Consider the following 144,179-nt stretch of genomic DNA (forward strand, 5'->3'; position numbering starts at 1 on the left):
TGCTACTTAAGATCAGTTCTGAAACCTCTCTATGTTCACTCTCATGTGTTTAGTATTAGACATAACACTTTGGGGAAACCGTTTTCTCTAAAGCTGCTATTTAAACTGCATGAAGTAATATAGTGGTGGTGTATTTTTCAACACACTGTAGTAGTGCAGTATGTGGTTTGGGACACAGCTTATTTTTTCCCAGCTCACAACCACAAGTGCTTGTATGACAAACATGGTATGTTTAGATGAACCTAACAAAATGTACTGTGTGTAAATAGAAGGGAGGTGTAGGTGTCATGTTTCAAACGTCAGTGGAATCGGTCAGTGCTTCTGGCCAGCACTCTGCTCGATGGTGATGACCTGGTGGCATTTCTCCCTCTGACTGTTAATGTTTGTTAATATTTGTACAAGGAGGGTTTCTTGTTCAATGTGTGTTCAGTTCATCACTCTAGTGCTCTTTCATTCCTGCTGCTTATAAACTACTAGTAATATTAATTAGGGGAATAAGCTTTATTTATATTTATAACACACCATCATAAAGACCTGGTTTATTTAGTTGATTAGGAATACTCAATATAGTAAAAAATTTTGGTTCTGTGTTGATTGGGGAGAAACACTCCCTCAAAGTTGGCATGATGGCTTTTTAGCAAAGCATATAAATTTAAGGCTAGTGCCAACGATGTCAGTGGTGATGTGGGAACATGTAGCATTGTACATGACTGGATACATTTTAAATAGTGTAGTCTAATCATGTAAAACGTACGTATAGCTTAAACACGAACCTTTTCTCCACAGTTTTATGTGGTCACGCTTATCCGGCAAGTAAAAAATGGTAACTGATGATTTAAAATAAGAGTAATAAGGTGAAAGGCAGTTGTGTGAAGCTTTGACTTCATACTGTAACGTTTAACTTCTATTTTCAAGTGTGCAGGCACAACTTGTAGGCAAAAACGCCAAAGCTTTTGTACCATTTGCATAGCAGTTTCTAAATAAAAATGAGTGCCTGTGTGTGTCTGCATTTGTCTGTTCGATATGTGTGAATGTTTTAATGTCTGTGTGTGTGTATGGGAGTATGCATAGGACAAGGTAACATTTGTAAATAAGCATTTATTAAGTAAAAAACATGGAATGTTTCTGAATTTAAACATGACCTATTATAGATTCAATTGGATATTATCATTTGTCATTTGTTAAATATTATACTAATACCATAGCGTCTGAATTTTTGCATGTACCCCTATTTACAAAGACTACAATGGGATGTAGGAGAGAGAAAAATTTTAGGTTGCTTTGTCATACACACTCATTTCAAATGGACTTAAATGTTGGAACAATGACATTTTCACAGATACAAGTGCTCAGTATTGCCATCCATTTTCCATTTTCTAGGACTGTGGTACCAACTCACGATGTTCAATTTTAAGAAGAAAAGCATTGTCTTTAATAAATGTGGATGGCATGATATGTAACAATAGACTGTATTTAACTTTTGGCATCCCATAGTTTGTTTTAATTATACTGAAATAATAATAAAATGTTTAAGTGCACTGGCTCGATCTGTTTGTAACAACTCAGATAACAGAAATCTTCCAGGAAAGATCTTAAACATACACCGATCAGCCATAACATTAAAACCACCTCCTTGTTTCTACACACATTGTCCATTTTGTTGGCTTCACTTACCATATAGGAGCATTTTGTAGTTCTACAGTTACTGACTGTAGTCCATCTGTTTCTCTGCATGCTTTGTTAGCCCTCTTTCGATTCTTCAATGGTCAGGACTCTCCCAGGACCAGTACAGAGTAGGTATTATTTGGGTGGGGGATCATTCTCAGCACTGCAGTGACACTGACATGGTGGTGGTGTGTTAGTGTGTGTTGTGCTGGTATGAGTGAATAAGACACAGCAGCGCTGATGGAGTTTTCAAACACCTCACTGTCACTGCTGGACTAAGAATAGTCCACCAACCAAAAGTATATCCAGCCAGCAGCGCCCCGTGGGCAGCATCCTGTGACCACTGATGAAGGTCTAGAAGATAACCAACTCAAACAGCAGCAATCGTCTCTGACTTTATATCTACAAGGTGGACCAACTAGGTAGGAGTGTCTAATAGAGTGGACAGTGAGTGGATACAGTATTTAAAAACTCCAGCAGCGCTGCTGTGTCTGATCCACTCATTCCAGCACAACACACACTAACACACCTCCACCATGTCATTGTAACTGCAGTGCTGAGAATGATCCACCACCTAAATAATACCTGCTATATGAGGGTCCTCTGGGGGTCCTGACCATGGAAGAACAGGGTGAAAACAGGCTAAAAAGGTATGTAGAGAAACAGATGGAACTTCAAAGTGCTTCTATATGGTAAGTGGAGCTGATAAAATGGACAGTAAGTGCAGAAACAAGGAGGTGGTTTTAATGATATGCCTCATCGGTGTAAACTTTATTCACCACAAGCAGGCATGTTTTTAAACCTAAAGAAAGTAAAAAGGATTATTAAAAATGTTGGTGAATTAGCTTAATTTTACACGGCACAATGTACAAAATCCAATTCTGCACTGAAGTAAATTTATTCCGAGAAAAAAAACCCTCATCAAGAAATAATTATTTTATTCTGGTCAGAGTCGGAGTGGGTCTGGTTTCTCTGGACTTAATGGGCACAATGCAGCAACACACCCCAAATCCAGTGTGGTTACCATAATGAAAGCATTATAACCCAAGAGATGTTGTCACATCCAACTATAATGCAACTGTATCATGAATATCTGATAACATCAGATCTAATTACTGCTGCAATGCTGTGAGGGTTTAATTATTCAGGACCTGTGACAGCAGCTACCAACAGTTATTGTTTGTTTTGGCTGTTTATTTCAGTCCCCCAGTTTGTGTGTGTGCATGTCTTCATTTAACACCTAATTGTACTCATACTTTTGACCATACATTTTATATGTTTATGTTAAAAACCAATATTTTACAATGTTTTATTCTTCTGCTGCTTCAGTTTGGACAGAAACGTTACATACTGCTGCTTCAATCATTTAAATTTACATTATATTGCACAAATGAAAGAAATTGATAACTAATGGCAAACAAGTAAACAATCTTCCAGTTCTGCATTATACCTTCCTCTCATTTAGTCCTAGGAGTGTTGGCTGCCATTGCTTTCTTCAAATATGTCTACAGCAGGTCCAACACGGTCATTGTTCAGTAAAGCATTCCACTCTGGAGCTTCAATGGCGTCGACCAGCACAGCCAGCTCAGCTTCCAGTTTCTGCACTATCTCCTCCACCTGCTGGAGAACGGGACGGTGACAGATGTTAGATCACAGTAAGAGTCAGGAGACTGAACTGTGTGTTTAAATTATAGTAAGTGACAGTGGAAAACTAAAAAACAGTTTAGCAATTGATAGCAACAACAAAAGAATATCAAGACCAATGAAGTGAAGCAGAAGCAAGCAGAGTAATTCAATTATAGAAATGAATGAGATGTCATTGAGAGTGCTGTGGTCCCAGAGAGAAATCAATAACTGAATAAGAGCATACTGAAATACTTAAATTACAAAATATAATACACTGAAGGAAAGGATAACTGTGTTTTAGAGCAAAGCAGACAAATCATTGTTGGATATTTGTGCAGTTGCCAACCGCTTCTTTTTACCTGCAAAAAGTGGATTCACACAGGATTCAGTATCACGTACTAAGAGTCACACTGCTTTCGATTATTTCCCATCACAGAGCAGGCATGATCGACCAGCCAGCAGAGGTCATAATTGCAGCATTGATAATGTATACCTCAGGCTTTTCCACCCAGCAGATGTTAGCCAATCGTGTCTGTGTGCTGCCACCCATCTGGCTGGTAGCAGAGCTGAGAGCCAAACTCACAAGCTCAAGATCTCAGCACCACCTTCCATAATATTTTTATTTAAATACAAACTAAAGATAGATGTGTTTGTGATTTATGTGTATGTGATTTGCTATTGTAACACTGCAGTTTCCCTTCAGTGATCAATAAAGTAATCAATCAGTCAATCAATAAACTCCACAAAGCCTTGGATGGCCAATATAAAACCTTTTAAGAAACCCAAAACTTTAGCAATATTTTAAGCATATCCACTTAACACACTTACCACATCATTTTTTGTAAATACAGAATGTATTGTACTAATATTCTCTAAATTCTTTGAAATAAATGATAAAATATATATTATATCTTGATTTATTTTCAAAAGCTTGAATTCATGGTTATGTAAACATGTCTATAATTTGGTGCCTTTAACTGTTGTATCAGCTTCATTATATATACATCCCCACTCCTTCATTTAAAAAATGACTCTCCCTGTGTCTGACTGGTGCAGAGACTTGACATACTGTTGGAAAGCTTAATCCCAAAGGTCATTTTGGTTATTTCATTAAATTATAAGGGCTTGTTCATTGGCACAAGACATGTGGGTGCTGCAAAGCTCCAGGGCCCCATGGGTTTCCACCAAATATTCCACTTGCCCCTTTACTAAACACATGCCTGAAGGCTGATCTTTCATTACAACTGCATTCTCTAGAGGAAGAGATTTAGAAATAAGATATAAGTAAGGTCACCTTTTCAACTGCATCCAGTCTGTTATTGAACTTGTTGTGTTGTTCCTGGCAGGGAGCTGTGCGAGCGTCCCTGAATGCTGGATCCGCCTCTGGAGCTGTGACGCAAAATACAGGCAAATAAGCATAGCTTAATCTCACAATACACTTAAAACGGGTTTTGTTAGATATTTAGTTTAAATATCCAGATGCACAAGGTCACATGTGATCTTAGGTAACTTACAATTTAATTAAAAGCAGTTAAACTTTCTGAAATGAAAGTTTAAAAAGAAGACGAAGACGAAGTGAAGACGAAGTCCAGAAGAATAAGCAACATCACTGATGAATGTTTCCCTGTGATGGACTGGCAACCTGTTTAGGATGTTTTCTGCATTTCGCCCAGTGATTCAAACCCACCATGTTACTGACCAGGATAAAGCAATAGTAAAACAGACAATGAATTAATGAATAAATGATGAATGTTGGTAGCAGCTTTGAGTGTGGCTAATGGAAGTCATTCTTACTCCATGTGCTTTAATACATTTACATTTACATTTTTGGCATTTAGCAGATGCTCTTATCCAGAGCGACTTACAGAAGAGCTTCCACAGTAAACATTACCTTACTCTAGTTTAAGCAGACAACAGTCCAAGAACACAAATCTGCTAAAACCTGTTAGAACCAAAGTGTTTTTTTGTTTGTTTGTTTGTTTTTTGTTGCAAGAAAAGAATAAGAGCGTTAGTAAGTTTATTCGGATTTTAACGTCATGTTTTTACACTTTGGTTACATTCATGACAGGAAACGGTAGTTACTCATTACACAAGATTCATCAGTTCACAAGGTTATATCAAACACAGTCTTGGACAATTTAGTGTCTTCAATTCACCTCACTTGCATGTCTTTGGACTGTGGGAGGAAACCGGAGCACCCGGAGGAAACCCACGCAGACACGGGGAGAACATGCAAACTCCACACAGAAAGGACCCGGACCGCCCCACCTGGGGATCGAACCCAGGACCTTCTTGCTGTTAGGCGACAGTGCTACCCACTTAGCCACCGTGCCAACCGTGTTAGTAAGTAAGTAAGTAAGTAAGTACAAGTCAGCTTAAGTGCTTAGTAAAGAGGTGGGCTTTTAATCGTTTTTTAAAGACAGCAAGAGACTCAGATGTTTGGACAGACAAGGGAAGCTTGTTCCACCACTTGGGTGCCAGTACAGAGACAGTGTTAGTAAAGTCTTTTGCTATACATATGTGCTCGCAGAATTAACCTTTGTAGAACTGTACCAATACAAAGGTTGGTCATCTGCAGAGCAACCAGGCGCAGGATGTGTACAGGATCCTATTTTTGGTGAGTGATCAAGATGACCTAGATTACACTCTCATTACACATCTGGATTAGTATCTTATTACCACTGTTTGGTCATTCTTAGGGTTAGTGAATAGGACTTTATATTAACAAAGCTGTGTTTTTGATTATGCAACAATAAAGAAAAAACCTTACACGTGAGTAAAATAGCCTAAGTAGCTCCTAATTAGCTAAGCTAAAGTGCTGTTCAGTAAGATTGCTGACCTGTCTGAGAAGGCTGTTAGTAAACTCAGGTAACTTGGCACCCATAAATAGTAAAAGCACATTGGCACTACATTTGTATGAAATTGTTTATAATCAGATTGGGTAATACTGTGTAAAATCCTATAATCAGTGTATTGTTTGCTGTCTACCCCAAGGTCAAATGTAGCTCTTGCCGTGCTTTAAGAGGCCATGGCATTATATGAGCGAGAATTATATGAGCGTAAATGGAATACGTCACCATTTAGCGATTGCAATGGAAACTTCTTTTATTAAATTTCAACCACTTTGGCTAGCTTTGGAAAGCAAGTCTGTGCAGTAATTCACTTAGTTTATAAATCCTACAACTTTTGATTCAACAATGCCCTCTGGTGGGGCCCCTAAGAGTTCTAGCATAATGCAAACTGTAATCCAAGATGGTATTTTGGCCCAAATCAAGAGAACACATTGAAAGCATTACAAGAAAGAAGCAATCTTACACAACACACAACTGTAATATACTGAATAAATACATGTTAGTTTTACTGAATGTACCCATTACTTGTAATAAATGCAGTACATTAATAAGTGCATATTATAAAATACAATTTAAAAATTTACTTTTTTAAATGTTTGTTTGTTTATTAGGATTTTAACGTCATGTTTTACACTTTGGTTACATTCATGACAGGAACGGTAGTTACTCATTACACAAGGTTCATCAGTTCACAAGGTTATATTGAACACAGTCATGGACAATTTAGTGTCTCCAGTTCACCTCACTTGCATGTCTTTGGACTGTGGGAGGAAACCAGAGCAACCGGAGGAAACCCACGCGGACAACATGCAAACTCCACACAGAAAGGACCCGGACCACCCCACCTGGGGATTGAACCCAGGACCTTTTTGCTGTGAGGTCACTTAGCCACCGTGCCGCCCCACTTGTTTTAAATGAATGTTAATACAGCATGTATTTCTCATGACCTACCCTACATGGTTCTGAACTTAATATACAGTACTAATAGAACTGTAACATGAAAATATGGACCAAACCTTCTGTGACAGAACCAGAGGCTAAAAATAATTACCGTACACTAGGGTTTATCGATTGAATAGCAACAAGACAGTTATGAGGCATGGAGAAACAAGACAAAAAGAAACATTTAGAAGTGTGGCCAAATACAATATCTGCATACATAAGCATTAAAAATCAGTAGCAGCAAATAGGAAACTTTTAAACATATGAATGAATGAACGTAAAACTAGAAGCATTCTATAAATATAAGTACAATACTTGCTTAACACCACAACTGCATTTTTCACATGTTTTGGTACATATTTCCTCACACGCTGAGAGGTCTGTGTAAGCTGAGCTTCAGGCCAGACTTCCATGTTTTAATGGCTTCACTGTGTAACAGAGCTCTTTTCTCACCGAGATAATAAAATAAATAAATAAAACACACTTAAGACTGACTGAAGAGAAACACTGTTTTTCCTCTGGACAGCTGAATGAAACGTAAACAGAACCAGCACTCCCTAAAGACTCTTAATATATTTTACACAATATTTTATCTATGGCTTTCTGTCCTTCACTGAATGTTGCAAGCCCAGAGGAACATGGGGTCTGCATTGCATTTACTGCTTTACCTATAACTTTAGGTTTTACTGTGTGGCCCAGAGAGAAATGGGTTCCTCGGTCAAACTTGGCTTCACTTTTCTTTAACAGCTCAGAGAATTTTTGTTTGCTGCCATCATTCTTGGCTTGCCTCATAATATGGGTTTTGGATTTTATAGTGAAATTCACTGTGCTAATATGTTGAACTGTGGACAGTATCTTTACTGTCCATTTAAAGATTAAAACTAGGATTTATATTAAATGTTATTACTCTTTTTGCTTATGAGTTGCTATCACATGGTAAAACTGAAGAATCATTTAGCCATTTAGCCAAACAAGGCAAAGATATTTAGGACCAAATTCAACGAAATCACAAAGATCAATACACTGCACATTTTTTATTAAAGTTAAACATTTAATCTAGTCTCAATACACATCTTTAACATATTGGCTTGTAATAATATTCAGCCTTCTAAACAATTTCTATGCCACTGACTCAGAATATTGTAATCTGTTTACTGTGTTTAAACAGCTGAATTATATTAAACACATACCAGATCAACAATGGTTTAACAAAAAATATAAAGTATTTATGTCCTTATAACTGTAAGACTAGCTTTGATTGGATTAAACATTACCTTGCTGAACCTGTATAAGACATTACAAAGAAGAAGAATGCCTTTGGCTATTATAAAGAATGCCTTTGGCTATTATAAAGAATGCCTATGTGTCATATATCCATAAACACATGTACAGTACAATGAAATTCTTTCTTCGCATACCCCAGCTCATTTGGAAGCTGTGGTCAAAGAGCAGGGTCACCCATTGTACAGCACTCCTGGAGCAGGCAGGGTTAGGGGACCTGCACAAGAGCCCAACAGTGGCTCCATAGCAGAGCCAGGATTTGAACTGACAAGCTGAAAGCTTGAAAGCTCTACCCACAACACTACCACTGTGTATGAAATAAAGGTTTTTGTAACAAAGTATGAGGCAAGTGCGAAAACTAGGGCAAGTATGAGGTAAGTATAAGTGTGAAAATTTAAGTGTTACTGTTGTCCTGCTAATGTATTCAGTGCTGTCTTAACATATAGTACAGCACTATGGCAAAGGTTGTAGAGAGGTAAAGATTTCATGAGAACCAAGCTTTTATTATCACTGATCCCAAGTACAACAATCTCTTCAATCTCTTCAAATATGTGTTCATAGCACCCTGATGTGGCATGTTTCCTATTATTAGGATGCAGTACTAGCAGATGCATGACTGAGTTGTTGAAAGCATTATTCTTTACTTTAGAAAGGATGAAAAAAACAACTAACAACCTCTGTTAAAAACCAGTGACATATGACAGCAGAGGGGAGATGAAGGGAGGATTGGGAGGTTTAATTAGTGTTTTGGCACAGCTGTTGCCTATTACCTGAGCATTTAATCACAGCTGTTCTTCTGTCTGTGAGTTGTGGTTTGTGTGAGTCCCAGCTAAAAAGTTGCAGTTTGTGTGCTTAATACAATAATTTGTGATTGAAAAGCACACAGAAGACCAACTTGTGCCAGGTTGTCTGTGTTTTTCTTCTGTCACAGAAACATAACAGTCTATGATGTTTTTTTTTAATGTAAAAAACATTGAATAGTACCAGAAAAAATTTGGAAGGGCAGGCATAAATCAACTGTGCTGTTGGACGCAACCCTGTCCTGTATATGGAGGTTGAGGTGATCAGTCATACCTGACTTGTCCCAGTTTGTCCTTGTCCCAGAAATCTAGGGTGGTGCTTAATAAAATATTACATTAGAAGGTTGCGTTTAAAATGTAGTCATGTTTCCTCACAACAAAATTTTCAGTTACTTTATAACAATATTTTCTTTCTAATTGTCATTTTATTTTGGTGTTACTGCATAAAAAAGCTACAGTTTTATTCACATGGTGCTATGAGCCAAAGTTTCCACCTCAATATAAAATGACATTTTCAGCTCTAGTAACTGATTTGAAGTTATGTGATTAGGAACAAAAGAACACACTAAAAACACTTCCAGAGAACACAAAGACACTATGTAAACCCAAAAGCTAATGCTAAACTTACTTTTTAGTTGATACCTATGTGTTATGCCTTTCTGCATCTGCATTGCCATTGAAAGAATTTAAACCAAAAGGGACAGCAAAAGGTAGTAGGAGGTAGATGTTATGTGTTAAGGGCTTCGGTAGTTTATGTGTATAGTGTGAGAAGAGTGGGAGAAAAACAAGCCACTACTCATCTCTAAAAAGTACACAGAAGAAACCCCTGGGGTAAAGACAACATGTCAGATGGAATGCAGAATCCCTGATGTTAGGAATGTTATCTTTTAGCTGCTTTCACATATACACGGCTCGCCACAGTGGATCCAGTCCGCATACCAGACTTGGCACAGATTTTACGCTGGATTCCTTTCTGGAATTGAGAGTGCACTGCTAGTAGCTAGGCTGATTCAGCAAAAAACATCTCCATTATTTAGGCCCATTATTTAGACATTTTTAATTACGGGTAATCTACAAACTTAAGAGATATCTCTGTAATATTTGCTTTTCAATCATATCCACACAAAATGATTTTTTAGGTTTGACACATCACTACAGAATGGGAAAAAGCATGGTTTTTTTAACAGCAGAATAGACTGTTTAATGCCAGTGCTCTAAAGCATGAAATTATTTTAATTCAATTGCTCTATCCTGGTCAGGGTCGTGGCAGGCACAATTTATTTGTGGAACACTGGGCGCAAGGCAGTAATACCCTGAACTGGACACCAGTCCATTGCAAGTCTCTCAGACTTAACTAGTCATGTCTGGGTAGATGCCTGGGCGACCGATTGATTCAAACCATGCAAAACTGGACCATTGGCATAATTAAAAAAAAAAAAATCCCCAGATAGCAATTTTATTAAGACAAACATAAAATAGACAACATATGCCAAATCGTCTTAGTACATCACTTGTGTAGCTTCTTGTCTGACAGTGCTTAACAGATGTTGAAAAAATGCAAAGTGTTTTTTTGTCTTTTCTGTTTATGCATCTCCCAATCTTGTCATATCCAATTACTCGATGGTATTTCGCCTCTATGCTGCAGAACTTCACTCCTGACACTGAGAGCTCAAAATCTCAGCACTGGTGGACCAGCATGTTTTACCACGGTGTCTAAAATACTGCAGTGTTTGTTAAATTCAACTCTTTGTGTCTGACTGGGTATTTTCTGAATATATTTTATTTATTAGGATTTAATGTCATGTTTTACACTTTGGTTACATTCATGACAGAAACGGTAGTTACTTGTTACACAAGATTCATCAGTTCACAAGTTCAATATTAAACACAGTCATGGACATATTAGTATCTTCTACTCCAGACAGAAAGGACCCGGACCACCCCACCTGGGGATCAAACCCAGGACCTTCTTGCTGTGAGGCGACAGTGCTACCCACTGAGCCTTAACTGGGTTAAGAGCCTTGCTCAGGGGCCCAACAGTGAAAACTTGTTGGTGCTGCTTGAACCAACAATCTTCTAATCGCTACTCCTGAACACTTGGGTTTGAGCGTTATTACATTTGAGCATTTTCATCATTGTTAGCAAATGAGATCACACACATTTCAGTAATAACGTCATATTTTCTTTCCAAGTTACGAGAAACAGTTCACATGCTACCCCCCCCCCCCCAGCAGGAAAAGTAATGTAAAATAGCTGAGGTGTTGGATTTTACCCAATATCTCATGTATAAAATACTAGATGTTTATGTAGCCATGTCATTCAAGAAAAAGTTCAATCTGAGTGCCCAAATCAGAACCAGATGTTCTGTCCTCTAAAACCCATGCACATTTACATACACATGCACAGATTCAGATTCCATGCAGTTAAAGTCTATGTAAATACCCTATGTCTTCCCCTTTGTTTAATTTTTTCATGTTTTTTACTGACTTTTTACAAACATAAAACATATTGCTGTGGTTTGTACTGAGCAGATAAAATCTGTACTTTGAGCCAACTGGGTGGACTGTGTAATGGTTACAGAAAAAAACAGCTCTGTTTCATCACAAAAGTGTATTCATAGAATTCTGTTAGTCATAGAAAACATAAATCATATTCCCAAACATGTTTGGACAGTTGCTATTTAAAAAAAACACAAGATGCACAATAATGTTTTCCATTATAACTTTGTGATGAGAACTCACTGTTATTTATAATACTTTCAGTATGTTTCAGAAAGTTGGGACAGAAGCATGTTTACCACTGTTAAATTACATTACAATTTTATTTCATGTCAGCAATTAGCAGATTTAGAGTTAGTCTATATAAATCTTACTCATGTACAGTTTTTGTTTAAAAGCAGGTCAAAATGGACTTACAAATATATTAAGTGATTTTGTTTCTTTGTCTGGGTTTGAGGATTGTACTAAAACACTAAGAACATTCTTTGATTTTGTTCTTTAAAGTTTTAGGCATCATTTTATTTAACTTATGAGGGAATTCAGACTTAAAAAGACAGGCATCAGAGTTGTTCTTTGTACCAGAACACAGGAGGTAAGATGAATTTTGCCAAGTCATTTCTACAGACACACCTCCTCACTTCCTTATTGACATTTACACATTTAGTAGATGCCTTTATCCAAAGTGACTTACTAATATAATTTGAGCAACTGAGGGTTTAGGGCCTTGCTCAAGGGCCAAACAATGGTAACCTGGCAGTGGAGGGGCTATTAACCATCCAATTACTAGTCCATTACTTTAACCCCTGTGCTACAACTTCCCTAGACAGAGCTTCTAGATAGATAGCCTTGCACAAATTATTTAGACTGTTATTTATATGTACAGATGTAAGAAAAAGTCTACTAAACACCATACAAAGCAATTCTGTCTGTAAAGAATCTTTTAAAGGGCCTCTCTTTTCCCTGTCTTGTAATTTCAAACACCCTTGTTCCAGTCAGGGTGCTTAATTTAGGATATCTGACTAATTAAGAGCAATTAGAGAGCAATAAGATTAGAATGTTAGTCAATTTAAAGCTAATTTCCTATCTACATTTATGTTGTTTTTGCTTACTATCAATCTGTTTTTAAATAAATGTTAAAAAATTTTATGACTTAGGCTTGAGTCTTACTGGTAACAAATAAAAATTAAGAGGTGTAGCGTAAGGATTAGGGTTAGGGTTAGGTAGAGGGTTAAGGTTAGGGTTAGCATAGGTAGAGATCTTACCTGCAGCCATCTGACCAATCAAAAGCAGCAACAGAGCAACAGAGATGGACCAGCAGGCCATGTTTCTGATTAAACACACAGACTGGCTGAATAAAAAAAGACAGTTAAAAATTATCAGTCAGCATGCCTACACAGTCAAAAAAAAGCACTTAATTGACATAAAGATTAAGAATGAGGCATAACAGCAGACAGAGAGGGAGATCGTTTAAGAGAAACTTACTTTACAAACTGTTGCAGCCTGAAGTGTGTGGCTCTGTAAAACCTATTTGCTCAGCACTTTTTCTCTTTTCTGACGAAAACACTGCAAGACACAAATGTTCACTTCTCAGAGAAAGGGTAAGGCGATGTAGTGGGTGAGGGAGAGAAGAGAGAGGGAAGGGGCTGGATGTGTAGTTGTGCCGTGGGACATTTGGGTGGGATTATTTTCTCACCAGATCTGAAACACAGCTGAAGCCAAGTCAACCAACTAGAGAAAAATTTAACAAGCAAGCCATGTGAGCGAGTGTGTAAAACCTGTAATAATACGATATTACAGTTCTTTCTTAGCGGCTTACTCACGTTTCTAGAAACTCGGTCTCTGCTCTCAAATACGTTAACATATTTATACTTTGCAAAGTCTTATGTATTAAAAAAACACAAAAACGCGATCTGTAAAACCATACCAGTCCTTCCACAAAAATACTTATTAAATACACTATATATATATATACACTGATCAGCCATAATATTAAAATCACCTCCTTGTTTTTACACTCACTGTCTATTTTATCAGCTCCACTTACCATATAGAAGCACTTTGTAGTTCTACAAATTCTACAAATCATTACTAACAGTAGTCCATGTGTTTCTCTACATACTTTTTTAGTCTTCACCCTGTTCTTTAAATGTCAATACTCCCACAGGACCACCACAGAGCAGGTATTATTTAGGTGGTGGATCATTCTCAGCACTGCAGTGACAATGACATGGTGGTGGTGTGTGTTGTGCTGGTATGAGTGGATCAGACACAGCAGTGCTGCTGGAGTTTTTAAATACCGTGTCCACTCACTGTCCACTCTACCTAGTTGGTTCACCTTGTAGATGTAAAGTCGGAGACGATCGCTCATCTACTACTGCTGTTTGAGTTGGTCATCTTCTAGACCTTCATCAGTGGTCACAGGACGCTGCCCACAGGACGCTGTTGGCTGGATATGTTTTTGGCTGGTGGACTATTCTCAGTCCAGCAGTGACAGTGAGGTGTTCAAAAACTACCATTAGCATTGCTGTGTCTTCCACTCATACCAGCACAACACACACTAACACACCACCACCATGTCAGTGTCACTGCAGAGCTGAGAATGATCCACCACCTAAATAATACCTGCTCTGTGGTGGTCCTGTGGGGGTCCTGACCATTGAAGAACAGCATGAAAGGGGGCTAACAAAGCATGCAGAGAAACAGATGGACTAGAGTCAGTAATTGTAGAACTACAAAGTGCTTCTATATGGTAAGTGGAGCTGATAAAATGGACAGTGAGTGTAGAAAGGAGGTGGTTTTAATGTTATGGCTGATCAGTGTATATACAATGTAATAAAAAAAACCTATATAATCTATTCTACATGCCACACACAAACAGTAATCGTAATGAGAACTAAATTCAGTGTGTGCAGTAATACTAAAATAAAATTATTTCTCATTGGTGGAACCCCTGTAGGGGAACTGCATTCTGCTCCTATAAAAACTAATTCTAAAAATGACAATCATGGGTGTTTTGGCTGTGGCCAACACATTTGTTAATTCACTCCCTACACTGGTACTTTAAGCGTGTCTTTGATTGTATCAGGCAACTGGCTGTGGTCAACTACTGTGGGCTAGGAAAGAAGCAGCAATGGAACCCAAGGGACATACTGACATTTTGGCCAAGGGGATGACATAGTGTAATGAGTTCTAAACAAACCTGAAGGTGTTTATGTGTGTTTGCTAATATCAGGGTTGTGTCCTGATTAAGTTATTTAAAAAAACAACCCCTCATCACAGCCTCTAAAGGACGGTAGCCTCTGCTAGCCTCTTGGTTTTCCAGCCTTTCTTTCAGACCCAAAGGCCTGGGATTACTGTATCTCAGATAAGTGGTAAGTCTTCATTTATCCCATTGGAGCATCTGATCAGCCCACGTGAGTGTTCAGTTTAAACCAGGATAGATACAGGAATAGAGTTTAGAGCTTGGCCAACAGGGGGGTAAAGCTCAGACAGAGGCTGTCATTTTTTTGTTGGTAATCCCTCTTTAAATAGCCTCACAGGACAAGCCAGTGGTGTGTATCACTGCAGTGTAGGGACAAGCCTCTGACACTGCACCATTCACTTCTGCTGTTCTAACATTTCTATACACAGGAAAGGAAATACCACAACAAAAGGAGATATTTCAACTACTACTAACACTACAAACCAAGATCCAGGATGAACTTCGCTGCTCAGTTTTTCTACACAAACTATCTGAGTGAGAGTTTGTCACAACGCAGAGCATGCAGCGACGATGAAGACTACGATCCCTTCTGGCACAGGTGGGAAACTGAAGCGTCTGACTAAAAGCCTTAAAGACTCTCAAAACCTCAACAACTCCCAGTGTCTCTTTGAATCAGAAGCTCCTTTAGTTTCAGCTGAAGACCCTGTAGATTTCCCTTGTTGTAGTAAATCCCAAAAACAGCCCGTGATTCCTAAATCTGCTTCATCCTCAGCAACATTTACCTCTCAAAGATCCTCCACTGCTCCTCTACCTACCACTGCAAAACAAGAATTATCACAGCCTCAATCCACCTCCTCCAGCACTAAAGCTAAATCATCCACTGCTGAAACTCCACTTTTTCAAGCATCTGTTATGTCAAAGTTTAAAGCTTCACCTGGGGCTTCTGTATTGGCACCGTCAGGGGAAGATCTTTTTAGTGTACCTTCATCCCTGCACCTCCTGTCTGGTCCAGAAAGTAGGTCCATCCTGCCTACCTTTCACACAGTGGTGTGTTTGCTTTTACGTCTTTTCCTCTCCTTCATCCTTCTCTTCCTGCCTCGGTAATTAAAGAAAAGTTAAAGGTATTAAGACACTCACTTGTACAGGACATGTATGTCATGTCAGTGTTAATTTTTTTCAAAAAATTCTGCAACATTTTTTATCTGACTGAATCTGATGAATCTACACAATTTAGACTCATGGTCACAAAAATACTTGGCATATTTGGTTATATATTATATGGCCAAAAGTATGTGGATACCTAACTAGGACTCTGACATATCATTCCAAAACCATGGGAATTCATTTTGGATTGGTCTCCCCTTGCAGGTATAACAGCCTCCAATTCTCTGGAAGGTCTTTCAAAAGACCATGGGAAGGAAGACTTTCCACAGGATTTTGATGTGTGTGTTTAATTAAAAGATAAATTGGTCAGGCACTGATGCTACATATAATGTATTTTATTCAATTTAATTTAGACACCTGTTGGCAATAGTAATACAGCACAGGTCAGAGTAGCCAATTTGCTTACTTCTTGCTCAAGTGGCCTGCACCCATGGCCAGGGCATTAAGAATTGGGTAAGAGTTCACATCTGTAAATAAAGCAAAGCTGATTGGATACTGGAGCTTCAGGGCTGAGAAACAAAGCCAGACTGTGATCCTATTCAAAGACTGACAAAAAACATTCTATTTCATAGTACTGTCTAAATATGCCAGTTCGGGGCTCTTGAGTGATACACTGGTTTAAATTGTTGTCTAGTTTTAATTCAAAGCATGCAAGAGCCATCTGTAATTGAGACTTCAAGATAATAACTGAGTCTTCTCCCTGGGAAGACTGGAATTATTTTGTTTCTGTTTAATCACAATGACAAAAGTTCTAGCTGTTTACAGAACACTTAAACCTCTAAATCTCAGCAAAAGAAAAGTGTCGTTTCCTCAATTTTCTACCTTTGATGAGTGAAAATATTTGATGAGGACACATTAGGACACTACAATGTATTTCTTTAGCCAATTTTGTGATAACTGCAGTATGAACGTATTCATATGGCCTTTTTCCTTACAATCATTTTGACTTTTTTAACTACCTTAAAGTCTTTAGCTTTATAAAGCAAATTAAGGGTACAATTGTGTGCAATTTTAAACAGATAAATTACTTATCACATTTAATATATTCTTTTTGCAACTTTTTTACAAATCCAAATCCAATTTTAAATTAAGAAAAAAACTAAGCAGAACCACAACTGCATTAAAAGATTAATTGGAATGTCAACTGCAAGACAGGCCTCATTATTTAACAGCAGTACCTGACCTTTTGGCTAAACTGGCACAAATTTAAACAGACACACTTTACAATCATGTGGAAAGCCTTTGAAGCCAGTGAAGTAGGGGCTGTTATAATGACCATAATGACCAGGTGAAAGGGTAACAAGTTCTCTCTCTGAAACACATAAATCCAGCCACTGCCTCCATATGAACTGATGCTCATGCAAAATCATCAAATCTTGTGCAGTCATGGTTAGATGGATGGATGGATGGATGGATGTACAGTATGTATGTATGTATGGATGGGTAGATAGGTAGATAAATGTATTTTTTAGATAGATAGAACTCCACGAATAATTCTATTTATTTAAAGCCACCATTAAGAGTGACAACTGTGCAGATATATTTTCCACCAAAGCCACACAAAAACTAATACAGTGCTGACAGCACCTTAGTGGAGAAATGCCTGAATGATAAATGTGAGTAACAAGCCAGGTCCATGAGGTTTCTCAAGTATAAAAAAACTGTTTGTGATTCACATAAATAACCCCCTAATAAGGATCTATATCTCTCTCTTACAGTGATGAGCAGCGTTTGACCAGTCGCAAACAGAGCTGCTCATCTAACGATGGCCAGTGCCGCAAAGATAAAGCCATGAGCAATGGAACCTCTGCCTATCGACCCACTCTTATCAGCCCTGAGCGTCTCCGAGACTTTGGTGCAGAGGAATACATAAATGGGGATGTAAAGACATTCGAAACCAAAGTTGTAGGAATACCTGAAGTGCTATTAATGGCTCCTCCTAAACCCTCCATCAAGAGCAACAAAGAGAGCATGCCTGCACCCATGCCAGCACTCAAACCTTCTGCTGAGCACCTCTGCTTTGAGGACATCAGTGCAGCAGCATTTAAAATTCAGCAGTCAGCGATTCAGAAGACGCCTTGCACAGTATGATACCAAGTTTAAGAAAGTTTTTAGAACTGACCACCCACATGACCTACATTTGTACAAATATTTATACATTACATTCCCTAGCCTGTTATAAATATTTAGTCCCTCATCCTCATCCAAGCCATATCCTGATATAATTTAAATTATTATCCAAACACAATAGTAACCGAACAACTAAACACAGGATATTATTTAATATGTGTTTTATGTAATAAAGTGATGGTTTTAAAAACACTCCATGTTTCTTTGGATGAAGAGGTCTGGCAGGGGACTGTGTCTTGCTGGTTTTCCTCCTGTGAATATTTAAGCAAGAACTGTTTGGTTTTAGAAGGAATGAAAAGCATTTAATGGAATAATGTTTAGTGGGTTTGGACAGACAGACCGTTGCAGCAGACCAAACAATGTCTAACTTTATTTTTGCAGTATTCCAGACTATCCAAACTGTACGGCATGGAGATTTATCTGAAGAAAGAGTTCCTCCACTACACAGGCTCAGTAAAAGAACGAGGAGTTTTTCATCTACTCTGCTCACTAAAACACGTAATGACCCACTCAAACACCAAGTTTTGAATCAAATGTTTAATCCTGTCACTTTCGAGCCTTACTGGTCCATGGTTTCTCATTAAAACTATGTTTCACAGGATCAGCAAAAGAAAGGTGTTATTGTGGCCACAGACTGTAACTTCTCCATGGCAGTGGCCTACCATGCAGCGAGTCTGAACATCCCAGTCTTTGTTATAATGCCTGCGTATAGCTCTCCAGCACGTCTGCGCATGTACCGCGACTACGGTGCCATTGTTATCCCCTACGGTAATTCAGTACAGGACTCCCGAAACCATGCATGTCACCTGGCCAAGGAGAACAGCTATCTCTGCCTGGAAGAGTAAGTACCTCACTACTGTTCCTCAACCATTTGTTCTGCTACATTCCTTCTCTCTCCAACAACACCTGCCTCTTCAAATGCAGTCCAGCTTCTTTAATAATACATCTACACTAAGAAGATAAATTAGTATAAACCTAAAAACTTAATTAGAATATGAAGAGCATTTTGTGTTCTGTAATGCACTCATTTAATCACCCATCTGTTTCCTTCTCTTTTGCAGAAATGACAGTCAAGTATACCTGGCAGGTCTAGGTACAGTGGGCATAGAGATCCAGCAGCAAGTGCCCAAGCTGGATGCTGTCATTGTGCCTGCTGGAGGACAAAGCAGTGTGCTAGTTGCGGCTGCAGCTGCCATCAAACATCTTAACCCTAGCATCTTAGTCATAGTATGTTTTTTATAAGGGTCATAGTAATGCAATACAATAATGCATATTCAAAGTATGTATTATTAACTAGGAGTTGACATTCAACCAAAACACATTGTCATAACACAGTATTAAAAAAACTATTTTACTTAATTTAAGACAGGGATTGATCGAGATCTATTTCTTGTCTTATTATTGTATATTTGTAGGACTGTAGGTTTACTTTATGCTTTGATGCTTCTCCCCCTCTTATTTAGTTCCATTCCCTTCCCTAGGCTTTCAGAACAGAGCCCACTGTCCACTTAACTGACAAGTAGTTCTATTACTCATTTGTTATGAGAGGTATGTTTGCCCACCTGCTCAATTTAGCCCATTAAGTAAACCATAAATTAAAGTGGAACATTGTTTTGTCTTGATAACCTCTGAAAAGTGGTTATCAAAAGTGCTGAACCTCCTGACACCTTTCTTGTGAAATCTTTTTAAGGGTTTTGTGCTGCACCTGTTTTCTTCAGAACCCAATAAAGATTTCCTATGAGTTTTAAATCTGGAGGCCCCGCCAGAATATTCCCTAACCAAGCTTTGCTTGACCTAAAAGTGTGTTTGGGATCACTGTACAGCTGGAATTTAGCTCTTTAGAAAAGTTTAGGATTATAAGGAGGGATATATCAGACTGCAACTGTGAAATGCTATATAAATAAAACCTGATTTAAGGGAATACCCAGAGATATGTAGCCCAACCCTGGTATTAGCCATGTTTTATATTTTTCAAGTTATTACACATATCAGTAAACTGCTTTAAAAGTATTTATATTAATGGTTGCTGTATAAATGCTTAGTAAAAAGTTTACAGACTACGTGTTGCAAGATCATAAAATTAAATTGGCCACACTTTTTGAGCAGAGGAAGATGGCATTCCTCACCCCATTATCAAAAATAAACCTGTCACTTGTAGGTATCTGTAAACTCTCCACAAGTGTGAATGTGATTCTCTTTATCCATTTCATTAGTTTTATATCTCCATTATTTATTCTCCATTCTCCATTTTATTAGTGTTTTCTCTTCCAACAGGGTGTTGAACCAGAGGGGTTTCCACTCCTGTTGCAGTCCCTCAAAACAGATTCTCCAATCAATGATTTCTCTTGCACTCTAAATAAAAAGCTCTATGGAGGTAAGCATACATACATTTTAGTGTCTATATACACAGCTTTTAATTATAAATCCATCATTTGTTTCTCTTTCATTCACTATCTCTTCAATATTTGGTTGCATTTCTTGTCTTAGTTAGTCTGTTATCCTTATCTGATTAACTCATTTTGACCCATGTTTGATTTATTTTTGTTTTACAGAATTTGTGCAGCACTCTTTGGGAGCACAAACGTATCAACTGGCCAAAAGATTTGTGGATAAAGTGATTACTGTTAGGTACACTGTCCATTTTCAAAATACAAAATGTTAATAACTGGTAAATCTTTAGCATGTACAATGCTTTGCCAATGTCAATTATTTTTTATTAGAGGTGTCCAACTTGAACATGATCATGATTTGTTGGTTTTTTTTAGAGAAAAAGACTCTTTGGTGGCGATGCTGAGGTTTCAAGAGTATGAGCACACCACTGTAGATACTGAAGGAGCCTTGGGATTGGCTGCCATATTGGCTGGTCAACTGTTAGAGTTAAGGTGTAAAAGGTGTGCTGAGCTTCTTCTTTTCCGTATCTTTTCTTTACTAAGACACTAGCAAAAGGTGTTAGCATAACTATACTGGATCAGCATGCTAGTGAGATATTGCTGTTATGACATTTATAGCTTTTAGCAGGAACCTTTATACAAAGTAAGGTACAGTTGTATCTAAATACACTGAAAGCCACTGAGGGTTAAGGGCCTTGCTCAGGGACACAACAGTGGCAACTCAGCAGTGTTAGGTTTTGAACCAGCACCCCTCTGGTTAATAGTCTATCACCTCATTTGCTAAGTTAACACTAATTAAATGCATCTAAGTAGTTTTGGTTTGGTTTAGAAACCACTGATATTTAGATGCAGAGTTTTAAAACAACCTAGAAAGGTTAAATTATTGTTGGATTATGATTACAAAGCTAAGTAAAGCAAACCAGTTTGTAAGAGCCATCACTGTTCAGGTGTCAGGCAGTATTTTGGATATAGATTACACAGTAGTAACATTGTCTGTTACTAAACACTAAAAAACAAAACAGCTGACACTGTTTCTAGACATGCATACTATTAGGCTTCTGTTTTGCACAGTAAAGTTTTGTAGTGCTTGACAAAGGTTTGCCAAAAAAATCCCATCCTCTATTGATGAATGATGGTTCTTGATGCATTGCTGTCTATTTTTAATTAATAATATTTTAATCCTACATGTGTAGCTGTAATCCGAATAATGTGTTGTTTGTGTGTGGGGAATGAATACCTACAGGGTTGCAGTGTTGGTGAGCAGCGCTAACATGGAGTTCGATGTAAAAAGGGAATGTGTGGAGAGAGCTTTGGTGCTGGACGATCGTGTGCGCCGCTTCAGTGTTCAGCTGGGAGACTGCCCAGGAGAAATGGCTAAGCTACTGGATATACTGGCACGAGAAGGTGTCAGGTAAGAAGGAGGAAACACAAAAAGGTTGTGCATTTAGTTTGCTTACGGACTTGTGGTTACATAGCAAATTTAGATTTATCGACCTATGTATTACGATTAAGTCTTATTTTTCAAATTATGTATTTACCCCTAATTCAAAGTTTTTATAATAAACTACCATTATACAAATTACTAGAAGTAGTTTTTACTACTACAAATTACTACAAATTACTAGCAGTAGTCTCAGCATTCAAGCACCTAAAACAAGCAGAACTGTGCATTCAATAGCCAGTCAAACCTGCTGCACAATTGTGCAGGGTAGATAATGATCCCACTTCACTATTAGTATTACATTCTACATTTGGGAGGGTTTGATTTTAAGTAATGTGTCATTTTTTCTTTTCTCTTTTTAGGCTTTTAGAAGTTTGTCACAAGAGGTACAGTACTAGAGCTGATCTCTTTAAGGCAGAGGTAAGAAATGAGCTCCTGTCTAAGCTGTCCCTTCCTGTCTCCTAATTGCATAATACAGGCCTTAGTGCTGTCACTTAAGAGCTCTGCTTGAAGAGCCAATCATGCTACAGATCTGAACAGAAGATCCTATTATTATGGTGTGGTTATTTTTAAAGAGTTTGACTTTGCTGGTGTGTTTTAACAGGTGGAGTGTGTTGTCGAGGTGATGGATCAGACTCAGAATCGCCATCTACACAAGAAACTGTCTGATCGTTACCCCACACTGAACTGGCTGGATCAGTGAACTTAGCAATATTACTGCCACACTGATTATGCACAAGCATGCACACATCAACACTAATGCAACATAAATAGCTTCTGCAGACACAACAGACTAAATAAATATTATGCAATGGGTTTCCTGGCTTCCAGTAGTTACACCTGTTTTGTAACCACACTTACTGATCATTATATCAGGTAAACCTATCACAGATGCACTTCATGGATATTTTCTTGTCTGTTGGTATGGTCAGTTTTTGGGTCACCCTATAAGCCAAGAATCAATGACAAAGGACCTTTAAATGGCACAGTAGTGGCATGTTAGTGTGTTTCAGTTGTCTTGTATCAAGTGCAGCAAGTTTTTAGTTTTTAACATGAATGGTTCATTTTATTTACTGTATCCCTGGGTTGAATTTTAGAGGGTTTTTTTTGTTTGTTTTGTTTTTTAAACCGTGGTATACTGCATCCCAGAATGCAACATGCTGCAAAACCATTTTATTCTACCTGGTGCACTGGTACCAATTATTGGTACAATTTTTCAGACACCTTATCCATCAAAAAAACAGGGACCTGTACACTGTAGTGTCAAAGGATAAAGTGTTGCTGACAAATTGTCATTAGAAATAAAAGGGCTGGATCTCAATATAAAAGGTCCATTTGATGCACTAGTAACTTAATTGAACTGCATGCACTAAATACAAACCTCACATGTATTCAAAGATTAGCTCAAAATGTAGCCACATTTGTTCAAATGTTTCTTGAATAATAAATAAATTGAATCAATGTGCTATAAGCAACTTCTTTTTTTCATACTGATCTGTTAGGAAATTTGTGTAGCTATATGTGTTACCAGCTAATGAAAAAAGAGGCAATATCATAACACTTGCCTTATAATGTACCCTATAAACAAGCCATGAAGTTCAAGGAACTGTCAGTGGATTTCCATGGTAAAAGGCATGGATCAGCAGAAGGGTATAAAACAAAATTAATGCCTTTGAGTATCACCAGGTTTATAGTGGCCCAAATAAATTTGAAATAATGGAAGCTTGGTACAACCTTGAACCTTTCTAGAGTTGGCCTTCTAGCCAATTTGGGCATTCAGGCAAGAAAGGCCTTGGTCAATGAGGTAAGACAGAGTTCAATGATCACTCTTAAAGAGCTACAAAAGTCCTGGGCAGAGATTAATGTCAAGGACAATCATCTCTGTAGCACTCCATACATCAAGTATTTATGGCAGAGTGGCACGATGGAGGATACTATGGAAGCATATGTCAGGATTCTGGTAACATGAGAAAAAAGATGCTCTGTTCTAATGAGAAAAAAATTAAACCTTTCTGACAGAATACCAAGTACTATGTCTAGAAGAAAAACTTACATTATCTAGGTTATACAAGCCCTACAGTAAAATATGGCGATGGCAGTATCATACTATGGGGTGCTTCCCAGTGGCAGCGAGAGATTGTAGGTAATAAATGGGGAAGATTGTAGCCAAAGACAGGAACATCCTTGAAGAAAAACTCCTCCTGGTAGAAGTATAATAAATCACTCTAAACCGTTAAACATGGTTATACACATTACAGGACTAAATGGTCCATGACACGGTGAGCAGCCAAGGGAGATGTGTGTGAAGATAAATAACTAAGTGAAAGTGCTGCACAGAGTGTGATACACTTGAATAAAGACTGGCAAGAGTGCATGAAGAGATGCATGATTAGTGATGCCTAATCCTTTAAATCCATTAGCTAAGGTCATTCTGTTCTCAGACCATGTCAGTGCAGATAGATCCACTAGCAAATACAAACAAGACTCCCAAAAATAGCAGTACAGCTTACACACTGTAGTTGTTCAGGCTGTTTTCACGTGTTAAGCAGTTTGCCCTTTGTTCATCATGATGGTGGGCACAGATTGCCGCTTACCACAGTGTGTAAGCCTTTTACAATGAGCTACTGAGCTACATAAAAACAATACATGGTATTAACAATACTGACTGACAGTACTGACAGTTTATTCACATGCAGTGTTGTGTGATCTGTAGTTTAAAACAAGAAAGCTCTGGCAATGATTATCATTTGGAAAAGGACGTGATAAATAAACTTTATAGCTTGAATCAAAAGGCACATTAATCTTATTAAAGAGCTATGAAGCCACTGCAAGGTTTCTAAAATGCAAACCCAATCTGCCCATTTCACAGCTCACTAGTCTCCATGCTGTATTTTTCCTTATTTTAAGGGGAATCCAAAGCTTTTTTGAAACAGTGAGAATCAGTTTCCCTCCAACATGTCTGTGCTTTACTGTGTCTCTGCTTGAAACAGCCTAAAGAGGAGGACGAAAATTCAGCGGGAGAAAATTGGAGCACCTGGAGGAAACTCTTTGTGGAATACAGTGTTAGCTTTATGCCAGAGGACATATCTTGGTCAACAGTTTTTTCCAGTCCCTTTCTAATGGTGGAATAATAAAAAGTGACCTTATCTAATAAAATCAAGTCCCCACAATACCTTAGATGTTTGTCTAAGTTCTTTAATTATGAATTTCCCAAGTGTACTTTAAGGAATGATGCTAAGCTGGTCACCACTGGAAATATTCACCACTGTTCAAGAGGGGTTTTCTCTATTTGTAAATAATAAGTCCTTTATAACCCTTTTTAGACTACAATTTAATAGAGGGCAGCATGGTGGCTCTTGGGTAGCAAGAAGGTCCTAGGTTCGATTCCCAGGCGGAGCAGTCCATGTCCTTTCTGTGTAGAATTTGCCTGTTTGTCCCGTGTCTGTGTGGGTCTCCTCCGGCTGCTCAGGTCTCCTCCCTCAGTCCAAAGACATGCAGTCAGGTTAATTGGAGCTACTAAAATTGCCCTAGGTGTGTGTTTGCCTTGTTATGGAATAGGATTAATCAGTGGTAATGCAGACAATAAATTCATTATTTAATAGAATTTTATCATTTAATAACAGTATTCACTTTACACTTAGTAGCTCTATTTAATGCTTGAATCTTAGGGCCAAGGCCAAAGGCTTAATGTGGGTGAAATCATGTCTCGCCATGATAACAGCATAAAAAAGAAATAAAGAGAGAATTGTGGAAAGTCCACAAGACATTTACCAACACGTGTCCTTTTATTTTGCAGCTGCAGTTAAACATTTTAAAATCTCTACAGCTTATTCTGAATAAAAAATAGATAATTTTTAGAACCATAATACAAAATCCTGTTAACCCTATGTTCTCTGAGATATGTAGTGTAAAATGGAATGCAAGTGTTGTTCAGTTGTGGAAATGTACTTCAATCAATTCCTGCTTCATCCGTTTAAAAACGAGGTCTGATTTCAGAGCAGTACATGTCTGCAGCTGCTTAGTGTCGCTTGGTTCGGCTGCCGGGCTTGTATTTGATGAGCAAACCCAGAGATGCAAAGCCAAACAGTAATGTCTGAACAAACCACTGGAACCGAGCTGAAGGGTTAACAATTCCTCGATCACTGCACAGAGTCAGACACAAACAGTGAATTACAATTAGAAAGCACCAACCGACAATGTGATACTATACTGCCTCCATGTGGCAGAGTAGGGTGGCACAACAGTGGCAAATACCAGCACTAAAACTAAAATTTTGGCTTGCCAGTTTGAAAACAACTGGTGCTTAATACAATTAAACTTTTGGAAAAAAATACTTATAGTTGTGCTTGAAATTGTAGAATATTTTTAGTCAGCAGGTTTAAATTTAGTGTCATGCCAAAATTCAAATATCAACTGGTTACCTCATGAAACGTCAGAAACACTTTGACTTTGTTTGCTCATGGAGAACCTTCTGTCCAAATCGTCCTGCCTAACTAAAATATCTCTACAGCTTTTCTTACCTCTACATTTACACAGTTATGATATGGATTCTTATATTTATGAATCTATTAATGTAAATCTTTGAATAGGTAAATGTCAGGCTGCCCATGTTGGTGTTTAATGCATTATAATTTATAATTTACAATTATAAAACTAAACATTTTAAACCCAGGTATTTGAGTAAAACAACACTTTTAAAACACAATTAACACTAACAAATACATCATTAAACAAAAACTGGTTGCACTACTGTTAGCAGCAAAACTGCAGCTTAACAAAAATCACTGTAAAGGAATTTTACCCCACCCTGCATTGCAAAAATTCTTTTGGGACTCTTTCGTGACTTTGTGGATGAAGTGTTACTGCATTCTTGAGTCGCAGGTCAGTAACATCTGGTCAAGATTTCTTTATATAGTGATAGTGGAGTTTAGAGTGCATGGACTTAATCAGTCACTTTATTTAATGGCAGGTGTCACTGACTATTATTTTCGATGAGTTCAAAATGTGATTGGTTTGTTCTAAACACAGTCACATCCCCAATAAGCAATCAAACTGTTTTAGGTTTTTTCCCTCTAAAAGACTTCAGTTTGTTTTTTTCAGTTGAATTATAGGTCATATTAAAGATGGAATATATACATCTGAAATTATTAATCTTGTTCTGTTTTTTTACATCACAAAAACCTGCATTGTAACAGGGGTGTTTAGACTTTTTACATTCACTGTATTGTATTTTTTCAACTTTTTTTTACAGATGTTCTGGAATGTTCTTTAATTATGGCATAACTTTCATCACAGGACTTGACTTAATGCTAAGATTAAAGATGGGCCGGATGAAATTAAGCACAGCTGCTTTGAATAAACTAATTTGGTGAACTGGTTTACTGAGTAATGGGTTTTCTGGTGTTGAATGGGTGTTGTAAACTGTATGTTTGGTAAAATGTGTTGAGTTGTTACTTAATATATACTTATAATCATTTAAGACTTCATCTACAGTGAACATTTTAAATTAGCCAACCAAAGATACAGTTATATACAGCTTTATAACAACTGAGTCAAGTAATCGACATGATTCTTACCTGCATAGTTTTAGTGCCACGAGGGCTTCAACAGCATGGACAGTCCAAGCCATCCACCATCTGACACACACACCACCATAATATAGCATGTAATTATAACTTTCATATACAGGTCTGATACAGTAATACAGTACAGTGTTTGGTGGAGAGACTCACCCCTTGTACATAAAAGTGTAATATTCTTTAACCAGATACTTTGTCAGAGCACCAAGTGGTCCCAAACTGTCATAAGGAATCTGCTGTGGCCAGAATACGGCCCACTGAAAAACATACATGGCAAAATGAAACCTTACATGGCAGTATTTTTTAATATTTTGTTTGCGTATCCAATTACCCAATTGCATTACGCTTCCTTTCTACTGATGCCGATCCCCGCCCTGATTCAGAAGAGCGAGACTGACAACACCCCATCCAACACGTGTGCAGTGGCATACTGCATCTTTTCACCTGCACGTGGTTCATATGCGGATCAGCTTTGTGTACGGACAGCCACACCCTTATCAGCACTTTTTTTCTCGACTCTGTGCTGGCGCCATCAGTCAGCCAGCAAAGGGTGTAATTGTCTCAGTTATGAGGAGTCTCTATCCGGCTCCCACCCTGTATTAACAACAGCCACCTGAGCGCCCACATGGCAGTATTAACAAACTATCTACTCCATTATTTATTTTTCTTTGATTATAGCAAGGCGGCACGGTGGCTCAGTGGGCAGCACTGTCACTTCACAGCAAGAAGGTCCTGGGTTCGATCCCCAGGTGGGGTGATCCGGGTCCTTTCTGTGTGGATTTTGCATGTTCTCCCCTTGTCTGCGTGGGTTTCCTCCCACTGTCCAAAGACATGCAATTGAGGTAAATTGGAGAGACAAACTTGTCCATGATTGTGTTTGCTATTAAACTTGTGAAAGAGTAACTACCTGTTCTGTCATCAACGCAACCAAAGTGTGTAAAACATGACGTTAAAATCCTAATAAATAAATACTCAACAAATGCAGTCATTCAGCTGCTTTGTTTCACTGTAACCTGTGGTAACTTTAGCTTGAATGTCTCTCCTTACACACACAAATAATACATGATCCTGCTACTCTGAACCCATGTGTGTTATCAGCTGCTGTAAGATAAAGAAAAGCAAAGTTACTCAAACACTTTTTGTTCTGTTTATCTGATATACTCTGATCTGTCACCTTTACTCCAACTCATGACTTCACCCAGCCACACAGTTCATTCACCACACATCATGATCACTGTGAGAAATCTAACTTCATTATGAACAAGTTTGATAATGCGAGGATATATCAAGGATTGATACTGAGATACTACATGAATAAATCAGTGTGATAAACAGAGCTCTCATCACTTCTTAGTGGTTATAATATAACTATACTTACAGTGTAGTAACTCATAGAGATAGATACACTTAGAATCCAGAAGAGACTCGTTCTTCTGAAATAAGAGCTTGCATCACTTTTAGCCATTCCTGCTTTATTTCTGCGTCTGTCCTGTCAGTCTAAACTCCAACTATCACCAGTGTAACAGCGACAGCTTTACACAAACCTGGAATCACACTGTCAAAATAAAAGTCCTCTGTCAAAATTAAAGTTTTCCAGGATTTCCGTGTTGAATTTACGAATGTGGACTTAAAATTAGAAAGCTTACTACACATGTAACATAGGTACATACACTGATCAGCCATAAAATTAAAACCACCTCCTTGTTTCTACTCTCACTGTACATTTGATCCGATCCACCATGTAGAAGCACTTTGTAGTTCTACAATTACTGACTGTAGTCTATCTATTTCTCTACATACCTGCTTTCACCCTGTTCTTCAATGGTCAGGATCCTCACAGGGCCACCACATAGTAGGTATTATTCAGGTGGTGGGTCATTCTCAGCACTGCAGTGACACTGACATGGTGGTGGTGTGTTAGTGTGTGTTGTGCTGGTATGAGTGGATCAGACACAGCAGTGCTGCTGGACTTTTTAAATACTGTGTCCACTCAATTAGACACTCCTACCTAGTTGGTCCACCTTGTAGATGTAAAGTCAGAGACGATCGCTCATCTGTTGCTGCTGTTTGAGTTGGTCATCTTCTGGACCTTCATCAGTGGTCACTGGATATTATTGGTTGGTGGAATATTCTCACTCCAGCAGTGGCAGTGAGGTGTTTAACAACTCCATCAGTGTTGCTGTGTCTGATCCACTCATACCAGCACAACACACACTAACACACCACCACCATGTCAGTGTCACTGCAGAGCTAAGAATGATCCACCACCCAAATAATACCTGCTCTGTGGTGGTTGTGGGAGAGTCCTGACCATTGAAGAACAGCATGAAAGGTGGCTAACAAAGCATGCAGAGAAACAGATGGACTACAGTCAGTAATTGTAGAACTACAAAGTGCTTCTATATGGTAAGTGGAGCTGATAAAATGGACAGTGAGTGTAGAAACAAGGAGGTGGTTTTAATGTTATGGCTGATCGGTGTATGTATAAACTGCAGTAACTCTATGTACATACAAAATAAAACTTGCACAGCACTCTCATATGTAAGTCCTCTGCCAAGACTCAAACCCCAAGCTTTTAGAAAGCAGTACTGTTAACAAACTTTCTGTGCTTTTCGGTTCTGGCCCTCGCAGGTGGATCCCTGGCTGGGTGACCAGATTCCCACAAGTCCAAAAACATGCAATCAGTCCAATTGGAGCTAATACAATTGTGTAAATTGTGAGTGCATGCGTTTGCACTGTGATGGACTAACGACTTGTCCTGGGTGTTTTCTGCTCTTCACCCAATGAACCAAACTCACTGCAACCCTGACCAGGAGTTAAGTCTCAGCGATGCTACTGCTTAACCCTACGTTCAGACCGGCAGCGATGCAAAGCGACTGGCTGTCATTCATTTTCAGTAGGAGTTGGCGATGTAGTATGTTACATTGTAAGGTACATGGTAATTTATAGTTCATTAGAAATTTAACGTCATGTTTTACACACTTTGGTTACATTCATGACAGAACAGGTCTCATTACAAGTTCAAGTCTTAAATGTCAAACACAGTCATGGACAATTTTGTATCTCCAATTCACCTCACTTCCATGTCTTCTTTGGATGGAAAACCAACACATACACGGGGAGAACTCCACACAGAAAGGACCCAGACATTCCACCAGGGAATCAACCCACTGAGCCACAGTGACACCCAGGTAAAAACCCACACAGTCTTAGTGCAAACATGGCACATGCTGCCTACTAAAGTTTCAGGGTCCTGAAAACCAGGGTTAAATCCCCAACTGCACTTGTGCAGATTTGCTGAGCTAGTAATAATCATGACATTTCAAGGCCCATTTAAAAATTGCATTTTTGTTGATTGTGAGTTTAGGGCCTTACCTCTCGGTGGAAGGAGTGACCTTAGCTAGATTTTTTATCTGACCACAGAAAACAGATGAAAGTAGTAAAATAGAGTAAGAATTTTATTATTCATAGCCTAGCTGCACACAATGAGTGTAAAAGCATTATCAAATTGGTGGAAAAGCGGGTTTACATTGCATATTGGACAATTAAGGAAAAGACAACAATATATCATCCATTTTTTTTATTACAAAACCTTCTGTACACTTGATGTTACATTAAAATTTCCAAAGAACAGAAAAATACAAATAAGAGGAAAATAGCTCAAGCAATAATATTAAAACTCAACAATGAAACCTGTGTTCATTCCATTTCTCACACCATTTAATAATAATAACTGTAAAACAAACCCCTAAAAACAAAGATTTTAGTGATATTTCACATTTTCTACAGAAGTAAAACCAAGTGAAGGAGAAAATGTTTGGCTTGAAGAAGACCTCTCACAATTTCATGCTGCCAAATGCAAAATTGGGCACAGAGTACAAAACTGTGACGCCACAAACAAAAAAGCCATTCCCACGAAAAGCTGATATAAATAAATGTGTACAACAATCTAAAAATACAGCATGAAATTTTCCCTTTACAAAAAGGCATAAGGGCAACATGTGAGCTGCAGCATGATACATTGTCATTTGGTAATGAAAAGTTGCAGTATAGAAACACTCCCGAGAAAGAAGAACAACTTTCAGTGTGGACCATCTGCGTCAAACCAACCAAATCTCTCTCTCTCTCTCACACACACACACCACACACACACAGAGGCACTGGTTTAAATGACACCAAATGAACTACAGTCAAAGAAAGATGAGGTTGTGATTTCAGCAGTTCTTGTTATTTTAATAGCTGCTAGTATGTTGATGAGCCTACTTGCAATCTGAAGTTATTGTAAGACAGAATAACAGTCAACAGAGCCCTTATCAGCATAAGCAACAAACAAGAAGAGTTCAGGTGGTTTTCATTTCATCTGAATTTGACAAGAGATACCAGAGGGGTAAATCATCAAGCAAGACTAGCCTACGTCATGATTTAATTCAGCTTAACAATATTGCAGGGCAGTTTAAAGACTAACCAGCATGTGCACCGCAGCCATTCACTTCATGGCTGACCTCAGGGCAGCAAAACTGGGGCTTCCTATCAAAAATCTCAGACTACTTACTTTTTTTTTTTTTGACATTTACAACTAAAAATGTAAATAAAACATATATTCAAAGAAAAAAGGCCCTGAAGCTAAAAAGCCCTTTAAATAAATGCATGTACTTTTTGCCAGTAATTTGTACAAGTGGAATTTGATTAGTTAATTTCATAACTAAACAAAAACACCTTTTTTTTTTTTTTTTTTAAACGTACTTAGTTCTTACATTTACAAATATAACAAATTTTAACATTCACAGCTGTTTATGGAAGTAAATTGAAGAAATAAAGGATGAAAAGGAAAGGAAGAGGAAAAAGGAAGGAAGGAAGAAGACCACAAAGATGAGAGGCAAAATAAAACCAATTAGCACAGAGTGATGTGCTGTAGAAATGTTTAAAGCCACATGTGACACATGGAAGTCTATTATTGACATTATTGATATAGGCTATGTGACAATATTTTAGCCGACTATGACATACACTAAGAAATTATATTGAGTGTTTTACTGAGTACTAAACTGGTTGTTAAATTTAGTACTACATAATGAAAAGTGCAGCATACGCATTTAGTCTGTTGATGTGAAACTAGCCATGTTAAAAAATAACATAAAAGTGGCTATGTGGCACTAGCTTGATGGTTTAGCCCTCTGCAGCTTGCTTCAACTTTAGTCTAGGGGAGGGAGACATGGTAACATCATAGTCAGTTTTTTTTTTTTTTTTTTTTTACATTGGCTGGAATACATAGCAGCAGCAAAACGTTTTTAATAAATGTCTGAATGGCCCAACATTCAATCAAGCACTTGTAAAGTTATCATGCAAATACACAGCTCCAAAAGTACCAATAACCATAATAACAACAGTGCCATATTACCCACCTATCCTTTAGTGTTTTATTAGATGTTGCAAACCCTCCACAATTCCCCAATAAGGTGTCATCAATGATGTAACTTTTAAATACAGGGACAAAAAAGACCACTTAGATTTCAAAACCTCTATTTTAAGATCCTTTCTCAGTTGACACTAACAGTGCAGTGTTTACACCTAGTATGAAACAGCCTTCAGTAACAGTACTAGAGCAATGAGACAGCTGGCTAGTGCCCAACAGGCCCCAATGTAGGAAACAAAAAAAATCACAGCCTGTAAATTACAGTACAGGGTGTGAAAACTCTCAAATGCAAACAAAAAGAAAACTCAAGGTATTTTTTTTTTAACATTGTCTTTTTTTTACATTAGATTGCATGTTGTAGAAAAGATAAAGAGAAAAACAGCATTGCCTAAAAAATCCTTACTCTTATTCTCCATGATCATATATAATCAATAAAATATATATGTATATTACATAGATTTACAGTTTGTAAATATCTTTGTATAAGGGAACTACAAAACAAATAACGTCTTAAAAAACAACTACAGCACATGCCATTGCACTATCTGCTAAAATAATAAAATAAAAAATATATACACAACTCCTGTTATATCAAATTTTCTTAAAGCCTCCGATAGTAACCGTACTAGTTACTGCTGTTATGGCCCACGTCGCAGCAACATTTCCTATATAGAAACATCCACATAGAAATACTGACAAAATAAATGTATCTTTGGCCAGGGTGTGAGGCTGCAGCATCTGCAAACTGTCAGATAACACTGTTTTTCCTTTTCCCTTTTCCACACCTTACACACTTAAACACACATACGCACACAAGCGACATGCAAAAACGCATGTCAGAAATTGGAGTCTATATCCTAGAAATTTCACACACACAGCAGAATTGAGAAGACCGAGTTTCTCCCAATTCCTCAATGTCCTTTGTGAGGTCAGGACATGCTGTTACAGTACAAACTGTACAATCACATACACACGTATGGCATCAATGCACGCAATGCTTCGAATGAAACAAGGCAATAAATAAGTGATGAAAGTCTCTGGAGATACTTGAGTAGTGACGCTCGTCAGTCACTCTTAGCAATCTGCGTTGTGTCCAGATTCACCACCTGAAGCTCCGTCAGATTACTGTTGTTGCTGTTGGACTGCTGACCAATCACCATCTGTCAAGAAACAATTAAATATCAGTGGCTATAGACATACACAGTTTATTCGACTAACTGCAACCAAAGCATGCCACCAAATGTAGACTTTTCTATAATCAGAAACTAGATCTGTGGATCAGCAGTGCCATCAGCCAGCTTTGTGTCTACATACACATGACTGGCTACATCAGAGGGGTTGGGTGGGGTTGCTAAAGTCCTGCGATGGATTGGCAACCCTGAGCAGGGTGTGCCTTGCAATCAATGATTCCGGTTGAAACAGTTCCCACCGCAACTCAGACCAGGATAAAGCAGTTACTGAAAATGGAATTTATGTATTCCTGTCTTCCATGTATTCCTGTCTTACACCTAAAACACAACACTGATTCAGATGATGCAGTTACTGGATATAAATAAATAACTGTCACTACAGGAAAACATGCAACTAAAGGAAGTCGAATGACTGGATTTTGTAGATCATTGGTCAATCAGTTGAGGCCTGACACACGCCTGCCATGGCTACTTTATCATCTACAAACTTTGGCATGTTTACATGCAAAGATTTTCTCCAATCTGTTTGAATTCATTCCAATTATAGATTAAGACTGAGGTTTATATGTGCACTTATATGTGCACTCTAGTAAACAATCTGATCAAAATCACATGCCTGCTATAAGTAATCCCAAAATGACACATGTCCCACTTAGAGTCCCACGTACTTTCCAATTGGGAATGTAATCAGATACAGATTGCATGTTACTTTGCTTTAGATTTTAAAATGAAGCGCTGAAATGTTAAAGATTACACATTGAATGATGGAATGAAATTCCTAAACCCCAATATCAAATGTCAGCTGTTAAAGGTGACAGATGTTTTGTACATCTGGGTAGTAAAGCAGTCAGTAATAGACCAGACAAAATAAATAATTTATTTCTTTGTAGTCAGGCATCTACATACAGTCATGACTGGCTCCTGCCCAGGGTGTGGTACTGCATTGCAACCAGTGATTCTGGGGAAGCCGGACCCACTGCAACTCTGACCATGATAAATTGATGGTAAAACAAAAGTATTGTCATCATCATTAATTGTCACTATATCCGTTCCCACTCTCTTATCCGTTTTATTTGCTGTTTTTATTATGATAAGTAAGAACTTATTTAAAATGACTTTTTTGTTTGTATGAAAACAGAGATTTCAAAGGCAAAGTGCTAGTGCATGCAGTGCTCCCAAGAGGTCTGAACCTCAGCAAAGGAAGTAGGCAGACAGGAGATCCCTGGAATTGCCCTCCCAGCAGTGGGTTAGTACACTCAGTGGCATGCTGTTGCAGAGAGAATATTAAGAGTTTCACTTGTAAAGTGGAGATCTTGCCGTACTGAATGTAGTTGCACAGCTGAAACAGGAATCTGGACCGTGCCAGGGGGCCCTGTGAGGAACACCTGAGGAACAGCACCTAATCACACACACACACAAAAAAAAGAGAAAATGCCTTCGTCAGTTGGTGTAAAACATAGCGGCTGTGTTGTGTACCAGAAAGCAAAAAAACAACTTACCAGTATCTGGGGCCTGTGCGTGGGACACCTGCATTGCCGATGCACCCTGGGAAAAGGCGTTAAGCACAGCTAGGCCACCCTCGGCAAGTGTGGGTCCGGGGGCGTACATGACCGCGTGGGGGCTGGAGTACATCATGTGACCTGCTACAGAGGTTGGCACTGATGACGTGACGATAGTAGCTGGGAGACTGACTGTGGCTAGACAGGAATCAGATAGAAGGAGACTGAGATCAAGCATTTTCAGAAAATTCAGCTTATTTAAGCAGAGTCAGGTCATTTACTACATGTATAACTTTAATCAGATGTTTCAGGATTTCAGGTTTGTATAATAATACAAAATCTAATAATAAATTGTATTTTCCAATTATTTAAAATTGTACAAGTGTGACTAGTGAAATGTAACAGATATGACCTGCCACTATGTTTAAGAGCAAAGAAACCCTAAATGTTCTTTTTGTACACTAACCAGACATTCACAAGTTTGTGATGAATGACCAGTTGTTTCTTTATGCTAAATGAATCTGTGGAATTAAATTTAAATAAGCTATTTTATTATCCTAACACATGGATTAATAGTATTCTGCTAAGCGGTCAGTAAAATAGCTTCTAAGCTAATATTTCTAATTTAATTTTTATATTTAAAAAAGATTTATTACAAATAATATCTTTGGCATGTTTTTTCAGAAATATATGTTTGTTCTTCCTCTCTCTACCCAAAAACATACAGTGGGAAGACTGCATAGTCGAAATTGCTCCTCTATATAAATAGATCAGTTCGTGCTGGACCCATAGCAATCAAAATCAGAAGGACCATCATTTATTTATTTCCAATAACCACTTCATCTTGAATATGTGACCTCCAGGTGGCAGTGTTGCACAGTCACTCATTTTCCATATTGTTTTTATTTTTCCTTGTTTTTATTTTTCATTGTGCATCTTTACCGCTGATCATTTCTTATTAAGATGTATTTATTTTTTAATAAGCAAACCAACAATTGCAGCACCTGTGTAAATATTGTATTTTTTAATGCTACAACTTTTTTTTTTCTACAACAGTTTTTTTTGCATGCACTTAAGTTCTTGTACTTTTTGTATTTTGATGAAGCCATTAAATGTGATAGACACTGTGTGTGTATGTATGTGTGCTGTTTGTACCTGTGGAGGCAGTGTTGGACTGAGAGATCTCGGCACTGCTGCCGTCAGTGCTGATGGCACTGGAATGAGCGCTTTGATGAACCTGGATGGCCTGAAGCTGCTGGGCCATGCCTGCTCCTGAAAAACAGTTAACGTTTACAATGAGGGTCAATAAATACCTGCTATAACAAGCTTTACAAAATAGTTTAGACAAATACAATTCACTTCTAATTCTTTTACTTTAAAGTATCTGGCCGTGTAACATGGTCATCGTCACAGAATACTGCCAAAATTAATTTACAACAAGGCTTTTGATTTTACAGAATAAACAATAGTAGCACAACAGATGTGGTAGTGTGCATCAAACTCAAGCTTGAATTCAGGTTTGAATGGCAGAGCAAGTTTGGCTTTTAGTGGGACTAAAAAACAAGGTTAACAATTCAAAGCAACACAAAACCGCTTTTTCTAATGAAGATATTTCGAACACCAATCCAACCCTAGCTTGCATGTTGCATAGAGAGCACTGTCCCTTCTTGAAATTGGGGCATTGGCCTAAATATTTTGATAGTTTTTTGCTCAGCACGTAGTGATGTGCCAGTGCCGAAAAACGAGTCTTGTTTTGTGGGGTTCTTTGCCTAATACTTGTGGAAAATGATCTTGGTCAGGATAAATGAGTGACGGAACATGAAAATAGGGGGAGAAAACATGATAATTGCTTACTCATTTAGATCCCCGATCATGAAAAGGGATGTATCAGTATGGAGCTGCTAGCATTACGGTAAACTGACTTTATTCTTTAATTATCATGCTTTCCGATGGATGAACACGTTATATTGTCAGCAATGGAGTTACTGGCTACATCTTTATTATTTGATAGGGCTATTACATAAACAGCTACCGACTGTCACGCTGAATGCGCTGGTAATATTTATGTACCTGCTTTCTGATTGCACATTTGCCTAATTGGGGCCTAATGCACTGCTAATTAATACTGTAATGTGTTTAATATTTTAAGTTACAGCAAATCTGTAGATTAGTGCTTAACTGATTAAATTGGTTTGATTTGGTTTATTACAGTTGATTTGGTTTTGGTAAGATGACACTGCTAATATAAAAGCTAAACAAATGGATCCATCTGGCCTTAGCAAGCAGACACTAACCTGTGAGAGAGACAGCAGTGGGGAGGCGAAACACAGCCTGCTGACACTGTGCTGTCTGTGTAGCCGTAGCACTGCTGAGGGTCTGGCCCTGCTGACCCTGTAAAGCCAGAGAGTGCTGTTGCAGTTGACCCAGGGGGATGGTAGAGGTTCCAGGGGGAAAATGAGTGCCTGCTGTGGGTGTGTGAAGTGGCAAAGAAAAAACATGAATCAAATGAAATGACGCGTCACCTTTGTTACCTACCAACATAACTTCCAATTAGTACCTCACTTCAAATGGTCGAACATGAGTTTCTAACACGGAGATACTAAAGGCAGTCAGACTGGGGTGAGAAAGTGAATCAGAAAGAGGGGGAGGCATAAACAGTAAAGCTGGAAAAGTGAAGATAACAGTATTGTGGGGTAAAAGGGGGGCTTGACTGACATCCCCAGCCAGGTGGAAGTACAGCTGTTTAGTTGGAGGCAATTAAAAGCCTCAAAACTGATTCAGTGATAATGGTGCATGTGGTGTTAGACCACCTGGCAGGGTGCTGAGTGTAAAACAGGTGGAAGAGTATGAGACAGGAAGCAGCAAACTGAGGTCTGTCATTGCAGGAAGAAATTCATACTGCAACCTCCTGCTTCTGACCGCATCGCTAAAAATAGCTTTAATATCACCTAGATCACCCAGTAAAATAAAATTCTGCACATGCATACAGTTCTTCTTACTAATGTTGATTTACTTTATTTAAAATTACATTAAGTAAATCAAGTTTACTTAATTTGTAGCCAATTTGTACTGGCTTATTTCATACTTGCTTCAACTTACAAAACCTAAAGCAATTTTAATGTTAAGATTTATTTGGTGAAATTAAATGATTGACACTAAGACAGTGAGCCTGCCAATTATTTGATTATTTGTATTAATAATAATAATAATCAATGGCTTGTGCATATTGGTAGCCTTCCAGCTGATTGTCCAAACAACAAATGATAAAGCAAAGTATTTAACAAAAAGACAGGGGAGGGAGCTGGAGGTGGCAGAGATGAAGATGCTGCGATTCTTGTCGGAAGTGACGAGGATGGACAAGATTAGGAAGGAGTTTATTAGAGGGACAGCACAGGTAGGATGTTTTGGTAAGTTAGGAGGGAGAGAGTGGTAGCTGAGCTACCACTGCCCCTTAGAGGGTTATGGAACATGGGCTCAAAACCTTAGTCAATTTGGCATGTTCTCTGTGTGTGTCTTCTTCTGATACTCTGGTTCCCCCTAACCTCCAACAAACATTTGTTTATTTATTTCGTAGAATTTTAGGGTCATGTTTTACACTTTGGTTACATTCATGACAGGACAGGTAGTTACTGGTTACATACAGTTCAAGTTCAAAGTCAATTTTGTATCTCCAATTAACCTCACTTGAATGTCTTTGGACAGTGGAAGGACATAAGAACATGCAAACTTCACACAGAAAGGGCCAGGACGACTCCACCGGAGATCCAAACCCAGGACCTTCTCAAAGAAACATGCATAAGGTGCAATCTACATTCTGAACCACCTTTGACTGATTGATCTGAGTGATGAAATGGCTAAGTGTATGGTGCCATGCAGCGGTTGTAGGCAAGCACAATTTACCACTTTGCCACAAACATTTTAATAAACAACTACATTTGACGCAATAGCGCCGAACATCCTAACGTACTGTATTACAGGCAAACACAGTTCACTTTGCATTTGTTTTTTGTTCAGTAACATGTAAGATGAGAGCAAGAGCTCCTCTCTGTTGTCTCTGTAGTGTTTTAATGATGGTCACATCTGCTTTTATATGCTCATCCAGACTAAAAGACCATGAAACCCAGAAAACCCAGACAATCTTCATTGAATATTCATAACAAATTACAGGCAGAGCTCTCGGGCCATTGTATGGTCATGCTAATTATGTTCACAATGGCAATCAAAGGCACTACAGCGAGTTTCCTCTCTCCAGAAGCACTGCTTTGTTAAACAAAGCTAGCTCAGGTAGTTGGAAGGTGAATAATATGAGATTGGCAGAATTTGTATGACAGCTCTGAACTTGTTTGACTCGATGATGAATGCTATGTATATACAGTCTGCAGCCGTGCAAATGTAAAAAGATATTTTTAGCAGATGTTCGTCTACCTGACATGAAGGTAAAGCCGCTGGGCAGCTGCATAACGCCTCCAGAGGCAGCTGCACTCTTCAGAACAGTCCCGTTGGTGCTGGCTATAGTGTTGCCGCTGGCACTGCTGCTACTGCCAGAGACTGGTGCCAGGTAGTTGGTGATGGGGAAGGAAGCCCCGCTGCTGACCTGCATAGTGGTGGAGGTGGTAGGCACTGTGGCCTGGGCACTGGTATTGCCTGGCAGACTGGCCACAGTAAAGGCTGGCTTCAAAGTGTCCTAAAGGGAAAAAATAATCATCATTAGCATATTTACCTGTGGAAAAGATGTGCTCAAACAGTGGAATGTTGTAACTAGTTCAGAATATATAAATATATAAAAACTGCACCAAGTCTGTTATGCAGACCAGATCCGCTGTGTTGACCCCTACAAAGGACCCGGACTGCTCAACTTGGAATTTAAACCCAAGACCTTCTTGCTGTAAGGCAACAGTGCTACCCACCGAGCCACTGTGAGTCCCTATTATTATAAACAAACCAAAATTGCTTTTTCATTGTTCACTGCAGGCTACAGTGATCAAAACAGCAATTACATAAAGATCACTAATAGTGTATTATATGCAGCACAGTTAAATTAAAATTTTTGATTAGTCATGTTTAAGTGAATGGGTCTGACGCAGTGACAACCAGAGGATTAATCATGACTTTATAATGATGCCCTCACTGTCGTACACTATTTACTGCTTCTATAACAGCTGATTTATATAGACTTGCTAGGCAGAATTAATGTAACATTAAATGCAGTAGAAGAATACACATAACTGAAAGTCACATGTACTCCTTATACTTAGTATATAAAGTTGGATTCTATGGCAAACAGGCTTTGGGAGGTTTGGAGACATTAGGCATTGATACTACTATTATTAGTAAACAGTGAAATTAGTTATTATAGTTATTATTATTATTAGTTAATAGTGAAAATAGTATTTTACTATTAACAAAGCCACATTTACAGCCTTTAGCAGATGCTTTCAACCAAAGCAACATACAATTGTGACTGAATACAACACAAGCAACTGAAGATCCAAGGTTAAGCAGTTGAAGTAGTATTTATAGCAGCCAAAATGTAAATACAGTAAAATGTGCTTGGTGGCAAGTGCTGTGACGAAACTGAAACAAAGCACAGCAGAAATCATCAACTTTAGGGTGGTAAACAGCCCATATCCAAAGCATCATACTGCTCTGTCCTGGATGATACCTGTATATATTTATTTATTAGGATTTTAACATCATGTTTTACACACTTTGGTTACAATCGTGACAGAACAGGTAGTTACTCATTACACAAGATTCATCAGTTCAAGTCTTTAATGTCAAACACAGTCATGGACAATTTTGTGTCTCCAATTCACCTCAATTGCATGTTTTTGGATTGTGGGAGGAAACCGGAGCTCCAGGAAGAAACCCACGCTGACACGGGGAGCACATGCAAACTCACAGAAAGGACCCGAACCGCTCCACCTGGGAATCGAACCCAAGACCCTCTTGCTGTGAGGTGACAGTGCTACCCCCGACCCACCGTGCCACCCTGATGCCTGTATGAAAGCATATCAATGTGATTTTTTTCATCATGTGTGACATAAGTTTTAGTTCCTCAGATAAATGATCATTTGGAAATACTTGTATTATGCATATTTTTCGAAGTTGAATTGAATTACAGTAGCAATGTGTAGTATGATCTACAAAGCTGACTTTTATTCATCCCTTGAAGTATAAATTTAGTGTTTAACTAATATAGCAGAAAGAAACAAGCAGAAAAGTCAACAGTAGTATTTTAATCATAAGTTGTCATCACAGATGCATTTTACTCAGTATATATATATATAAATATATATATATATATGTACACATTTAAGGAGGTGTATCCATACTTTTGTACTGTACAAGATTACAAGAAAGAAGATAGTTGCTTCCAGTAAGTGCTGTTGGCATGGCAACTGGGAACAATGATGCTGAGGCCAAACAAAATGATTTTTTTAAATGAGATTTTCTCATACAAGGAGATACAGCGTTTACTATTTTGCCCTAATTTTGAAAATCCCATGCTGAATTAGCCGTTTTATAATTCTCTGTAAACAAATGGTGGTGATTTGAAGTAATAAGACTGCAGCCATGTGAGGAGGAGTGCAAAATGACTTGGGCACACACTGTACCTTCCTACATTGTTCTGATCCGCAGAACACTCTTCCACTAACTACATGCCTCACTTTTCTGTGAATAGAGTCCACTTTAGAAGCCAAGCGGATGCCAAATGCTCACATGTTGCAGGAAAAAGTGCTGCTGAGGCCACAAGCCACGGAGGAAGAAGTTGAGGAAAATAAGCTGTGCACCGAATTCAATCTACAGTCGCTTCCCTTGATGAGCAAAGAGACACAGATTTATCTCCACACGGCTTGAAATATTGCTGTCTCTGTACTGTAGAATTGAATTATACCACAGACGGATACAAAACACATCTTAATGACAACAGCTGATGTTAAGCCCTCCTGAGCTGATACCTAATTAAACAAACGAGAAAACCGTCTTCAGCTTTGTAATCAGCTGTCATAATCATGACAGCCATGAAGGTACAAATGGGCCGCTTGAAATTTCTCCTATGCACGAACTCCATAAGAAAAATAGCAATTTATTTAACACTTAATTACATCAACTGCTGGTAAATGCAACTGCTGGTCTAGTACTGTAACAGGATTCCACAATTGCAACGAGTCAGTTTGTAAAAGTTCTTCTCTCCAAGATATTCCTTGATCAATTATAAATGGCATTATAGAAAAGTGGAAGCATTTAAAAACCACAGTAACTCAGTCACAAAGTGCCCAGATACATAGTGCATAAAAGTCACCAATGCTTTGCTGACTCAATGCAAGAGGAAATTTGTAACACTGGAGTTATTAACATCAGCACAAATCCTGTACACTGGGAGCTTCATGACACGAGTTTCCATGGCCGTACAGCTGCATGAAAGCCTTGCATGGCCAAGCACAATGCCAAGCATCAGATGGAGTGGAGTAAAGCACGCCGCCAGTGGACTCTGGAACAGCGGAAATGTGTTCTCTATCTCAGTGGTCCCCAACCACCGAGCCTGACCGGTACCAGTCCGTGAGTCATTTATTACCAGGCCGCACAAAAAGAATAAATAATTAGAGATCGCTACAAGAGCAATTACATTTTCAAAAACTCTTCGGGTGTTATTGTCCCCAATCACCACTAGGTGGGAGCAGCGTCTCGTTGCAGTGAAAAAAGTTTAGGATTTACACTGATTTTCCATTTTACAATTCTATTTTAAATTCACCCGCCCCACCGGTCCGTGACATTATATCTTACATGAAACCAGTCCGTGGTGCAAAAAAGGTTGGGGACCGCTGCTCTGTCTGAGAGTCTGATGGACAATTACCTGTTTGACTGTATTGTGGCAACTGTATAACATCTACACACCCCTTTAAAATTCAAATAGATTTTTGTGAAGCAAAAATTCGACCTTTTTTTTCACCTTTAATGACCTATAATCTGTACAATTCAATTAAAAAACAAACTAAAAAAAAACCCAAAAAACTAAAAACAGTCAAACAGTTTCACAACGTAAAATACAGGCAGGTGCAGCTTCAGATGCTATTGCTCCATTTAGAGCGATCACAGTTGTTCCTGGTGTGACAGACTAGCTTACAGAAAAAGTCATTCAAGATCTAGAACATCAAACTGCACAAAAGCCCTTCTCAAAATGTGTATTAATCTGGAACACTTGGCGTGCAGTCAGCAGAGCAGGTAGCAGTGTGAGTCGTCTCTCTCGCTAGCTGCATCTGGCTGTGGCTAAGGTGGTTTTACCATACAGATGCTACATGTTGTTTAACAGATTTCCTAAATCAGTTACTGCAGGAAATCAGAGCAGACATAGATGTATCCAAACGAAGAATGGGGAAATGCAGCTTAAAAGTCTAAAGTTCAGATGTACTGTTCAAATACCAATTCATTTAGACACTTTCAGCAGACCGAGGGAGACCTTTGGCACTAGCTTTAATAGTTTCAGGAGGTGTCAGTCATTAGTTAGTGTGCATATTGTGTACTAAACAGCAGGTCTAAAATAGTGACTCTGTTGGTATTGATTTTAATTTACCATCTTTTACATTACCAGTAGTATGTGCTTAATGGCCGTTATGTTGTACCTGCTACTCTTGGACTCCAGACCTCATTTTCTAAAAAATTTTTGGTGGTTTCTGTGCATTTAGTCGTTGGATCATTGCTAAACTTCTGCAATTCAGAAAGCAACTGGAAAAATTTGTACAGTATTTGTATAGATTTATTCAACAAAAAGACCAGACTGTGTGCGCTGTGTGCAGCACTCTCAAAAGGCCAGCTAGATCTCATATGAGATTCTAGTTTGGTAAAAATTCTTGCAAAAGTTATAAAATTTGACACACAAAATTTTAGCTCCACCCTAATAAAACTTCACTTGCATCCATCATTAAGTTAAAATTCATTATTCTAGATGGTAATTCTTTAACCCCAACAAATTAGAAGGGGGAAAACAAGCAAGAGTCCGAAAGAGAGAGAAAGGACGAGTGCGTAAACAGCTGAGGTTCCAGACAGCTGAGAGGAAACATGAGACCCCACAGATAGTTTTTAACTCTACACGCTCACCACAATTAAATCTACACACACCAACACCTACCAAGGTGAAAATAATACTACAATGTCACTACACACCTTCTTTGGGAGCATATTTTCATTTTTAGACACATTAAAAGCGTATTCCATATACATGCTGGAAAATTATGGAAATGTCAGGACCAACAAAGCCACACAAAAAACGCCACAAACACAGACAGCAACAAATGTTCAGGAACAGACGCCTGGTTGTAAAAGCCCTGTGAACAGGTGCATTTTGGGGGATGGAGAAGGTCAAGCTGTGATGGGTTAGAATTAAATCCAACTGTCTTTTCCTTCACAGTTTAGAGACAGCAGGGCTATTTAAACATCACAAACTATTTTAATTTAACTTTTAATAACCACTTTATCAAGGACATTGTTTACTATATTTACTTAAACCATTAACATATTATATTTAATTGTAAAATAATTCTAATTGCATAAATACCCTTCTGGAAATCTGGGTTTAATACATACCTCTATGTAGAGGTTGGAATTAATAACAACTCATAAAGGTTTAGGATCTGGCTACTTAAAATTACTATTAGAAGTAAATAATTGAATAAAGTGAGTGTATGATGCCCTGCAGTGGATTGGCACCCCGGTCAGGTTGCATTCCTGTCTTCCAGTGTTTTGGAATGGGCTCCACATCAACCACAGCCACAACCACAGTCACAACCAAGTAGTGTTGCACAGCTCCAATGGATATGGTTAAATTCCCTTTTGGTTACTGGCTTTGGTTTCCTTTCACTACTCAAAAACATTGTGGTTGTTGATTTGGCTACTGTTAATCACCCATAGACAAAATTACATGGTCTGATGGCCTGCAAAGGACTGGCACTGGTACCAGCAGCATGACTCTTACCTCTATGTCTCACAACCTTATAAAGTTGAGATCTAGAACTATTAGCGGCACTCAAGTGGCACAGTGGTTTATTATGCTAACCCACGGGTTCAAAGGTAAATGGTGCTATCGGCCAGCCAGACGTCTACACAGACCTGAATATATATATATACTGGTTTAAGCAATAACTACTAATAATAATATAATAACTAATAAAGCTAATGGCCACACCAAAAGTGTGCAATCAAACCTACAGCCCATTAGAGACTGAGTAGGATAGGGAGGACTGTAACAAGTGAAGTAAGACTACATCGGATCTAGACAAGCTCCGTTGTAAACTTATTAACCAGCAAGCCATTGCAATAATTCCTCTACATGACAACTAATTACAGCACTGACGGCACGATCATTTAACAAGGCCGTTCAGGTTTTATAGCACTGCCGCAAATTACGGCAGCCCTGTAACTCAGGCCTGGAAATTAACAGCAACCTTCTGGTGGGGGCATTTATTTGACCAGCAATGACAATCAGGTTTAGAATGTGGAGATTTCTCTTTATTATTAAATTTCTACTGGATGGTTCAGCAAATTGAGATAGATCAAATCTCTTTCTTTCTCTCTTGTTCATCCTCCTCAGCTCCCACTCGTTGGCTCGAGTCTGCTGCCTGTCACCCTGCCAAGGATACGGAATTCACTGCTCCATTTGGGACTACTAAAAAAGGCAAGGCAGCCCAAGTCGCAGAGGTGCGGCCAATCGGTGACTGCTTGAGTCACGCTTGCTGCAACATAAGGACGGAGTGACTCCTCCCCAGAGTGGCATATTAACGCATTGCTCAACACTACCAACCCCCTGCTGTAAATGTCACTCACCAACTTTCTGTCCTACTGTCGGGGCCACTTGAGGCCCCGACACTTACTTGACTGTTCACGTCTCCAAAACAGATTTTATTATTAATTTGATCAACAAAATAAAACAACAAGATCTTGTATGTACAGTGCTGTAAGAAAAGTATTTGCCTCATCACCTGATTTCTTATTAGAAATAATTGCTAATTTGTTACATTTTAATGTTTCAGATCTTCAGATTTTATTAAATATAAAGCTTTACTTAGGTTGACCTAATAACTGGTTGTGCCACCCTTGGCAGCAACAACTGCAATAAAATATTTGCGATAACTTCTTGTGATTAGTCTTTTTCATGAGTGTAAAGGAATTTTGGCCCATCATTTTGTACAGCAGAACTATTAATTAATACTGTATTAATCGGAGAGTTCTCAAGGTAATTTTTCTTCAAGTCTTGCTAGTTTTGCTCCAAAAAAAAAAAAGAAAAGAAAAGAAACTAATTTGGATGCTGGGCCAGATTTAGGTGTCTATTTCATAAAATTTAAATCCTGGTTAGGGTTGTGGTGGATCTGGTTTGACAAGGACATACTGAGTGCAAGGCCGGAACACCCTGGAAAGGGGGCCAATCGGTCACAGGGCTTCCCCCTCTTCCACAATCAGACATAGCCAATCATGTTTGTGTAGACGCCTGGATGTTTCATAACGTCACTGAGACCTGTCTGTTACATGTGCCCTACTGTATGTGTCTATAGAATATTTTAAAATTTGCAACATGCTTACGTTCATTAGTACACTGTTTGTTTAAGAGTTTACCATAACTGCCCAAAAAAAGAGTGATCTGAAAAACAGTTTACACACGTTGTGTGCAACAGCTTCCTCTTTCCATCCTCTTCCAGACCCTCTTTTTAGTGCCAGCATTATGATAACGTGGCATATCTTGTGCCGCTTATCTCAGCAACACTCGCTTATCATTTACTCTCTTTCTCCTGATTTACTCCTGCTTTTTCACTTGCTTCCACAATGCAAGCAACTATCATGGTCCTGAGCTAAATGAGCATCAGCTCTGTCCTCTATCAGCATGCCTCAATCCGATCCCTTACTCGCTCTATACCAAAACACGGTGAGGCAAAAGGCAGCTCAGAGATTTTAATTTGAATTCATAAATCATATAATCATTGCAAAGCATAAATGCAAAAGTGAAAGAATATGGGGCTGTGTTTTTCAGCGGAAACGCTAACCGCAGACACAAACACAAATTGCTTGGAGTCCTTCGATGGTGTTTTGGCGAATAAAAACACAATTTGTGGTTAAAGTTTTTAAAAATTCAAACGACTGATATGTTAGCAGACAGATTTTTTTTTTATTTAAATGTTTGAGCTTGTACATCATTCTGGCCCACAGCAAAAAAAAGTTCGAAAACAATTACACACCAAGGTCCAGTTTGCCGTTTGATCTGGAAACCAATTTAAACATGTACTTTTACATTCAGCAGGAATGATGCATCCCATAATTAAAATTTCAAGAAGATGCAACAGATTATAAGGTTGAGATCTAACACAACTATCCGGTAATTCCTGGAAGAGGTATGCATTAACAAGAGCTGGTACATTACCACAATCAACACCTACTGATGTGTCAAACTGAAAAAAATAGCAAATGAAGTGGAACATTTCCCAGAAAGATTAGACCTTCACCCCCACATAAGTATATACAGTCCACCAAGTTTATGGGTCGCCCCAAGCGTATTTCCCCTCAATTAGTATCTTAAGCACTGGTAAGCTTAGTGGTTAACGTACTCACCTAGTTTTTAGACAAAAGTGTCTGCTAAATGCCGTAAATGTGAATGTAAATGTAATGTGACAGATAAAACATACAAAGAATAATTTTAATATTTAGATAGCTCCACAAATGTTCAAAAACTCTTTCTGCACTCAATTATAAGCACATTATCTGCATTTCACAACTAAAATGCAACGTTAAATAGAAAAAAGACACAGGGGATGAACTTGTGTTTAAAAAGTTCAGCAAACCCACTGCATGTGACATTAAAGGCAAAACTAAGAAAAGGTGCAACCTGATGAATGACCATTTGAAAGCTGTGAGCATGAACAGTGTGAAGCCAGAGTCAGCCAGGGTAACAGCCAATTTTGAAATGGACAGTCTATTTACACAAAAAGCAGTACCATTACCGGTGCAGCATTAGAAATGGTGCAATTTGGAATAAAACAACAATTTAAAATAAAAGGACCCCATTCTATAACAAAGTCTGGCACAGTGGCTGCCAGCAGCACAGGGCAGGCTAGGACAGATGGACGGGGAGGAGTGTAAGAGCTGTTAGGGCTAGAGCCATGCTTATGAGGTACAGTAATGAAACAAAACATTCACTAGAATAAAACATTGTGTAAAAGCAAACCATAGAGCAGTAACAACTTACATTCATCAGATAGGGTTATAGTAGATCAGTAATTAAAGTACTGGACTAGCAATCAGGTAAGTTACCAGTTAAAGCCTCAAGCTGGCACTGCTGGGCTCCTGAGCAAGGCCCTTAATACTCAATACTCAAGATGAAGGCTGTGTTCGAAATCGCCTACTATATACTGGGTACTGCATACTGCACTTAGTATATACTGTATACTGGTCCTTAAACTAAATTCAAGGACCAGTTTAATCTTTAAATACATTTTGACAGGATTCCTTTTGGGTAACCCAGGCTTAGTTACACTGATCTTTGAATAATATATAATCTGCAAACACATATACAAGTTGTTTGATATCATTCACACATACCGGATAAATGTAGTCAGTTATTCCTGCATTTCATGAGTGATTCACACGTTCCAACAGTTATAAAGAAGAAAGTGAGATAATAAATTCAGCAATAATCGACACTTTTAAAAATGATAGGGGGTTTAGGGAGTTGTGAAGATCACCGTAATCTACATCCGGTAATGTGTGCTTTAGGGGGGAAACCAAAAGCATACGCAATGAGAATCAAACAGTAGCAACAGTTCTGAATTTTCAGTAAGTTCTAAAAGATTTTGTGTTAGAAAAAGCAAGATCTTGACCTCCCAGAAGTGGGTGTCCAGCAGTGGAAAATAGCACGTCTAAATGTTTTGCAAATGTATTTGATTTTTTAAGTCTGGTGCATATGCCAACAGTATCTAGTACTGTTTGCGGTTCCTATAGAAAGGTCTACCAGCCAAGACTTATTTAATGTTCAACACTAAAGCTAAGGGTTAATAAAAACACAACAAAACCAAATGAACCAAACATATCTTAATGCGTGCAGTCATTTGGCATCTGATGCATTTTTATTGTTGTAAAGACTGCTTGAAGTTCCAGTGCAAAACAAAACAAACAAACCTTGGTATCAGATATTTTATGCTCAAGACCCTGTCCACACAAACACTGACTTTTTAAAGTTTTCCCCACAACATTTAAAAGTAAAAAACAAACAAAAAAAGAAACGACAGAAAAGTCCAAAACATTGTGAAATATTTTGAAATAAAAACCTTTTTTTCAGTCATCCAAAACACTGCCTGTGTGAATGGAAAGTCTAAAACACAAACAACAATTACTGACATAGCCATGTTAATATGGACAAACTACTTTGTTAATCAAAGACAATAAGAGTAAGATACTTTTTTCCCAAAAATGTGTGTTTCATTTTATTTTATTTTCATGTTTACCACCACTTTGTCCTGACCAGGGTCGCAGTGGTGGCAATGCAGTAACACACCTTAGACTGACGCTAATCTACTGTAGGGCCTTGGCCATCCTCCTCCTTAGTCATGCCTGTGGGTAAACGCCCGACCTTCCAAAAGCACGTCTAGAAATTTAAACCCCAAATCCCAAGAATAGTGGGATAGGGTCATTTACTGCTGAGACACCCGAGCACCTTTCTGGCCAAACTTATATACAGTAAATTAATTCTTGCAAGAACGACTTGCATCATGCTTATGAGGAAAAAGTGTTACTCGTATTCTAACAATGCATATGCAGAAGAATACCAAGAGTAACTGGGCCAAAAATATCTAGTGACCGGTATAAAAGTGTCTAACAGCAATAATAATGGTTTTCTGCATAACTGCACAGAGAATGCAAAGTCAGTTAAACTGAGCTCTTGCATTAGGTCTGTTCTTGACCCTAGATGATTGTTTTTTATTTGACCTGACCCTGTCAGACCTATGACCTTTATGAAGGTGCTTTTTTCTAAACAGGACATGAACGTTTACATGTAGGAGTTGGGAAAACACGTCTTTTCTGATCTGAGTGGTTGCAGGACTATCCTACTTAGCAGTCTGAAAAGCCGCCTTACCCCCACTGCTAACTGCTCAAACAAGGGTTACGGGTAAAATACACCAGACACCACCATCGTCTCTCTGCAGAACACGCTAGCTGTGAAATGTTGTAAACAGCCGCAGCCTCGGATGACATCCTGATGGCTACGTCAATAGATGGTGCCTTTGATTAAAAGTTCTCTCTGTATTAACACTAGCACTGGAGTGAGATTCGTTTGAAATATACGTTCTTATCGTCGCTTTACTTTGGTAAAAAAGAAAAAAATTAAGAAAACAGTGGACTCCAAAGACAGCTGCAGCCTATAAGGAATGTGAGGGGCCCCGGCCAAGAAAGCGAGCGGGGAAACCATACCATATAAGGACATGGAGGCAAATCAAGTTTTTATCAATGAGAAGAGGGTGCTTGAACGTGGAAGATGAGGTGAATCTAGAAGTCTCTGGTGGCACAGGTGCCAGGCTTTGCATTTAAAAAGAAATATTAATGATGTGTGTCCAACTATATTAATTTAAACAGGAAATTAGCTTAAGGGGAAAATAAATTATGGTAAAGTGTAATTGGAGAAACATGATGCATGTTACATGAATTCACATTATATACAAGGTAATTTAATCCTGCTTTGTACGGAAATCACTGTCTAACATGAATTATAAGATTTGAAGAAAAGCATTTATTTGTTTAGCTAAAGAAATAAACAAATTTAATTTAGACTGGTTAATTCAAGTTGCAATAACCAACTTTCCTTACCCTTTATTTAAAATATGAACAAAAACCATTATTACCACTGCACCAATAAAAACCTACTAAACACACCCACCCTCCTCCACACAAAAATTTTGTGTGCGCCAGTTATTGGTGCAGCCATCTTCAATAAAATAACAACTCACTAAAAGGAACACGAGACCTTTCTCCATGAAGAACATAAGCGGATCCTTCTGATTTCCAGGTCCACGCCTATGAAGGCTCCTCTTTAGTTCATCTCATAAGGGCTCTACAAGGTTTGGGTTAGAGGACTCGGGCGGCCATGACAAAACCTTAGTTCTGTGGTGAATCAACCAGTTCATTTTTAACTGTGCTTTGGATCACTGTCCTGCTAGAAAAACCAAACATGGCCTTCCTGTTTTGTTGTCCAGGACTTTTAAAAGTAAAACAGCCCCACTACATGTTTGCACAGGGCACTGTGGTCAGATGTATTACATGGACAAAAGTATTGGGACACCTGTTCTAATTTTTGAATTCATGTTTCAGCAACAACAATTGCTAACAGGTGTGACGAACCAATTGTGTAAAGAAAATGATATTCTTCCAGCAACAATCTATCAAAAGTCATTTCCTGTTCCAGCATGACTGTGCCCTGTGCACAAAGCCAGCCCTATAAAGACATGATAAAAAACCTAGTTTAAAAAAACTCCAATAACCTGCACAGAGCCCTGACGTCTGTCCCACTTAACAGCTTTGAATGAAACTTTCTTGAGCAACATCAGTGCCCAGTCAAACAAATGTTCTTTTGACTGAATGGGCACAAATTCCCACAGACATACAGTGTATCACAAAAGTGAGTACACCCCTCACATTTCTGCAAATATTTTATTATATATTTTCATGGGACGACACTATAGACATGAAACTTGGATATAACTTAGAGTAGTCAGTGTACAGCTTGTATAGCAGTGTAGATTTACTGTCTTCTGAAAATAACTCAACACACAGCCATTAATTTCTAAATAGCTGGCAACATAAGTGAGTACACCCCACAGTGAACATGTCCAAATTGTGCCCAAAGTGTCAATATTTTGTGTGACCATCATTATTATCCAGCACTGCCTTAACCCTCCTGGGCATGGAATTCACCAGAGCTGCACAGGTTGCTACTGGAATCCTCTTCCACTCCTCCATGATGACATCACGGAGCTGGTGGATGTTAGACACCTTGAACTCCTCCACCTTCCACTTGAGGATGTGCCACAGGTGCTCAATTGGGTTTAGTCCATCACCTTTACCTTCAGCTTCCTCAGCAAGGCAGTTGTCATCTTGGAGGTTGTGTTTGGGGTCGTTATCCTGTTGGAAAACTGCCATGAGGCCCAGTTTTCGAAGGGAGCGGATCATGCTCTGTTTCAGAATGTCACAGTACATGTTGGAATTCATGTTTCCCTCAATGAACTGCAGCTCCCCAGTGCCAGCAACACTCATGCAGCCCAAGACCATGATGCTACCACCACCATGCTTGACTGTAGGCAAGATACAGTTGTCTTGGTACTTCTCACCAGGGCGCCGCCACACATGCTGGACACCATCTGAGCCAAACAAGTTTATCTTGGTCTCGTCAGACCACAGGGCATTCCAGTAATCCATGTTCTTGGGCTGCTTGTCTTCAGCAAACTGTTTGCGGGCTTTCTTGTGCGTCAGCTTCCTTCTGGGATGACGACCATGCAGACCGAGTTGATGCAGTGTGCGGCGTATGGTCTGAGCACTGACAGGCTGACCTCCCACGTCTTCAACCTCTGCAGCAATGCTGGCAGCACTCATGTGTCTATTTTTTAAAGCCAACCTCTGGATATGACGCCGAACACGTGGACTCAACTTCTTTGGTCGACCCTGGCGAAGCCTGTTCCGAGTGGAACCTGTCCTGGAAAACCGCTGTATGACCTTGGCCACCATGCTGTAGCTCAGTTTCAGGGTGTTAGCAATCTTCTTATAGCCCAGGCCATCTTTGTGGAGAGCAACAATTCTATTTCTCACATCCTCAGAGAGTTCTTTGCCATGAGGTGCCATGTTGAATATCCAGTGGCCAGTATGAGAGAATTGTACCCAAAACACCAAATTTAACAGCCCTGCTCCCCATTTACACCTGGGACCTTGACACATGACACCAGGGAGGGACAACGACACATTTGGGCACAATTTGCACATGTTCACTGTGGGGTGTACTCACTTATGTTGCCAGCTATTTAGACATTAATGGCTGTGTGTTGAGTTATTTTCAGAAGACAGTAAATCTACACTGCTATACAAGCTGTACACTGACTACTCTAAGTTATATCCAAGTTTCATGTCTATAGTGTTGTCCCATGAAAAGATATAATGAAATATTTGCAGAAATGTGAGGGGTGTACTCACTTTTGTGATACACTGTACTTCAAAGTCTTTTGAGAAGCCTTTTCAGTACAGTGGATTTTGTTATAGCTGAAAAGATCACACAGATTTGAGAGGTTTATTTTAATACCAATTGTTTTTTTTGGTTTTTTGTTTTTAAATAGGATGCATGTTTAAATCTACACTGTTACTAAAATTACTCATTAATATTACCCAGAATTCCATCCCCACCGTACAACACTGGTTTGCTAGAGTGCACAAAGTTGGAAAGCTAGTTAAATCACCTCTTTATAGAACTTAGTTACCTAAATCTCCCCACAGACCATGAGAAGCAAAACCATGCTGCAACAATAAAGCCGCTGCTAGATCTCCAACTACATAAGATATTGTAACAATTGAGTGATGAATAATCACCGCCACTTCAACCAACGAGTAATTTAGACTAGGGATGCAAATAAAATGCCATTCTGTGTCCAGTTTAATGTTTACCAATCCTGTCATCTATTATTATAAAACACACAAAAAAAACCTTCAGATTGCATGCATACTGAGGGTGGGCTGGGGTAGGTTTCAAATCAGAGCTCTTTCTCTGTACAGACTGTAGCTGTGCTCTCGGTTGGAGTGAAGCATCTGCTGTTGGAAGGTAATTTAAAAGACTGCATTTAAAAAAGGCATCAAAAATTTACCCTACCTTTAACAAAAAGGCTGAATATACAATAAGATCAATGGTTTAAGCATGAATCATTGACACCACTCGCATGTCTGTTTGTAGCACTATGTTTAATCTCAGCTCCTGACAGACGCCCCACTCTCCTGAAGCTCCACTAACAAACTTATTTATTAAAAGTCAAACTAAATTCAGGTCACAAAACTGCAAGCAGCAGCAATCATTAGCAGTTCAATCAAATGTGGTAGTTCATAAAGGCTGAAACTTCAAATAACACCCAAGCATCTGAAGATAAGTGACTAGCTTGGTTCAAATTGCCAAATGACTCCTTACTTGACCGTCGTGGATCAAAAGAGAATCAGCAGTGTTTTGATGAGTGTGGGTAGATAAAACTTTAGAAGACAATGAACTGAAGCAGATATCCAGGCTAGTAACAGGGATGCTATATAAGGTACAACTTGGACCAGGTTGTGAGAGTTTTCACTGGAAAGATTCACATCCCCCAAAGCTACTCATCAAACCAGAGCTGTCCTGAGGAGAATAAACACCAGCCTGTTTCTCAGACGGTAGAAACTAAACCCAGCTATAGAGGCAGGAACAAGAGGCAGGTCTTAAAGATTAAAGATATGGGTGGAACAATCTTTTTTGTTTACAGATATACCTAATATCCAGAGGTATCCTAATATCCACATTAAGGGATGTGGCAAGTCATTACACATAAAAGTAGGCTTTAAAAAATCAGGTCGTTTAGGCATCTTTATAATGTGAAATTCCTGATAAAAATACAGGATTCCAATCCAGTCTACATACAGCCTTGACAGGCTATGTATGAGGGGGCGGATGGCAAAAGCCCCACCCAGTGATTCCAATGAGACTCTGACATTTACGTTTATGGCAAATTTACATTTGTATTCAAAATTTAATCCAAAGCAACTTGCAGTGCAAAGAACTGAGGGGTAAGGGCCTTGCTTAGGAAGCCCAACAGTAGCAAATTAGTGGTGGTGGGGCTTAAATCAGCAACCTTCTGATGTGAAACATAATAATCATCCATTTTACTAAATACCTCATTTTATAAATAAATGCTAAGTAAGTTCAATATTACCTAATCACTATTTACAAACCCATTTTCAGTTAACCGTTAGTCTACTATATTTGAATGTAATTTATTTGCCAAATTTCAGCCCTGGTAAAACTAGACATTACAGGAGTTGTCTTGGATGCTCCAACACCTTTGGTTCTGATATCCTGCCAAACCGAAGCCTAACAAAGAGGCAACCGTAGCACTTACAGGTACAAATAAAGTCTTGTTATTACACTTTATTTAAATATTGACCTTAAAGGAAGTCATTAATATTTGTCTTAAAGTAAGAGACTTTAAAATGCAAAAGTGAATCTAAAAACAGTTCAAAAACATTCCTAGGTATACATGGTGAGCGATATATTTTATAGTGTTTCAGCAGTGATTTTTCTATATCCACATATCTGGTGTAGCACTCAGGCAGCGCAGCAGTAAAATATGCTAAACCACTACCACTAAGATCTAGTGTTCGAGCCTCAGCTCTTCTTTTGGTCGGTAGTGTGTCTACACAGACAGTCTCTGGGTGAAGTGAGCTTATCAGTGTGCTCTCAGTGCCGGGCACAGGCCCGGATAAAGTCAGAGGGGTTGCAACAGGTAGGGCATCTAGTGAACATCTAAAAACTGTGACAAATCAAGTATGCAGACCAGAATGATCCACTGTGGTGATCCCTAAACATGACAACAGCCAAAACAATGAAGAAAAAAATTAGCAGTCTACCACCAACAAGCAAGCTAATTTAGATTTTTGTAGTTTTTTGCAAATTACCCATGAAGTGTTACCCATGAAAACAACAAATGTAATAGTACTTCGTCTAATATGTAACAAATTAAAACCATTTCAAACTAAAGTAACACTGTGTAATGATTGTACAGTAAAACCTATACAGTCTGGACACCATGATTCCTTGAAGATGGACTGTGGATGCTGACAGCAATAGCAGACGCAGGCTGCTTCACATCCGCAAAGGAAAAGCATACACATGCAATGTGCTATAGTGATGAAGAGTCAGACTCACCTTGGTTTCTCCTAGGCTTTCGGATTCAGACACCTGGTAGGTGAGGTCTGTCTCCTCGAAACCCGTGGCGCTCATCCGCTGGTCCGTGGATGGGTCGGAGCGGGGAGGTGAGTCTGGAGAGTTCAGGCACGTCTGGATCAGAGCCTTGCCCGTCTCGCTGGTGATCATGGGCTGGAGCTTGCGTGTGGCAAATGTGTACACATGGCCTGTTTCGCTTGCCACCAGGAGCAGCACTTGGGTGCCTGTCAGTGTGGAGAGTTCATATGCCTGCCACGAGAAAAGAACAAAAGCAATAGACTTAATTAAAGGACTCAAAACCCATTGGCTGAGATTTGACCATGGTTTCCAATCCTCATTTGAAATATTACACAGGTTTATTAAGCTAGGACTACCAAGACCATGAAACAATGAAGACTCCTTCATTTAGAGCTGGTAATTTACGACGACAGGGGGCATAACGAGCAATAGGGACTCGAAGTGGCGGAGTCAGCGACACTAAGGAGATAAGCAAAATTTAATTTTATGCAAATAAGAAGCAAAGTAATGTGACGATTACCAATTAGAATTGAGAAAAGCAGTATGCCCATGATCTCTGCCACCGTGAAACGGTACGCTTCGTTTTTGGTTCCTACTAGAGATGTAAGAGAAACTCATTGTCGCTGGGTCAAACTTCCACAAATAGATATAGCAGCGAATGCAAAGAACAAATTCAGTTTTCTTGTCATGTTGACTGCACAGACAGTGATGTACTGCGCAGGGATGAAATTTATAGACGACCGTTTAGCCTTTAAGATTTTTTTTAGCAGGAACATGTCTGATCTGTGGTAGAATAAAAAAAGTGTGAGAAGGATCTGTGATGAAATTATTGTTTTCTATACACTCTGTATATAGTAGTCAGTAAATTACGCTGTAGTGACGTGGCTTTTTCTTTTTCTTTTTAACGTCTGTTAAACCATGGCAACCAAACAGGCTCAGACGATGATGACGCTTTCGGTGTGAACACGGGTGATGAGCAATAAGCGATTTGGACGACAAAAGGCAAAAAAAATTCTGCCGCTCTAAACATAAGGTAACAGTTACAGGAAATGTGAATGTATAATAGAAAGCTTGAGTTACTCAGAATGGGCCATCATATACCCACCCAATCTGGAATCAAAACAGGCTGGTGCAAATAAAAATAGAAAAGGTATGTTTGGTCTACACACAGAAGCTGAAAACGTCTTTAAAAGATTACCCTTTAACTCTTTGATCCTCCCCCAATTTGAAGCAAAACCTTTTTTATTTTAGTAGGATGCACAGCGTTAGAGGCCCGCTCAAGCTTACAGAGAGAGACATCAAGCTGGAACCAATCTCAGAAACACATGCTGAGGAGCGTAGAATAAGTCCCAGGGGCGATGCACTACACAGTTATGTTTACGAACAGATACTATATGAAACAGAACCCACACTCATCACAGGCTTGCCTCTGGAGAGTGCTAAAGCTTTCTGAGAAAAGAGCATGGGTCCAGCCGAGCCGCGCTCATGAGCTCTGACGTATGACTGAAACGTACCTAAAATAACAGGAGATAAGACTCCAAAAATAGAGAGCATGATACCGTGGGACTGATTGCGTTCTCCATGGGGAAAGGGGGATTGCAGATTGTAGGAGGCAGAGGGGTAGGGGAGCAGCTGCATAGTGAACTGGAGCTTGTATACATTATCAAGAAACACAATAGTAATATTTGTATGAGCAAACAAATGTCATGACTAACTGGCAAAGTAGCATCAATAGGCAAGGTGCAACAAGTTTCATTCAAAGAGACAAGTCAATTCAAAGACATCGCCAATCATGTCTGTGTAGATATCCGGCCGGCCAATAGTACCCCAGAGTTCCACAGTGGTGAGCTATTTTAATACAGCACTGTGCCACCGAAGTGCTCTGTTCTTCTGGTGACAAAGAATATGTCAATTAGTTGATTTTTAATCATTGTAATGGGTGACATATGTAACACCAGCTTTTCAGTATAGTTTTATGGACTTGTAGAATTGACACCAAGGCCCAGTGAAGCTGTTCTGGCCAAACATGTCCCTTTACTGCTGCTAAGTGACCCATACTGTACCCAAGCACCCATGCTAAATTTGGTTACCCTTTCTGGCCAGGAACCAAGTGTGTCAAAGAGGGCAGTATGAGTGGAGAAAAAACAATGCAGCCTGTTGATTGGTTAAATGCAAATGTGACTGGTGTGAGACAACACAAGTGCCATATTTTAAAAGGGCACGAGACCCTAGGCCCCTTAGTTCCATTGAACAGAATTCTTACTGACTTCACAAATCTCTTGCAAAATGAAACACAACAAAACCATGTTCTCTCTTCTCAGAACTGATTCCTTCCACCAAAACAATACACACAGTTATCATATGCTTATCTCTCACAGAGCATCAAATAAACACTGATGTGATCGATTCAAACACAACCATTAAAATGTATGTTTTGGCTTCATGAGGCCAGTATGTTATATAATTAAATGCATTCAAGCGTGTGGAAATAAGTTTAATTTTTCTTAGTAAAGTGTATGTTTTTTTTGTCCCAAAATACCATTTAGTTAACAAAAGAAATATTTATACTGCAATATAAAACAAAACGAAAAACACATTTGCAAAATGCAATAAAACCGATCACACTACGTCCTGGTCAGGCCAGAGGACCTCATCCACATAGGCTGCAATGTTCTCTCTGGCTAAGCAGAGAAGAAGAAAAAAAAAACACCTGGCATGGTGGATCCATCCCTGGCACTTATCTGCATGGATGTCATCACATGCCTCCTCCATTGCCTGGAGTAGTGCCACACGCTCGTGGAGTATGTGTTCGTGCACTTTTCTGGGTGGTGAACCAGTCGTAAAACAGAACAGGCATTTCGTGTCTTGAATCAACACAAGCTGAGGATGGCACAAGACTATCACATTCCATTTGAGTGCAACTCTGACCGAGTGAAGGAGCAATGATACCAACACTGGTTTATACTCTGATGATTAAATTGTTCTTCTGATTTAGTTTGCACAGGTGCAGTATGAGTGAGACTAATTGGTAATCGGCGTGTTCCATTTTGAAGGCCGGTGTTTCTAGGAGACCGAAATAAGCGAATGATGCAATTTGTGTTCAGAGATTTTCAAATCTGTGATTCAGAATATTTGAGAAAAAACAAATTAAATTGTGCTTGAAGTTTAACAATTTTGAGTAATGTTGTTGATATATGAGCTTTCAAGTTCCATTTTTGGTGTATAAAATGGGGAAAACTGTAATAAGTATAAAACTGTTGGACTTATGTTTTTTATTACATACTAATGAATTAATTAGGACCATGTAAATATAAGGACCAGGTAGAAAGCACAGTGAAAGACATGCCATGCATATTCATTTCATTTTTATCAACTACTTCATCCTGGTCAGGGTCACATAGGGTCTGGTTTCACTGGGAAACACTGGGTGACTGGGTGCATCACCGGGTCACGTTCAGTCAATCACATCTGTGTAGATGTTTGACCAGCCAACAGCATTGATCGGATTTGAACCTCGGTGGTGGATCTCGGTGGTGGTGGGCTAATGTAACTGATTAAAAACAGCTCCGACCTGCTGTGGTTTGAACTCCACAACACCAAGTTCTCCTCTACAGTCTGGTCCAATGATGGTAGCAGCAGGTCCTTCCACGCCAGTATGTTGTGAGATGCATCCGAATGCTATCTTTTCCCTAGGTAACAACTCAAACATGCTAGGCCATTCACATAATTCATTAAGCCAGACAACATTCTTCGATGACTCCAGTATTATGTTCCGGCACTCACATGCCCACTGTAGAATTTTTTGACAGTGGACAGGTGTTAGCATGGACACTACGACTAGCCTGCAACAGCACATCCCCATACACTGATTTAATGCATTCTGTTGTGACACAGTCACCTCATCACCAGTATTAAAATAAGCTGTAATATGAGCCACTTCTGGTACCAGACATGATAGCCTTTGTTTTTCTTTGTCAATAATAATAATAATAATAATAATAATAAGTTCCACTTATATAGCACCTTTAACCACGCTCAAGGACGCTTTACAGAGTACAACATAGGTGAATAAAATTGGGGGGGGGGGGGGGGAACAAAAAAATCATAAGTGATTCATGATAAAGTCAATGATGAATCAATGATAAATCTTGGCTGCCCAAACTACTGTCGGCAGTTTGTAGTTTGGAGGCTGCCTGTAACCCCCTTGCTAATTCTGAGATACTTCAATCTCGTCTGGCCATTAAAATATGTACATTTCTGACCATGACATGTAGTTGTTGCTACTTACAGTTTTATGGGGTGGTCATTGGGGTTTTGGCTTGTCAGTGTTTGACATGCATTACAACACTAATTTGCATATGGTTTGGTGGTATGATTTAATACCATATCAACCCCAAGTTTCTCTTGAAATGTGTAAGTTGTGTATGTTCAATTCAGCAGCATGTATGTATGACTTACCCTCTTTATTTCTTTGGGTACATTATCTGTCTGGTCTTGACAGTTGGGAGGATACAGTTTATTGGCTTGGGAGTTACAGTATATTCGTGTTGCCATTTATCCAGTATTATAGATGTCATGGAGGGTTTGATGTCTGTAGGAGGAATCTTGTTTGCTCAATCCTATTGTTTACTTTGCCATCCGGTCTGCTTTTCCATTTCCTTCTGGCTTTTAATGGGGTAAGATTTTTTGGGAATGCTATAGTTTTTCTTTGGTAAGCCATATCATTTCTGTTTGGCTGGCAATTAAATGCTTTAGTTTTACAACTTATGCAAAGGTTTGTGAAAATTTGTCGTTTAAAGTTTGGGGTTTCATTGACTAATCTTTGTGCTCTTGACTTTCTGGATTTAATCCACGACACTATGTGGTCCTCCCCAACACTCGTATTTAAGTGTTTTTGGTGGGGTAAATCATGACCTTCATTCATACAGTTGCAGCAAATAGGGATGCTTTTGCATGTTGTTGATCCATGCCCAGATTTTTTTGCATTTAAAACATCTGATGGGATTTGGTATATAGGGATTCATATCTACTCTTTGTTACGCTATTATAGATGTTTGCTGGGGTAGATGGTTTATTGAAGGTAGGGATATGGGTGTTTGCTTTAATAATCAAGTCCTGTCTTCTGATTGTAATTGACTGTGATGTCAGTTTTAGGGCTTTGTAAGCTTCTTTCATGTTCACTGGTTTGAATAACACAATTAAAGTTAAAGGATGGGTGTGAAAAAGTCTTTACAGGGGATTTAGTAATGATTGTAAGGTTTTGGTGTTCAGTAAACTGTCTGTGTGCATTTTTTCTAAGCACTACACCCGAAGTTGTCCTGTTCGAGTATCTTAGTGTCTTTAACTGTCCATGTAATTCCCATGATGACTCCTTGATGATGAATTTTGGCCAACTTCCACTAAATGCAGAAAAGTCAAAAACATGACCACGGTAATGGTCTATATATTTTTTTTTTTCTTTTAGCGTTTGGTTTAATCTCCTTATTCGTATAAAATAGGTCCATCATCCTTACCCACCTATCTCTAAGCCCAACAAGGTGATGCAGATGGCTGTAGATATCCAGCAGACTGTGCATCAGATACAGGGATGATACAATTAAACTGACACTGAGCCAACATCTTCTGGAGATCAGATAAGATACTACCCAGGGCAAGTCCTGACCAGCCGACTGATTGGAGAGGGCCTCTCTAAGCTCATGTCTATGTGCAGTAGGAGCCAAAATGCTGTGTTGGAGCAAAGGAGACAGCAGCACACCATTTCCCTCAAACACCAGGACCCAGAAGGACTACATATGGCTGATGAGACATTTTAACTAATGCTAAGCTGTTTTGTTCATCTCAAGCATTCTGCGTTTGATGTTTCACCTGTTATACTAAGATAAGCAATAATTACCAACACCTATGTTTACATGTACTGGAATGTGGACTGTATTTGAGTTTTTCTTTCTTTAGTATATGACTGTGAACCATTTGACCTGTAGAAGGTCATCACCTGCCCTCATTTCTCTAGTCAGCTGTCTAAATAGGACATGATGTCACTGTAGAAGTCCTCTGTAATGCAGCATTGTTCTCCACTATCTTGTTTGTGACCACCTGCAGAATCTTTACTGCATTCTCATCACACACCAACAGCCAGCCTGAGCTGCTCCTGAAGCTCTGCACAACTGGTGCTCACAGGCTCATAAACCTTCCCTGATTAGTCTCCATGCCTAATATTATTCTCACTGCCTTGATGCATAATGATGCCTGCACTGAACAGCTGGCATGCAGAATACACATTTAACTCTTATTGCAGCTTTAGTCTTGTACTCTTGTAAAATTGATACTCTAATAATGTAGAAGGGTGTGGTATACATAAACAAACACTATAAGGCCTTTAACTATTGGAGAGCATATCAATAAGTACCCCGTTTAAAAAACAAATTATATTAAAATAGTCACCTCTATGTAATCTTTTCAACAACTGCCACTCTTCTGAGAAGGCTTGTCACAAGACTTTGAAGTATGTCTGTTGGAATTTAAGTCCATTCAATCAAAAAAAAGCATTTAAATGGCTGGGCACTGATGTTGGTCAAGAAATCCTCAGTTGATGTTCCAGTTCATTCCAAAGCTGTTCAGTGGTGCTGAGGTCAGGGCTCTGTGCAGGCCACTGGAGTTTCTTTAAACCAAGCTTTTCATCATGTCTTTATAGAGCTTGCTTTGCTTCTACAGTATTGCTTAAACAGGAAATGGCCTTCCATGAACTGTTGCTGCAAATTGTGTGAATTAGTGAGAATCAGGCACTGCCTTACTCCACAAAACAACAGGCAGCGCAAAAGCAGTTTTGCCATGTATTATATAAATGCAACCTCACAGATTTACCACTTTTACTATGGAATTTACCAACTATTGAATAAAACATGCTCACGTGAATAGGTGCACTCCAGTAAGCTGTGCAAGCATAAACAATGCAAAGTCAGAAAATAAATGATAAACATATAGAACCATGTGAATAAGTCTTCTGTACACTTAGAATGCTAGTTTAAGCACCCATGCTCAAAGGAGGAAAAAGGAAGGAAAAAAAGACAGATAATATTCTAAATGACTTCCTGATCTTTCTAGGTCTAAAGTGGAACCTCAGCCAATAATGCTGAGTAAATGAGATGTAACCACAGTAGTGAATGGTAGAGCCTCTGAGCAGAAATCTTAGCAAGGAATTTGTAATCTCAATCACAGCCTTTATTATGATTTCAATCCAAGAACAACTTTTAAGCCAATGGAAATGTTTGCCAATTTGTATAGTGCCCTATAAACACAGCTAGACAAAGAAATGCTTTGGACCGAAAAAGCTCACATTTAGGGCACAGAAAGACACCAAAAATCCTTAATCAACAAATGAATGAGTACAGAGCATAACATGCTATTTGTTGTAGAAAAAAAGAATAAATGGTTACGTTATATTTTACTGCTTAGTCTCATGTTTTCAGGTGAGTGTCCTGTGTCCGTTAGTTTTCTTTTATTTATGTTCCTAACTAAAAGCTAAGATTATGTTAGCTTTGTAAGATCTATCCAGGACAACATGTTAGTGCACCTATTTAAAACTGGCACTCTATATTCAAGTTGAACTCTATTGATAAAGAGGATTCATCATGCAGGCCAAACCATGTGGGTGTATGTGTGTAAGAAGAGTGGTGATGGTCAAAAATAGAGAATGTCAGTTGCTCTGTTCTATTTAAGGCTCGCAGCCAGTGGGGTCTGTTGTAATTCCCAGTCAACATTTGCCAGAGGACACACAACTGTGCTATCTCCATTACATTAGACAGAGAGAGTTTAGTGGACAGGCGGACAAAAGGAAATAGTGCGTGAGACATAGTGAGACAGAAGGTTTGTGTGAGAGATAAACAAAGAGAAAAGGTTCAGGTGTAGTTGAATGTCCTGCACCTATAAGTCATTCAGGGTTTGTTTACACAGCACTTAAAGCTTTTATGAACTGCAGACACTGAAGGAGACCCGACCACGTGCAATTTCAGGCACACACTTGAAAGGTTCCATTGGCACCCTAAAGCCACTCATGTCCGTGTAGCCGATAGTACTTCTGAGATCTGAGTTTAAACGAACTAGCATAATAGACCGCTGTGCCACCTGAATGCCTTCTAGCAGTTATCTTTTAATTCAAATGATTATGCAGACAGCAGACTTTGATTATCTTATTCTAATTAGGGCCATGATCCGATTGTTAGTACACAGAATAAACTACATGCATCTTTGACCAGCAGGGTTGCTAGAAAAATGACAAAAACAAAGGCAACAAAATATTAATTGATTGGCCAGTCTATTATTTATTCTGTACAAGGCTAAATATGAAACTGCTGATGAATTATCTTGGTCCCGCTGGCCAAAACTTGGCAGAGTAAGCACAAAGCAAGAAAAACAAAAAATGTAAATACAGAACTAATGGAAAGGATGAGGAGAAACACAGAGAGCATCACACTCGCACCATCACACTGCAGCTCTGATCATGTGATGTATTAAGCAGCCTGTATATTTAGCTCTCTACATCACTTACTTGAATTTATACTTTTTCTTGTTTGTTATTTTATTTATTAAATTTTTGATGACGATGTGTATTATTTAGGAGTGTTAACGGTTGACCAGACTCAATTTTTATGTGATATACTTTGCTGTTTACCGAGGTTCAGACAACAACATAAAACTTAGTTGTGAAGCACCATGATTGTCTCAGCTCGCTGTAATTTGACTCGGTGGTAAACATTCTGCACAAATTGGATAAAACTAAACGCAGTCGTAGCTCAGTGGTTTAGATACTGGTCTAGTAATCCGAAGGTCAGTCTTTCAAGCTTGACAACAGCCAAATCTTTACCTTCAATTGCTCGCACTGTATTCAGTAACAATTGTAATCGCTTTGGATTAAAGCGTCTGCTAAGTACCAAAATACCAGGTTGCCAGGGAGGACATTGCTAGTGATATACACACACACACAAAACTATATTCTTTCACATAATATACACATCAAAAGCTTGGGTGCAAAAGACATTTACTATTTAATTCCATAAACATTGCACTGTGCCTTTCATTTTATTAATATTTAGCAAAGTATTTATTCATCTTTTATTACAAGTTATCATATTTTAACAATAAAACAAGATAAACATTATAATTGACAGGTTAATCCCTTATCAAAATTAATGGTTAGTTGCAGCCCTACTGGGTGGTAACTAGTTTAATGAACTAATGTAACCTAACTGAGAACGGTATGTGTGAGTAAAGACTGCTGGCTTGCACCAAGCACTACACATTGTAGCAGGACACTAAAAAGTGTATTTAAAAAATAAAATGGTGTGGTTACTATGCTAATTTAAGACGCTGCTTCAGTCAAGCAGCTTAAAGCTGGAAGATATTTTGCTTGTTTCAGTTTAAACTTTTAACTTGAAACAACAGAGTGAGATCATACACTAAAAACCTTGGAATTATTGTGTTCCAAGCAAACAGTAAGAAATACGATACTTAATGACGACTTTTTAAATCATGGTTCCCCATTATACTAATCATACAGCCATAAGATAAACGTCCATAAATTACTTACTTGGAAATTGAACCTTTAATATATGGATGTATACAAACTATTTTATATCAGCACTTCCTGGTCACTGAAATAATTTATATTACCATCATTATTGCACATTATTATTATAAAGTAGGTGTTACTTAGGTAGCTGCTACTTTACCTACTTAAATCAACAACCAAAGTACCTTTAAACATACCATTACATTTGCAACTTTCTTTAACAACCTAAGATATTGGGCAATAGTCTTAGCTTTGCTATCTGTACTGAATCAGAAATAGTTAAACACGATTCTTAATTAAAGATGAAACAAGATGGAAATAATTACAAAGACTGAGTGAAAGGGGGCCCAAAGACGCCACAAGGATGTTTGTTGAACTTTTCTGTGTGGAAGGCCATGAGTAATAACTTGCAAGGGGGCTCAAAATATGTATCTACAATACACTCCACAAAGGATTATTTAGAAAGCCATTTCAGGTGCAAACAGTCTTTGAAGCAAAACGAACCTGTATGCATATTTAGAGGGTTATTTTAATATAAATTGTTCTACACGGGAGAGTAAAATAACCAAATAACTTGTCTGTTTTAAAGACAAGGCAAAATCCTGGTGAAATGCAAATACAGGGGCCTAAAGGAACAAAACAAAACATTAACCACAAAACCTTGTTCATATTGTTTATATAGTAAATATATCTAAAACTGTTAAGTACTTCCAGTTAATGATAAAAACTGCACTGTCAAATAAAAACGAGAACGAACGGAATTTAACAACTTCATTAACATGTGAAAAGGAAAATGGTGATGTAAAGCTACACACACACTACCTAGATCAGGCCACTCAACAAACTAAAAGTGCACCAACTGTTGAATTACCAGCTATGCAGCATTAAAAGCTCAGGGATCAACTATGTCCAAGGTGTTACACCAAAAAGACCTTGAAGAGATGCTGGGAAGAAGCTTCTACTGAACAAGAAGTTGGATTAAGTCCACAGCATTAAGTATTTTGTCTGTTGAGACTAAAGTGATATTTTCTGCCCTAAATTCTTAGCACTATAAGTTGTGTACAACATCCAGATAACACCAAGCTCACTGTTGAATGTGGTGATGATGATACCATGCCATAGGTCTGCATCTCAGAAGCAGAAAGTAGCAAGCTGATCGGTATTGGTCAGAAAAGTAATAGTGTGTGTTGGTGTGTGCGTGTGTGTTTAAACATTTAAGTTCCTAGTCCATATAATAAAAATCTCAGGTCATGACTGTTGTAATGTTTCCATTATTGGGGTATTACAACTGATATGAGGCTCACCTTCTTCATGATACCAGTCTTCCTCTTGCTGAAGGTGGTGTACCGCCGCAACTTGTTGTCTATGAACTCCATCTTTATCTTCACTCGCCCTCGGGTTTTCTTACCCGGTTTTGCCCCGGCCACCCCGCCGCTCAGCACCCCGAATCCCCCAGGAGGCCCGCCAGCCTCATGACCGATTCCTGCGCCCTCAATCTCGGCTCTTTCTCGCTTCACTCCGCGCCTGCTGTTTGCCGCAGAACCGGTGGGTTCGTCGTCGTCCCCTGATTCGGAGTCGGCATCGGAGGCACTGCAAACTTGCGGCGCGCCGCTCTCTTTGTCCCGGTCATACCTGCCGGTCATTGCCCCGAGTCCTGCTGCCACCATGCCGGGCTGTGCGGCGGCCTGCAGGGCGCTCAGCCCGCTACCGTTCCCAGGTCTGACTCCCTGTCTGGAAGCGACACCAGGCCCGCTGCCTGTAAGCATGCCCGCGCTTTCTCCTAAGCGTGCCGGTGCGCAAGGGAAATGAGACGCACGCAGCCCGCCGCTGAGCACCACAGAGCCGTGAGCCGCGCCGGTCGAACTCGCCGATCCGTTTCCGCTCAGTGCCGACCCAGTCGGGCTAGATAACATCCTATTCATGAGACTACTATACGAGCAGTCGCTAGTCAATGCGTCAGTTAAAATTAAAACCCAGATTCATTAAATAAACCGAAATAAAAGTAAACAAGCGCACATTACTGAACTACCAACACAAAGTTTCCTTATCGCAGAGCGCCACTTCTTTCCCCTGAGCCCCTCAATCCAGCTACCAGTTCACATCACCTCCCCGTTTTCCCAAAGCCCGTGCACCTATCTCTAAAAGGAAAACAACAACAGTCCGATCGCGATCACTCCGCCATGTCATCTAGTTCACTCCTTAAACAAATTAAATAGCAGCTAAATGAAAAACACAAGCACTGTTACCTCATAATAACTCACAAAAACATGTTTTACATCAAATCTCCATTGTTAATCGATATATCTTGAAAATTTTCATTGCATGTTATAAACAAATTCGTCCGCGCAGATCTACTTTCCTCCATATAAAGAGATACAACGTTTCCATATAAGGAGTTGTCGCTCCATATTTGGTGAGTCACAGTGCTGAGCGCTGAGTGGCTATCGAGGAGAGCGCTCGCAACGCGATTGGTCAAAACACAGAGCTCATTTGAATAAATACCAAAATGGTTGCGCTCATACAAACGTCATTGTATAAGGGGGGGGAGCCACTCTATACACACAGGCGCTCGCGTGTTTGTATATGACGAAGGACAAACACTGTAATAGGGGCACTATAATGAATAATCTTCAAAGTAAACATTTTGTAGATTAATAATGAGATCGTTATTATGAATATTTTAAAAGCAAAAATTTTTATACCAATAACCCGAACTTTTGTTTTAAGGTTGAAAAAACATGTAAATCCAGTGATCTCAGTAACTAATGCTAACTTAAAGTTAACTTAACTTAACTCCCTTAACTTAAGTTCTTAGGAGCATATTGAAAATATGAGCATACTGAATAAAATTTAAGAAAAACAGCAAACAGGACTTTCATATCAAATTCATTTTAATGGTTAAGTTGGAACTGGTCAGACTGAATTGCTGTCTGTTTTGCATTTTCTCCCCTTCAGGTACTCTAACTATTCCTAGTTTTACTAGCTGTTCCACCCTGGTCAGGGTTCTGCTGGGGGGCATCCAAATGTAATCATTTTAACCCCACCCTATTTAAAGCTTGTAGTTGTGGGATGAACATACCAAACCCCATACAAACATTAACAGTAGCCAGACCTCAAACTTGGGAGACACCTACACTACTCACTGGGCTACAGCCCTAAAATGCTAATTTAACAAAAGGCACCACTTTCTATTAACTTTTTTTCACATTTATTTTAATTTATGATTACATGGCAGAGGCCATGTAGCCAAAAGAATGACCATGTTGGAGCTGGCTACCCTGATACACTTTATGGCCAAAAGTATTTAGACACCTGATCTTTTGAACTATAAGAACAGCCACTCTTTTGAGGCTTCTCACAATACTTTGAAGTATGTCTGTGGTCATTTGTGCCCATTCAGTCAAAAAAGCATTTAAATGGCTGGGCACTGATGTTGGTCAAGAAAGCCTTAATTGATGTTTCAGTTCATTCCAGAGCTGTTTGTTTGTTTATTAGGATTTTAAAGTCATGTTTTTTACACTTTGGTTACATTCATGACAGGAACGGTAGTTACTCATTACACAAGATTTATCAGTTCACAAGGTTATATCAAACACAATCATGGACAATTTAGTGTCTCCAATTCACCTGACTGCACGTCTTTGGACTGTGGGAGGAAACCGGAGCACCCAGAGGAAACCCACGCGGACACGGAGAGAACATGCAAACTCCACACAGAAAGTACCCGGACCGCTCCACCTGGAGATCGAACCCAGGACCTTCTTGCTGTGAGGCGACAGTGCTACCCACTTAGCCACCGTGCCGCCCTCCAGAGCTGTTCAGTGGGGCTGAGATCAGGGCTCGGTGCAGGCCACTGGAGTTTCTTTAAACCAAGCTTTTCTTCATTTCCGTATAGACCTTGCTTTGTGCACAGGGACACTAATGCTGGAACAGAAAAGGGCTTTCCTTAAACTACTTCTGTCCATATTGTGTAACTGATTGGCAGCCCAGAGTTTCTCCCTAAAATTCCAGCTAATAAGAATGCTTTGTCCTTCTTACAGTGGCCTCTGCCACCCCATCTGTTCAGCTGTACATGTTGAGAAAGAACCTGTCCATGTGCCAGTGACCACCTACTGCATCTGAAATGGTACAGTAGCTGCAAAAACACAAGGCTTGAATATATTTTAATAGCTTACAACAGAAGTGCAACTAGTTCCCATGGAAACCTGTAAAGCAGCATTAGGCTAGGATAATGTTTCTATAAGTAGAGGGAAATATTCATTCAATATTTAAATAATTGACTTAACTAACTGCAACACTAATATTCTCTCTGAAGCTCATTTAGCATCTCCTGTTAACCAGTCCCCACCCCTATTGTGCTAAAAAGGAAACCAGATCATGAAAACACTACAAATCCTTGGGCAATATATTTATTTGTTATATTATGCTTACTTAAAGATATAATTTAGTCTTAGCACAGGGGCAGGTGGGCTTGCATCATTAAGATAAATTAGATGTCACTTTTGTGTATTAATACTTGTTGACATTTATCTCTCAGCTTTTACTTAATGATCTGAAATCATTTAGTGTGACAAACATGCAACAACAGAGTTAATCTGAAAGGAGGATTTTGGGGTAAAGTTGTACTTTTTTAGTAGAGTGCTGTTATGTAAAAAGATAACGTTTAACTAAATGTAGTACAAGGCTGCAGAGGTGTGACAAACATTGATCTGGGTTTGGACTGCCAGCCACTGTCTTTATGTAGTGTGTATTTTCTTAAAGTTTCATGTTTTTTTTTCTACTGCCTACAAACATGTAAACAGTGGACTAGCTACTGGAAATGGCCATACAGATGTGTAGTATCCTGTACATGGTTTATTCCCTGCCCGGCATCCTGGGTTTCTGGACAACACTGGACCCACCTCAACCCTAATGAAATGGATACTGAAGATGAATGAATAATTAAACTAATCTAAGCTGTTGTGATGTTGCATTATTCACTCGTTAAATAAAGAAACACCTTTAAGTTCTGCATGAAAGGACATGGTTGTACATCCATGGCTGCACATGAAGACCTCAAATTTACTCCACAAAGTGAGCAATAATAAGCAGACACCAACCTGTCCTGTACACTGTAAGTCCTCTGTATGTAAACCAGCTGTGATTAATGGGAGTAGTTATGGTATACACCGGTCAGGCATAACATTTTGACTACCTCCTTGTTTCTACACTCACTGTCAATTTTATCAGCTCCACTTACCATACAGAAGCACTTTGAAGTTCTACAATTACTGACTGTAGTCCATCTGTTTCTCTACATACTTTTTTTTTAGCCTGCTTTCACCCTGTTCTTTAACAACCAGGACCCCTACAGGACCACCACAGAGCAGGTATTATTTAGGTGGTGGATCATTCTCAGCACTGCAGTGACACTGACATGGTGGTGGTGTGTTAGTGTGTGTTGTGCTGGTATGAGTGGATAAGAGTTTTTAAACACCTCACTGTCACTGCTGGACTGAGAATAGTCCACCAACCAAAAATATCCAGCCAACAGCGCCCCGTAGGCAGTGTCCTGTGACCACTGATGAAGGTCTAAAAGATGACCGATTCAAACAGCAGCAATAGATGAGCGATCATCTCTGACTTTACATCTACAAAGTGAACCAACTAGGTAGGAGTGTCTAACAGAGTGGACAGTAAATAGACACGGTATTAATAAAACTCCAGCAGCGCTGCTGTGTCTGATCCACTCATACCAGCACAACACACACTAACACACCACCACCATGTCATTGTCCCTTCAGTGCTGAGAATGATCCAACACCCAAATAATACCTGCCCTGTAGTGGCCCTGTCGGGGTCCTGACCATTGAAGAACAGGGTGAAAGCAGGCTAAAAAGGCATGTAGAGAAATAGATGGACTACAGTCAGTAATTGTAGAGCTACAAAGTGCTTCTATATGGTAAGTGGAGCTGATAAAATGGACAGTGAGTGTAGAAACCAGGAGGTGGTTTTAATGTTATGGCTGATTGGTGTATAATGTCTTTAACTATGTCTTTAAAAAATATTAGATTTAAAATAATAATTGTTAGCATTGTTCAGTAAATCACGTGTGTAAAAACGATTAATCAGAAACTCAGTACCTAAATGATTACCAATGGAGGAAAAGTTAAACCGATAGCACCATCTACTGACATCATTACGACATTACACCAAAGGTTGACATGAACCTTGATCCCAGGATCTACATGCTTGGTTCATAGGAGTGAGCACTGGTGAACCACAACGGATTAAACCTGTGTTCTGTGTTGGACTATCCTGGAGGAACGTTATTTCGTTTCAATATGTACATTAATAATTGAAATTACAATAAAACCTCCTGAATCTTAAACTCACTCACAGGGAACACGGTGACACAGGGATAACTTGCCAAACTTCAAGCAGACACTATATTATGATTGTTTTTGTTGTTACAAAAGTGAACGTTTAATGAAAGCAGCATACATTGTGATTACTTTGACCTTAGCTTAAGTAACTAAGAAAATGCATTTTACATGTGAGTGCTTAATATAATAAAAAAAAACGTAGACCATGTATTTGTTCTTAAAAACAAACATAACACATAAAAGATTAAAAAGCTCATAAAAAACAATATACAGAATATATATAAAAGATTGTAAATAATCCTTCATGTCCTAGGCACTTGTGGTCTGTAGAACTAATGGAGACCACCGAAACTCCCAGCTGCCTGTGTTCAACAAACACCATTAAACAAACAGCAAAATGAGACAGATTGATTGAGTACATAATCGTATAAAAAGATCTCACGTACCTTTCTATTAAAAATAATGAATATAAAACCTTTACCACAGACAAAGGCTCACAGACATCCTTCCAGATAAAAAAAAAAAAAACCTACTACATAGAACAGGATTTAAGTGAAGTTAGTGCATTGTGTCCGTTTTAAATAACAGAACAGTGAAAAGCAATCTAACAGTGAGGAAATTCTTAACGTGGCTATGCAGAATTTTTGTATACATTAATGTTAATGGCTTCAGGTGTGTAGGCAATAAAATGTATTGTGAGTTCTGTTCTCTTTGTCTAAATATTACGGTCCAATGTGAGCACCAAGATAAAAAAGGTAAATCTGAAAGAAAATAGTAAGTACAATTGTAACATCTCTCACTTACCTTGCACTCAACTTCTACATACATTATTAACTGCATGTATTTGTTAACTTGAGTAAATTCTGCATTATCACAGTATCTGTTTATACTGTTTTTTGTATTTCTTTCATTTTGTTGAATACTGATGTTTAGAGTTTGGAGCCAGATGTCTTTTATAGCCAGACATGACCTTGTAACAAGAATAAACCCCTGAAGAAACCGGTAGTGTGCACTCAGGTAGCAGCAGTCTAATATGCCAGGTGAGCCCATTTTGAGTCTCATTATGTCACCAGCATTGGGCTCTCTTTAGACATAATCAGCTAAAGGGCTGGATTGGGAGTCACCAACATGCTGCTGTCTGGTCAAGGTGATGGCATGAGTGGTGGGGGAAAACTGGGAGAAAAGTGCTTTGTGAAAATCCACTAATGACCAATGAAAGAAGCTGTCAGTGGTTCACATGTCAGCGGTAGCCTGCAAGCTCTTTGATCAAAGTAAGTGAGGTGCATACGGCAGAGGTTGTGAGAGAAAAAAAATAATTAAAAATGATTAAAGTGTAAACCAATAAACAAACATGGCAGTTAACTTACAGTTTGTTAGAACTAAGGTGGCACAGCTTACTTAAAGTGTCTTGATGTGTTTGGTGCCATCCTGGTATAAAAGTTCACCTTAAATTAAACTCTGGTCAAGTAAAAACAAAAATAAACAGTTCATAGTTCATTGGCTGTTTTTAACTCAGGTTAAAGTCAGGCTTGTGGATGGTGTGGTGTCACCTAGAAAAACTTGGGATGGGGTGATAATCAATCTCAGTGTGGCTTAAGCATTCATTCTTTCCTTTCTGGAGGCAACTTAGAGCAGCCAATCTAGCATCTGCATGTTTTGGAAGCAAAAAAAAAAGCACAATACCAAGAGGCACTCTATACAGACACAGGGAGGACATGCCAGTTTCCTTACAGACAGTAACTGAAGGCAAGGCTCAAACGTACGTATATCCTCATGACCATGTTTTTGTGCATGTTTCAACTCGCTATACCAGCCATGCTGCTAAATTTTGTTGTCAAACTAAAATATTTGGCGACACGAAATAATGTCACTGGATATTATGGAGGTAATTAATAAGCTTATTTCCCCATAGATTAATCTCCTTACAAGATCAAGTCTGGCTCATCAAAAAAACATGTAACAGTTTCCCACCCTTCATGGCAAACATGGCTCTGTTTAATCTAGAGCTGATCCACATTTGACACCACTAACAGATTCACACATTTAAACACACAATTAAATGCACAACAACTTCAAGTCCTTGGACTGAGTGTTAAAATGTCATTAAGTCCAGCATTTCCAGGAGCCAGTTTGCTCCTAATTGGTTTGGATTGTCCTCCGCGGCAGACATGAAAAGTCAAGTTTAAAGGTCGTACCCCTAGAAAAGGTAGCTCAGAGACCACCTGGTGCTCCAGAGATTTAATCAAGGAAGATCTCAGGTAAAAAAAACAGGCATGGCCAAATATTAAAAAAGTAAACAGGTCACTGAAGAGGTTACAGAGTGTCCTTTCATGCCATGGTTAAGGCAAAAGAAACTCAGGGGGTCCACACATCACACACACACACACACACACACACACACACACACACACACACACACTCTTATACTGACAAATAGCACTGATAGCGCAATTAACAATTCTTTGTTTATCACTCATGCACTCTTGCTCCCTGAAATGTGGGGACCCAGTCTGAGCGAGTTTGTAGGTCTGTGATTGTAGCACAGCAGAGCAAACCTAGACTTCACACATTGCTGTCCAATGGAATGTCCTCCAGAGCTAGAACCAGCTCGCTGAAAGATGGCCGCTCTTTGGGACTGGGAGCCCAGCAGTGACTCATTAGTTTGTAGACTTCAGAAGGCCAGCTCTCAGGAGCAGAAAGCTTCAGTGTTCCCGCTTGAAGACCTGTTAAAGAAAAAAATTCTGAGTTAATTGGACAATTGGAGTCCACTTTAATATGATGCCAAAACAGCTCTGACCCACTGAGACAAGGATTCTACAAGACATATGAAGGAGTCACATTTATCTGGTACTAGGACATTATTAACAGGTTCGTTGGACCAGTTGATGGGCATAAAGACCTGGTGACTTTGATACAGGTCAAATTATTACTGCCAAACGATCTCCAAAAAGTATCTACCAACAGTGATCCAAAAATGACTGGACTGTTGATGTCTGTTGATTTGATGTCCAGTTGTGATGCCTTTATGCCCATTGTAGTTGCTTCTGACAGTGGATAGAAATAAGCATGGACACTTTGGTCTGCAACTACGCAGCCCCATACACAGAAGGGTTCAATGGAGTGTGTTGTGACACATTCACCTCATCAGCAGTATTAATATAAGCTGCAATTTGAACCACAGTAGCTCCTCTGTTGGTCGGTACCAATTGCCACAGGTTTACTGTCCTTTGGCATCAATGCGTCTTGGCCACCCAACAACCTGTCAGTGGCAGTGGTTTGTGGCTTGTTTTTTTGTATCACTGTTGGTATCTACATACCTTGGCTAAGCATGCCGTTTTAAAGATACTTTAACCCAGTTGTTTGGCCATAATAATTTGACCTGTATCAAAGTCACCCAGTCTTTATCCTATCCAACAGATAATCTGTTGCATTTAACTCTTGTACTAAGAGCAACTACTATTAGTCCAGCATTTAATTAATCCATTAATGTGATATGCACAGTTGTTACAAAATAGGCAATGTTTGGATAATAAAGTGTGTACTCTTACCTTCGAGTACCTCTTCATGGCTAAGTGTGGAGTACGGCAGCTCACCATGGCTAAACACCTCCCACATTAGCACACCGAAAGCCCACACATCTGATTTGGTGGAAAAGTCATCATCAAAGACAAACTCTGCAGGCATCCAGCGCAGCGGCATCCACATCTGTCTATAGTGGCAGTACTCACTGATAGAGAGAAAGATGGAAATAATACAGCATCAGCACTGCAACTATGATTATTATACACATGCTACATATAGTGGTGGCAAAGTCCTGAGACCATTGCTTATCTTAAATTTATTACAACGTTTTCATTGCGTATCATATATAATAATATCGCTCCAGGTCAACAGGGCTGGCTGTAAGATAGAAAAAGGTTAAGCACTGAGCAAGCAACTGCCGTGTGCTGTAATACCTGTTGTAGACGTCCTTGCTCAGACCTAATGCAGAGATTTTGATGTGTCTGTCTCCACTAATCAGACAATTTCGCACTGCCAGGTCCTTATGTACAAACCGCTGATTGGACATGTGCTCCATCCCTGCGGCCACTTGGGCACAAATGGATACCTATATAGAAAAAGACAGCCAAGTAAACTCTGTTATTGTACTATTTATATCATTATCTGATTAATGCTTACATTAAGTCATACAAACAGTATACTTACTTTTGTTTTGGTACTGAGAGGTTGTGCTTTACGTTTGTCATCTTTGCTTGAAATTCTCAAGAACTGTTTAAGATCACCCTAAAAAGAGATATGTATAAAAATCAAACATGCTGCCCTTGAGCATTGCCCCTAACTGTGTCTGCTCCAGGGGAGGCGTACAATGACTGACCCTGCACTCTGACCCCAGCTTCCAAGCTGAGATATGCAGAAAAAGCATTTCATTGTACTGTTCATGTGTATATGTATATGACAAATAAAGGGGTTCTATTCTAATATAGTTAATGCAGAATACATTTACAAACATAAGGTTTAATATCAGTTATTATCTACATTGAAGTAATATTAACATATAATTTTATATCATTATCCGTACCAGCATCACATGACTTACACATTGATACCAATGCCAACATTACAAAACACAGTATTTAAAAAGTCAGTAATAACTTAATTCTGTCAATCACTGAGCATGGATATAATATGAGGATGGAATGCTTTTCATACCAGATCTACATATTCCAGGACCATGTAGTGTGGTTCTGTGTCTCTGCAGAGACCGAGCAGGCGCACTATGTTGATGTGATTCAGCTTGCCGAACATCTCAGCCTGTCGTCTGAACTCGGCCTGTGAGAGCTCGTCCCTGCACTGTAGACTCTTCACCAAAACCACAGTTTGCTCCTCACCATCCTCTATCTTGTGTGCTTTGGCCAAGAACACCTCTCCAAACTGTCCTTTACCTGCACACACACACACAGTGTTGCACATGAAGACGGAAGGTCCTTCAGGTATCTGTTTATTGATGTTCATTGAAAGTGATTACTGTAGTGTGAGTAAAGCTGTGCTGTCAGGATACATTACCCAGTGTAGTGATGGGGTGTAAATCTGCTCTGGGAAAGTGAAACTTGTCTGTGTTGCTGTGACGTTTCTCAGTAGTGGCTATGGTCTCTAGATTAGTAAGAGCCACTTCTTCCTGGATTTCAGCTGTAGTCTGACCATTTTGCTGCACAGTACCCCCTAAAGAATAAGATTTAGAATTAGAATTTTTTTTACACAAGTGGTTCACAATCTGTGGCCAGTTTTCACCTGTGACACAGTAAGATACAGCCCCCACTTTACTATTTAGGTCATATTATTTTTATACATTAATTCATGTGTGCAGCAAGACTGGCTTTAGTCCACTGTTGCAGTCCAGCTCACTAATAAAAAGAAAAACCGTTTTTAGCAAGTACAACGGTACAAAATATACACAAAGCAATAGTACAAAATATGTATCCCTTAAGGTACCATCCCAGCAGCATAAAAGGTACATTTTAGTACTGCAGTTTCTGAGAGTGTAAACAAAAACTGTGCGCTGTTACAACAACACTGATGTGTCAGTTTGAAGGGTTTTGTTCTCTCACTATATTTCTTTAATCCCAGGCTTTTTACATGTCCTTCAGAATCTGCTCATAGCTTAATGTGATGACTCAGCTGCCAATCAAAGACAGCAGCTTACCTATTATGCATGGATTAGTAATATCAATTCAGAGAAAACAAATAAATATAACTATATTGTAGGCAAAACCTTCGAATAATATCCTGAGTACAATGAAGCTGCCAAACGTTCTTAATCTTGAGCGAGATTTGCCAGTTTCCTGTCAAAACAAAACAATTATCACTAGGTAATTAAAACGCGTGATTTTTTTAGCATGTGCTGCCATTCATAACCACCTGATGGCAGCATTTCTAAGTAGCACCCACATCAACCAGTGAGAGAAATGCAATGTGCCAATGAATCAACAGCGCTGCACGTTACAGCAGAAATCGTCTAGGGACTATCAGTAAAAGGTGCAAAAGCCAACATCTGTCATGAAATAGGGAAGCATCACACAAAGGCATGAGGGACTTGCATATGGGTGAAGGTACCATTGACGTGGAAGTGTATTTCAGGATTAAAGAGAGACGTATATTGCCATTAAGGTGACAGCTTTTCCTGAATAGTTTTCGGTTATTTCAACAAAACAATGCCAGGCCTTATTCTGCACGTGCTACAACAGCATGGCTTCATAGACACAGAGGGCATGTGCTTGACTGGCCTGCCTGCAGTCCAGATCTGTCTCCTGATGAAAATGTATATTGCATTATCACAGAAGATACTCAAACAACAGCAACCAAAGCTTGTTGAGCAGCTAAAGTCTTGTATAAAAGCAGAAATGGGCAAAATATCACCTGCAAAACTGCAACAATTAGCATCTGTTCTAACGTGATTTGAGTGTGTTGCAGGCATCAAACTATCAAACTATTTGTCAGTTAAACAGAGATTTAAAATAATTAACAAAATGTCCTAACTTTTATGGAAATGGGTTTTTAGGAAAACTGGGTCAACAAGCTTTCCATTTTTAAAACTGAGCATGTGTCCCAAATTTCAACCAAATACAATCTCATCATGGTAAAAAGACCATTGTGTATAGGATTTTTAAAACATCAGTAGGTGGTCTGAGATACGTTTGTGCAGACTTTCAAAAATAATGATCTACATGTACATGCACTGACACTGAAGCATGGCATATCCAAATGGATATTTTGCCATATGGTGCAAATGTCTGCATCAAACTAAATAAGATGCTGCAATGCAAAAATGCAAGTGAAATATTGTTTAAATGGGGAATTTAAGTTCAAACCGAACACTTACCATTAAGACATTCCATCTCCGGCTCCTCCCCATCCTGTCCTTTCTGCAGTCTCTTGGCATTGCGTCTTTTCTTACAGTAAAACATAAGGCCCAGCACAGCGATAATGTAAGCAACAGCCGCTCCCACGGAAAGACCGATGGTCTGGATCATCTTGTACGGCGTTTTCCCTTCATCTTCACTGGGAGTGCTTCTTGGCTTCTCTGAAGCGTGAGCAAAAAAGTCTTTAATGTTTAACTACAAAGTGTTTCTGTATCAATATTCTTTCTGACAGAGGAAATGCTACACCGAGGTCAGTCATCTAGTTTGAGAGTCTTGGACTTGAACCTACTGTAAGTCCAAATTAAGCTTCAGTTGTTAGGTCTTGTGACTTCTTTATGATTTCAGAATAAACTTGGCTTGAGTTACTAAGACTCAGATGTGTATACTCTGTTTAATTTAGGGTTTGCTTACTTATACCTAAAAGCAATTTGGAATATCCAAGGATCAGGGTTTGATCCTTGCCTTAGTCACTATTTGTAAGAGTTTTTTCTAGGTTCTCAGGGCAGCAGACCTACCGTGATGCTGAGCTGGATTAGGTGTGTACATTAGGTGGATACAGGATTAGGTGTATATATTATTCATGAAAAATTAACAGTATCCACACAGAGTTTCACTGATCCTGACCTTGCACTTTTTAGTTTTACAAATCCGAATACGACATTCAAATTACACTTATTTATCAGCACAGATGAGTTTAATCATGTGTGTTCATTAGTGGAACAAACTAGAAATAGAACATTGTGTTTAGTGCAAATACATTTTGACTTTAATGTTATTAGAAAAGTTTGTTGGATTGATGTCTTGTGACCAATAATAAGCACCAAATAGCCAGTTAGTAAGTTAGAAGGTCAAATGTCCCGCATTTTATTTCCAGAATTAATACCGACTAAGTTTAAGTCACGTAATGTGTGTTGCAGACCATAGCTGGATACTAACCAGCAAAAAGAGGGTCTGGTAAAAGAAACATGCTGCCTTTGTTTAATGCTTTTGTCAAGTGTGGATGAAACGAGTGGGGAGAAAATCCAGAGCTCCCTTATGTACACCATGTGCTATAGGGATACATTAACACTACACTCAAAAAGTTGAGCAAAGAATCTGACTGTAATAAGATCTATTTTTATACTGTGTCATTTTGACATGTAATACTTAAAACTTAATCTTACCAACGACAAAGAGTTGTGCCACATGATCTTTGATGCTGCAGCTGTTGCCGGCGATACACGTGTACCTTCCTGTGTCATCAGTAGAGACATCTTTAATGACAAGAGAACCGTTGGGCATCTTTTGAAATCTGAGAATGAGAAGATCAATAACTCAGTTTGTTAAAGGAATTTACAGTAAGCTGGTGATGCCTAGCCACCAACAAACCCCCCACACCCCACATACACAAACACACAGTTACATGCTTTGGCTGAGTAGCTTTTTCAGTCAGTTTCAGAAAAGCTGAATTCCTAAATGAAATGCAAAAACTATATATAAAAAAAAAAATGATGACATGCTCAGTGTGACCCTTACTGATCGTCCTTTGTTGGTTGTTGTGATGCTGCGGGCTTGCAATGACTGTGTCCGCATTGGTCATAATGCCTGAAAACTCAGCACTAGCTTTTATTTACAGAATGAATTCTTGAATTGCACATAATGCATAAATTATCTTGGTATTATAATTATTTAGTATTATTGCATTTATTTCATTTCGTATTTGTTTTATCCTAATTTATTTTATCCAGATATCATCTAGGCCAGCCACGGCAGGAGGGTCCTTTGTGAGTCTTGGCCCTCATGTTTGTTTCCTCATAACCCTTAAATAGTTGCTCTTAAAACCCATGGCTTAGTCATTAGGGTTAATAACCTGGATCTCTCTGAAGCTATTCTGAGAGAATGTTCTATAAAGTGATAAGAAAATAAAAATTCTAATTAAGCTATGCTGGCATAAACAAGATCAAATAAAGAAGGTGGGTGTCAGCCTGTAATTGTTGTTAAAGTGTGCTTAGCCTGCTTTTACTGAGCTCTCTGAATCTGGGGTTCAAATCTCAGCTGTGCTAATAGCCAGTCCGGGTCTGTCAGGGTGGCCAAAACAGCCTAGACATTCAAAGTGTCAGAGAAAAGATAACTTTATGTTTGGGGCTTTAAAAATAACAAGACAGTCATCGCAGACTATACAGATAATATTTGGCTCGCCTGAGAGAGGTAGTGCTAAAAGGGATTGCTCATGACAATAATGACCCCTGCTGGGATGGGGGATAATAGAGATTGGTGCATGACTCTCCGTGTGTGATATGGATCTCCGTATGAACCCGACCCATGCAGGTGAAAAGACGACTCTCCCGGTCAGGAGTGGAGGTCAGCAGCAGTAGAAGAAGTGAAATGCAATCAGGTAATTGGGAAATCTGGAAATTTAGCAGAAATGCATTAAAAAAGAAAAGAGGGACAAGAAAAAGGTCCAACCTGGCCGAGTTGATGGAGAGCACTTTATTCTTGACCATCCACTGGATGTAAGGTTCTGGGTGTCCTGTAGCCTGGCAGTGTAGAATGGCAGTGTTTCCCTGGTACACTGTGGTTTGCTCTGGTTTCAGTATAAACTCTGTATAGTCTGTGAAATGAAGGCAGAGTTGAATTAATGTAAGCCATAAAACAGAACCACAGAGAATATGTGCACTAGTAATCAATTTATCAATGATTATATTTTATAAAGCAAACCAGTGTGTTACTGTCATGTTGAAACATTTTTACATTTGTTCAGTTAAAATCAATTGTACCCAATTATTCACATACCCCGAATGTAGCCAGGACAAGTTTGATCCTCAAAATGAGTTTCTGTATTGTTAAGCTCACTTACATAAATACATAAATACAATCTTGAAAACTTTCTGCAAACTGCATCTAGTTGTTAAGTCATTCAGACACAATATAAAAAGGCAAAGTATTTTGTTAAGCTGAACTAATGATACAGTGTAGCCTTTTGTTCCTTAGTGCAACTTTATTCTAATAATAATTGGGATTATTATGATTTAATTACTAAACGTTTTAGCCACACACATTGCGGATAATGAGGTGGATCAAATGTGGCGCAGCGCAGCAGTTCATGTTCATGTGGCGCAGCAGTTTGAGTTCGAGCAAGCACAGGCAACTGGCTGTGTGCAATAAAGACCCCTACTGTCTATGATCAAAAACAAAAGAAAACCAAAAAAACTTACATACATTTATGTATGATCAGTACTTTTGTCCTTCTTTTGCAATAATATCCAGCCAAAAGTCTGTCTAGAACCAGCTTTTTAGAAGCTGAATCTAGCCAAAAATCTGAGCTCAGACGTCACAGACGTTTGAAGAAAACAGGCTACAAATGGCAAAATAATTACCAGTGCACTACTCTTAAATCTTCTGTTAATGCTACTTTGTTTTGTTTAATATTCTAATTGTTATTAATAACTTATTATTTTTATATACACACATACACATACATATCAAGACAACTAAAATGAACAGACCTCCTACAGTGAGAAAAACGTAGGCTCTGATTTCTCCCTGCAGGCTGTTGCTGGCTACACAGGTGTAGTTTCCAGCATCACTCTGCATCACCTCTCCAAAGTGCAAAGTGCCGTTTTTCTGTTTTACATGAGAGGGGAGAGAACTTCCATCTGAAACAAAGAGCGAGACAAAGAGAAATGAGTCTTAAAATTCTTTGCACAGATTTTATTTCACTGATGTAGCCCAGTTCTTATACACAGGTTTTAATTGTTCACGAGCTGGGTTAAAAATGTGCCCGTAAAAAAATTAATTGCTTCTCCTTAAATCTTTTACATCAGATTAACTAGTACTGCTTGCACTAATGTCATGTGTGCAGGTTCTGAAGTTCTAATTAATGAAGAATACACACACAAACACACACTCACAACCCCCTAAAATTTACAATGGCTGAAAAATATACAAAATATATCTTATATTACATTTAAGGTTTGGTCCTGGAATAATTAATGGAGATCCTGCATCCCTACATACCTCCTCACAGACTTAGCTCCTATGATGGCAGGTTTTTCACTGTTCCTCAAACTAGGTTCTCCTCAGTGGGAGGCAGATCTTTCAGTGCTATGGCCCTAAGCTCTGGAACTTCTTGCACCAATCTCTATGTGACTGTACACCAATGTCCTTTTTTAAGTCTCCCTTGAAGAAATTCCTTTTTTTAATCAGTATTTTTCATTTTTTTCATTTTCTTCTTCCAGATAATTATTACTTTTAGGCACTATATATTAAATTATTACATGTTGTTCTTTAAAAATTCAGAAAATTCTGTACCAGTTATTATGATAGAAGTTGAATCAAGTCCTTCAGTGCATGTTGTTATTAAAAAAAAACAATTAACCCATCATTTCATATTTTCCTAAAGCTATATATCCAAGTGTGCTTTATTCTTTTTACATCTGTTGTCTTAAAACCTAGAATCCATCCTTAAAACCTAAATTTTGGTCATAGAGTTTTTAATCACTGATTACACCTGATTTGAATATCTGTGCTGTATATAACATAACATTTTTATGACTGTGCTGCAGCCCCAGCATCAGATCTTAAATCTGATACAAAAAGACAAAATAAACACAAATGCACAGCACTTTCGTTTTGGAATATATTTTTCATATTCAGTTTTCGGTGCTGTCTCACCTGCCCTGGCCCAGTGTATAGTAGGAGTCTCTCGACCTGTAGCAGAGCACTGAATGCTGCCTTCACTATTCCTCTGCAGACACTGAGAGGAACGGGGAGGAGGAGTGAACTTCAGCTTCTCTAAAACACACAATCAGATTATCAGTACACATACTGTACATGTACAACCACAAATATTAGGCTATGACTGCATTAATCATTTGTAGTGTGTTCAACTGCAAAATCATGCAAACCGGTAGCACAGCAACATTAGATAGAGATCTAAACACCTGCATCTAAGCAGGTGTTGAGGACGTGTGATAAACTGTGTGTAATGGCTTTATCAAAACACATTTGTACCCTGTGCTGTTATCACACTTCTGCACTGAATAAACTGTAGTGGTATGTAGAAAGACAAGTGGCAAGTAACACACACACACATGCAGAAAATATCTTACCAAGTACATTGACTTTGGCTTGTCCAGTCAGAAGACCTCCTACTGTCCTGCACATGCAGTTATAGGTCACTCCATCATACACCTCCACACTGTTTATCCTTAGAGTTCCATTAGGGAAAATTTTAAACCGATTGTCCTATAGATAGAGCAAACAAAAGCTGATCATTTACAAATTATTATTATTACTATTATTATTATCACTGCTAGTACAATGTTAATGTTACTGGTTAACAAGGCAGGTTCTTGTGCAATCAATTCAAGGTACTTTAAAAGGCAAGATTTAAAAAGTCAAATAAATAAAGCTACATCAAAGCTAAAAACTGAGGCTTTTAGTTCCAATTTCAAAATGTTAAATATTTGTTCTCTAAAAGCTGGCTGGAGAGCAGAACCTAAATCATGATACTTCAGCTTAGTGTTTACCTTAGGCAACAAAGGCACACTTGACAAATGACTACTTAGTAATTGACAACTGACAAGTCCTGCTAAGCATATATTACTTAAGCATTTCAAACAGATATTTGGCCCAATACTTCATCATTCATCAATCATTTCCAAACAAGTAACACACCATGTTACACCTAGTAACAGTAAATTGGAAAAAGTTCTGAAACCTCCAGCTCTCAAGTTCAAATCTCTGCTGTGCTACTACCCACACAGGCACAATTGGTCATATTGGCTGTGTCAGAGGGAAGTAACAGAATACATGGAATCCTCATTGCAACCCCTAATGACTGGTCAGGATGCCTGCACTAGGGATGATTGATTCAAGGATAGTAGTGCATGATACTCCATACATGGTACATGGGCACATGGTAGTCTGTGAATCTTTTTGGTCTCTTTTGCCTGCAGGTTACAATTGGGGAAATAAATATGACTAGTTTGGAATGAAAAAAAAAACTTCACTAATCAAATTAAAAATGCCCCAACTATACATACATTCACCCTTTTCTAGAATACACCAGTGCTTCATGGCCTCCTGTTTCTTAAAAGCATGCAGCAAATATGCCCAGTCTGTACACTCACATTAATTCCTTAGACTTATTCATTAAACCGTTTAGATCTGAAGTGACTTTAAAAACACATACAGTACTAATGTGCTTTTAAGTATTGAACCTAATACATATTTAATACATGTAATTTTCACCACATCAGTATATTAATCCTGAACTGAAATAATTCAAGCCAAATAGCAATTATATTGTTCTGAATAGCACTGCATATTGACCACTGGCGGATGGAGGCACGTTAAGTACTCTTTCCACCAATGATCCAATGATGGCAATCTTAACCTACAGTATAACAAGATATTCAATAAAAATGCTTTAGGGTGCTTAGGTGGCTGGAAGAAAATTTTAAACTGTTACGAAACCAGTTTCTTGATCAAAATGTATTGAAATAAACTGTTATTTTTATTTTTCTGCTTTTAAAATAATCTGAAGATTATTTTTGATTACCCTAAGTAATAAATTTAAACTGAATGTGTAATTGTTCAGCCATACTTAGACTAAGAAAAGCGATCTGTATTAAATCCTTAATAACAAAACATAAGAAAAAGAAACCCTTACGTCCTCATTAATCTCTTGCAAGTTGCGGTACCATATAACCTGGGGAGGGGGTGTGGCCCGGGCATGGCAGTGCAGATACCCGGGCTGCCCCTCCACCATGTCAGTGTCCCGGGGTTCAGCGGCCCACTCTGGAGGACCTGAGGGTCAGAAAAAGAGACTGTATTCAAATAATTAGCCAAATAAATCACAATTACGAGGGATCTTCAACAAGTTTCCACACTTTCATATTTTCTTTGGAAGCAGTGAGGTGGGAGAAGTAGTGCTTGGTCGTGTCCGAGAGACTGAGAGACGCTTATAGTCTGGATTTAGTGCCATCTGATTTCCACATTTTTGGACACTCAAAGAAGCTTTAAGAGGAAGAAGATGTGATGATGATGTGAAAGCAGCGCTGCGTCAGTGTTTACATTTACATTTTCAGCATTTAGCAGACGCTTTTATCCAAAGCGACTTACACAGTGAGCGGAACACAATGAGGGTTAAGGGCCTTGCTCAGGGACCCAACAGTGGCAACTTGGTGGTGGCGGGGCTTGAACCGGCAACCTTCTGTTTACTAGTCCAGTACCTTAACCACTGAGCTATCACTGGCCGTCTTTATGCACTCAATCAAAAACATTTTTTTGCTGATGGCATTAAATATTTGGTATGACGTGGGGAAGAATGCATCACAAAGGAAGGTGACTGTAGAAAAGTGATGTCATTTGTTTTTGAAATTTTAATAAATAGAGTGAAAAACCCTTGTGTTTATAATGCTTCCAGTTCTATTTTATTGTTTAAATTGTAAAAAATACATATTTGCTGCCTTGTGGTCAATGTTTTTTAGGATAAGCTTTGGATTCACTGTAACTCTGATCAGAATGAAGTGGTTAATGGGGAAGAATTTTTGAGTTTAAAAGAATGTCCTGCAATAGTGTTGGTAATTTGTTCTCACCAGCCACGGTCACGCTCACATCCTGCTGTTTCCGCCCTGCCTTATTCTGAGCCACACATGTGTATAATCCAGAGTCTCCAACCTCAGTCGGGTTGAAGATCAAATCGATGCCCTTTTGGTATACCCGTCCTTTTGAGGGCACTCTCTTGCCCGCTTGCTCCCACCACACCTCTGGCTCAGGATGACCCCCTGGAGGTTCGCAGGTTACCTGCTCCAGGCGGTTCGGAGAGAAGAACCTTGGCAATAGGAAGTTCATGTCTTCAATGTCTGAAATAGGAGAAAGGAAGGTAAACAGATTGTTTGACAGTGATTAATTACAGCAGATTTGCTCCTTACATGAAAAGCTAAAACTATGTAAGTATAAAGCTACTGTATCACTTGATTTTGAAGTCATGCTTCAGCATGTTGACATAATTCAGCTACAGGAGGACCTGAATTATAGAAAGTTCAACAGTATAGAAGACTGCACATAAATTAGGATAAATTAGTGCCGATTAAATGGCACTGTTGGTTCCTACAGGTTCAGAAACATGCTGAATAACCATGGCTATGGCAATTATGTACTCAACATGGGCTGGTAGAGCATAAGATAAGGTAAAATAACACTTTATCAATCCTCATAACACAAGTACAAACAGAAGTAAGTATAGTAAGTCTGTAAGTATATGCACTTACATAAATAACTGTAACTGTTCCTAAAGTGCAGAAAGTATATGATTGTTTAATGATTACAAGAACTACAGAAAAATATCCAGTGCAGATGACTATACATTGATGATTAGATGAATTAGAGACCAGAGCTGTACAGTCTGATGGCTTTAGGGAGGAATGACCTTGTGAAGCGTCACTTCCTGCAGAGGGGCAGGAGCAGTCTGCTGCTCAGTGTACTCCTTTTTTCCTGTAGTGATTGCTGACACCTTTGCCAGCATCCGCCTCTCCGCCACTATCTCCACTGTGTCACCCTCAGTAATGAGCTGGCCTTCCTAATGGTCTTGTTGAGTCCTTGGCTGTGATACTGCTGTCCCAGCACACAACATGATTGCCAATCTAGAGGACTGTTGTGTGAAATGTAACAGTATATGCTTCCAGGGTGAGAGAGTGGAGTGAAAAGAGTGTGTGAGGCAGGATGGGTAGTAATGCCAATGCTATAAGCTTTACCATTATTACTGTATTAAATGAACTGTACCTTTTTATATGGTTCTTAAATGTTGTTCTATAGGGCATGTAGTATTTTATTAACATTCATGAAGTCTTTAGTGGTAAAGAAGTTATTTGTGATTTAAACACTTTGCTGGCAGATGTGTAGTGTTAATAGTGTTTTATAATGTTTAATGTAATACACATGTATACCTAAATGTGGTTACCTGCAATGTGCAGCATGGCTTCTGCATGCACCTGCTTATCATTTCCATAGTGAGCCACACACTTATAGCGACCTGTACTCTTAACCTTCACCTGAGTGATGTGTAAGGTGCCGTTGTTATACACTGTCACCCTGAAAGACACACACACAAACACACGCACTATTAAATAACAGACTTCTCCTGATATGTTTAAGCATATGTGTAAGTAAGGTAATGAATAAAGTGTAAGTTTTAGCAACAAGCATTTAGATGTAAATAAGATACAGTATAAGCAACTGCAATCTAAGAACCATCAACCAACATGGCTGACCACACTGACCACATTAAGGCAAGCTCTTTCCCCCGCAGTGCTTCAACAAGATTGCACAGTGCATGCTTTTTTCCTTCTGTTTCCAGTATAAATCCTAATTAATTTATATGTTTTGGGTTAGAGAATTGTTTGCACATTGTAATATGAGCCCATTTTAGAACTAAGTAAAAGACTTGCATAGGATGATTTAATGTAGTTAATTAGATTTAGAACTGGGCTGTTTATTGGACTGGAAAATCAACACAAGCCCATTGCTTCATGTAGAATTTTAGTTATTAAATAATCTCAGGCTAAAGATGCAGAGTTTGTAAATGCAATTGTTTTAGCTATGCAAGATCAGTAACACATATTGTTCCAAAATGAGTCAGGATGCAATTCATAATGCAACACAAGCACAACCTGCCTTCTTAACGTTGAAGACAGGGGGCGCTGTTGCAACTGCATCAGCTTTGGGACGAATTTGGAGCTGTATCTTTCAGAAAATACTGATGTTTGTAAGTAATTAGGTAAGAAAGTAGGTTAGTTAGGTATGTAGGTAAGTAAGTAAGTATGTAAGAAGTATGTAAGTTGATAGGTAGGTAAGTAGATAAATACTTAGGTAAATAATTAAGTAAATAAGAAGTAAGGAAGTTAGTAGGTATGTATGTAGGCAGGCAGGTAATTAAGTAACAAAGTAAGTAGGTATAGGTAAGTAAGCAAGCAAGCAAATGAGTAAGTAAGTTAGTAAGTAAGGAAAGAAAGAAAGAAAGAAAGAAAGAAAGAAAGAAAGAAAGAAAGAAAGAAAGAAAGAAAGAAAGAAAGAACGAACGCTTTCACTGATTAAACTAATTCTCTCAGTTCTAGGCAATCTTGGTAACTCATCTGCAGATCTATGCAGTTCTGGCTCCAAAAGCAACAGAAAAATCTGAATCAAGTTAGTCTAATGCATTCCTTATTAAACCACCGTGCTTCAAAAGAGCATGACAGGAAATGGTCAGGAACAATCTGTTTCTTAATGTGCAGACAGAATTAACACAAACATAAATTCTCATTATTTCAGCAGTAGTGTTACCACAAGAGAATAAAAATGCAAAGAGAAAGACTGTGGTGATGTGATGACAGATGATAACAGACAAAAAGAAGATAGTGAGTTAAAGATTAAAACAAAACAAAAGAGAGAAAAAGACACAAGGCAAAACTAATACAAAAATAAAGAAATAAAAATTAGCGAGACAAAAAAAACAGACAAAAAAGTTACACAATTAAATACCACAATAGTAGAGAAGGGAGAGTGTGGGGAAAAAAAGACAAAGAAATGACACAAGATGAAAAGAGACCAAATGATTTTGGACAAAAAAAAATACAAGGTTTTTGGCTGACCGTGACTTGTTAACGACAGGCTCTTCATCATGGAGCCACTCTACAACGGGTGGAGGTTTGGCAGAGAACTGGCAGTGGAACACAGCCTCCTCGTTCCTGAACACCACCTGATCCTCTGGAGCCACCAGCAGACGAGGAATCGTCTTATCTGAGACACATTAGGACACAGAGGATGTTGAACGTGCTGCTGTTGAGTTATGAAAGCCATGGAACACAAGCCAAAGTGAAAAACATGCACACACTTCTCTCGTGTCTTGTATTATTAAAAGCTTCTGCTGGCAGTGAGCGGTCCCTTGATAGGGTAAAACTGTCACTTTTCTTTTATCTTAATAAAACAGGTCAGAGCACAGAGGTGCAATATAAACACCGAGTGAAAGATGGTAGACAGTCCCAGACTAAAACCACACACAAACCTGTACCATCACCACTGGAAAAACAATGAATATTTAATGTGAAACTCGTTTGTATTTAAATACAAATCTGTAAAAATTTTGAAATGTGATAAATCTGATGATTAGTCTTTTTACAGAATTAATCGTTCTCTCTTGCTCTTTTTCTGTTGTTTGAATTTTTATATTGTTTAAACCCTTGCTGGGTGGCTCGGTGGGTAGCACTGTCGCCTCACAGCAAGAAGGTCCTGGGTTCGATCCCCAGGAGGGGGTGGTCCGTGTCCTTTCTGTGTGGAGTTTGCATGTTCTCCCCTTGTCTGCGTGGGTTTCCTCCCACAGTCCAAAAACATGCAGTCAGGTTAATTGGAGACACTGAATTGCCCGATAGGTGAACGGGTGTGTGCGCGTGTGTCTGCACATCCAGGGTGTTACTGTGTAACCCCCCCGCGAACCTAACTGGATAAGCGGTTAAGAAAGTGAGTGAGTTAGAGTGAAAAACCTTTGCTGTTTATTCCAAAGCTTTTATATAAAAAAGTTATATCCTTAATGAACTTTCTCTTAATGAGTTTATATCACATATTCACTACATCTTCTGTTTTTATCCCGAGGCGGTTCTGATGGAAAACTTTTTACCCACCAGAGGATGAAACCTGCACGATTGAGACTGCCATGCCAACGATGCCGTACCTGCTAGAAATGACAGGAATCTGCCATGTCTGCATTAAAAATCTCCAGAATTAAAAATCTATAAGACTAAACTACAGACTGGACTGAACGATCGTTTGTTGTTTAAATGTGTGGTTTGTTTAAATCTAATTCATTTAAATTCTCTGCAAGGCCAACCAGTAAGAAAAGGTCCCTGTTGAGCCTGGTTCAAGGTTTCTTCCTGTAATTTAAGAGAGTTTTTCCTTGCCACTGTTACCCTCAGCTTGCTCAACGTGTTTTTTTTTTCTGGACCTGGATGCTGTAAACTTGCCTGAAAAAAATGTCTACTGTAAATAAACACTATATAAATACATTTGTCTTGACTATTTGTGCCCTTCAGGTGAGGCCATGTGCAGGTGTGTAATTGTAAAGAGTTTCAGTCAGATTTCATTTGTGCATTCTTTAATCTTTTCTGTGTTAATAAATGACATGACAATAAATGAACTGGTCCTCATTTCAGTAACACAGGACATTTGAATGAATATGTAGGAGTTCCCAAACAATTAAGTAAATAATAATTTAAATATAATTTAAAAATATTTTTTTTATATTTCTTATGTTTATTTAATATTTTCATACTGAGATCTTTATAACATTTTTGCCAATATTCAACCAGTGTATCAATAATTCTGAATATGACTTTTCACATAAAATCACACATATGTTCATACCTATAATGTTGAGGGTAAAGTTGGTACTGCTGCAGAGATGGCCTGCACCATTGCGAGCACAGCAGCTGTATGTGCCGGAGTTTTCAGGGACTGGCTTTTTCAGAATCAGACTTCTGTCCCTAACAGACAGTGATCCTCCATCTTTGTACCACTTACTGTTTGGCCTGTACAGAAATACAGTGAGCTTTAGGCTTTAATTTTACAAAAGAAAATCTTTAAGCATTCTTATTACAATAAACTTCATGCTTAAGTTATACAACAGAACATTCATTCAGTCTTTCTTAAATATTTAAAAGGAAACGATTAGCAAAACAAGTTTCCTCTTTCCTCAAATTAATAAACAAAAATACATAAAATGTGTTAATATCTGAGGTTTTGCTTTTTCGTAAATACATGCCCATTTCTTATACTGGCTAAAAGTATGTGGACACCCCTCCCACATTTTGAGATCAGGTGTCTAGGCCACACTTATTGCTAAAAGGTGTAAAAAATCAATTACAGAAAATAATTTATAATATTTTAATTTTGTGAAAGCAGTCTGGTAAATGTCCTACAGTGGTGCCTGACCTCACAAATGCACTTTTTTGGCTGAATGGGCTCAAAAGCGTAGAAATACAATATGAGCATGGCTGCAAGTGGGCCCATTTCATATTAATGAGCATAATTTTGAAATGGGATGTTTAACAAGCTCAGTGCAGGTGTCTACATACTTTTGGCCATATAGACTAATATGGACATATGGACTAATCTGTATTTAGAAATTCCAGCTCAGTGGAATTACATTATCATCTGAAGCTTTCTGTTCAATTTACATTTTATAGTATACCGTTAAATTCAATTAAAAACTAAAGTAGCAGTAATCACACCTAAAAATGCTTTTTGTGTCTAACACTAATACTCAAAATACAGTTTGTTCTAACATGGTGCAGTTCTGTGTGTTCCTATTATAGAAAAAAATTGATACAAAACAACAAGAAGCCAAATAATAATGTGGCAAATGAAAAATGAGAAAAGGGAACTCCTGGCTCACCGTGGGTGCCCATCAATCTGACACAGTAAGATGATTTGTTCAGCATTATCAATCTCCTCTACAGAGGTGGGTTCTTTCAGAGTCACTGGCCCATTATCAAGCCCTGAGGTGTAAAAGAAAAAAACATCAGAAATGCAAACATTCCCACACTACAGTATAAATAAAACTGTGGAATACAGTATTTATATAATATGGAGGTGCAAATAACACCTTCAGATTGATTCTACAGAGACAAGCCAGATCCAAACCAAGCAAAGTCTTAATGGAACAATGAAAATATGTTGGCGGGGAAGGGGTGTACCGCAGATAAACTCCAGGCTACTTTCACTTGGATTCTCATTGTAAACAACAAAAATGAGAAGCTGCTTCACAAATCTGATCTGAAAGGCCAACCTCCCATAGGCACATGTAATTATGCAGTATTCAAATCAACCATAATTGTACCAGGATGGACCCGGGATGAAGTTTTAAATTTATTGTTGACAGTGATTTTTCTAGACGTTATTGTGAATTTAAATAATGTAAACACGACATGTTTTTTGATGCTATCCATGTTTTTATATGACAATAGCTTAGTACTTAAAAGCCAAGGTTTTATGCTTTGTCTTTGTTTAGCCATTTTTCAACTATAAGCACACTCTCCAATATGTAGAAGGAAATTGTTAACATGTTAAAAATCAACCTAAATTATAAATAATTATTAATTATAAAACGGATAGTTCCGGTCCTAAAATCTGATTGGCTGAGCCGCGTTCGAAGCCGTTGTAAAATCCCCGATATACGCGCACCTATGACCACCTCACATCATTCCATATTAATACGCCACTGAAAAGAAAAAGTACAAACTTGGTTGAACACTATTTTAAGTCATGTACTATACATGGAAATGTCCAGATTAATATAAACAGTAATCCTAATCATTAAACGGGTGTTTCGTCTAAGAAATAGTGTAATAGTGTTTGTGGAGGAATGTTTATTGTGAATGTTATGTTCGCCCTCATGTTCCCTAGCAACACTGTTAACGGACTACCTGATTTCGCGGAAGAATGCTTTTTGAAAGTGTTTTTGTAAATAAAAAAATTTATAAATTGAACATTGTTGTATTTTATTATATTTTATGTTGACCGCCATTTTATAAAAGCAATAAGCCACTCGAGACCGTGCGTTACTGCTATGACTGCTTCGCGTCGTGCCAAAACATCCTTCCCCGTGATAAAATCACAGTAACGCACGGTCTCTCGTGGCTTATTGCTTTATTATAAATTAAATGTGTAAGCTCTAAATTAGGACTGTTTTCCAACTGATAGCTGATTATTATTATTAATATATATATATATTTTTTCAAAATAATAATTAATAATACTGGTTATTAGTTATTATCATTATTATTATTAGTTGTTATTAGTAATAATACTACTGAACAAGTACTAATACGAATATGAATCCTTTATTGTCATTGCACATTGTCATTGCACATCGTACTTGTACACTTACACAACGAAATTGAAATACAACCATCCCTCTCGGTGCAAGGAAAATCAACAAATAAAAAATAAATAAAAAATAAAAAAGTAAACAAATAAAGTAAATTAAAAAATTAAGTAAATAAAACTAATAATTTCTTTAAATGTTCTTTTAATTTAATTGCGCTTAAAATGATAAAATACATTTTATAAAAACTGAATTTCCTCTTGTCTCCTGTGATTGGTGGAGAGTTTCTGATATCCCGCCTCAAGCGGCTGCGGCCTATAAAAGCGACACTCATAAAGACACAGAACACTGAGCTCCGGGTTCAGCCCACAACACTCTTGTGATTATTAGATTATTTAGCGACTGTTCGTTTAAAAACATATAAACGCTGTATTAATAAAAAATGGGTTCTTATTTCCCCCGGTTATATGCGCGTACACGATAATAAACTTTGCTCTTGTTTATTATTATTATTTGCTTCGGTTGTAGTACAGTTTCAAAACAACTGCACTAAAACTATATAAGTTATAGTACAACAGTTCAACATCTCACATCAGAAAACGCCGTTAAAAACCAGCAGAAACAAAAACACAAGTTCCCTGACCGGGAATCGAACCCGGGCCGCGGCGGTGAGAGCGCCGAATCCTAACCACTAGACCACCAGGGAAGTGATCGTTCATGAATGTGACAGTGACTTTGGATATCTCGCTGGTATTATTTTCTAAAAGTATTACACACAACCGAGCCGACAAGGTGCCGAATAACAAAGAACGTCACAAGTTTTACTTTGGTACTATTTTTAGGAACGATAAGTCCATTTGACGACAAAGCAGATTATATTTCAGTGATATTTCACTTGCATTTGAAGCCCTCAGTTGTTTCTTTCTTTTATTTAAATACGGCTGACTTACTTAGAGAGAGAACTAGAATGTCTTTACTGAACATCACTCACTAACCACTTAGTGATAAAGATTACAGATAAAACTACACTTCATCATTCATGTAATCATCAAGTCAGTCAGTCATGTCGAACAATCACACACTAGGAGGTAAAACATATTCTGAGGTCATCTGAGGACCTTCTCATGGCTATTGGTGTTATTTGGGCAGGTTTGAGAATATAAGAAACTGATTATTGATCAGTCGCTGATCATTTGAATTTTTTTTTAATGTTTATTGCAAAAACAACCCCCCTTTATTTTATTTATTAAATGTAATGAATTTAAATTAATATTTTTTTTAAAATAAGGAATAAGCAGTAGCAAGCTTTGGACTTTACCTCAGAGTTCCTGCCAGGATTGAATGCAGTGTTAGGAGACTAAATTGTTTATGCAAGCATACACAGATTGCGTGCAAATGCCCCTTTGTTTCCCATCGTCTGTCCAAAAAGCACATGGCTGCAAGCAACTTTCATTATTGTGTGCATCTGTTCAGCCAGACTCGCTGTTGTTTGGCCTAGATGTAATTGTGTTTGTGTGTGACTGTTAAATCCAGCGTGAACAAGAGCTGACCACTCGTAATCTGCCCTGGGCTACATAGTTAAGTTGGTTCATCACTTGGTTTTATCACCTATAAAATATGCAAAGATTGAGCTATAGAAATGAGACATGAGAAAGATGTGCATGAGTGGGCACACACACACACACACGTCAGATTAGGACACTAGCGTGAAGCTTGTCGCATTGCATTAACTCACTGCCCACTTTGTTCAGCACAACCTTAGGGGGATTATGGGTAATCATCAGCATAGTATAGAATGAGTAATGACAGACTGTAGCCAAACTGTTCTTGTCTGTAAAGGGAGAACTGCACCACTCTTCTGTGAAGACGATCCTGATAGGCTTTACCCTGCATTGTTTATGTGTAGTTTTGAGTGGGCCTGTCATAATTAATATATTTTACCTGCCACTTGTACACATAATTACAACTAATGATTTGATTGTGGGCATGGTGGCTTGGTGGGTAGCGCTGTCGCCTCACAGCAAGAAGGTCCTGGGTTTGAGTGGTCAGGATTCTTTTTTGTGGGCAGCTGTAGCCTGGCAGGTAAGGTACTTGACTAGTAATCAAAAGGTCGCTGGTTTAAGTCCCACCACTGCCAGTTTGCCACTGTTGGGCCCTTGAGCAAAGCCCTTAACCCTCAATTGCTTAGACAGTATACTGTCACAGTACTGTAAGTTGCTTCGGATAAAAAGCATCTGCTTAATGCCGAAAATGTAAATGTGTGGAGTTTGCATGTTCGTGTCTGTGTGGGTTTCCTCCAGGTGCTCTGGTTTCCTCCCACAGTCCAAAGACATGCAGTCAGGTTAATTGTAGCTACTAAAACTGCTCTAGATGTGAATCTGTGTGTGTGTGTGTATGCCCTGTGATGGACTGGCAACCTGGGTTTTCTGAATTGTACCCACCGTGACCATGAATAGGATAAATTGGTGGTAAATCAGACAACAAATGAATGAATGATATGCTTGTTGGCAGTATGCCACTTTACGTTATTGTAGTACATGGCATTATTTTTTACACTAACTTTTTTACATACACACACATTCACACACATTCATGGAAAAAGATTAACATGTTCTTCTTAGCAGTTAATCATTTTTCCACTAGAAACTCATAAGCCGTTAGCCTCTCACAGGTACTGTAGCAATCTCATGGTAGGTCCTTGCTCCCTGCTTTGGGATTGTGGAGATTAATGGATACCTACTGACACACTCATTAGTAGCTGTAAAACAGTCCTGTGTAGGAACCTATGCACCATGAGCTCAGGTTGCTATGGAAATTAGCTTTAGCTGTAATATTATAGTGAATAATGCTTTAATCAAAGTCTGAAGGCTTAGTGGAGTAAGTAAGAAAAGGAATGGAGAGGAGTGATCGTTGGCTGAATGCTTTTTTATATTTATAGACATCCTGGGTAATTTAATTAGAAGTGTGTGAACAATGCTATGAATGAATAAAAGCTTGCTAGGTGCTAAAATACTCTTTCTTTTGTTCTGAAGAAATCCAGGCATGTCCAAGCTAATGGGGTGTGACAGAAGTGATGAAGAAAGAAAGGAAGAGAGAAAAAGTAGAAGAGGAATATGCTCGAGCAGAGAGAATGCATTATGAGCTCTCCAGACTGATCAGTTAAGATAAAACTGGTAGATGATTATAGCCCACACTCTTCCTAATGCAGTAAGAAGACTGAATGTTTTTAGCACCCAGAGAAATGAGTAGTGTGGCAGAACTATTTCAACTAAGGGAAAATGTAACAGGGATGTGCATGTGAGGCTGATTATTAACATCAGGGTTTATATAAAGCTGAACAGCAGCCAGTCACTTCAACATTGGTTTGGTTCCAGTGGTAAATATGGTTCCCATCTTTGTGAAAGGTTCATGTGGGGCAAAGCCGGAAACCACTGTTGAATTTGTGTGACTGTTGAGCCCTCATGTATTGTATGAGAAACCGTCAAGCTACTATGATATACAAATATCAAATATACAGTGGCACATAGGATCAGAAGTAGGGATGTAACGATGCACCACAAGACAGTTAAAAATCGGTGCACATGTGCCACGATTCGAATCGGTTATTCATTTAAGATGAATCAATATTCACTTTAAACAGCAGAGGGCACTGGCGCTATTCACCTCGCCTGGTTGACGGCACTTCACAAAGTTGCCAGGTAGGGGAATTTTCCAGCCAAATGTACTTATGTAAGGATACTTATTTAATTTGTATTATTCATTTATTTATATAATGTTGGATTTGTTTCAAAATTTCATTTCAGTTTTTTTTACACAATAAGCATTATTTGGCATAGTTTGTACCTACCTCAGAAATAAAAGGACATTCATTATTTAGATAAAAGATAAGCACAAATATAGTATTTTATTTTTTTAAAGAGAAAAAATAAAAGGAAAATTTTCGTGAATCGTATCGCATCGTGGGTAGAGTGTATCGTTACATCCCTAATCAGAAGTGATTCAGAAAACTGTTGTTACTCAACACAGTCTTACACTCTCTTGGTGTCTTACTCGCCCTCTGTCTCTCTCTAGACAATGGGTGTGTTCGAAAACCTAGGGAGCTGCCTTGCTGTCTACATAGGCAGCTGACTTAGTAGAGAGGATTCTAATAAGTTAGTGACTTAAAAGGCAGGTTATTCGAACGCACTACTTAGACAGCGATTCCATCGGGTTTAGCATTTCGCGTTTAGCATTTAGCATCTCGCCATTAAAACCAATAAACTGAGGTAGCATAGCACGCTAACGTCAATAACATCTCCCTTCATGTACCGATAACGGTTAAATTTCCTGACAAGCCCAAACTTGCAAATAAAAACACTCGGTACAAGTTTATACAAGTTAAAAATCAGTAATATTTTATTTACGTTTGAAAATAACTCCATTCGTTTCTCCGCCCCGTCAGCCATGAATGCTGGGATTGTCGTGATCACTAAGGCAGCGTCCGATGCTCACTCGTTCTTGAGCCAAAATAACATTGAAATAATATTATGCCTCAGAAGTGTGGATTTTAAGGCATCTAGGACTTCGAACAGCCTCCTTCTCGGGAGCGCGCACAGGATGACGTAAAATGCTGCCTATGTAGAGAGAGCACTAGCTTTTCGAACACACCCAATGTTTATTATTACAATGTTTCATTACAACACTCATTCAAGCTGAACTGCTCTTCGTCTGTAGGGGAGTGCATTTTTATTACAATCTTAAATCATGGTTAGCTGCCTGACACAGAGCTCAAACTCTTTCTTTAAGTCAAACGTACGACTCCAGAAACACTGCCGGAAATCTGAGTACCTTTCAGTAATGAGAACTAAGACTAGCATCTAATGCCAAACCTGCAACAAAGAAAGAATTCACTGGACTGATGTCTTCAAAATACCTCACGCTCACACTCAATTACAAATGAACTTAGATGGTGTTAAGTAGTTAATTACACGATATGCTTGTAATAACCAATTGGACTAATAATCACATTCTTTCATAAAAACACTGAATTATTATCTAAATATGTAGAAACATTATAGATTGTTGGCCTCTTCAACTCATCAACAAAACCTTGATTTAAAACAGCATCACTTAACCTAATACAGCATGGATATCAGCAATAGGTGATGAGCAGATAAAATAAACAAATACAGAGGAACCTCGATTTAACAGACTATGGGTGTGTTCAAAAACCTAGGCAGCTCTCTACATAGACAGCATTTTACGTCATCCTAGGCGCGCTCCCGAGAAGGAGGCTGTTCGAAATCCTAGATGCCTTAATATGCTCACTACTAATGTATCTTAAATTTTCAATGCTATGATGACTCAAGAACGAGGGAGCATCCGATGCTACCTTAGCGGTGGAGGCAATCCCAGCATTCAGTGCGGCACAACTTTTCTCACAGAAAAATAAAAAACATGGTGGATGGTGTGGAGAAATTTTCTGAGTTATTTTCTAACGTTAATAAATTATTATTTATTTTTAATTTGTATAAAGTGTCGTTTATTTGCAAATTCGGGCTTGTCAGCAAATTTAACTGTTTTCGGTACACGGTGGGAGACGTTATTTGACATGCTAGCGTGTTGTGCCACCCCATCCCATTGGTTTGAATGGCATGAGGCTAACTGTGTTAGCTTAGTCAGCGAAAACTGATGTTATTGCTGTCTAAATTGCGCGTTTGAATAACCTGACTTATAAGTCAATGACTTATTAGAATCCTTTCTACTTAGGCAGCTGCCTATGTAGGCAGTAAGACAGCAAGGCAGCTCACTAGGTTTTCGAACACACCCTAAAAGGGGGAAGCACTAGTCCGTAAAATGCAATTGTCCGAAACAGCGAGGTTTTTTTCCATGGGGTGTGAAAATACACTAAAACACAGGACTAACTTCCACAAAAGTGCTAAACATGCACATAAGATCAACAGTAAAATGAACTACGAAATAGATGTAAATATGTCATGTAAAACCTATAAATAAATATGAAAATTGGCGTATTTCCGAGCGAGACTTCCGACAAATGAAAGCCTATTACTCATGTAAACAGAGAGATGTGCGCAGGCTAGCGGAAAATTACTGAACTACTGATCTTGGTACGCTTCTTGCAGGAATTTAAACAATCGGACCGGACATTTGGTTTTCCAGATTTTGTCCATTAAATCCAAAATCCGTTAAATGGAGGTCCGTTAAATCGAGGTTCCATTGTACATGTTGAAAGAATACTAGAACAGAGGACAGATCTATCACTTACACTTGATGTTGAAGGAGGCGTTGGTGGAGATGGCCACCTCGCCTGTAGTCAGGCTCGTGGCTACACACTGGAAGTTTCCTGTGTCAAGATGCCGATCGACAGCAGTGAATTTGAGGTTTCCATCCTCCATAAAGCATCGCTCCGTGTCCTGCACAGGTTGGCCATTCTGAAGCCATGAATATCGTACACCGGTGGGTTCGCTGACCTCACAGCGCAGCATAGCACTGCGACCATGCAGGGCATCCTGAGATTTGGGCTCTTTGGAGAAGAGCAGCGATGACGACTGGACACACAGCACTGTGAAAAAAGCACAGCACAAAGAGACACGATTAGACCTTACACAAAATAGACCTGAAATATACACCAATCAACCATAACATTAAAACCACCTCCTTGTTTCTACACTCACTGTCCATTTTATCAGCTCCGCTTAACATATGGAAGCACTACAATTACTGACTGTAGTCCATCTATTTCTTTACATACTTTCACCCTGTTCTTCAATGGTCAGGACCCAAACAGGACCACTACAGAGTAGGTATTATTTAGGTGGTGGATCATTCTCAGCACTGCAGTGACACTGACATGGTGGTGGTGTGTTAGTGTGTGTTGTGCTGGTATGAGTGGATCAGACACAGCAGCGCTGCTGGAGTTTTTAAATACCGTGTCCACTCCACTCTATTAGACACTCCTACCTAGTTGGTCCACCTTGTAGATGTAAAGTCAGAGACGGTCGCTCATCTATTGCTGCTGTTTAAGTTGGTCATCTTCTAGACCTTCATCAGTGGTCACAGGACGCTGCCCACGGGGCGCTGTTGGCTGGATATTTTTGGTTGGTGGACTATTCTCAGTCCAGCAGTGACAGTGCGGTGTTTAAAAACTCCATCAGCATTGCTGTGTCTGATCCACTCATACCAGCACAACACACACTAACACACCACCACCATGTCAGTGTCACTGCAGTGCTGTGAATGATCCACCACCCAAATAATACCTGCTCTGTGGTGGCCCTGAAAGAGTCCTGACCATTGAAGAACAGCAAGAAAGGGGGCTAACAAAGCATACAGAAAAACAGATGGACTACAGTCAGTAATTGTAGAACTACAAAGTGCTTCTATATGGTGAGTGGAGCTGATAAAATGGACAGTGAGTGTTGAAACAAGGAGGTGGTTTTAATGTTATGGCTGATCGGTGTATTACACTTATAGAGAATTTTAAGGGACACAGTATAGACTGAAAATGTCACAAGAATACAAGTACCACAGCATCACCAGGATTGACATTTCACTACTGTGTGTGTGTGTGTTTGTGTGTGTGTGATATGACAGAGCAATCCCCTTTGAGGTTGATTCAGATGCAGGAGGCAGGAGGCAGTAATAGCCCTGCTGGCTATAAAGGCGAGTCTCTATCTGCTGTAGAGGTCAAACCATCAAATCCCACTAAGCCAACAGCAGCAATACAGCTTTTATCAGCACCGCTTCAACCCAAAAATGCATTTATGTCAGGCTCCTTTATAAAATCAGAATAAATCATACTACATTACACAGATCTACAGTGGGGGGCTGGGGTTAGGTGGTCCTGTAATCTTTGTTTGAGTGACTCTCTCAACATTTTTATTATTACTCTGACAGCATTTTGGGAAATTTTGTGTGGGGCACCTGTCCGGTGACAATGTGTGGTTTAATGAACTTTCCACTTGAGGACTATCATAACAATTGTACTGACAGGAAGGTTTAAAGTGTTTAAGGTTTAAAGCTTTTTAATTTACTTGCCATTTCTGAAAACTACAGTACATTTTAAAGACATCAGTAAATACTTTATGTTCATATGTACATTTAAAATCTTTATATGCAGGTAAATCAAAGTAATACATTACAAGTAATAATTACATGGTCCCTCTTAAAATGTACAATCAGACAAACCAAACTGCCACCAGAGTTAAAACAGTTGTTTATTAACAACAAACAGTTTGGACAAAAAATATTTTTGTCCAATGTAAAGGGCTGAGCTAATTACATACATTTACAGTCGTACCCTGAAACTCAACATCAATTGGTTCTGGGACTGGTGTTGAGTTTAAAAGGCGTTGAGTTTCACGGTATTTTTTCCCCAAAAGGATTTATGGGAAACCTGTTAATATGTTCCATGGTTCTGTGGACTTGCATATATTTTAGGCTTATGTACTGTATAATAATGGGGTTGTTTCTGACACGTATACACTAAAAATAACACAAATATAATATAAAAATACAAATAAAAAGCTGATATTTACAATTACCCCAAGCTGTAACGCAAGTTTAAAAGCGAAACAGGAGAATTTTTTTTTACAAAAATGCAGATTTGTCTCATGTTCACACTTTGATGACGTTTTACAGCACTGCTCAAGCCAAGCACTGAATAAAGCGACTGTTCATTGTTAATTTAAAATTAAATAAATAAATTTTTAAAAAACAAACTGAATATGTTGAGTTTAAGGGAAACATGGAGTTTAAGGGTACACATTTCTTGACGAAGGGCGTTGACTTTCAAAGATTTTCAGTTTAAGGGACGTTGAGTTACAAGTTTGGAATAGATTTAAGACATTGGCTGCAGCTCCATTAAATAATTAGCCTATTCAGATAGTCCCATTTTGCAATGAACTGCTAGCTAGCAACTTTCTTTACTGTTTCTTTAGTGCAACTTTTATTACTGTTTTACATTATTGACACATTTGGCTACTTTAGGCTATTTTTAAGCCTTGCTGATCTAAAATGCAGTCGCCTGATTAATTTGGCAAAATAAGCATTTGGATCTATTAAGTAGTATGAGGTTTGAGACTTGTATTTTATTTATTAGGATTTTAACGTCATGTTTTACACTCTTTGGTTACATTCATGACAGACACACGGTAGTTAATCGTTACACAAGGTTCATTACTTCACAAGTTTATATGAAACACAGTCATGGACAATTTAGTGTCTCCAATTCACCTCACTTGCATGTCTTTGGACTGTGGGAGGAAACCGGAGCACCCGGAGTAAACCCATGCAGGCACGGGGAGAACATGCAGACTCCACACAGAAAGGACCCGGACCGCCCCACCTGGGGATTGAACCCAGGACCTTCTTGCTGTGAGGCGACAGTGCTAGCCACTTAGCCACCGTGCCGCCCGAGACTTGTGTTAGCTGTGAAGTACTTCTAATTAGTATAAAATGTAGCATGTTAAACAGTTTTAGCGCATGGTCTTGATTATTCTGTACAGACTAAGAACAGCTGGAAACTATTCTATTTCTAACATTCTCCTGACAGCAGGCTTTTTTTCTCTTTTAAAAAAGACCCAATTGGACATGAAGGAAGTGAGTCTGTATATTTCATCAGTGGCTGAGTGCACTCCCACCGAGACTCTGCAGCTGCCTTCAAAGAGCCTCTGAGCTCTGAGAAATAGCTGTCGAGTGTTAATCATTAAAAACTAGAATCAGTTCAAACGCTACAAGAAAAAGAAAAAAAGTGCTGACCTAGAAAAAATAAAGACAACATGATGTCTGTCACTCCACAAGGATGTTTGTATTAGCTGTGAAGTATTGTTTCTCATCGTGCAGCTATAAGTTATTATCATTATTAATATTAAGTGCTGTCAAGCTGATCCCAACTCCTGGTGACCATATGGATGGCATTTCTCCAGAACATCTTGTCTTCTTTGGTGTCTTCAGGCTGCTTACTGGATTATTTCCTCTAATTGTATCCATCCATTTCATTACTGGTCATCTTTAAATCTTCCAAGCATTATTGCCTATTCCTATTAAATAGTACCTCTAAGAATGTGTCCAAAATAATACAGCTTTAGTTTGGTTATCTGGGTTTAGAGTGAGAAGTTAGGTTGGATTTGTTCGAGTATCCATTTTTTCGCCTTCTTTGCTGCCCAAGATACTCTCAAAAGTCTTTGCCAGTACGAAAGTTGAAAGACATTAATATTCCCTCTGTACTGCTTTTTATATTTTCCAGCTTTCACATCCATACAGAGCCACAGAGCAGACCACAGTCTGGACAGTTTCTCATTACAATAATGAGACACTCTGGTATTCCCATCTTCCTAAGGATATTACATAGTTTTGTGTGGTCACAGTGAAAAGCTTAGCGACAAGTACCAGCAGCTAAATTTACTAATGGCGCTAACACACCATGCTTAATGCACAAACACTAAATGAGTGAAGCGAGTGGCACTGTAATATAATGCTACCTTTTTAACAAATGTTATCTTTATTAAAACCTGCCTGATCAAGTGTACTGTAAGTGCTGTGGAGTGAAGTGAAAATTACCAGCAAAGGACATAAAGTCAATGCAACAACTGTTCAGATGAGGCTTTATGGATTGGGTTTCCATGGCCAAGCAGCTGCACACAAGAACGAGAACATCAAAAGTAGTGAAGTGAGAGATAATACAGTGGAAAGCCACTGGTGACGTCATACTGTATGCTATTAGTCTTGAATGTGGGCAAAGATCCATGGCAGATGATACCAGACACTATATATTTAATATGTTGCTCCAATACACTTTTTATTACTGTGTGTTGCCCAGTTAAAAAATGTTGAGGGAACCAAGTTCAGACACCAGAGAGAAACTGCATAGATGCTTGAATTGGTCAGCATTCCTCTACCTAAGGCAGGAGGTCCAAACATTTCTTAATACGGGCTAGATGGAGTAAAAATATGCAAACACAGGCCACAGACTCTGTTGTAATAAAACAAATACAAATATAATAGACTTACTTGATTATTAACAATTACACTTTTTATTGGGTGACAGTTTTGTGTAAACTAGGATTTTGCCAGTTTCACTCACCAGTTTATAATCCTAATTGGAAGATTATTATACTTCTTTAAATTAAACATACCCACTTCTCTCTGAACTTTGAACTTTGAAAAAATATTTATTTTCAAAGCATGCCTGAAATCTTCTCCATTCGCTGTCTAGTTTTCGTTTCTTTGGAGACACCATGTTTATTCAAAAACTCGTTAATGTTAATATTTTGATTGGGGGGGGGGGGGGGGATTTGTTTTATGTGATAGTGACACCCAGAGTTCAAACAGTACAAGCTGCTTTTTTACTTTGCTTAATAGCTGGTCAACTTACATTTTATTTCTAAAATGGGCCGATTCAAATGTTGTAACAGGCTGCAAAAATGACCTGCAGACCATAGTTTGGACACCTCTGGTCTAAGATAACCTACTAAAAATGCTTTATGTGACATGCTCACATAATAGTGCAACACTGAGTAATCAGAGCCTAACCAACACCAGCACCCAACCTCACTAATGTTCTTGCCCACCCACTCATATGTGCATGTTCTTTTACTAGCTTGACAGCATGATAAATATAAGACTATAATAAAAAATTGTCCAAACTTGGCCTACCGATGAATGGCCCACACTGGTTCTTGTAACGTAATTGTCAGCACAGTGTTATAAAATGATTACCTAATTGGCAAAAGTACCTCAAGGGCATGGCTCCTGCAGTTCAACCAGTCCTACGAGTAGAGCTACAAAACATAATTCACATTTAACAGTTTTACAGCCCGTTTTACAGTCTTAGTGCTGCCAGACCAGATCGGTTGGCCAGGAAATTTTGACTAACGACATTATAACTTCATTTAGCTCATTGTCAAGGATAGCAAAACACTGTTGAAAATGAGTGCCCATACTTTTATTACCTGAGAAACAAGCAGAGATTTTAGTAGGAATTAAATTTCATTATATTACATAAAATAATGTAATTAAATAATGGAGAACAGATTTAGTTTAAGCTACCGGTTGCTATTTATGATCTTTATTACAGGTCTAATCTGAATCACCTGGGCTGTGTATTTTATTTGTGTAACGTAATTTAAATTGGATATACAAGTTTTTTATATACGTTTAAAAACTGTAGTAACAAACTTGGCTATAAACTTTCGCAATTCTCGTCGCTGTATCAGTTTTTAATATTTAATCTTTATTGAATTTGTACCGTACACTGTATACTTGGAACTGCACCCCCCTGCACTTTCATTCATTCAATTTTCACTCAATTCTTTATTATTAATAACTGCACTGTAGTTATGCAATATATGTACACAATATGAAATATATAATTTTTATAGTGTGTACCTTCACTATAATGCTACTGGGACTTTAATTTCTTTCAGTATCTATCTGTCTGTCTGTCTGTCTGTCTGTCCGTCCGTCCACTCCACATATAAACACAGGACTTTCTTGCTGTGAGGTGACAGTGCCATTGAGGAACCCTATATTGGCAAAATTTGTTAGCTTAGTGATACCTATCTGGCATGGGATGAAATCTGTTGCTGATTATCTACCCAATGTAATTTGGGTTGCCAGGTCTCTGTCTGAGTTCTGCATGGACACACTAATGCCATGTAGGTGCAGTGAGTTCTAACAGATAAAAACAGGCTTTGTTTTAGAGGGGGTTGAAATAAATACAGATCAAATAAAAATGTGTATTTGTCATGGATGATATCTGTTCATGCTAATGTAATCCACCACCTAATGTAATCTTCACACATACAGAATCCCAAATAGCTTTCTCTTTACTACATGTGCTCTGTATGTATGTAACTCATTTTCCAGGCACAAAATAGTGCAATACTTGCCCAATATAACAGATAATGAGACAGATATAGCATTATAAGAAATCAAGGACAAAGTATTATTGTCATAAAACATGTACTCAAGTAAAAGTTCAATTTTGCCTGAATTGAAACCAAACACAATTTGGTCCCTAGCTCTACAGTTTCTATTTGAATTTTAACTTACTTGTTTGGGTTCTGTCTGGACACACCAGTGCTGTGTAGGTTAATTTATTTGATAAGAAGGTAATTTAAGCATCCAATATACCTCCTGTCATGTCTGAAATTGCCACAGATAAAATCTCACAACCAAAAGCAATCAGCCCACAATTCAAAATCTGAGATATAAATGCATATGGGACTTTAAAAAAAAAGATTCAGCCATGTTGTGAGATGGGCACATCCAAATGTAACAGAATAAATATACATTATCTGTGTTTAGGTGGTTTAGCAGTCTAATATACAACCCGGCAATATATAGTATTCTACTGTATTAGCACTGTCGCCTCACAGAAAGAAGGTCCTTGGTTCGATCCCTAGGTGGGGCGGTCCAGGTCCTTTCTGTGTGGAGTTTGCATGTTCTCCCCGTGTCTGCGTGGGTTTCCTCCGGGTGCTCCGGTTTTCTCCCACAGTCCAAAGACGTGCAAGTGAGGTGAATTGAAGATACAAAATTGTCCAGGACTGTGTTTGACATTAAATTTGTGAACTGATGAATCTTGTGTAACCAGTAATTATATATAATCTTATAATATAAATATAAACTGTTCTTTTCACTTCTATTAAAAATATAGAGACCTAAGTTTTTATGGTGCCACCGCCCTGGTTAGGTACTTAACAGACAAAACTGGTTGTGTCTAAGGGAAAAACTGTGACTTCTACAGCCTGGTTGAAATATGCTGACACTAGAAGTGAAGGAACTAGAAAGTCTGGAGTGGTCTTCTGTTTAGCTCTCTGTAATAATTCACTGCTGGCTAAAGTAAATATGCGACCAGCGGCTTTACACATATCAGAAAATGTGTGTCAAGCTGCTGCCATATATGGCTCGCAACGGTGACATGCAACGGGCAAAGACTGCCAGTGTGCTCAGTAGAATTATGTACATCCAATATGGGACAAAAGAGGGAAAGTTCTTAATTACTATCCTTAATTACCAGAGATCTGTAGTATACACACTGATACATTTATGTATGTAGCTTAATTAAGTTCTTTTGCTGACATCTAATCACAAATTACAAAAGCACTTTACAGCACAGTAACAGGCTACTGCAACAGACTAAGCATATTCTCCTAATGTGTGTGTGTGTGTGTCTGTGTGGGTGTCTGTCAAGGTGTGATATGCCTATAAGGGATGTTATACCTGCACCTCTTGCATGTTATAAATAGCAAAATACATTATACTTATGGCCCTACTAATTCACAGGAGTAAAAATCATGCCACGGACCGTAAAATGAGTCTTTTCCTGTGTAATATGCAATTTGCTGTGAAATTCAGCAAATTAACATTTTTCATTCGCGTAGCATTCAAGTGCCTCACGGTTACTGAATAATTTGAGGCGGTCTAGTCTAACCAAGAATTTTTAAAGTTTGCTTATAAAGAAAGAACTAAACTGCACATAGACAAACTATCAGGAGCAAAATACTTTACTGGCTTGTTCTTTTGAGGCGCAGCACAGAGATGATCAAGTGTGTAGAGAAGCACACTTTTTCATTAACTTTGGAATCTCCAAAATGCACTCAATATGTAAACACATACATCAAACATTGTCAGCACACTACACCACAGAAAAGTTTGTTACACTAGCAATCCTACGGCAATTCAGTTAGCAATCGTTTGGTCAAAATGTTCAAGATGTCGAAGTATAAAGCAGCTAAAAACACTACTCCCAAAAAAACTTCCAACCAATTATGTGGACGCAGAGAGGGAGATGTCAAAACACGGATAAGAATATGTAAACATGAAGCCTCCTACCATCGCTGTAAGGTAGGTTGCGCTATGTATTGTAGCGACAAATCAAACTTTGGCAAATTCTAAATATACAGTTAATAAAACACTTGACAGATAAGGATTCATTTAAACATTACCATGCTGGTGTGATACTGAGGAAAATAAATGAAGAGATTCCTTGGCTTAAAAACTGGAAATGTCAGCATGTCTTGACAATAATATTAAACCAGTTATACCTATTTATAGGAACTGGGCTTTGTGAATCTTGACACACTATAAACCCAACGGCAGAAGTGGGGTCATTCAAGTTGACGTTCTGATACAGATCTGTGGAACACGGATTTGTCTTTCACTTTATATGGTACACAAATGTTCTGCATTCCTCAAATAAAACAGACCTGCTAGGGCAGGTCTAGAAATTCAGATTTACATTCAAACAGCTGTTTACATCAATACATAGCTGTTTACATAGCTACATGGCTATGATGGGTACAGTTACTTAAATTTGTTGTAAATGTCAAACACAATCACAGGACGCCAGTTCACCTAACTGACACGTCTTTGGACTGTGGGAGGAGACAGACATGGGGAGAACATGCAAACTCCACACAGAAAGGACCTAGAACGTTCCACCTAGGATTCAAACCCAGGGCCTTCTTGCTGTGAGGCGACAGTGCTACCCACCGACCCAACAATCCGCCCAGTAACTTAAGCAAATGTTACTGCTATGTAACTACACTGTATGTAGTCGACAAGAAACGCTTAAGCACTGCTAAACTATCACCTTGTTCACTAACAAAAACAATTTTCTTAAATTTGAAAACAGACCTAAACTATATTCTGTCTAAATGAGGCTGACAAGTATTACTTTCCTCCAGACTATTTACAACGATAGTGAATGTTAGTGTAATGCAACACTATGCATAGACGAGGCAATAGCTAAAATACTGCTTGTTACAGGAAGTAATTTATTACCTCATCAAATGTATCCATACCATAAACCACCTGTAACCAAAGCCTCATTCACAGAGTTCTCACATCATATAAATATAAAAAAGTTACACTAGCGTGTAGAACGTCCTGTTCTGTTCACAACACTACACTGAAATCTCCAGTGTTTAATTACATCCAACAGCTGCATTACTGTTCAGCTGGATAATTAAAGGAATCAAATTGCACTGGTGAACTGCTTTATACCGGCCTGTGGGTCGTAACTTAACACTCTTAGTCTGTGTTAACAGTGACAAATAGAACTAGGCCAGCAGCTATTGAAATAAATGCATTTTTAATTAATCATTCATTCATCTTCTTATCCGCTTATCCAATTAGGGTCGCGGGGAAGATGTGCTGGAGCCTATCCCAGCTTTTCAATGGGCGCAAGGCACACAGTAATACCCCATATGGGACTCAGACACACACCCCCATTCACTTATAGGGCAATTCAGTGTCTCCAATTAACTTGACTGCATGTTTTTGGACTGTGGGAGGAAACCGGAGCTCCCGGAGGAAACCCACGCAGATGCGGGGATAACATGCAAACTCCGCACAGAAAAGACCCGGACCGCTCCGCCTGAGGATCAAACCCAGAACCTTCTTGCTGTGAGGCGACAGTGCTACCCACTAAGCCACCGTGCCGCCTGCATTTTTAATTATTTAAGTAAAAAATATTCTTTAAAGTCATTTCTTACTTTGTTAGAATGAAATAATATAATAATGACTGGTTACTAGTGTAGCTTCTTATGTGCAAACCACTATATAATTACAATCTATGTGCCACAATATAAATGTTATAGAAACACAGATAGTCTACAGTCCCCTCCATAATTATTAGCACCCATGGTGTAAAGATGGGAAAGAAGAGAATAGAAAAGCATTATAATAAATTCACCTTTTGGTGACTTATCTCATTCTTAGACTGAGAAAAAATCTAATCTTTTTCATACATTGTCGTGGTGGGTCTGATTCATTGGCAGGAAACACCTTAGACAGCTCGCCAGACCATCGCAAGGCAGATACACACACACACACACACAATTTTTAGTAGCTTTAATTGGCCCCACTGCATGTCTTTGGATTCCACACAGAAAAGACCCTGGCCAACCGGCTGGGAAATCAAACCCATGCCCTTCTTGCTGTGAGGTGACAGCGCTACCCACTGTGCCACCATGCCTTCCAAAATCCAATCTCTGATTAAAATAAATTTCTTCCAAGAAAAAACTAATCCCGCACCAAGAAGTAATTATTTTAACAAAACCCCGTGTCACAATTATTGAAAGAGAAATTTACATATTTAGATTTAAGTGTACACAGCGTGGAAGGTCACTTTGTTCAAAATTACTGTCCAGCATTAGACCCTAATTTTTATTTACTTCATAAATAATGAACGTAAGTTCAACAGTGTTTTTTTATTGCCTGTACCAAGAAGATAACAGAAATCCTTTGGAAGCTTACAGTAAGTGCTAAAATTCTGGGTTTTTCATTTTTCTGCCTGCACAGACAAACATGTCAAAATGAATTTGTGGTAATCACACATTTTCTGCAAAAAATTAAGGACTATTGCTTTAAGTCCAGCTCACTATAGTTAATTAAACACGGGGGAATTCCTGACGTGGTGAAAAGTGAGGAACACACAAAATCGCACCAGCATTAATGACTAACAGCCTGACTGGTCAAACAGCCAATAAATCAATGAATGACAATGAGCATTCCAATGAAGCATTCCTGCCATTGTTTCTGCAACACTCACAGGTTATATGGCACAAACAGAATATGTTTTATAATATTTTACAATTTGTATTGTAGGTAAAATTACTCTGATAAACTGCAGAGCTACAGAATTTAAATTCTTGAGCTTGAGCTACAACCAGATCCACAGAGTTAGTAAGAAAATTCTGTTTGGCACTGAAGGCAGCATAATTACTGAATTATCACACTGAACCAGATGCCTTTGTTGTAAATTTGGTGGAAAATATAAGTCATGCTGCAACCATCAACAAACAGCCAACTTAAGATAGTCATTTTTACTTCATTTGGCCTGCAAAATACAGAGCCTGATGAACACATTCCCTGATCCATAAAAAAATTAATCTTCAAACACAACTGCAGTAAAAATTAAGTAATCAAAGAAGTTTAAAAATCAGAAAAAACTAATTAACAGACTTCAAAAAGTAAAAATTTTTTTGATTCTTTTCTCTTTACTGTCTCTGCCAATTAATAGCAACATGTGGTGTAAATGATAATAATAATCATAAAAACAGGGGTAAAGAGGACACACATAGAGTAATAATCAACATTTTCCCACATTAAAGAAGTGTGCTGTTGTGAATGTGTGTTTGTGTGTGTGTGTGTGTGTGTGTGTGTGTGTGTGACTTCATGTCTGTTCCTCTCAGGATTACTTACCACAGGTTTTGGCTAAACAGACCACCCAGGCTTATTTATTAGTAATTCATTACCCACATTACACATCCTGGAACTGGCCTTGGTGAAGTCTGGAAGTTGCCTGAAGCTCTGGGCACTACTCCAGAATGTTTTTAAAAACAAGCTTTATACAGAAAGATGCCATTGTTCTAGCAACCTAAAACAATACAACTGTTATTGTGTATGTAGTGTTTGTCATTCGATGTGGTTTCTCTTGTAATAGATGACAAATGAGCGGTGCAGAAAAACAGAGGTGTTGATTTGAACCTGGAGAATTAAATCAGGCCGCAGGGCTTTGGGGTTTAATGCAAATCGACTTCACTTTGCACTGATTGAAAAATGGCATAAACGATTCACATGGCAATAAAGCCTTAAGTGTCATTTAGAAGGTCAAGCTTGTTACAAGTCATGCTTTTAGATTTGTTTGCTGTTACTGTCTAACCAGAATAAAATGATTTGGCTGGGAGAACAAATTCAGGAATAGATGTGAATGTGAATCTAATATCACTGTTATTAATTATATTGTTGTATTGAGTAGACATTAGATGGTTATAAATTGGTAAAGACGGGGACATGTTATCAAATGTGTGGCTACTCTAGTAAAATATCAATATCTACATTTTACAACTTCTTAAAAACTAAACATTTACCCTTTTAGAAATGAGTTAAATCACATGCAAATATACCAAGTTGCAGTAAGCAAGCTAATTGATATTTACAATGGTCATATTAAATGAGTATAAAAAGTAAATATGTGGAGTGGCACATCTGACAGTCATGGGTACAAATTGAAAAGAATTTAAAAAGCAGTTCCTTTCTTAAAATGCTTCTGTTTTTAATGTTAAAGGTGTAAATAATACAGGTGAATCATTAACTTTGCACTACCACCAGGTCAGGGCAGTGGCGTGTGTTTAATGAAAATGAATGCATAAAATATGCAAACCAAAGAATAGAAAAAGAATTTTCATGGCTTATTCACTTATTGGTATTAATATCTGTAAAAATAATAATTCACCAGTTTCCCAGGAATCATTAAGTGCAGTGCCGTAACACATACTGAACAGGACACCAAGCCATCACGGGGCCTCAGTCAGGCTGTATTCCAGTATCCTTTTGGGAGTGTATTGTAGATTTTGCCAGTACTTATATATCACTAAACAACTCAAAAGGTGCATTCCAATCACACCGGTAAATCTCTCTAGTAGTGACGAGGACTACACAGGGAATTCAGACATTTTAAGTAAAATTCCAAACCATAAAGAGTGGAGGTACTCAGTTCGATAGAAACTTTAAACTGCACAGGAAGTTAAGAGTAAGGTTCATCGTTCATACTCATCATTCATCATGTCTAGCAGGTTAAGACATCTGGCATGTTATCTGAGAAAGGCAAATGGTACAAGTGGGATAACATTTCCTTAATCCTTGATGAAACCTACCAAAACTACCAATGTGAAAGTAACAAGTAAATGTGTAGACAAACCTCAATCTTCACCAGTTTCCCCTGAATCACTAAGTGCACCACAGACAGGACGCCAAACCATCACCGGGCCTCAGCTGTCTCCCACTCCTCAGACATAGCCAATTATGTCTGTATGTACATGCCCAACTGGCCAATAGCACCACTGGGATTCGAAGCCTGGATCCCAGAAAGAGCAGGGTAGCATAATAGCCCCCCAAGCATGCTATTACAATAGTGTGCATAGAAAATAGGTAGGATGGCACATAGGTGGCACAGCGCTAGCACACCAGAGCTGACATTGCGAACTTGTTGATTTGAAGCTCAGCTCTGCCATCCGGCTGGCCTGGGCACCTACATGAACAAACCAAGAAAGCTCGATAGTCTAAACACTAAGAATTTCAAAGATGTGGTAGAGTCCCTAGACATTTTCTAATCCTACTGATCTCCTCCAGAGTCCCTAAAGTCTTCACTTCAGTACTTTTCCTCCCTGAGCCCAGGCCTGTTAGAGCCATTACCAAGAGATGCATGTTATTGAATTAGCAGGGGGGCTACAGTAAAGACAGAGCGAGGACAAAGAGCTCACAGACAGGAAGTCTCAAACATCTCCGCAGCACTTAATGCTGACCAGGCAAGGGTACAACCACAGCAATGGAAAAATGCTTTTCATTTTAAATGTTCCTTTTTTCCTTACATGCTTATCTCTACCATTTGCTGGTATACAGTATAATGGGATTGGTCTGCTAGTTAACACATGAATGCATAGTAAAATGTATTTTATACTGGTCGGGGACCTGGTGGAACTGGAGTCTATCCTAGGAACACTGGGCACAAGGTGAGAATTTGGACAAGGACACTGGAAATCCAGGCTGTATCCCAACATTCTTTTGGTACTTATATATCACTAAATAACTTCAAAGGTGCATTACAATCACCCCAGTAAATCTCTGTAGTAGTCAAGTGGACTACACAGGGAATTCAGACATTTTAAGTAAGATTCCAAACCATAAGGAGTGGAAGTGCTCCAAACAGAACTTCAAACTGCACAGGACGTAGTCAGTAACAGTTTATCATTACGCAGGAAGCTGACAGTACAGTTTACCCATCAATCATTGTGTCTTGCAGGTTAAGACAGTTGGAGTATGATCTGAGAGAGTAAAATGGTACAAGCAGAATAATATTTCATTAATCTTTGCAAAAAACAACCAACGATGTGAAAATAGCAAGTAAATTTCTAGAGACCCTGCAAAATTCCACCAGAAATTTTATTTAGCTTGTTAACAAGCAATACAACACAATGTAAACACAACACAAACCTGTCAAATGTCCATACAATCACAATTATTCCCATATTACATACACAATATGATACATGGCTGTGGTTCATAAATTCTAATTACTTTAGAAAGCAAAGAAACGTTCAAAGATTGCTGTCAAAATGTATGTGATGATGTTGCAGGGCATTCTGAATTTAGGATTGGGATTGAAAAGGGATTTAACCAAGTGAAGTTCAAGGGCACTGCTTATGGATCCTGTGAAATGGAATCCAGCTCAATTGTTAACTTACAGGATTTTAAAATCTATACCAACTGTTTCCTTTTATCTTCTCTGTCTTAGCAAATTATTTCTTTTTATAAACAATAAATAAAACTTTAATTAAAATCACAGCTTCAATTAAAATAACAATTAAAATGTTACAAAATTGTGTTAATGTAATATACTGTACAATGTGACCCTAACTTCTGGACACATAGGATACATGCATACATATTGCATCACAAATAGTGGAAAACACATTGAAGATGTTATTGATTAATATTCTAATGAAATAAAGCGTTGTTGAAAATGTATTGAAATTTATTAAAAATATAAAAAATATATCCAACCAACAGCGTCCCGTGGGCAGCAATAGACGAGCGATTGTCTCTGACTTTACATCTACAAGGTGGACCAACTTGGTAGGAGTGTCTAATACAGTGGACAGTGAGTGGATACGGTATTTAAAAACTCCAGCAGCGCTGCTGTGTCTGATCCACTCATACCAGCACAACACACACTAACACACCACCACCATGTCATTGTCACTGCAGTGCTGAGAATGACCCACCACCTAAATAATACCTACTCTGTAGTGGTCCTGTGGTGGTCCTGACCATTGAAGAACAGGGTGAAAGCAGGCTAAAAAGGTATGTAGAGAATTAGATGGACTACAGTCAGTAATTGTAGAACTACAAAGTGCTTCTATATGGTAAGTGGAGCTGATAAAATGGACAGTGTGTAGAAACAAGGAGGTGGTTTTAATGTTATGGCTGATCAGTGTAGATCACATGATAAAAGACTTCTGTTCTGAAATGTCCTGCATTTACTGTAACTGGTGTAAATGGGCGTCGTTTGGATCGACTATTCCTCTTCTTTTAATTATTTTTTTTAACAATTTATTCATAATAATTAATGTAAAATGAAATATAGAATGGTAAAAAACATAAGGCCCTTAATTTCCATGTACTTTCATTACTGAAATTTAAATAAACACAGAATTATATTCCACACTTACAGCACTCTTATGGCACTTTTGTGATAAAATTAAGTGCCTCGTTTACTCAATGACTGTTCAGCAAATTCAGCAGAAATGCATGTAAATGCTCTCTATAATTTATATTACACTATAAAAGATTTAGCCTAATCTTCTTCTTCTTCACTTTTGCTAACACTGTGGAGTCATTAACACCACCTTATCTGAGGCTACAGACATCTGTAGTTCATTAGATACATTTAACTCGATGGCATGAGCACTGTTTCAAGTTTAGTCAATTTAAGATAACAGCACTCACACACTCCACTTATCAGGATTTTCTTTATAGAAGGGCTTTGTGTTCCTGTAAAAACCTGAGGGTGACTGTTTGGCTTTGATGGAGGGTTTAAAATGATGTAAGCAAGCATGTGTGTTTAATAGGCTTAACAATTAAATCTTGCTAATTTAGTAACAAAAAATATGTGTTGGATAGCTTTATTTTCCAAATAAATAGAAATATGTTTTACAAAATGTGTTTTAACTTAAGCTTTCTTTATGTAATATTATATTTAGTTTAATAATCCAAAATCATTCAGCATGACAAATCTGCCCTATGGTCATTATTTAACCTAATACAATATAAATCAGTGTCAGTTGTTTAGTCACACTTATCAGGTCCAGTCTTTCCACCGTGGCCCTGGCCTTTCATTAAAGAGAGGAAAATATAATACATGTGAGTTGTGAGTGATTTTTTTGTTGCTGTTCATTTCTAATAAGATGGTGTGTAATTCCTCACATAGATGCAACAGTCAGCATAGTAGTTCTGTCCATTCCAGGATGGGAATTGCACATATGTACATCACCTTGTAGTCAATAAAACCAAATGACCCCAGGGATAATGGCTCAGCAGCTCTTCTCAGGACCAGATAATCTTAAAGTGAAATCTTTTAAATGATTAGTGCCTTATGTCTGATTCTAAACGTATACAATTTGCAAGCATTTCCTTAAAACCCTATCAAATCTTATTTTTGTTTTTAATTTTCCTCTTCAGCTCAACCCACAGGTTTTCAATGGAGTTAAACCCTGCAAACTGGTAACTGAACTACACCGACCAGGCATAATTAAGACCACTGACATAATAACACTGATTATCTCTTCATCATGGCACCTGTTAGTGGGTGAACATTTTATCCTCAAAGTTGATGTGTTAGAAGCAGGAAAAATGGACGAGCGTGAGGATTTGAGCGAGTTTGACAAGGACCAAATTGTGATGCCTAGAGAACTGGGTCAGAGCATCTCCAAAACTGCAGCTCTTGTGGGGTGTTTCCAGTCTGCAGTGGTCAGTATCTATTAAAAGTGGCCCAAAGAAGGAACAGTGGTAAACGGGCGACAGGGTCATGGGCGGCCAAGGTTCATTGATGCACGTGTGGAGCGAAGGCTGGCCCATACGGTTTGATCCAACAGACGAGCTACTGTAGCTCAAATTGCTGAAGAAGTTAATGCTGGTTCTGATAGAAAGGTGTCAGAATACACAGTGCATCACAGTTACAGAGCTGTTTTGGCTGTTTTACACACTCTTACACACGGTAACTACCTTCCACTCCCACACACAATTGTTCTACCTCTAACAGAACCTAAGTGCAGATCTCCATGGTGAATAATTATTTCCTGTTCACAATCTGAAGTGTTGAAGGGGCAGTTAAAAAAAAGAATAGGCTTTTCTTCAAGCAATCATATATAATGACTAGACTGTGTGTGTAAAAGGGACATATATGTGAACAATAAAAGCACATATGTAAGAATCCTATGCATTAAAACATATTAAATTGAGAGTTATGATTCAGTATAAAATTTTCTAAAGGAATGGAACGAGTGTTATTTATCACTGGCACTATTATGTAAATTGTTTCTAGAAAAAAACACGATGGAGGTGGAGGTTTCACATCAGCTACGAATATTAATGAGATGAAAAGCACTCAAACTCTAAATAAATTGATCAGTCTAGCACATAGAAGCAAAAGCAATTAGCAGCTAGTCAATTGAGCTGAATAAAGGATTTGTAAGGTCCCACCGAACAAGAGATAAATGTAATAGGTATGTGTTAAAGTGCTTTCTAACTAAAAATCACAACACCCCCCCCCCCCCCCCCAATTATCTAACAAAAATGACACCCCCTCCAATTACCATGCCTGAGTCTGACTTTTTACACAACATACAAACAAATTTATTACAAATCAAAAATGACTTTGAATGAATGAATTTATAACAAATCCCCCACTGTGGGACTAATAAAGGCTTATCTTATCTTATCTTAGCTTATCATCTTATGACACCACTGTGTCTTAGTAAAATGTTTGACGGTAATGAGCAGCCAGAACAGCTGATGTGTTAATTGTACCATTTTTCTCAGTTTTATTTCCTTAATTAGTGGTTTGATAATGGAGGTGTAGATTAGTGTCTAATTTGCCTGTCCAAAATCTCTCATTTGTGTTTAGTTTGCTTGCAATCTGGTGACATATGGCTATAACATATGATTTACATACAGAGATCAGCCATAACATTAAAACCACCTCCTTGTTTTTACACTCACTGATCGATGTATCATTTATTTAATCAAACCATTCAGTGAGCACCTGTACCCTGCGAAGGACAGCATTGACATCCTGGATGAAATCACTTCAATCTGGAATCAAAATAATTCATTTGCTCGGGTCATCAGAACAATTTTGTTTTGAATTGCAGTAACTACTCTAATCGTCCAGGTGCACTTACAGCAAAATGCCTTACACAACATAATGGATCATAATGGTTCATAATGGATCATAAAACCCCACAATCTGGGGGTCAAGTATTCAGGCGTGCATCGTTCCGTTGGTGTGTGCCACACATGCATTCTTCCACATGTCAAGAATAAAGTGAAACTCATATAACCACACCACTGTTTTTCCACATCTCCACAGAACAGTAATAAGCTGTTTTACACAGCGATCTTAATACAGACACCCCTCAGATTCTCATGGATCAGTTTATGATATTTTGACTTTATGATGGCAATCAGATTTTACACATAAATCCAGATTTATTAGGAAACGTATTCTGAATTTGAGACACAGTACAATACTCTACCACAGATGCTGGGCACCCGGGTGACAGCCAGCTGACTCAGTTGAGCAGCGGTCGCTAGTGTATTCAACCGATACACTATACTGTAGTGTTCTGTTTTGCTAATTTTTTGGACACTCTCTTGTATCTACATTGTGTGTTATCCATCATGTCTACGAAATGCCCATCTGTGTCTCCAGCTGGTGGTGAGTACAGTATAACCATTTTGTTTTTGTTTTTTACTTCCAGTTGCCGACATTATTTAATACATTACATGATAATTTACATTTTGTTATAAACTAGGCTTTGTGTTAATGATTTTGCCCAACTGTGGGTTAATTTTAACATATTTAGTGTAGGCTAGAGTATTATTTCCACAGTATATATAAAACTCCTTGGTTTGTGATACAATTACTAGCAATAAATCACATGTTTATCAGAATGTAACCCTATTGTAAATTGTGAAGCGTCTCTATGATAGCACTCTTGGTGTAGTAGTTAATAGACTATAGAATTCTTACTGACACAGTCAGATCATGCCCAATTGAACTGAACAGTTGTTAATCCTTAAGCATTACACATATTAAACAAACACATTCCAACAAAATGTTCAACTGTATTTATGATTTAAATGTGGATGTCACTTCAGAGACCGTTCCTATTGAAACACTAGCTAGTTGAGCAGACTTCATGACTAAGGCTTTTGCCATCTATAATATCCAACTAAAGAAAAAACACTAAATTCTCAAAACTCTGCATCCTAGTACATAATGTGCAATTTATAGGGACTGTGCAATAACTTCCTTCCTTCCTTTCTTTCAAACCCACACCTGCATTTCTTTGTATCTAGATGTGTATATGTTTATTTGTAAATATGTGTGTGTGTGTGTGTGTGTGTGTGTACATACATGTACCCTCAAGGAGACGCTTAAAAAATTCGTTGTGCACTGTGCAATAACAATAAAGGCATTCTATTCTATTCTATTCAACTGGTCAATAATAAATAATAATCAATAATATACACTCTTTAAAAGGCATTAAATGTTTGATACAAATTCAAGTTCAACCAGGCCTGGAGCGAATTAACACTCCACCAGGCGCAAGTGACTGTCAGATATGAGAAACATCTGTGCCTCCATGCCCCCTCTGTCGACCATTTTTGTAAAGGCAGAAGGACATGATTCTATAACCCTACTTCCATATTTCTTTAACATAGTTCACTTTTAATAATACTTTTGACTATGCAGAGAGCCGCAACATTATTTTACAGTTACAGGTAGAACTGAGACAGAGAGAAAGTTGAAACTGCTGACTGAATTCCAATGAAGAAATTTAATCAGCTTCTATGGGAGAAACGCAATTACTTATTACACAGGCTGATGACACCTGTGCACAGTAGGTTAGGTCTATATGTACTGAACATTCTACAAGCAACAAATCTACATCTCCTACATTCATGAGTACAAAGAGTCCCGCTCTTTCCTTCACCTTAATATCCATCATTGGTCCAAACTTTGATGTCAACCAGGTTCAAACGAATAGTCTCGTGGCTCTGTTTTTCCTATTATCGTGCATGACAGGATTCATGTTTTACAGACGCCCCAAGATACTCATGAATATATTATTGTAGGCTGTAAAGGATTCAATAATACATTTCACAATCCTGCTATACCATAATACATGCAGAGAGTCTGCTCTAGGTAGCAGTCTAAATAATCTGGGATGTGCTGGGAAATGTCACAAAACAGTCGTGTTTATTTTAAATAGATGGATTTATACTCTATTCATGTGTAAGCAAGAAGGGAGCAAGGTGGAGGAGGGAGATTTCATGAACACAAAGTGATGCACTTCTAATGCACATCAACCTTTCTGACTAACTAACAAAGAGGGAATTAATAAAAGTGGCCAGGATTCAAACTGAAACAAGGTTTTGCTATAAAACTGACTAACTGCTGAGGTACTTGAGTGGTATTTGATCTCACACAAAATCCATAACAATTCAGTTTGTAATCTTTTCTACAAGTCGACTCGCACTAAGTCCTACAAATTTCCAGGCATAAATCACATTGCTCAGGAATCAACCTGCATAATGTACAAGAGGTGATAGCAGAGGAAGTGCAAACAACAGGAAATGGTTTTTATTAATTCATGCACACTAATCCTTTTAATATTGCGTACCATTATCAAACTTTAGATTACTGCCCGGAAGGAAACAGACTAATACCCTGTACAGCAAGCAGATAAAGTAAAGGATGTTTACACTGACTTCATGTCAAGAAGGTTATTTTTACTACGCTTGTAGCACAGATTCACTTAGCTTCAGACAGACGCTGTTCACTACAATGCAAAGTCATGTCCAGTTCACCAGACCAGTCGTTCTGATTGAGAGTAAATACTCAGTTTAAATGAATTTCGAGATGAAATGAAAGAACCCTGCATGGCTTGAATACAAAATACTGCATATCGCTTTCAACATGTTTCCTTTTCACTACACCAGTGCTTGAACCTGAGTCCCACATGCCGGGAATATCAAGTACTGAGACCTACAGCTGTAGAGAATACAATATTAATTTCTAAGCAACCTGTAAATATTTTGTAAAGCATTTTATTTATTACACATTTGTAGTTGTTTTATTCACTTCAATCAATCAATTAATCAATCAATTAATCACTTCAATCTGGAATAAAAATAATTCATTTGCTCGGGTCATCAGAACAATTTTGTTTTGAATTGCAGTAACTACTCTAAGCGGCCAGGTGCACTTACAGCAAAATGCCTTACACAACATAATGGACCATAATGGTTTAAAACCCCACAATGTGGGGGTCAAGTATTCAGGCGTGCATCGTTCCGTTGGTGTGTGGAGCTGATAAAATGGACAGTGAATGTAGAAACAAGGAGGTGGTTTTAATGTTAGGGCTGATCAGTGTAAGCCACAAACACTAAAGATAAAGTTTTATTATTAATGACTCCTGTCATGTCCATTATTTGACCGTTGTATTGTTGATTGTTGGAGCTGTTAGTGCTGCCTGGTATAGGGTGATATTTGTTGCCCTTTATTTCTGTAAGATGGATTTATTTTTTTATATTATTCTCTGATTAAGAATTTAATATAAATGTGCATATTATTGATCATATTTATACCATGCTGATATAAACAGCTGTATGTATTTGCATATTTATTGCGGACAACCCCAGAAACATTTGTACTCATTTCCAATTTATTAAAATTAATTTATTTTTTAATTAAAATAATTAAAACAATATAATTTTCATTCATTTTAGTCTAGGCAGCACAATGGCACGATGTGTAATAACGTCGCCTCACAGCCTCACAGCAAAATGTCCTGGGTTCGATTTCCAAGGTGGATCGGTCCGAGTTCTTTCTGTGTGGAGTTTGCATGTTCTCCTCATGTCTAAGTGGGTTTCCTCCGGGTGGTCCAGTTTACTCCCACAAGTCCAAAAACATGCAGTCAGGTGAATTGGAGCTACCAAAAAATTGCCTTAAGTGTGAATATGTGTGTGTGTGTGTACCCTGTGATGTACTGGCAACCTCTCCAGGGTGTTTCCTACATTTTGACTGGTGAATTGTACCCACCATGACCCTGACCAAAATACAGCGGTGGTAAAACAGACAATGAATGAATTGATGCTTCATAGTAGTCGTGGTCTAGTGCCCACCCTTATCCTCCGAAAAATCAGGGTACAAGGTGGGAATACACCAAGAACACATTATTACACATTTACACACTTTCTTATTAACATAAAAGGAAATGTAGAGATCCCAGTGCACTTTTTGGACATCTTTGGGAGGTCTAGTAGAACTGGAATACTCACACAAGCATAAAGAGCACATACTAAACTCTAAACTCTTTATAGTCCAGAGGAGGTGATCAAATTTTGGTAGCCCTGTCGGCCTTCACTCTAAAATCTATATTCATATATTTATTTATTTGTATTTATTTTAGTTGCCCTGTTACCTTTATCTTTCATTTGACACATTGTTTCCTATTTATAATTACATACTTTGCTTGCATGAGGTTGTTTATGAACAAGTGGAGTCAAAATTTAGGTTAGGAATTTAAAATGAAATGTAAAAATATTAAATGGTGATTTTATAAGCAGTTGTGAAAGATTATTATTTTTGCCACGGGTTCTATTAGTGGGTAGATCGTCCTCTAAACACAACAATTATTATAAATGGCTTATTATAAAAATCATTATGCAACAACATGGTAAATAAAGCAATCAATTATTCAATGACAATTACAATGACAAAAACAAGGAAAGGAATCTACTAAATGCCACACACACACACACACACACACACAAAGACACAGAAACACAAAGCCACACACACAGATGAGTGTTCTCTTATTAGAATATGAGGGCTGGCATAACTACAACACTCTCATTTGTATTGACAGGAGGAGAGAAAAAAAACATGGTACTTAAGAATGCATGCCAGAAAAAAACGAGCTGAATGAGCTCCTATCTGGGAACGTACACCCCATACTGCAGCCAATTAGCAGCACAGTCTCTTCATTTCACCACCTCTTGTGCACCGAGTACAGCTGCAGACGGGCTTCCTGTCTGGATTTTCTCAGCGTGAGGACGTGAGGATCTCTTACCACAGAGTTCGCAAAACAAACCCCACACAGTCTCCTCGGATGTCAGGCACGCATTGTGTTGCTGCCACCGGCGTGGTTCATTGAGTTAGCATGAATGCAAAGCTTTTCCTCTGGAACTTTTCTCTAATTCTGCTTTCTGACAGGTTCAGACATGCTGCCAGTGTGACTCCAATAATACTAACAAACAGTAATAGTAGGAGCAGGTAATACCTGTAATTATGTCGTGTCAACAGTCTAGAGGGGACGTGATGAGGAAAGTCCTGCTGTTTGCACACGCAACATCTTAAAATTAATATTCACTAACATTTACATCTACTGGAACTTCAGGCCAAAGTTAGAGAAGAGAATTTAAAATTAAGGGGAGTGAAATTACCCAGTTTCAACAAAACAAAGCAAGCAACATAAAAATCTAGAAATATCATAGTTTGTGTGAAAACCCTTGTTTTTCAACACCGCTTGTGAACCCAACACCAATTACACAAACACAAAACATAAAAAAATGTATTTTATGTAAGAAAATACATTTAACCATGACAAGTTAGTTAATTAGGTGGGACAAATAAAGCCAATTTAATTATTAGCTCTGACAACCACCACCACCCCCTCCTGCACCTATACTTCAGACAACCACTTTAATTTACATAACACACGGTGAGTGCATTAATAACAGGACTTGTAATTACATTGTAAGCCATTAAACTGTTCTTGTAACTTACCTGAGAGACAGAGGGTTTCATGTAGATGAAAAAGCAGTGCAGGTAGCGCCACCATTCATGATATAAGAAGAGAAAAAGAGAAAAAGAGAGAAAGAGGTTGATTAGATAACTGTTTTGGAGGCTGTACATGTTTAGTGTGAAAGTACTTTTATAATAAATTTTAAACCTGTAAAGGTTAAATAAAGGTCAAAAATACTTAAATCTTTGTTTTACATTTTCATACTGTTAATCTGTACATAAATCAAATCTAAAATATATAATGAATACATGTGAACGCCCTCTTAAAATCAATGATATAAAATAAATAATATGCGTTCAATGCCATGCAACAGTTTGAGCGCTTTACAGCCTCAGCAGGACTGTGCCACTGTCACAATTCACAATTAAAATGTGAAAAATCTGTAACAGAAGGAAGTTTGTTCACCTAAGGGCCGAAGAGCGACACATTAATGAGTGTCTAGTATGAGTGGATCAGACACAGCAGCACTGAGTTTTTTAAATACCGTGTCCACTCACTGTCCACTCTATTAGACATTCCTAACTAGTTGGTCCAACTTGTAGATGTAAAGTCAGAGACGATCGCTCATCTATTGCTGCTGTTTGAGTTGGTCATCTTCTAGACCTTCATCAGTGATCACAGGACGCTGCCCACAGGGCGCTGTTAGATGGATAATTTTGGTTGGTGGACCATTCTCAGTCCAGCAGTGACAGTGAGGTGTTTAAAAACTCCATCAGCGCTGCTGTGTCTGATCCACTCATACCAGCACAACACACACTAACACACCACCACCATGTCAGTGTCACTGCAGTGCTGAGACTGATTCACCACCCAAATAATACCTGCTCTGTACTGGTCCTGGGAGAGTCCTGACCATTGAAGAACAGCATGAAAAGGAGCTAACAAAGCATGCAGAGAAACAGATAGACTACAGTCAGTAATTGAAGAACTACAAAGTGCTTCTGTATGGTAAGTGGAGCTGATAAAATGGACAGTGAGTATATATACAGTATATACAGTATATAATCTGAGATGTCATATAGCTTCAATGTTTTGGTGTTTTTCTTTGCCTGGTTTTTCTCCATTTTTACAACTAATATTAAGAAGTATTAGGTTTTTTTTTAACTGCAGATAAATCATTCATCAATTATGGGCAGTTTAAAATGCTTAAAAAAGGATTCAAAGAATATTGTACATTTTCCAGTAATATGACCTATATTTCTCTGTACTATATTTATAGGTTGGCATGGCAGGGCAGATTGAGTCTTCACAGATGGTTGAGTGGGTACTGCACAGCAACATGATTTATGTGGACATGGGTTCAATCCCTCCTTCTGTTCACTGTCTGTGAAGAGTTTTGCCTTCATGTTTTCTCTGGTTATTCAGTTTTCCCCCACCGTCGGAAATCATGCACCTTTTAACTGCCCCTAGATGTGAGTGAGTAATGAATTGGAACCCTGTATGTGTGTTCCTGCCTTGCAACCTCCACTACTTGACCAAAAATAAGTTAGTAAAAATGAACGAATGGAAGAACTATATTCAGTTGCTACAATTATGTCTAAAAATAAAGTGGTTTCCTTGCAGAGAAGGATAAAGGTGCAGGTAGAACCTTATCCACTCCATACCAGCTTCAACAAAAAGGCCCTTCTCACAAGGGAACGGACAGAAATAGGCAAATGGATTAAGCTGGCAGATCTAATCACATTATCAGAAGTCAGCACACACTCATTGTATCTTCCTAAGATCAGGGTCACACATCTATTTAAAAATATGTGAAGATGAAGTGCCATTCTCCATCCACTGACACAGAGGATACATATATACGTATATATATAAACATAAATATATATATATATATCTCAGCACCTTCATATAAAGACACAAGGGAAAAGGTGGGAAATAGATGAGATATGACCTGCTCTGTTGTCATGCCCCCAGGAATCCCACTCCTGCCACAGTAATAACCCATGGGCGTCCCGCTGGGATGGGCTCTTTCTCTGACAGGCCCTGAACACATTGCTTTATTGCTTGTAAAATAGACATGGTGGCCTATTTAAACAGGGATTAGACTGGAAGGGATGGGGGTTGCTTTATACCCTCCACCCCTTTCTCCCTGGGCACCTACTGGGAATACTATAAGAAGTCCAAATCTTAGATGAATGAAGACTCCCCACTGTTCATAGTTTAAACTGTACCAGAGATAAAAAATACATATACAAATGCAAGGGGGGGATGTGAACTCTTTTGGAATTACTACTTTCTACATAATTTTCATGAAATGAGGTCAAACCTTTATCTGTATCATAATTATATCAAACATATTCAAACAAACAACACAGCAATAATACTGTATATTCTATAGCTTTAAAACAAACTGGATGCTGAATATTTAGGGATTTCATGAATGCACAGCCTTTTTAAGATCACATAAAGTCATCTAAATTAGGCTAAGATCTAGACTTCGCATTAACCATTCAAAAAAGTACATTTATTTCTTTGTACAATTGTTATTTTTCATATACAGTCACACCCATGTGTGACCCATATCAAATTGATATATAAAATTTGTAGATGGAAAATGCCCTTTCTGTTTCAGCATGATTGTGGCCCTGTAAAAAATGCAGATCAAGCATCAGCTGCTGGATATTTACTCATTTTATTTTTTTCTATTTTATTTATGCATTTTCTCCCATTTTCTCCCAATTTTTTTGCTTAGTCAATTTGCCTTCCGCTGCTGGGGATCCTTGATTGCAGTCGAGGTGGGTATATTGCTACTAACGCCTCCTTCGACCCGTGCGCAGCCCTTAGCGGAACCCTTTTGTCACCCATGCATTCTGTACAGGTGCCTCTCTATGTCCTAATCAGGGTCCTTACACAGCGTTAGAAGACCCCACCCACATAGTCCGGCCATCCCGCCCTAGCAGAAACAGTAGCCAATCAGTGTCTGCTGCCGGCACTGCCAATTATGCCCGCTAGATGGCGCCCAGCCGACCGGTTGCAACGCCGAGTTTCAAACCAAAGAGTTCAGAATCTCGGCGCTGGTGTGCTAGAGGAATATCCCGCTGCGCCACCAGGGTACCTAATGGAAATGTATTAATTAACTGGACTTATTTGTCAGTAATTTGTTAACCAGTAAATTATTAACATCCCTAGTATTTTTTAGTAATTTTATAGTAAAATATTTTAGCTTGTTACTATAAGCTAAAAAGGCAAACTCCATTTATGGTTTGAATGTGCTGCAAAATTGTATTGATCACTTACAAAGTTGCGCAATTATCATTTTAAATTTGCTTTTCCATTGCTCATTTACTGCCAGTTTAAATTTTAAACATGTCTATGCCATTTGTGGCTGGGGTCCAAGAAAGAATAATAGTCCTTGAACCATTGCTATTCTCTGTATGGTTGATCAGAGCAACTGCAGTCTATGTAGGTCCTGGTTTCAAAGTACAAATAGTGTTTTCCTCCATGTGTGTTCATCTGCCTTATTGCTTTATATTAGCAGTATAACATTACAGCTTAAAAAATGGTTTTATACTTATGTCTGATAATAGCAGATGTTAGCCAATACTAGCCAATATTAGCTCTTATTCTTTGTGATTGGCAGTTGAATGTGACCATCTATAAGTGGGAACTGGTAACATATAAACTTGGGGGGAAATGGGGGTTAAGGGTTAAATACAGGTTACTGCATTTGGATAAAAAAAATAAAAAAAAACATATTAATCTTAATTAAAATAGGCAACAGTAATCTCTAAGCAAAAGAGCCAATACTGACAAGAGATCAAAATAACATTTCTGGGGTTTTTTTGAGAAAATTCTTAAAGAATGTTTAAATGTTTTTAATGTTTTAAATGTTTCTGCTTCGATTATAGTGAGTGAGTAACAGAACAAAGTACAGAGCACAGTTTAGGCTTCACTCTCTCCACAGGGTTAAAGATGACCTCTCCCTATCCACATCAAAGCATAGACACTAATAATTCTGTGGCTAATGATTCACTGCAGGTCTCACGTTTCAATCCGTGTGGTCAGTTTCAAAACAATCCTTATTCCTCCCCCATCCTCCTCCATAATCAATTTCACTAACATTCACCTGCTTTATTACAGCCAGGCTATCCAGGGCTTGAGCTAAAGCTGATCTCAGCTATTGATTTATCTGTCCTTGCTGGCTGGATCTCACGCTCCGAGTCACGATAAAACGACCATAGTCTCATGGGAAAAGAGTATCAGTCTAACTTCTCAGTGTTTCAAAAACATTCCCGAGCATTGTGGGTTTTTATAGCCGGTACTTGATCCTCCCTCTGTGATGACTGACTGATACAGATCCATCTGAAGAAAAACATAAACATATCAGTGGAGGAATGCAAGAAGCCTAATGGAATACCGGATCAGTAATGGACTAAAGATAATGACCGAACAAGGTGTGTGAGTGCATGTGAGGGTGGAAAGGGAGGAAGGGGGTGTGGAATTACTGCAGAAACAGCTGTGATGCACCTAATCTATTATAATCTATTACACTGTGTTTATTACTATAATGTTATAAACATATTTTATAAAATATATAAATAATTTAATTGTAATATTATTTATGTTTTAAATTTGATCACATTCTTGAACTTGTTGTTAATAAAATAAATCGGAATTTGTTTTATTAATGAGTTTAGCTACTGGTAGATAATTGGCCAACCTTATTGCTTTAGCATCCGAATTGTGTGTAGGAAAAAAGGGTAGGATAGACCTACACTAACTACAGTTACATGCTGTAGTGGCATATTGGGGGTTTACTCTGTATTTTTCTGTAAAAGTTAAGATACACTTGATTAATATAAGCACTAGAGGCACTCATTTTGGCCAGTCATCATTGCACTAATATGAAGTACTAAGTATTCAGTCTAACCAGGGTTGAATCAGACTCGGCTAATAAAAAACAGCCACGTGCTGACTTGGCTGAATCCATCAGAATCTGTCATAAAATGTATTTTCAGTGACTTTTATTCTGGTTTAAGGTTTCGGTTCATAGACAAAAGATTTTATGTACCTAAATGTTAATTTGAACACTTGCAACATTTAAATAAATAATAAAAGGATTTATTTGTACACTTAATAAGATATGTAATGTTTATTAAAGATGTGTTTCAGATAGTGAATAAATCATATATATATATATTTTTTGTTTGTTAGAGCATGTGTGTCCCTACAGCAATCCAAAACTAATCCAATAATCTGCCTGTGAATGACTAAACAGAAAATACATTTAGGACATCTCAAATTTGTCTCATGCAACACTGAAAAAAGCCACTGCCAAATATTGTTACATGACCTGGAAGAACAATTTATTTGTACTGTAGTTTAAATAGTCACCTGATACTACATGTAATAAACCCTTAAGAGAATAAAGTAACAGACCATACTGCACACACCACATTATTTACACTGGGCAGCAAGCTGTAAAGTGTATCCTCCTCCTCTCCTCTTACCCTCTCCTCCTTCTCCTGGACCACAGTAACCACAGCAACCAGAGAGATACACGGACACCAGAAGGAGGAGGCAAACTTCCAGTCAAAGGTCAATTAGGGCTGTTTTATTTCTACAGAGGGGAGGAAAGGTCCAGGAGGAACATAAAAATGACTGCATTAAGACTGGTAGCACAGTAAATAATGAAATGTACTGCATTATGCCCTTCTCAGACAGAATGAGGAAATCTTCTTTTAAATTATATAAATAAATATGACTCAAGAAGTAATGTAATCATGTAAAAGATACAGAAATTAATAATTAGTGCAGGGTGGCTGTGGTCCCAAAACATTAATTCAGAGTACATGTTTCTAATAACCGCCACTGGAAATTCAAGCTATGCTGTTAATTAATCACAACACATTCAGTGTACGGTCAATGTACTCTTGAGGATTGTGAAGGGTTGTAATATGTTAGGTAATTTTTAATAATGTGGATAGCTTGCTCAGACCGTACAACTCTAGAATGTTCTGTTATTTATGCAACAGTTAATTGTAAAGCCAGTAAAAACAAAATAAACAAACAGCAACAACAACAAAAAATATTCATATTTTTCATATTCATATTCTGCACCACCCCGGGTTCGGGTGGCACAGTGGCTAAGTGGGTAGCACTGTCGCCTCACAGCAAGACGGTCCTGGGTCCGATCCCCAGGTGGGGCGGTCCGGGTCCTTTCTGTGTGGAGTTTGCATGTTCTCCCTGTGTCTGCGTGGGTTTCCTCCGGGTCCTCCGGTTTCCTCCCACAGTCCAAAGACATGCAAGTGAGGTGAATTGGAGATACTAAATTGTCCAGGACTGTGTTTGATATAACCTTGTGAACTGATGAACCTTGTGTATGAGTTAATACTGTTTCTGTCATGAATGTAGCCAAAAGTGTAAAACATGATAAAATCCTAATAAACAAACAAACAAACCACCCCGGTTCAAATCTCGGCTCCGCTACCAAATGTGCAGTCTAGCAAGCACATTTGGCAGCGCCTCCAGCAGACAAAATTGGCCAACGAGTCTGCTGGGTGGGAAAAGACCGGACTAAGTGGGTGGGGTCCTCAAACGCTGTGCAAGGACCCTGGTTAGCATCCTGAGGTGCCTGTGCAGAAGTGGAGCAGCATAATGTGCAAATCCACCGAGGCACAGGCAAAAAAGAAGGGGTTGAGGGACTGTGCATGTGTTGGAAGGGCGTGGAGCAGGCCAATATACCCTCCTCAAACGCAGAGACTATAGAGAGATTATAGAGATTCTCCAAAACAATGTTACATTAAAATGTACCATATAGAACCATTAAGCCTTATATTAACAACAACCCTTTATATAGTTCTTTTGTAAAATAAAAATACTTCTGTGACAACTGTTTTAATTGCACAAGCAAATTAGAACCCGTTATTTGGGATCTTAGCTCATCATTATGGAAGTAAATCTGTCTCATCAGATTTTGAATTTAAAAGCCTTTGAATTTTGATTACTGAACTTTAAGCCTTTGAATTTTGATTACTGAACTTTTTTGCCTCAGAATTCAACCCACACATTTTACAATAACTCATTTTCACTTTCATTTTTTGATGTTAACAAATTCAAAATCAAAAATTCTAGTTTATAAAATTCAAATAATATATATTCAGGTTGCTCAAATTCAATAGGTCAAATTCAGATCACAAAATTCAGATTAAAAAATTCAGACTAAACATCCGGGACACGCAGGATGAGCAATCGATTCCAGAGCCGTAGAGAGAACAGAGTAGCGACACTCCCATAGAGAACCGCTGTGACGGGGGCGGGACATTTCTCTGCACAGCTCCGGGTGGAGCTCTGTTCATTTCCACTACTGAGCAGCATTTTCAGCTGTATGTTGCTTTGTTTTAAAGAAATAATGAATTTGGTGTCATTAATATACTTAATACTGTTATTGTTTAGCATTTGCTCAGCACTAAATGTTACATGTTTATCTTATTTAATAGGTATAACTGAATTTAGCTCAGTCAGTTAAGCTTAATTAATGCCACTAGAGTCTTTTCACCTAAAATGAGGTGATTAATCAAGAGTCTTGTTACAGAAATGATAATAAAACATTAGAGCCATAATAAATCATGCTACTTTTACTTTCATACTTAAGTACATTTGAAGGTAAATACTTTAGTACTTTTACTCAGTGAAGTGGAGGTAAAGAGTATTTTTACTTTTACTACTACTTTTACTGGAGTAATATTTTACCTACTTCTAATCAACTACATGGTTTGTGTACCTTGTCCACCACTTACATTAGACAAAATGAACTAGTGCATATTATTATGAATTAATTCATGTATTACATGTAGGAATGAATTATTAATCACTCATGAAATAAGAGATGAATGAAGCTCTCTCATGTACCTGCACAATAATGTTAAAGGTACGGTAATGTGTTTATCAATCTGTTCATTCAGTGCAGGTAAACCTTATGAATCCAGCCACATGGCTCAGTGTTTAACCAAAATGATGATTATTATTATTATTATGAATCCTCAGGAAAGTGAAGGGAGATTATAGTTTATGCAAAAAAAAAAGAAAGAAAAAAAGCTCTTTAATCTCTGTACTGTATATTGTTTATACTACTTAATGATATCACACTATGTAATGTATGCTAATATAATGTACTGTGTGTTAACAAGAACAACCTATTAAGTCATTATAAAAATCTTCCACTTCATATACCAAACTGACATTAAAGCAGATGCAGTAAATGTAAAGGCAGGTGAAAATACCCAGAAATTGTACAATATTTTATTATTTGCCGTTTAATATTTCACTCACTGCTGCTTGTCCCATGACAGCGCCGGGTTTGTTTGGAACTACTGGAGGGGTACATAAACCACGTGACCGCGAGAACAAGAAGTGTCGCAACTCTCTCTCTCTACGGCTCTGCTGTAAACGAAGCCGCTTCGTTGTCACTTGATCGCTGGAGTGTAACTTGATTGGCTGGGTGTCGGTTCGATTTGAGACAGAATCGATCAGAGCCGTAGATAGAGAGAGTTGCGACACTCCTTGTTCTCGCCGCCACACGGTCACGTGGTTTATGTATCCATCCAATAGTTTCAAAAAACCCCGCGCTGTCATGTTCTCATATCCCAGCTAGCACAATCATCTGGTCCAGCTCCCTCTTTTCTATCGGCACAGTCGGCCGAGTGTCAGAATCGGCCAGAATCAGTGTAGCCAGATCCGGTCCAGTTGTTACCACAGCTGGGTTTGGCTGGTGCTCGTAGAGACGCGGAACAACGTCACCATAGCAACAGTGCGATGCGAGCCGTTAAAAAAGAGGACTAATTATTTGTTCGTGTTTGGTAAATTAACGTTGAATCTTAACATTTTACTTAGCAAAATGTAAGCAGAAAGTCTATTAATGAGTTTTGGATTAAGATAGAGAGCAATTTGGAAATGGAAACTGTTAGGTAATGTTATCTAGTGAGTTTCAGGTTAACTGGTAGTCTGAACTGAAACACTTCAGGTAACGTTAGCTAAAAGGTAAACAGTTTCTTGCATTAGCCAACAGCTGCAAAATAATTAAAGCTCATTCAATAGTGTATTAAATACTTAATAATAATAATTAATAATATAAAATACTTATTTCCACCACTGTATATATATATATATATATGTGTGTGTGTGTGTGTGTGTGTGTGTGTAAAATATTTATGGTATGTATGTAGGCTGTATTAGTAGATGTAGTTGTAGTAGTAGTATGTTTAGTAGTATTGTGTATGCGTAGTATAGTATGTATATTTACAATATTGTTCACTTTGATAATTATCATTCTTATATGCAATTATATGTTATTTTCTATATATAATAATATTAATATAGTTGTCATTTTGTTTCACTTTTATAATTTGTCTTATTTTTAATATTCTGATTATTATTATTATTATTATTATACTTGCTGCAATTATCTTAATAAAATACTTTCTGCTGCACAATCTGTAGTTAATCTGTAGTTAATCTGTAGAATAAATGTATTATTTTATCTATGAGGATGTGAAAGGAGAAGAAAATGGGAAATAAATGGTATCGCAGTGTTTTGGGGGCTATTCCGGCCCAGCTGCGCCGGAAGTGGGCCACAATTACAAGGCTAGCTGGGATGGGACAAGCAGCAGTGAATGAAGTATTAAACACTAAATAATAAACATTTGTACAATTTCTGGGTATTTTCAACTGCCTTTACATTTACTGCATTTGGTATATGAAGTGAAAGATTGATGTTTATAATGACTTATAATGAATAGATCGTTCTTGTTAACACACAGTACATTATATTAGCATACATTACATAGTGTGATATCATTAAGTAGTATAAACAATATACAGTACAGAGATTAAAGAGCTTTTTTTCTTTCTTTTTTTTTGCATAAACTATAATCTCCCTTCACTTTCCTGAGGATTCATAATAATAATAATAATCATCATTTTGGTTAAACACTGAGCCATGTGGCTGGATTCATAAGGTTTACCTGCACTGAATGAACAGATTGATAAACACATTACCGTACCTTTAACATTATTGTGCAGGTACATGAAATAGCTTCATTCATCTCTTATTTCATGAGTGATTAATAATTCATTCCTACATGTAATACATGAATTAATTCATAATAATATGCACAAGTTCATTTTGTCTAATGTAAGTGGTGGACAAGGTACACAAACCATGTAGTTGAGTTGAAGTAGAGATATCCAAGGTAAAATATTACTCCAGTAAAAGTAGTAGTAAAAGTAAAAATACTCTTTACCTCCACTTCACTGAGTAAAAGTACTAAAGTATTTACCTTCAAATGTACTTAAGTATGAAAGTAAAAGTAGCATGATTTATTATGGTTCTAATGTTTTATTATCATTTCTGTAACAAGACTCTTGATTAATCACCTCATTTTAGGTGAAAAGACTCTAGTGGCATTAATTAAGCTTAACTGACTGAGCTAAATTCAGTTATACCTATTAAATAAGATAAACATGTAACATTTAGTGCTGAGCAAATGCTAAACAATAACAGTATTAAGTATATTAATGACACCAAATTCATTATTTCTTTAAAACAAAGCAACATACAGCTGAAAATGCTGCTCAGTAGTGGAAATGAACAGAGCTCCACCCGGAGCTGTGCAGAGAAATGTCCCGCCCCCGTCACAGCGGTTCTCTATGGGAGTGTCGCTACTCTGTTCTCTCTACGGCTCTGGAATCGATTGCTCATCCTGCGTGTCCCGGATGTTTAGTCTGAATTTTTTAATCTGAATTTTGTGATCTGAATTTGACCTATCGAATTTGAGCAACCTGAATATATATTATTTGAATTTTATAAACTTGAATTTTTGATTTTGAATTTGTTAACATCAAAAAATGAAAGTGAAAATGAGTTATTGTAAAATGTGTGGGTTGAATTCTGAGGCAAAAAAGTTCAGTAATCAAAATTCAAAGGCTTAAAGTTCAGTAATCAAAATTCAAAGGCTTTTAAATTCAAAATCTGATGAGACAGATTTACTTCCATACATCATGGCCTGAGTTCAATTACCTAGTAAAAAAAAAATTATGCATGGATTTAACCTGATGAACAGCCAACATGAATCTCACATATAATCTCAGACCATGCTCTATTTACTATACTAGTACAAGTCAAAGCATACTTCAAGATTCATGAAATCACTGCAAGCTTTTCACACAGGAAGCTTTGGGCATGCTATGCATTTTTAACCGCCCATCACGGCTAAAATATTGTGAGCTACCGTGCTTCCGACAGCTTAAAAGGTTATGGAGCCAAAACACACTTAAAGGAGACCAGGGAGATGTTGCCTGAATTGGCAGCGAACTAGATATTCCACTTCAGCTCCTACAACCCGGAGGCCAATCAGCCAATCCACTGCCCAAATGCTCGGTGCCCGCACTCTGCTCATGGCTTATTAACTACCGATCTCAACATCATACACGACGATCAAAACACGGCCCAGTATTCACACCACACACACACACACACACACACACAGAGCAACACAACCCCGTCCCATCAGATGAACCAATAAAGAGAATTAATGTACGACATTCAGTCCAAAGTTATTAAGATATTATCTGACATACCAGCTTTGTGTTAAGGAGATTAGTGCCACCAAGCTTTATACTGAATAGAATCATTGTGGCATGAAAGGAAGCAAAAAGAAGGGAGCAGAATGATCAAAAAAGTGAAGGATCCTTCTAACCACAGTAAAGAGCATGCGAGGTGGTGTGTTAGTGAGGGAGGAGTGGTGTCAGTTATCGAGGTCCCACCATGCTCCACTAATCTCCTGAGTCGACTGAGTTCTTGAACCCAATCCAAGATTCTTGAACTAAAAGACAAAGAGGTGCATTCACAAAACGCTGTTGTGAAGCATCACTCCCAAATTAAATAGGCTCTATATTCCTACAGTGTGTAAACCACACCGGCATTTCTACAACATAAAATGGAATGTCAGATAGCTTTCAACCATAACCTTAAAATTAAGTAAGCTACAATATAAAACACAATATAACCAGCTAACACAGTGATGCCTTGAAAATATGCTAAAACATGTATTTCCAACTGGAAAAAAACCCACCCTACTAACTGAATAAAATGTTTATCTTTATTCCTAGTTACATTCTTAAAAATTATATTAAATACCAATGCTTGTTTGTATTTGCAATATTTCAATACGTTTTGTGTCATGTTATGTTAAATCTACACAAGTATCCAACATCATGTGCAGTAAATTATTTTTCAGTTCTATGTATTTAATCTTAACATCTTAACTTTTTCCTATCCATTTACTGCGTATCAAAATAAAATTAAAAGTAGACTTAAAAGTAATATTTTAACTAAGTTATTGTCCAACTTTCTTATATATGTGAACCAGGCTTCACTGGTCTTAAAAAGGCAGCTAGAGGAATCACTATGGTTTTATTCTGTTTGGCATCATTACACTGTCTGCAGCCTAAAGCCTTTAAAGAAGTGTAGGTAAAGGTCATTAAAAAGTATGTAAAAAAAATGTAAGCCAGCCCACGACTGTAATTCTTCAGCTTGTTCCCATTATCAATTACTGTTATTTTAACATTTCATTGTGATTTCCACAGATAAATGATTATTTTGTATTTTTTTTTATTTTACTTTTAAAATACATTCTCTAATAATGTGATAAATAGGGAATCATAGCAATGCATAATGTAGTTAGGGTGCCATAAGCTCCTGACCCAAAGTGAGGAGCAGGATGCTAGGGACCGAATCTTGCTTCCATTAACTGTCTGTAAGGAGTTTGGTATGCTTTTAAATAGCCTACATGGGTTTCTGTTGGGTATTCTGGTTTTCCTCCACCCCTCTAAACATATGCCTAAACATATGTCATTCATTTATTCGCTGTCTGTTTTACCATCACTTTGTACTTTGTCAAGGTGCTAGTACCCACTCAACACAACGTGAACATAAATAATCATCAATAGGATGAACAAAGGCAAATACAACAAAGATACACTTATGCACACTTGCATGCTTTGGCTTCCTTCCACTCCTGCTGAATTGAAGGAGGATTCCACGTGTAACAGACGAATCCTGAATCTCTGACACTTACAGTGTGCAGTCAGGTGGAAACACTGCAGCACAAAGCTGCTTAAGGTTAGAGATTTAACCCAGAAAAATAAGATAAAATATAAAGCCATTCCCTTTTCATATTTGTAACACAGGCTCATAAGTGTCTAGATAATTTAAAAAGAAGTTAATAAATGTAGCCACGAGGAAAGGAAAATGGGTCATGATAATAGCTAAAGGTGCTCTCAGCTTCCCTGCATAATAATAACTTCAACCCTGAGCATTTTAATCAGCTCATTTTCCCAGTAATGTTTCATTGGGACAGATGGATGACAGGGGGAGGTCATAACCCCATCCACTTACTAGATTAAAACCTTAACTATAACAGCACTTACCAACATACAAGATAAATGGATTAGCATTAGTAAATGAAACGACTGATTCCTGAACATAAAGCATCAGTGATGTGAGAACCGCCGTGTCATAGCTAGTTTACTTTAATTTTCTTTTTACATGCAATCCAGTGTTCCAGAATAGAGAAAATCTTAAATTTAACCACTCTTAGATTCATTTTACTGTTATGTTTACTTTGACAATATATATATATATATATATATAATGGATACACAAAGAAAGCCTGTGAAAAGCTTTCAAACAACACCAACACACTGAAGGTTTGCTACAGCAGAAAGAACTGAAATAATGTGACTGATGTGACTAATTCGGCAAAGAAATTCACCCTTTAACTGTAAAGCATGGCGGAGGGAGTATAGATATCATGTATAGACCTTATTTTTGTAAGCTCTAGCTTACAAATTTTTAGCTTATTTGCTGCCACAAAGCTCACTCACTTTCTTAACCGCTTATCCAATTAGGGTTGCGGGAGGGTGCTGGAGCCTACCCCAGCTTTTCAATGGGCGCAAGGCACACAGTAACACCCTGGATGGGGCGCCCATAAAGTACACAAAGAAAATTCCCCCTCTAACTGTAAACGGCTTATTTGCTACCACAAACCTATCAACATTAAACAAGATTTAAAAATTGTACAGTGTCCAGATATTATACATGTGCATTACTATATATGTGTGTACTATATGGCCAATACCATGTCAGTTAAAATTCCCTCCCAGAAAAGAAAACGTCAACTTAAGATTTGACAACAGTGCACTACAGTACTCCTACAGCACAAGACCTACATAAAATGCCAGAAGCAAAATGTAACAAATGCACAGGACTTAGTTGATGATTACGCAGCACACACCAACTAGACACAACATGATTATCACCGGCACACAACAGACGGCATAATCATGCAAAGCTGGGCAGACATGAAAATTGCATGTAATTGTAAACCACATTTATATTCCACCTCTGTGTGAAAGAATAATAGGAAGGATAAACTGCTCAGCAGTATTCCGAAAGCCACCAGACCGGCATCTCCAAAGCACATTGTGTTAAGCTCTCCTGCCCCCCAAAGAAGAAAAGCATTCCTGTCCGTCCACTCTCAGACCCTGATGAACTTGGCGCTTCCTCTCACAGACCCTGCACATGCTGGATAATAGAGATGACAACTTCCAAAGCATGGTCCACATCCCCCGGGCTGTTAGCACTGCTTCACAGCTGACAAAAGCAGTGAGGAGCTCCGGGAGAGGATTAGAGGAGAAAGCTTGGCTTGGGGTGAATAGCTAAGCTACATGTCACCTCTTAACATCTAAAAAATGTGAAACTAAATAATTACAGAAACGTTTTCAGAACATTGAACAGTCATCATGCTTTATTACATTAGTGAGACTGACTGCTTTTATATAGAATTAGTTTGGAAAATATGAGAATGAATTCAAAGATTTAACATTAATCTGATTGTAGATTATTAAATATTATAATTTCCTGATATTGTTATGAGTATTTATGTACAGCTATTTCCCTCTACTAGTGCGTATTTATCACACTGAATGATTTCAAATAATCAAAAAACATGATATTACAGCAATGGAATTTAAATAAAACAAGTCACAAAGTTTCTAACATTGAATAGGCTTTAGTGCTGTACCTAACCACAGTGAGAGCCATTACATCTGAAAAAGTGGCCAGCCTACCTTCAAACAGATTCCAGAAAACATTAAAAGATATAAAGGATTGATATTTACACACACTGTATACATACTGAAATATATAATTAGCTAAAAAAAATTACATAGAGGTCACTACTTTGATACCAATAGTTTGGGTGTCCAACCAGCTCACGGTCAGGCGTCCAAACACTTCTGATCACATAGTGTATTCAATAAAAATACAGAATGAAAATATACAAACAAGAATGCCTTTATTTGTCATATATACATATACAGGTGTACAGTACATTGAAATTCCCTCTTTGCATACCCCAGCTTGTTTGGAAGCTGGGGTCAGAGCACAGGGTCAGCCAGTATACAGCACCCCTGGAGCAGAGAGGATTAAGGGCCTTGCTCAAGGGCCCAACAGTGGCTGCATGGTAGAGCTGGGATTTGAACTCTCAACCTTTTAGTTGATAGCCCAAAGCCCTACCCACTAGGCTGCCACTGTCACAACAAGAAGTCTCAGTAAACAGAAAATAATATTTATCGATACACACAACCAATCTAATTCTCTTAAACATGTCCATATGCAGTTATTCAAACTCCCAGTCTCAGTATTTGGTGGAACATTTTTTCTGCCTGAAAACCTTGAATAAGTGATTTCAGTAAGTGCTAACATGCTTCTGACACCTCACTTGTGGAGTATTCACCCATTGTTCTCATGCAAATGCTTCCAGCTCAACTCAGACTAAGTTATGCTGATTATATGATATACACTGATCGGCCATAACATTAAAACTACCTCCTCGTTTATACAATCACTGGAATAATAGAACTACAAAGTGCTTCTATATGGTAAGTGGAGCTGATAAAATGGAGAGTAAGTGTAGAAACAAGAAGGTGGTCATAATGTTATGCCTGGTCGGTATAAATATATATATATATATATATACAGTGTATCACAAAAGTGAGTACACCCCTCACATTTCTGCAAATATTTTATTATATCTTTTCATGGGACAACACTATAGAAATAAAACTTGGATATAACTTAGAGTAGTCAGTGTACAACTTGTATAGCAGTGTAGATTTACTGTCTTCTGAAAATAACTCAACACACAGCCATTAATGTCTAAATAGCTGGCAACATAAGTGACTACACCCCACAGTGAACATGTCCAAATTGTGCCCAAAGTGTCAATATTTTGTGTGACCACCATTATTATCCAGCACTGCCTTAACCCTCCTGGGCATGGAATTCACCAGAGCTGCACAGGTTGCTACTGGAATCCTCTTCCACTCCTCCATGATGACATCACGGAGCTGGTGGATGTTAGACACCTTGAACTCCTCCACCTTCCACTTGAGGATGCGCCACAGGTGCTCAATTGGGTTTAGTCCATCACCTTTACCTTCAGCTTCCTCAGCAAGGCAGTTGTCATCTTGGAGGTTGTGTTTGGGGTCGTTATCCTGTTGGAAAACTGCCATGAGGCCCAGTTTTCGAAGGGAGGGGATCATGCTCTGTTTCAGAATGTCACAGTACATGTTGGAAATTATGTTTCCCTCAATGAACTGCAGCTCCCCAGTGCCAGCAACACTCATGCAGCCCAAGACCATGATGCTACCACCACCATGCTTGACTGTAGGCAAGATACAGTTGTCTTGGTACTTCTCACCAGGGCGCCGCCACACATGCTGGACACCATCTGAGCCAAACAAGTTTATCTTGGTCTCGTCAGACCACAGGGCATTCCAGTAATCCATGTTCTTGGACTGCTTGTCTTCAGCAAACTGTTTGCGGGCTTCTTGTGCGTCAGCTTCCTTCTGGGATGACGACCATGCAGACCGAGTTGATGCAGTGTGCGGCGTATGGTCTGAGCACTGACAGGCTGACCTCCCACGTCTTCAACCTCTGCAGCAATGCTGGCAGCACTCATGTGTCTATTTTTTAAAGCCAACCTCTGGATATGACGCCGAACACGTGGACTCAACTTCTTTGGTCGACCCTGGCGAAGCCTGTTCCGAGTGGAACCTGTCTTGGAAAACCGCTGTATGACCTTGGCCACCATGCTGTAGCTCAGTTTCAGGGTGTTAGCAATCTTCTTATAGCCCAGGCCATTTTTGTGGAGAGCAACAATTCTATTTCTCACATCCTCAGAGAGTTCTTTGCCATGAGGTGCCATGTTGAATATCCAGTGGCCAGTATGAGAGAATTGTACCCAAAACACCAAATTTAACAGCCCTGCTCCCCATTTACACCTGGGACCTTGACACATGACACCAGGGAGGGACAACGACACATTTGGACATGTTCACTGTGGGGTGTACTCACTTATGTTGCCAGCTATTTAGACATTAATGGCTGTGTGTTGAGTTATTTTCAGAAGACAGTAAATCTACACTGCTATACAAGCTGTACACTGACTACTCTAAGTTATATCCAAGTTTCATGTCTATAGTGTTGTCCCATGAAAAGATATAATGAAATATTTGCAGAAATGTGAGGGGTGTACTCACTTTTGTGATACACTGTATATATATATATATATATATATATATATATTAGAGATGGGACGATCGATCGGCTACGAATCGGTATCGGCCGATTTTTAATCAAAATATGCTATCGGCGATCGGCCGATATTTCCTAAAAGTAGCCGATCTGATCGTGTGATATATAAAGATCATATTAAGTTAACAGCTCAGTGGATTGATCCAGACTTTGAGCTACAAAGCACCAACCATCGCATCACCATTCATCAACCATCGTACAGAAACCACAGTGAAAGCTCTTCATGACCTAAAATAACATCATTAACGTTGTGCATCATACATACGATGTAATTTTGCTGATTGTAATATTTACTTTAAAAAGATAATTCAACCCGGTCACATCTGAGTCGATTCTATCAGCACGTTATATAAACTCGTGGTTCACTTTGGTAAATCGTAAGTGGTTCTTACTTGTGATGTAGATGAGAACAGAAACCGTTACAGAGCCAATCGGAGGCAAAAGTTTATTCATTAGCAAATTCGTTAGTTCAGGATCAACTGCTGAACTTTTAGGATCATCAGAAAACTTTTAGCTGCTTAGACGGAACGAGTCTGACTCGGTTACAGATCTGTGGTAATAGCAGTTTAATTAAGCTTTTTAATTAAGCTTTTTAATGTAAGAGAGTCACACAAAATGTTCTGTAGTAGCTGGTGTTTATTTAAAACCACGACATTTAATTAATAACAGTAAACACGGAGAGATAACTGAGAAGAGAAACTTACGCTTCACATAAAAACGAATCAACTCATGAATCAATGAATCACTTATAGCGATACTGTGAACAAAGCGTCTCTTCTAAAGGCACACACACACAAACACACACACACGCACGCGCGCTGCTCCGGTTTATCTTCACTGTGAGGCTCTTTTTAAGTTTATTTATTTAATTTACTGCTAAACCCCCCACCCCCCCGATCGGAATCGGCTATCGGCCGATGTCCCTGAAAGGAGATCGGAATCGGTGCCAAAAACCCCGATCGGTACATCTCTAATATATATATATGTATATATATATATATACATATATAATTTGTTCACTTGCTCTGTATATTTTTCTCCCACCTGTTCCTATAGGATCACCACTGATTAAATGTTATTCTACTCGCATCACTGACACTAACTTGGTAATGACGTGGTAGTGTGTGTTGTACTACTATAAGCTGTTGCACACAGTCAATGCTGGTAGAAAAATAAAGCTCCAACTAAAAATATAAAGCCAACAGTGTCATGGGATCAGAAAGTATCCACTGAAGATTAGGAAAGTATAAAAGTATTACTATAAAGTTGAAACTTTCAGCTAACATCATCATGCCTAACAGTGGGCACAGTGTTGTTAAGTTTAAATAAAAACACACTTTGTTCTGTGAGACCACAAAATCTTTTCCATGTGGTCTTGTCTTTGCTCATGTGACCAGCCACAACTTCAGTTGAGCAATGCGGTGCCAATTTTGGAGAAGGACTTCTTGATTGCACAGCATCCTCTATAGTCCATTTTTCATTATATATGACCATCCAAACTTGGCATT

General features: G+C 38.4%; 4 protein-coding genes and 1 non-coding gene across 7 annotated transcripts; 1 reads left to right on the forward strand and 4 right to left on the reverse strand.

Moving 5' to 3' along the window:
* The first annotated feature begins 15,436 nt into the window (after positions 1-15,436).
* On the forward strand, positions 15,437-22,924 carry LOC134314713 (L-threonine ammonia-lyase). Its single transcript, XM_062995405.1, has 11 exons — positions 15,437-15,966; positions 17,749-18,115; positions 18,542-18,658; positions 18,760-19,001; positions 19,222-19,387; positions 20,435-20,534; positions 20,713-20,788; positions 20,926-21,051; positions 21,794-21,961; positions 22,354-22,411; positions 22,596-22,924. Exons 1-11 carry the CDS (start codon positions 15,437-15,439, stop codon positions 22,692-22,694), a joined length of 2,049 nt encoding a protein of 682 aa, XP_062851475.1. The 3' UTR covers positions 22,695-22,924.
* Positions 22,925-25,757: 2,833 nt separating this feature from the next.
* On the reverse strand, positions 25,758-29,087 carry tmem254 (transmembrane protein 254). Its single transcript, XM_062994825.1, has 4 exons — positions 28,949-29,087; positions 27,724-27,827; positions 27,568-27,627; positions 25,758-26,133 (listed from the first exon to the last, which is right to left on the reverse strand). Exons 1-4 carry the CDS (start codon positions 29,033-29,035, stop codon positions 26,010-26,012), a joined length of 375 nt encoding a protein of 124 aa, XP_062850895.1. The 5' UTR covers positions 29,036-29,087; the 3' UTR covers positions 25,758-26,009.
* Positions 29,088-33,477: 4,390 nt separating this feature from the next.
* srfb (serum response factor b) lies at positions 33,478-68,326 on the reverse strand. Of its 3 annotated transcripts, none has more exons than XM_062994827.1 (8): positions 67,525-68,326; positions 56,620-56,886; positions 40,098-40,356; positions 37,967-38,134; positions 36,828-36,944; positions 35,673-35,870; positions 35,496-35,572; positions 33,478-34,143 (listed from the first exon to the last, which is right to left on the reverse strand). In XM_062994827.1, the coding sequence occupies exons 1-8, from the start codon at positions 68,140-68,142 to the stop codon at positions 34,048-34,050; spliced, it is 1,800 nt and encodes a 599-aa protein (XP_062850897.1). In that variant the 5' UTR covers positions 68,143-68,326; the 3' UTR covers positions 33,478-34,047. The 3 variants fall into 3 exon arrangements, with proteins under 3 accessions (XP_062850897.1, XP_062850896.1, XP_062850898.1); XM_062994826.1 differs by having other exon boundaries at positions 37,967-38,137; XM_062994828.1 differs by having other exon boundaries at positions 34,004-34,143; positions 35,471-35,572; positions 37,967-38,137.
* A 4,342-nt stretch (positions 68,327-72,668) lies between these two features.
* On the reverse strand, positions 72,669-114,543 carry ptk7b (protein tyrosine kinase 7b). Its single transcript, XM_062995407.1, has 21 exons — positions 114,471-114,543; positions 114,329-114,382; positions 100,610-100,906; positions 92,914-93,016; positions 91,884-92,047; positions 90,119-90,266; positions 88,450-88,580; positions 87,086-87,352; positions 86,158-86,294; positions 84,593-84,728; positions 84,156-84,275; positions 82,988-83,137; positions 81,948-82,092; positions 80,666-80,793; positions 79,463-79,663; positions 77,650-77,805; positions 77,296-77,528; positions 76,792-76,869; positions 76,542-76,693; positions 76,134-76,312; positions 72,669-75,308 (listed from the first exon to the last, which is right to left on the reverse strand). The coding sequence occupies exons 1-21, from the start codon at positions 114,541-114,543 to the stop codon at positions 75,148-75,150; spliced, it is 3,213 nt and encodes a 1,070-aa protein (XP_062851477.1). The 3' UTR covers positions 72,669-75,147.
* trnae-cuc (transfer RNA glutamic acid (anticodon CUC)) lies at positions 94,979-95,050 on the reverse strand. The gene has a single exon. It is a non-coding gene; the product is annotated as a tRNA-Glu (tRNA).
* Positions 114,544-144,179: the final 29,636 nt, after the last annotated feature.

The sequence above is a fragment of the Trichomycterus rosablanca genome, chromosome 5 (assembly GCF_030014385.1).
Source record: "Trichomycterus rosablanca isolate fTriRos1 chromosome 5, fTriRos1.hap1, whole genome shotgun sequence".
Taxonomy (NCBI): domain Eukaryota; kingdom Metazoa; phylum Chordata; class Actinopteri; order Siluriformes; family Trichomycteridae; genus Trichomycterus; species Trichomycterus rosablanca.

Coding starts and splice junctions, on each gene's coding strand:
- srfb (XM_062994826.1), bottom strand. CDS start 68,142: ATGAATAGGATGTTATCTAGCCCGACTGGGTCGGCACTGAGCGGAAAC. Junction 40,357..56,619: donor AAAGCCTAGGAGAAACCAAG/GTGAGTCTGACT, acceptor TTTTCCCTTTAG/GACACTTTGAAGCCAGCCTT. Junction 35,871..36,827: donor GTCCAACACTGCCTCCACAG/GTACAAACAGCA, acceptor ATTCCTGTCTAG/CCACAGTCAGTCTCCCAGCT.
- LOC134314713 (XM_062995405.1), top strand. CDS start 15,437: ATGAAGACTACGATCCCTTCTGGCACAGGTGGGAAACTGAAGCGTCTG. Junction 19,388..20,434: donor ACCCTAGCATCTTAGTCATA/GTATGTTTTTTA, acceptor CTCTTCCAACAG/GGTGTTGAACCAGAGGGGTT. Junction 22,412..22,595: donor CTGATCTCTTTAAGGCAGAG/GTAAGAAATGAG, acceptor GTGTTTTAACAG/GTGGAGTGTGTTGTCGAGGT.
- ptk7b (XM_062995407.1), bottom strand. CDS start 114,543: ATGGCTCTAACAGGCCTGGGCTCAGGGAGGAAAAGTACTGAAGTGAAG. Junction 86,295..87,085: donor TGTGAGCGTGACCGTGGCTG/GTGAGAACAAAT, acceptor TCTGACCCTCAG/GTCCTCCAGAGTGGGCCGCT. Junction 75,309..76,133: donor CCATGAAGAGGTACTCGAAG/GTAAGAGTACAC, acceptor TTTCTTTAACAG/GTCTTCAAGCGGGAACACTG.
- tmem254 (XM_062994825.1), bottom strand. CDS start 29,035: ATGGCTAAAAGTGATGCAAGCTCTTATTTCAGAAGAACGAGTCTCTTC. Junction 27,828..28,948: donor TCTCTATGAGTTACTACACT/GTAAGTATAGTT, acceptor TATGTTTTTCAG/TGGGCCGTATTCTGGCCACA. Junction 27,628..27,723: donor TACACTTTTATGTACAAGGG/GTGAGTCTCTCC, acceptor TGTGTGTGTCAG/ATGGTGGATGGCTTGGACTG.